This window comes from Prinia subflava, chromosome 1 (assembly GCF_021018805.1).
Source record: "Prinia subflava isolate CZ2003 ecotype Zambia chromosome 1, Cam_Psub_1.2, whole genome shotgun sequence".
Classification (NCBI taxonomy): domain Eukaryota; kingdom Metazoa; phylum Chordata; class Aves; order Passeriformes; family Cisticolidae; genus Prinia; species Prinia subflava.
The window spans coordinates 21207480-21351658 of record NC_086247.1 but is presented as its reverse complement, the minus strand read 5'-3'; the positions used below and the strand labels follow the sequence as shown (position 1 = coordinate 21351658).

General features: G+C 40.4%; 3 protein-coding genes across 10 annotated transcripts; 2 read left to right on the top strand and 1 right to left on the bottom strand.

Annotated features, from left to right (window-relative positions):
- The first annotated feature begins 3342 nt into the window (after window positions 1-3342).
- On the top strand, window positions 3343-7088 carry POLR2K (RNA polymerase II, I and III subunit K). Its single transcript, XM_063390180.1, has 4 exons — window positions 3343-3551; window positions 5686-5749; window positions 6436-6528; window positions 6933-7088. The coding sequence occupies exons 2-4, from the start codon at window positions 5689-5691 to the stop codon at window positions 6953-6955; spliced, it is 177 nt and encodes a 58-aa protein (XP_063246250.1). The 5' UTR covers window positions 3343-3551; window positions 5686-5688; the 3' UTR covers window positions 6956-7088.
- Window positions 7089-8244: 1156 nt separating this feature from the next.
- On the top strand, window positions 8245-45300 carry SPAG1 (sperm associated antigen 1). Of its 3 annotated transcripts, none has more exons than XM_063390097.1 (19): window positions 8245-8576; window positions 9910-10051; window positions 10612-10771; window positions 11101-11226; window positions 15792-15859; window positions 17700-17818; window positions 18315-18420; window positions 20367-20497; window positions 21127-21233; window positions 23644-23806; window positions 27651-28070; window positions 28457-28556; window positions 30688-30840; window positions 34902-35074; window positions 37579-37720; window positions 38601-38727; window positions 41838-41996; window positions 43892-44260; window positions 44430-45300. In XM_063390097.1, the coding sequence occupies exons 2-19, from the start codon at window positions 9912-9914 to the stop codon at window positions 44559-44561; spliced, it is 2895 nt and encodes a 964-aa protein (XP_063246167.1). In that variant the 5' UTR covers window positions 8245-8576; window positions 9910-9911; the 3' UTR covers window positions 44562-45300. The 3 variants fall into 3 exon arrangements, with proteins under 3 accessions (XP_063246167.1, XP_063246186.1, XP_063246177.1); XM_063390107.1 differs by having other exon boundaries at window positions 8512-8531; XM_063390116.1 differs by lacking the exons at window positions 9910-10051; window positions 17700-17818 and having other exon boundaries at window positions 8269-8576.
- Window positions 45301-50244: 4944 nt separating this feature from the next.
- Window positions 50245-108786, bottom strand: RNF19A (ring finger protein 19A, RBR E3 ubiquitin protein ligase). Of its 6 annotated transcripts, none has more exons than XM_063390139.1 (11): window positions 108634-108786; window positions 104770-104922; window positions 71087-71837; window positions 64710-64918; window positions 62659-62803; window positions 61949-62111; window positions 57355-57469; window positions 55176-55337; window positions 54297-54510; window positions 52821-52964; window positions 50245-52463 (listed from the first exon to the last, which is right to left on the bottom strand). In XM_063390139.1, exons 3-11 carry the CDS (start codon window positions 71701-71703, stop codon window positions 51779-51781), a joined length of 2454 nt encoding a protein of 817 aa, XP_063246209.1. In that variant the 5' UTR covers window positions 71704-71837; window positions 104770-104922; window positions 108634-108786; the 3' UTR covers window positions 50245-51778. The 6 variants fall into 6 exon arrangements, with proteins under 6 accessions (XP_063246209.1, XP_063246202.1, XP_063246228.1 ...); XM_063390132.1 differs by lacking the exon at window positions 108634-108786 and adding an exon at window positions 107828-107983; XM_063390158.1 differs by lacking the exon at window positions 108634-108786 and adding an exon at window positions 107474-107662.
- Window positions 108787-144179: the final 35393 nt, after the last annotated feature.

The following is a 144179-nucleotide window of genomic DNA, read 5'->3' as shown; positions in this document are numbered from 1 at the left end:
AGGAGACCGGGAGTGCCCAGCCCGCTCCTTGGGGACGTGAGGGAACACCGGCGAGGCTTGCCCCGCTCCTCACGCTTTATACTCCAGCCCCGCGGCTCCCGCCGCACCCAGTCCACTGTTAAAGCGCCCCTGAGTCGCTCCTGCCCCTGCTCTGCCCCTCCTGAGGCACCCAGCGAGGGTGAGGGTTTCCCGCCTCTGCCAGAGCCCGCTCCGCTCCCTACGGCGGAGGGCAATGGGGGGCGGAGGCGCGGGGGGGCCGGCGCTAAGGGGCGACTCAAGAGTGCCTGAGGCATTCACAGCGAATAATCCTTATCTGCACCACCGCCTTTAAGCTTGGGTTATAAGGGTGCCAGTTAATTGAGTTAATTAGCACCTTTTTACCCGACAGCCCACGACTCAAACAGTTACAGAGCGCTTGTCAAGTACATTGCCCTGAAAGCAGTGGGGTGGAGGATCCCCGACTCCAGCAGCGCACTGGTTATCCTCGAGTCTCCCCAGGTACTTTTTACCAGACATTCCAGGAAGGACTATTCTCCCCGGCTACAGTATAGAGCACATTTTCCTCACCTTGTCCTGTCGTGAATAGCCTAAGGGCTACTCCTGTTTAATTTGTTTAAAACCTCGTAGTTATTCAGAACCTGGCGCCTCGGTTTTGCTATGGTTTTAGGTAAAAAAAAAAAAAAAAAAAAAACAAAAAACAAAAAACAAAAAACACCACCACCAAACAAAACCCCACCAAAACCAACCCAAACCGAACACACACAAACCCACCAAAACTACGACTACATGCATGCCTGTTTTTCCTGGGCTCGGTAAGGATAACGTGAGGCTTCACACCGGCGGGGTGGGGAATGTCAGACCTGAGCTAGAGACCTAAGCCCGACTATATTAGCAACACCTACATTTTAATAAGCAAACTCCCTGTTCGTGGGGTCTGGCAATTTCTCAGCCTTCCCTTCTGGCAACTCCGCTCCCCCAGCCTCTCGCATCCCTCCTGGGTAACGACAGCCTGAGAGGGGCCCGAGGAAACAAGGGCTTAAAAGTTCCCTACCCAGAGCCGGCGGAAATGGACATCTTTAGGGAAAGAATATCGGTTTATTTAACTACAAGGTAACAGTTATAGCTAAAAGGGAAAAGGCTCTTGGACTGTCTCCCTCTCCCTTTTCAAAGGGAGAAAACAGTAGAAACTCTCTTTAAGGTAATGGAACTTCTCTGAAAGTGCTTTTTATAGTACCGACTCTTTCGCAGGAACTGAATAAATTTTTTTCAAATATTTATATTTATTTATAAAATACTTTCTCTGTAAAATTGGAAGCTTACTAGTGGGACACAACAACTGCAAGATCTGTCTGTCATTCAAACCTGGATGAATTTATGCGAGCTGGATCAAAAATATTCAAGAAATTTAACAAGTCGTAATTGCGACATGTTATGCAAAACACAGAAGTGTCACATTAGAAAGCGTGTTTTAACACAAAGTCCCCCTCCCAAACACCCACCCCAACAAAAACCAAGCAAGCAAACAAACAAATCTCAACCAAAACCTGAGAACTCTACTTCTACCAAGTGAAACGAGGTAAGACATTCTGCAACACTCGCACTGCGCTAGATTACGGGTGCATTTCCCTCCCCTGTCAAAAGTACCTGAACCCTTGCGACTTCCCCATCTCGACACACAAGCCTCTCCTCTCATTTGCCTGCCAATTCCTCAAGAACTGCTTAGCTTTACGGGATAGTGGGAGTTTCCCACAGTCTCAACACTCTCTGTTACTCTAAGTCCAAGGGAGCATCTTTAGGGCTAGAATTTACCAGCACATGGGAATGGGACTTACCAAAGTGCTTCTCTCGTAAGGGGCGGATTTTATCGAAAACGGCTAAAGTAACCGAAGCTTTAAGATCTGGTAAAGCATCCCAAGGGAATGTTTAAAACAATTACCTGATTTCTTTATTAATAATGGAGATATTATTTTCACAGGATTAACTGAATTTTTCATGGAGATATTTTTAGTAAGTTCTTTTAAATTCGTCGGTTTGACCAAACGCGTTTTTAAAATGCTAACGAGCCTAGAGAAATAATAACGGGGAGATTTTATTTGCTTTTTTAGGAGCTGGTAATTTCTTACCGTGCGTTTACCAAGAAAGATAGAGCTCAGGCTGTTTTTCTCCTCTGTTTCAACCTCTTGGTACCCACCCATACCCGCGGCTCCGTAGAGGAGGAGAGGATGCAAGTAGTAACCTACAACAATACCTCTGCCTTTTACAAACCATTTTGCTTGTCCATGCTTTATTCTGGCACTCCGAAAGTTATGTTTGGCTTTATTCTTACAAAGCAGTGTGAAGAAGCAAGTCTAAAGTCATTACTGCGATTTCATCACGTTTTATTTAAACACAAAATTAGGAAAACTAAAGCTATTTATCATTAACCCAGTTCATTTTAGGTAAGTTACAAGTCATACATGAAGGTGATTTGCTGGTAGGAAATCAATGAATTACAACTGATAAAACCTCATCCGTATTAATTTGGATGCTTAGGAAACAATTTTTTATTCAGTATTCAGAAACAGAAAGAGACCTTTCCTTAAACTAGAGAACCTTTGAATGATCTAGTAATTTAAACTGGTATATTCCCAAAACATAGTATTCATTAAACATTGGGGCGAGAGAAATTAAGCGAAGATACCTAATTCTATAAACTAACAGTCGAAGATTCAAAATTCCTACCGCCAGCGAGGTGGAGCCAATGACAGAGTAACCGGTGTCGTTTCCCATCTTGCCTGCACTATTTTGGTTCAGTACACCGGGAAACGCCGACATTATGAAACTTCTTTCATAATAGAGCCTTACACTTAAAATGTGCAATATATATGTTTGTAACAGGTAAGATTGGCTTCATGTAGATACATATGATACCGACTACGGCATCAAAATATCAAGATTCGGAGTTTATCCACGAATTTTAAGTGAAATGCTTCTGAAAACAGAGAGGACCTCGAGGTAAAAATCTCAAGGTGGTTTAAAACTCCTCAGCCGTCTGACCAGATCTGGCGCGGGGCATTCTCTATCCTGAGTATGTTGGGTACAGCTAATTAAAGAAGGAAAACACCGAGTACCTCGGGGCTGATTTTACCTAACCAAGCAGTTGCCTACTTTCTTCATTGACAACTGACACTGCTATTCCTATGGAAGCTTGCGTCTTAAAATAATCTGTGTGCCTTTTTTTTTTTTTTTTTTTTTTTTTTTTTTTTTTTTTTTTTTTTTTTTTTCCCCAGTTGGTTAACACCCAGAACTGAATATTTATTACTTTCTCAGGCTTGTTACTATTCATGGCGCGGAGGCCGGAGCTGACGCCGGGCGCTCGTCATCAGCGTGCGCCGGGGAGGTGGCGAGGCCGCGGAGCTGCGGGAGCCGGCGGCGGCGCGGGGCTGCTCCGAGCCTTTGGGTGTTCCCTTCGCTGCTCGGCGTGGTGCTGTGGCCGTGGTGGGCAGGGAAGAGCCGGGACCAGCCTCGTGGGCTTCGCTCCTGCGTGCCAGACCCGCGGGACGGTGGCGGAGGTCGGAATTGGGGGCTGGGGAGGCTGGGGCCTGTGGGCTGTGAGAAGGGCTGGCTGCCCTTCTCCTTCGTGGGCTCTGCGGGACGTGAAAAAGCGGGTTGGCGTCTCTTACGGGTGCATAAAAGATGCTCGGAAAGGGTACCTCATTATTATGTAAAAATATCTGAAGCAGGGTGTGCCAAGAAAGTGAAGCCTGGCTCCTCTTGGTGGTGCCAAGCAACAAGATAATAGGCAGCAGGCAAAAACTGAGGCACAGGAAGTTCCAACTGCATAGGAGGAAGAACTTTACAGTGACTGCGCACTGTAACATTATTCTACCCGCGAGAGGGTGCGGAGTGCCCCTCACCGGAGATAGTCGAGAACCACCTGGGTGCACTCCTCTGTCCTGTGCTCTAGAATGATCCCGCTGAAACAGGGAGGCTGCACCAGCTGACCCGCTGTGGTCCCTTCAGCCTTTCCCATTCTGTGATTTGGTGAGGTGCTCTTTGCACATCCCCACATGTCTGCAGTGGATTCTGGCTGCACCCCAGCACATGTCAGTGCATCGCTGGGCCTGTTGGCTCTGTCAGCTTGGTGGCACTTAGGGCTGCAGGGTGTATGAAAGCCAAACTGTGGCACCTCCCTGCAAAAGGGAGTTCCCTACAGAACTGTAGTTCACTGCTGCCCTTAGCAGCAATATAATTTGGCTGCACAAGCTGCACTAACCCGAGTTACTTAGCTACGACTGTGATCCACCTCCGTTCAGCTCTATGTTTTAGAAGAGTCTGCTGTTTTCCGGTGCTAATGGGTGGCTGCTCGTATCTTACTGTGTTGACACAAAAAAAGTGCACCACATGTGAGTTTAGATACCACTATGATTATGGTGTAGCATACTTGAAGGTTGTAGAGTTTAATGGGTTCTTTCCAGTTCTCTTAAATGAAGTGACATAGTGGGAGTTTTAACAAGATGGTTTGTCAAGTGTTGATCAGACTGTTAAAGTATGCTATGTCCCTGTACTGTTTTCAGTATCACAGTTTTTCCAGCTGAATTTGTGCTGAAACAAACTGTGAAGGTGAGGGATATAATCTTTGCTGTAATATTAAGCAAAAATATCTGAGAGCCTTTCTCATAAGGAAGCATCAAAAAGGCTATTTACAGGCATAAGGGTTAGGAATTCTTCTGTGTCAGACAGAACAGCAATACAGAAAACAGCAGCCTCAAAAACCTGATAGGAAATATTCATGTTCTTGTCTGAACTTGCATTAGGTGGAAAAAAAGTGTTTATGTATAGTAACCACTTTAAAATTAATGGTTGCAAGTACATTTGCATGTTAGGATAGGATTACTTAATAGAGTGTTTGTGCAGTATATGTAACTATTTAGTCTGATGCCATGAAAAAATACTCATCTTCAAATAAGTCTGAACAATCAAAACCATTATAGGGCATTAAGAGGTGTTTGAAGAATAGCATTGAGCAATCATTCTTGATTTGGTAGGATTTGAAGGGTCAAATTGCATCTCTGTGGCCCCGTATTGTTTGGGGGGTTTTTGTTTTGTTTTGTTTTTTAATTCCTGCTACTCTTCTACCCACAGTCTGTTCCCAGTACTTCTTAGAACAAGGAAAAGTGTATAGGGTTAGCTAGTGTGTCAGAGGGGGGGAAAGATGACAAGCTTTATCTTCCTTGTTAGCATCATTGTTACATGAGTGATATATAAGAAATTACTGAATTTTATATTTCCAGCAAGGAAATTCTTAACACTGGCAGGAAGGAGGAAGGAAAATATTACTCATTGGTCTTTAGTTTAAAATACTGTTTAATAGAAAATGTCATGCTATCTTCATCATTGGAGGTTTTCTATACCAGAGTGGTAAAGCTCTGTGAAACCTGATGTTACTTTGCTTTTAAGAAGTTGAACGAAATGACTTTCTGAAGTTCCTTTCATCCTGAATTAACCCATGTCCTGTGTATCAAATATAAATGGAATTTGTATTTACTTCTAAGGAAATTATTTCATCTTCTGTTACCGTCAGCTTGAGATATTAAAATGATTGTGTGGGAAAAACAAAACAAAACCAAACAAACTAACCAAAAAATAAACCAAAACCAACCCCAAACCCAAGCTAATGTGCACGTTGTGTATTTTTTGTTTTAGAACATGGATTCACAAAAGGATGTTCAGCCTCCAAAGCAGCAGCCAATGATTTACATTTGTGGAGGTAAGGAAAAGACATTAGTGATTTTTTTATTTCTTGTTGCTGGAGATTTGGTGTTTTAATAATGAATAGTGCTTAGTTGTTATACTGAAGGGTACATAGGTACAAATAGTTGCAGTGTATATCCTGCTGATGTTTAAAGTTTTATGCATTGATGGTAACACATATATGGGGTACACATGCAGTGTTGTGGAGGTAATTCCCCAGAGCTTGTGCTGCTGTGTGGAGCTCCTTGGTTGCTGTTTTATTGACAGTGCTGTAAGGGCACTCAGCTTTCCTTGAAGTACAGTAGTCAAATTCTCTCTTACCTGTAGATAAATCAGCAACTTAAAAATTGGTAATTTCAGGAATCCCTGGAATATTTTCTCTTTTAAGAAAACAGACTCTGGGCTTTGGAGGGATGAGCTGCAATTTTCATTAGTAGACAGTCTAGTATCAAGTGTGGAATGTGCAGTAATATTTGGGTGATTTTTAGCGAGATTCTCTTTTATCTTAATATAAGTGAAGCTTGCTTTTTATTTTCTCTTTCTTTTTTTCACAGTACCTTGTTATCATTGAGCTTGCTACAGATTCATTACACTTGCTATGTTTGTTTGCCATAAATAGGAATTTATCACAACTTTTCAAAGTTATCTGTGCATTAACAATGCTGTTTTTCTTTCCCCACTTCTTTTTTCTTCCTCCATCAGAATGTCATACAGAAAATGAAATAAAGGCAAGAGATCCTATCAGGTGCAGAGAATGTGGCTACAGAATAATGTACAAGAAAAGGACAAAAAGACGTATCCTTTTACAAGTGTACTTGAATGCATTTGGGCAGCTGTGGATGGAGACAAGGGGAAACAGAATAGAAGATTCAAATAATTATGTAACAATTCTTCAGGGTCAAACATAATACAGTAGAGCAAAATACTATCGCACAATCTCTGCAGTGTCATTTGGCACCTTGATTTCTCTTCTGGAACTTTCTCTTTTTTTTTTTTTCCATTTTCTATGCATGATATATTAAGTTATGATAGTCTGCTGGGTAATGTAGTGTGAATTGTTGATGTTATTCAGCATCTCATTAAAGATGGCTTTTGAAATACTTTATGTAGATAGTTGTGACTAGATTTAGACAGTCTCTTTTCCTCTCCCTCATTATTTTCAACCACAACATATTTTTTCTTTAACTGCGTTATTCCAGTGGTAGTTTTCGATGCTCGATGATGTCTGCTGAAGATAGTGACTTCATGATGCAATCTTTCTGATAACTTTGTTTTGTAAAACTGTTTGTGTGTAAATGCACACTCTTATTTGTGTTTTAAGAGATTGAAATATTAAAGTTTACTGTAATAGTAAATTTTGTCTATGTTGTCTTCCAGCAGTAGATTTCTAAAGCTGTTGTTTAAATTGTTGTCAAAGTATGCAGTATTTTTTAAGTTCATGATAAATGTATTCTTTTTGAGTTTTCTTTGTTTTCATTACTCTTATCTAAACATTATTTGCATTTTAACTTTGCTAAATGTTCTTTGGACTTCTGTGAACTGCAGAAAATAACTGTGGTTTGAATAAATTTCACTGAAAATAAATGGAAGGCAACAGAAGGTTAGGTTTTAAGCAGATCTGGGTTTCAAAAATAAAATCTTAAAGGACTTCAGAGCACTCAATTCTGGCACCAACTTGTGGACATGTCAAAAGTATGGATGTCTGGAAGTGAAAAAAATAATTTCTCCTGAAAGAAGAGGGAGGGAGAGGGAGGCAAGTTAAACATAAGGAAGCAATGTGGAAACAGAAATTTCTTAAGTGCTGTTTGACTTGTTTGTATTCAAGGAAAGAATTAGATCTGTGTCACAAAGATTATTTGGGTAGTGTCCCAAAACTAAAGTGGGATCTTGTTTTGCTTTTCAGATGACTTTTCAGGGGTCTGTAATAAGGGGTGGGTTTGTGATGATGAGCCAGACGTTTTGCATCTGCCCCTTTGGAATGTGTGTTACATAGCACCACTAAAGGGCACTACAACGTACTGCAGTTGTGTGTGCCTGATCTCCATTTTGATGGTGCTAATGATGCTGTTCAGATAACTTGTTTAACTCATCACTATAATAATGCCTTTTTTAAGGACTGCATTACTGTGCTGGCTGATAAATGAACTGCAGTGGCTTTTTATAGGGGATTAAAAAAGCATTCTGAGATGCTGTTTTGGAGCTGGTTGGTTAGTATTTTCTTAGGTACCTGATCTAGACTAGATTTTTTTCCTGGAAACCAGGTACACTCGGGTATAAATGATAACCTTTTTTACTACACGGTTTTATCAGTTCACCGGCCTGGCCTGCACAGCGTGCGCCTTGCGCCTGCATAGCAGAACGAGGGGGTCGGCTGCCGGCACGGCTGCTGAGGAGGGTGAGGAGGAGCGGGCAGGAGCAGCGCTGCCCAGAGAGCCGGCAAAGGGAGGCGGGTTGGGCCCTCTGCGGGCACGCCGGGAGCCTCGGGCTGCCGGCCAAGGGCGGCGAACAGCCCCCGCTGCTTCGGGCAGGGGCACGGACCTGCTGCGGAGAGCAGCCCCGGGGGAGCGCAGGCTGACGGGCCACACTGGTGTGGGCGCCTGAGGACAGCGGCGTCGGGACCGCTCGCTCTCGGCTGAGTGAACTATGATGAACCCACAAGGGTGATGCTTGCTGGAGCTGCGCTCCCGGGTGCTGTATTTCTGCCCGCCCTCGGCAGGCGCTCCCCTCAGCCCCGATCCCCGCCCTAACCCAGCCGCGCCTGCGCGGCCTGACCGAGGGACGGGCGGCCCGCTGCTGCGGTGAGGGTCGGGCAGGGGTCCCGGAGACAGCGCGGCACCGGGCAGGTGGGTGCCCAAGAACGATGGGCAACTCCAGTGTCGCTGCTGGAGCCCGGCGGGGCTCCGCGGGAGCCTCGGCGGGGCATCCCCGGGGCGGGCAGCGCCGCGTCCCCGGTGCCATGCTGTACATAGCAACCGTTGCTACGCGCGGGCGGCCGCGCTGCCCGCCCGCGGTGCGTGAGGGGAGCCGGGGGGTCGGCTGGAGGTGAAGCCGGCACGGGGCCGGGGATGTGCGGGAAGCTGTATGGACAGGGCCGCGCCGGGCTGGGACGGGACCTGGTCAACGCCGTGCCCGAGAGCTACGCTGGGCAGCTCCCTCACGGCCATGGGAATAAACGGGGAAAACCGCCGGTGGTGCTGAGCTTTTAATTCCTCTAGTCTTCTTTAGTTATTTCCTGCATTTGGCCCTTTTTCCATGCGTGTTCTTTCTTTTCCCGTAGTGAAACCGTAAAGTCTTGGCGCAGAATCTGTGCAACACCTAATTATGACCAGTTATTATTTAAGTAATACTGTATTGTAAACATTTTTGTGTAATTACAAATGAATGTGTGTAATTATGCAAGGTATTAAAACACAATTATTTTAATTTGTTTTATAACTGCGCATAGTTGTTTTCACATACAAGCTAGTTGCCCTTATTGTATTTCTTTAAAATTAACTGATGACTTCATGCACTATATAAAAGGGGACAAAAAGAGAATTTCAGCTCAACAGAGCTTGGCATCAAAACAGAAAGAAGATGCAGACAAACAGATCAATGGTACAGGGAGACAGAAATGTCCCATTTGAATCTCTCATCAGTTACAGACTTACTGGAAAAGATTCAGATTAGTGCTGTAATATAATCAGAGACACAGAAAATGCAGTTAGTGAAGAAATAAGATTGAATTTATTTTGTCTACAGAGAAGCCAAATATTTTCATTCCTTTAGATACACTGCATTGGTTAATATCTTCCCTCTGAAAAAAGGAGTGTCCATCTTCTCCTTCGTGCTTATCCCACTTGGATAAAACGGATACGTGTTAAATAAAACAGAGGGATGTAGGCAAAAATTGGCAATTTTTCTTTAAGTGGTCTTTCTGGTCTTTCTGAACTGTTCTGACTTGCAGAAGCAGTAGAGTTGCATGCTCTTCCAAAGCATATCTCATACTTCCGTCAGTAAGCGTCTTGTCGAGGACACTTCATGTGATTATGCCTTCAAATCTGATTTTTTTTATAGATCTGCTTCATGAGAGAGTGGAGTGTGAGCAGGCTTATTCCTTAAATTGGCATTACTTCAAAATGTAACTAGAAGCTTACAGAATCACTGTGTTTTGTTTTTTTTTTTTTTAATATTTAGTTATGGGTGATGAGTCAGTACCATATTTGCTGGGTGATGAAACCACTAAAACATATCAAATACCTATCAGTCACCTGGACTACAAATACATTGAAAAATGCACAGACGTTAAGCACCTGGAAAAGATTCTCAGGGTATTAAGGTAAATTTATTTTTTTACCTTCATTAATAATTATATTCCCTGTTCGTGCAAAATTTGAGGGAACCCTTTTCTATTTGTCCGAACCTGTCTGTGACTTTCTAATTTAAAATTAAAATATGAAGTTAAAGTAAACATCTAAAAGTGTCCTAATGATAACACTAGAAATCTAAGTCCTTTTCTAACGATCCAAAAGGTTTGAGTGACTCAGTGCTAGTTTTTTTTTGAAATGCTGCCACTCTATTGTGGTTCTCTCATGATCCGTGTTGCCTGACTTGCAGTTTCAGATGCCACACCTGTTCCACTTTTGCTGTAAATGACACAAGTTTCTTTTTTATGAGCACCGTGGTGATAATTTTGAACTGTGTATGTGGGCATCAGAAAATGGTTGAAGGTTAACTGGAATTTTCCAATAAAAATGTTATTAGATGATTGTAAAATTGGGTTGTAACAGGAAAATAGTCCTCTGCAGTCACTGTACTGACTACACATGGAGGAAAACATGGACGATGTGGTGCAGTTTAGTTCTTTTTTGTTAACATTTGTGTCTTTGCATTTTAAAGGTCTGGTGAGGAGGGATGTTACCCTGAACTGACGTTGGCTTGTGAAAAGCGTATTGAGAGTCTGGATCCAAGGAGCAGAGCCCTGAGAAGAGAGAAGCCTGCAGCCACAGCTTCTGATTTCTCAGCTGAAGAATGGGAAGCAATTCATAGTGAATTGATGGTACAGGACCTGATATATAACAGTCCATAATATAATCACTGTGATGATTTAGTCTTCTTCTTGTGCCTAAGTAGAATGTAATTATTTAATTCAAAGATGTAATGATCAAAGGATTATGTTTTTAAATTTATTTTCTTGTTTAGTGTCATTGAACCTTAACTGCCCATCTTAACTCTACAGATTTTTTTTTTTTGGTAGATCACTTTTTATTGAAAAAGCACTACTGCTCTTTGACTTAATTGCTTTTCCCCATTAAGAGTAGTGCTTTTTAAGGATAATTGTTCTACTACCTTAAGGTAAAAATATTTTTTTTATTTATTTATTTTCAGAGCTGGCTGACAGAAATGAATGAAGATGATAAAAAATCACAGCTCTCGAGAACAGACACACTGAATGAAAGACGAGATAACTTGCCTCCCATTCGTTGTTCCAGCAGCTGCCTTCCCACTAATCAGGTATCTCCAGTTTTTTGTGTTAATGATAGGTTTTTCTAAAACTGGGAGATTTTATATGTATGAACTTCTAATCATTGTGCCTTTCTTACTAGATTTATTTTGTTAACCAGAAAATAAAAACCTTTAAGCTCCCTTGCAAGAGCCCAGTGCTTAAACAAAAATGTTTTCTTAGTACTAGCATGTGTATAGTAATAATATTTTAATTCTGATCAAGAATTCACTGCCAAAGTAGATCTCCTTAAACACCCTTTTGTTGTTCTTCGATTCATGTTTCAAAGTACTTTTTAAGCATGTGAATTAGGCTGCTTCTGGATGAACTCATGCCAGGAGATTTTCTCCAGCTGCCAGCAGGCTTGTGTTCCAGGGGACCAGTCAGAAGCCAGTCCAAACAAACCCCCTGGAACTCCTACAGTGTGGGTGTTAGAGCCTCTGCAGCAATTGTTTTACTCTATAGCCACTCCTGTATTGGGTGGTGCTGGTGTATATGTAGCCTTTGATTGTGCTTATTCTATACCTTGTGTTGGTATTCCCACTGCAGTTGTACAGCATACTTCTTAATTTAGCCCTTAAGTAGACTTAACAAATCTTCATAACTAAAGAAAAATATTTACATTTTTCCCAGGTATTAGTTTCCTTTTGGTGCGTTTTTCCTTTTTTTTTTCATTTATTTATCTGCCTGAAATCAGGCTTTTTTCTGGCCAGCTTTTCGTGCTAATACTAAATACAGTGTTACTGAAGGGACTGGCAGACAAGTAGGTGTGGATGGGATTTTTCTGAATTGTCAGGTATTGTCATGGATCAGTTCAGTCTGATTCTCAGTATTTTCTTTGAAATTCTGGGACACTGCTTTAGGAAATTCATTAAGCATTGTTCATTTTGGAGGTTTGTGAGTCAGAAATGTTATGAAGGCATCCTTACAGGTCATGTGATCTTTCTTATTAATGCCTATTTTTCTTGTATTATTTTGTATTATTCAATGCCTGATTTGTGTTCTTGTGTTGTCAGAAACTACTTCTTTTTGTCAGCTGGTACAGATGTTGGACCAGGACATTTGGGATAGCTAGGCAGTCTCTGTTATGTGATAGACAAAGAGGCTGGGGATTCTACTGAATGTGTTCTAAGTGATTAGTATTGAGACTAAGGTGTGTTTTGCTTTGGTTTGTGGGTTGTTTTTTAATTAATGTGCACTCTTCCATATTTTGCAATGTATGTTCCTCTTGACTGTCCTATTTTGCTGAGATGAATTGTGCCAGTATAGCTTTATCTTCATTCATGGCCTGTATAACTGCTACAACAGAAAATGGTTTAATACCATGTGAACTCAATAAATCCAGTTTGGAATGTAAGCATAAAAGAATGGAAAGTGTCTTGAAATCTAGGATACTCCATATTACTAAAGAGGTTGTGTTCTCCATTCAAAGACAAAATACTCACCTTTTTTTTCTCTCCTCCTTTAAACCAGGTATCAGTCTTCAGATTAAGTTTTGTTCTTTTGGTCTTCAGCTTTTGTTCTCCCTACAAGGTTTTAGTGTTAGCATTATTACCCAGGAAACCTAGATATAGCTTTATGCTTTACCTGTGGTATGTGATTTCCATTCCTTTTGTCTAAGCAGATGGCCTCTGAAGTAATTGTAACCTGTCCTGGAAGAGAGAAGGGAAGCCTGAAACATTTTCTGCAGCAGTACAGTTGTATCACTGCTAGATCCCTACTGAATAAAAAGACACAGTTTATACAGCATACACTAAATTTATACCTGTGACATGAAATCTCAAAAAAACCTGAATAATATACATAATCAGCTTTCCTTTTTTTTCCTTTCTTTTTTTTTGATAAATGTGTCATCTTACAGTTTTTAAACATGTTTGGCTAATCAGTTGGAACTATAATTATTTTTCAGATTGGCATAATATAATTTTGTAAGTGGGATCAAGTTTAGAATCATCGTGATAAATTTATCCTCTCTGCTAGGAAGAAATGCACAAAGCCTTCCATAATTTTATGTCATTACTTGTTTGGAGACTGCTCATCTGATCTGATGCATTTTTAATGAATCCACTTCTGAAAATCATTATTGACCCCAAACCAGTGGATTGCACTATTAGGTACAAATTTGGTAAACGAAGGTATCTTGTTTTGTCTGTAATCACATTTTCTTGCTGATACTATATGTAGGTGTGATTTCAATTCAGTACTGATAGTTTATAACTCTATATGGTGTTTTCTTTTTATTGCTGTGAATCCATGGGGGAGATTTTCCAAAAATGGACTGAAAAAGAGTAAAGTTTATGCACTATCCCCCTCTATAACACAATGTGGAAGTTTCTGTCTTACACCCCTGTTTTCCTATCATGCTGCCTAGAACTGTCTTATCTGTCCACACTGTAAAATTATTATTTTTGCTGCCTTTTTTTGTTGAGGAGAGAACTAAGGCATGTATTTAAAGCTATTCATATTCAAAAGACTGTATTAATGGGATTTCAGCTTAGGCTCTTTTGCCAAACTTGATTTTCTAATACTGTTCCAGTAAGACTTGCATCCTCAGATACCTCCTCATGCTACAGCCAAGGGCATGCAAAAGGCATACAAGTTTCATGTTATAAAAATCCATTGTGATAGGATCTAATAGCTTTTGTATTGTTTTGGATATTCAGAATTAAAAACTAACAGTGGTTAGCTGCCATAGAATAGTAATGTTTTAGGCCAGCACACAGGGCCAACAGGGGAACCAAGGCCAAGTTGTGTCACCTGTACTGAAGCCAATTTGTGTGTTCATCTTTGGTCCAGAAAATGTTCAGTGGGTTGCAAACCCAGTGGGATCTGTGCATTATGAATTATGGCAGGAAACATGACCAGCACAGAGATTTTTTTGCTTTTAGTTCCATGGCATGCAAGTGTACATTTTTCATTAAAGTCTCTTGGATGATATCCTCTGAAATATTACTGATCAAGAAATTCCTGACTCTGTTGGAACCACATCTTGATTACAATTATTTCAAAGATATGAGACTTAGGATTTTTTAAATTGTGGATTTTTGAGTCAATGTTTCTTCCTCATTCCTTAAATGTACATGCTGTAGTTCTCTCCCTAAGCTGGAGTTGCATTACTGTAAGTACCTTATGAGAGTTTCTTCTGAGAGTTGCAGTATTTTTGCTCATTTAAATGAAGGACTTCTGTTCAAAAAATAACAAAAAACCCCCCTTGATATTCAGTAAATTAGTACATTTTTAATATACACCAGGATGGATATATAATGATAACTCATGTTTCAGGAAGGCATATTTAGGAGTTCCCTCTAAACATGTGATGATTGCTAAATATTTGTCATTTTGTCTCCTTCCTGAAAGACATAACATTAAGAGTAATTCGGGAGTTATATAGTACAAAAGTTTGTGTAACCTAATATTATAGATAGTCAGAAGTGTTTATGGGAAGGGTCACATTTGCATTATGTAAATTGAGGTGTTTACATCCAGCTGCTGAGGTATGTCCTTGTTACAGTGTCACCACTGGTAAAGCGAGTTTAGGAAGCTTCTGGTCATTTCTTTGGTCCAGTTTATCCCATGCTGAATTGAACTGGTGCAGATATTTGGGGATTGTACTGTAATCTCTATCAGATTGTTTGTCTAAACACAGAAAATTGTAAATATGCAACTCTACAAAGAATTCCACTGGTCTAACTCAGTGATTGCTGGATTGCAAGGTAAGAGGAGGACTGGATGGCCAGGATAGGGTAGATGGGAATATTTTGAACTGACTGTACCACTGTGAAATACCTGTTTGGAACCACACCTTGCTATTAAGTACTTTGCAGTCAACAGGCAGGGAGGGGCATAGAAGAAGTCTAGTCTCATGACAGAGGTAGAAGAGATGCCAAAGGTGACAGCCAGCGAAATAGATTCCATTAGTGTAGGAGATGGGCTGAGATACAGGGCAGTCAAATCTGATTGTCAGAACTGACTGTTGCAGGAAGGTCCCCAAAATAAATTTTAGGTAAGGCAAGCTTCAATGATGGAGTTGCCTTAAACCTAAAATGAATCTAAATAATCTTGGAATTGTCTTTAGTGACGTGATAAATGGTGAAAAGACCAGACACTACTTTGAAGTCATTTATTTGCAAATTTGTTGTGAGTGTTCCAGGGACTACCAAAATCTGAATTCTCTTGGGAAAGGGAAGTCTAAAACCAGGTTACTGATTCAATCCCAGTGTCAAACACCTCATCACAAGGCTGGGTTTTCTGAAGACTGAGTTCTTTCTCCCTTGCTGTGTTGAAAGGATGGTTGGGAAGATGGCATCACAAGATACTAATTAGAAAGTTTCACTCAGTGTCTCCATGATGTGACAGGACAGCAGACAAAAAGTGTGAGACTCAAGAGCTCCTCAAATTGCAATGATATATGAAATGCATCAAGATTTTCTTTAAACCAAGATGAGTTACTTTTTCAAGACTGAGCTGAGTGGTGGTTACTAGGAAAATATGTACTGCAGAAACAAAACCAAAAAAGCCACAGTGAACTCCACTGCAACAAATTGTCTTACAAGATGGCTGTTTGTTTCTCTTTTAGAACAAAAAATTGCAAAACAAACAAAGAAGCAAGAAAAATGTACCACGGGATTACAGTGAGTGGGACAAGTATGTTAAATGCCTTCTATTTCAATTTTTGATAAATCTTACTTATTTGTTTAACTAGGGAACACAATTGATGTATTTTGCAGAAACGCAGTCTAAAGATGCGTTTAGCATCAGCATTTTAGGGAACTGTTAACACTGATGAAACTTTGGTTTTTCTTAATAAATATTCTGTTACAATGCAAATGACACGTGTTGCTAACAGCTGAGAACAAGTTAGTCTATGCTTTTGTGTGAAATACAGTAAATCAGCAGAAAAATAAATAAAAATTGATTACTTGATGAGATTTTTGAAGACAGCTCTAGGGTTATTTAACATGGACTTAGAAACATGGAGTTCTCTATATCCAAAGCCACAGTTCCGCATTGAAAACAAGACTGATGAATACTTACTCCTGCACTGAACCTCACTAAACTCAAAGAATGAGCTTCAGGCAGGTGCATCAGTTTACTCAGATGCAATTATTCATAATAGAGGTTTGGACAGTAACTATTTTAGAATGGATGGAGCTCTGATACAAAGACACTCCACATCATGTAATGGTGGCACATCACCCTCCCAAGTTACGTGACAGGTTGATGCCCAAATTGTTGAACACAGCAAGCAAAAAGCACATACTTGTGTGTTGTATATAGTAGAAGCTTTTCTGTAGTTCCTGAAATCTGGAATATAATGCTGTAGAGTCAGAGTGAGGAGGCACAAATTTCCAGTGCAGTAGGTGGGGATATTGTGGGGTTTGGGTAATTAAACTGTACCCCAAAGCCCCTACAAAACCCCTGTTCTGCATAGATTTTGAATATTTTTATGCATGTATCTTTCAGAAATTGATGTCTTCCTGCTCAAATGTGGACAAAGAAAATAGATTATAATTTCTGCAACAATCTATTCTTTTATTCATTTATTCTTTACTCTTGCTACTGTATCTTTCCAAAGTAATTGTACCAATTTGTTTACACGTTTATGTAGACAATCTTTAGGTGCTTTAGCATGCTAGTAATAGTAAAGGTTGTGAATTTTCCCATAGAGTGTATTTATTTTGGATTATGAGTACTCTGAAACAGAGTTATTTGAAAGATATTTTCCAATTTAAAGAATATAATGGTTTTAAAATGTTTTGAGGATAATTTCAAAACTTACAAATAATTGTTTAGGTAATTTCTAAACAAAATGTTTTCCTTCTTCTTTTAAAAAGATTTATGTGGTTAATTTATAATAAATAGGTAAAAGTAAGCTAGCAAAATATCAGATTCAAAATGGAGAACAATTAGCCTTACATGAAAAGGTTTTGAGTTGGATACATTTTCAAAATAGTATCTCGATTTCAAAAAGAAATTATTCATATTGTAAGATTATTGTGAAAAGGCTATTTTTCATTACACCCTACACAGAAAAGCAGTAAGAATAACATTTCTATATAGTGTAGGAATTGATTCTTACTATATTTATTTTACAGTACTATAGCAATATTTCTTTAATATACAATCCTAAACACTGCTTTCAAAAGCTGCTTCAGAGTAGCTTTCAAAGTGTCTGAGACTACTTATATCAAGTTTATTGTATAAATTGCTTTGAAGTTGTTTCTTAGTTATTTTGGCAAAGGTTAATAGGGATTTTTGATGGGGCTGGGATAGAGCCTGATGATACTGTTTCTAAAGTTTTACCTGGTTTTTGGGGAAGATGATGAGGAGGTGAGGCAGAGATTTATTTTTCTTGGTCACAGGTAATTGAACACAGCCTGTCTCTCTTTTCCTTTGGTTTATAATGAAAATACAGTATGCCTTTCTGTCAGCTGAGGAGTCTTGCTATGCATCATTATTGAATTTGTGATTTTATTAATTAAAGGTTTGATGTGGAAAAGGAATGTTCTAAAATTGATGAAGACTCTGAAGAAAGTAACTCAAAAGCAAGATTCTGTAGTAGGCCAAGTCTACCTATAATTGAAAAGAAAATTGACACAACTGGTAATGTCCTAGAAGCATAATTTTTCTTTAGTTGTAACACTGTGTAACTAAATTTTTCATTTAGTTGTAATACTAATTAAAGAAGTGTATCATGGAGTTCAAGTGCATTTACTATTTAGCCCCTAGAGATGCTAAAAGTTGTTGGATCATCAAGTGAGCTTGAAGCTATGTTTGAAAAAAATCTAGTCTTGCTTAATAAACAGTATGAATGTTTCTGTTTAGCTGAGAGCACTAGGTAAAGGAGTAAGGCACACATCTGGTGTTACAAATGATGGTAGAGGTTAGCCAACTGCTTTTTTCTTGCATGCCGAATTGTATGCCTACAAGAAAAGTTTAGTGTTTTATTACAGAAAATAGAATACAAATTTATCTTTTAGTAGGCCATGTGCTTTTAAAAAATGCTGATGATGAGATTCATTGTATTTTATCTGACTGTTTTGGCTACATCTGTGCAAGTTGCTAGTTGTTGTTGTTGCATAGAAATATTTTTTGGTAGGAATGACAAGGAGAGAGAAAATTTTTATTGCTACTCGTGAAAAAGAAAAGGGCAATGAAGCCTTTGCCACTGGCGATTATGTGGAAGCAGTGACGTATTATACTCGGTGAGTAAATACTGTTGTGTTCTTTTATTTTAATCACTCTTACTTGTGAGTGTTGTTTTTAGACCAATGTAATTGAAATGACTTCTTATTGAAGCAACTAGTGACAATTAGATTGTTTTCAAAAGGGCAGAAAAATTTGACAGAATATTGAAAGCACTGATACATCCTGATACTAATTTTTATTTATTGGAAGGCAAGGGACTAGATAGTGATGGAATGCAACCTGCAGGTGTCCAAAACTTCCTCAGATTTTTTAAACTATTGAGATTCAAGGGCATGTTTACAAAAAGAAAAGGATAATCAGAGTGTTGAGAAATTAAATAATTACAAATGTAATTTAACTCTGTGCTTTGAAATGGTAAGGACTTAAAACCCAGAAATCAAAAGTGTCAGAGTTGTCATTTAGAAATTTAGAGTACGTGGGAATCTTGGGGTATTAGTTACCAGTGTAAATGTAGGGTAATGATATGACATTACTGTGAGAGGAAATGTGAATATAATTAATGAGTTATGGTATTATAGTGGGATAACCTTGAAAAAAAGTATGAGAATGTAACGCATTTGTGATCAGTGCAGATAAGTATGGAGAAAATAATGAATAGAAATAGTGTGGAGCAGCAATAAATTAAATATTTAACAGATTTATGTTTAAGAAGTGTCATTCATATTGGCACTGAAGGAGGCAGGGGTTTGTAGAACAGCTTATGAAAATTTATCTGGAGGTTGCTGATATAGATAGATAGGTATATATGTGTGTGTGTGCACACCCTTGTAATGATATTCATAGAGCATGAACTGTCTAACTGAGGTGTTTGATGTGGTTTTTTGTCTGTTCTTGACTTGCAGCCTTAAGCTCTTTCTTGTTTTGTTTGGGTTTTTTTACACAAACATAAAAAAAAGCCTATAGCTGTATTTCATATACAATAAATAAAATACAAATTAGTAAAAACATCTGCTTTTGGAACATAAATAATGTACTAATTACTAAGGATAGGCAGAATCCTTTCTAATGAAGAGTTTTCCCATTTTTGACCCCCAAGGGACATTGCTTGCCTTCTCAAATGTATGATTTTGACACCATGCTGTTCTAACTGGTCACTTTTCTAATCCTATCTGAAATCTATTTTCTCAGAGTTAAAATATTTAAGTAAAGTATTTTGGAGTGAATTGTTAATAACCTGAAGGGGCCATCTATGGCTAGAATGGAAAATATAGAGTCTGAACTCTCATTCTTACCCATTGGCTTTCTTGACTGGCTTGTCAGTCTTTTTCCTGTTCCTCTTGGGTGAAGACAAACATTCACACACTGAATCACTGCTTAGACTAGAATGCATCTCCTATTTTTCCTCAGCCTCCTACCCTTTCTAAAGAGCATACACAGATTATCCCACTGTGTCTGTTATCCCACTGGGATCATATTATTATGTGCATCCTAGCTGTCCTTATTCCTCAGAGATGATCCTGTAGCTACAGAAGCTAAAGCCCTACCTACAATACCAGCCCTGCAGCCAGACATTGACCCGGACAATTCATCCACTGTCACCTGAGTCTTTCCATTTTACAAGCAGGATCAAGGAGAATCCCATGTGTTCTCCCCCACCACCATGCCTTCCATCATAATCCCCAGAGCTGGGTAGTTACTCTTCATCTCTCAAAGGTCCCATATGGCAGTTTTGTTGGAGTCTACCTGGATGGCAGGAGGAGGCATCTCCTCTGCCACATCTCAGGTGTAAGACCCGGCAAGCAAGAGGCCTCTGAAGACAATAAATATAGTTGGTGGATGGTTGCCTGTGGTCTCACAGGAGGGAGTTTCTAACCACTGCTGTGGTTAGAATACCAGTATTAATATTGCTATAGTACTGTTTTCAGCTTCCAGTAGTGAAGTGTTTCTGGATTCAGGTTTTCTAACAGTGACTCTAACATGATCAATATTCCCTTCCTTTTAGGAGTCTATCAGTAATACCAACTGCAGCTGTGTATAATAACAAAGCTCAAGCAGAAATCAAACTTCAGGACTGGGACAGTGCTCTGCAGGATTGTGAGATGGTATTAGATATGGAACCTGGCAACATAAAAGGTAAAGTGAAAATAAAAATGGAATTTATTGTTTTACCTCTAGCAAATAAAATGGCACATGTTGTTAGTTGACTTAACTGAGCTTTAGATGAGGTCTAAGTACAAATAAGGAAACAGTGTAGCTCCCCAAAGCAGGTTAATGGTTCTTTAGTGGTTCTTTGGGGGTTAGTGAAGTTTTAAGCAGTTCATCCTGTTGATTTGTTATGGGAATTCTTAGACGGCAGCATGTTTTTCATGTGATAACTATAAGCCCTCTTGTATTCGTGCAGTGTTTCCACAATACCCACACTGAATTATAAATTAATTTAAAAGTGACATGAAAATAACCAAACTTGTTGGTTTATTCCTTTTTGAAGTCAAGGACTTGAATGTAGCTAACAGTATTTGCATGAGTGGAGGGGGAAAATTTGAAAACTATGAAAAGATGCTTCACAATTCATGATTGCTGCCTCAAAAAAGTCATGTGACATTGCATCATTAAAAATCATTGAGAAAACAGTTGTTACCAATACAGAAGTGCAGAATTTTAAAAAACTACAAAACTACACTTAATAATGTCTAGAAAAAATAGCATATTTTTATTCACTTTATAATTAAAATACATAAATAATACACTTTGTTCTTTTGCAGCTTTGATGCGCCGTGCCACTGTACACAGTCATCTGCAGAATTACCAGACAGCTGTAGAGGATCTGAATAAAGTGTTGTCTGTTGAACCAGAAAACTCTATGGCTAAGGTAGAGATGAGTGAGTTGAATATGGCTAGAAAGAGGTTGTATTCAGTTGTAGCATAAAGTGAGTACAGTTCATGTTGTGTGATGTAGTTATGAGTTTTGAGGACTCATTCAATCTGCTGTGCCATTGATCAGCTTCCCAAGACCACGTGTGGTGGAAATTAGATACTTGAATGTGGCCAGATCTTCTGTTCAGGACTTGATTGTGAGGAAAAGTCTTCTCTATTAATGTACTTTAGGTGCCTAAAACATTTTCTGCTGAATGCTCGCAATATTAGTGTCTTGCTGATCAAAGCTATTTGGAAATTTCTCTTGAAAGATCTATTGAGATAGGTGCATTTAAGTTTGAATACATAACGAGAAGAAAAATTCAACTGAGATGCCAAGCTTTTGTTTTATAGTGGTCAAGTTAACCCAAAAGGAAAAGAGCTGGATTCTTTCCTTGCTTCAGTGTGGTGTTATAAATCCTCATTTCCCATCTCCAGGGTAGAATGAAAAGCTTTTCATACCTTCCGATAAATCTGGGCCCTTCATAACCAATTTTGGATCAAAGAAAGCCAGATGCTTTGTTTGAAAATCAAGGTCAGGATGTGGTCCTTGTGCTACTATTACTTTGGCTGTTTAGGAGAGGATTGGTTTGTGTCCTTTCATTGACATCTTCGGGATGTTTTGCAGGTTAGAACAGTCCTTGCATTTGGACTCTGCGTGTCCTGAGCATCTTCAGTGTGGGGCAGTTACAATTGCAAACTGCTCGCTGTATGTTAATCATGAGCTCATCATACTACTAGTACCTTCCCAATGTTTTTGCATATGACTGCTGGATGCTTCTGACTTCTGTCCAGCTCTTGTTGGTGGCATGTTGTAAGCTGCTAGCAGCTTGGCCATTGCTGCTTCCTTCCGTGGAGTTATTTATTACTATTGCTCAAACTAGAGAAAGTGGTACAAACCTCTTGTGTCAAATTCACCACATACAGCATTTATCCCTTTTAGGGTATTCCTGGAGCTAAGTTCCTGTCCAGAATAGTTCCTGAGTTTCATATCAACCAAGGAATTACATATCTCTAGATTTGAGTTCTAAGAGACATTTTGGTCTTTTCTGTTTACAAGACTGAATAACTAAATAGCTTGTGAGTCTGTAACAGTCTTTGTGTAGAGTACACTCTGCAACAGTCCTTGTGAAAAGATGTATCAAATGGGCTGTGCTGAGACTTCTTATAATACCAGACATAGATAGTCACTCATTTTGATTACACTGTTCCATTACTTGCTTTCCTGAGCAGTGCTTTTGTAGCTGAAAGCAGATATCTGTACTTTGTCCTTATCCATGCCAGCTATTATGCCTTGGCTGGCACATCCGGAAATGACAAATGCTTGGCAGAGCATTTTTTCAAGTTTCTCATTGCTTGGAGGATCCTCAAAACCCTCTTGAGCTAAATATGAATATATGGAACATATGCAGAGTGCATGTTTATATCCAGAATCACTAATACAAAAGTGAATTGGTTGTCAGTAACTGGAATTCTTCAAATTAGTTTGCCCATAGGAATCTTTGCTTGATCCTGTTCTTATCTTTTTCTTGAGACAGGAAGTACTAAGATGGCACTTTCTTGCACAGCATTGAATTACATTCAGAATACCACGTAATGCTGGGTGTGTCTTACTCTGCTCTGACAATGAAAAGGGATTTAGTGGTTTATGGATTACAGTGATAGTGCTGGGTTAACAGTTGAACTTGGTCTTAAAGGTCTCTTCCAACCATGATGATTCCAAGTGCAATTAAAGGGGTTGTTTTGAGTAATGGAAAAATGTTATGGAACGAGAAGCTGTTTGATCCTCTAATTGCAGTTCTTATAAAAAGAGCAAACCTTATCATTATTCAATAGTGTCCTTCTGCTACACTATTAAGAGACTGTTGTCTCTTGGTTCTAGTTCTCTGTTACGTTTCTCTGTCAGATGTCCATCTGATATCAGATTCTCCATAGCATAAATTTTGATTCTGATTTCAGGCTTTTTTGGAGATTCTCTAGAGAACCTGTTTTCCACATCTCTTCTTAGTAGATCATGCCAGATATCACAATCTGAATCTACTTTTTTTCCTTTGAATTTTTTTTGATAAGCAGTGCATTCAAGAAAAGTGTTTATTTATGTGACATCGTCACACAAAGATGTGAAGATATCTTGTGTCTGTATCTTGTGAGACAGACAGAAATTGACTATTAATCTTTGTTTTATGCTGACTCTTAGAAAATTCACATTTATTTACCAACTTTTTTATATTGGCAACATTTATCTTGGTAATTCTTTGGGATCTCATATGGATTATTTAACAGAATGTATTTGCTGTACATAAATTGTAATTTATATACATAATAAAAAAGACCTCTGCTATGGCTGGTTTTTTTCTCTATTTTAGAAACGTCTGCTAGAGATTGAAGAGAAACTGAAAGATTTAAAGCCTGTATCTGAGCCTCAAGGCAAAGGAAAAAAAATACTTATTCAAGAGATAGAGGATACAGAAAGTGGTGAAGGAAGAGGGGAAAATACAGAAGAATGTGAAAGACGTGGTGGAGATAAAAGTAATGTCTTATCATTTCCTATTTTATTTTAACCTAAGGAAAAAATAGTTGTCTTTGAGATTGTAATGTTTATTCACACAGTTTATCCATATTTTCTTTCAAAGAATTTTGCCTGTTCAAAGACTAAACTTACATTGACTACTTAAAGTAGATATGAGTGTGAAATCTAGAATCCAGTTTTATTACATATCTTTGTAATTCTTTCTAGAATGGGCATAATGGAGTTAAATGGAAAATGTTGCTATAAATCACCAAATTACCTACTTCCTGTGCTGTGTGTAGTGTTACACCTGTCTGTTGATGTGAACCCAGTTAAAATTTTCTTCTGGGGAGAGAACATTTTGTGTTCCTGAGATCTTTCTCTCACACAGCTTTCCTGCTTTCCCACCAGTGCATTTTTCTTCTGCATTTTTCTTCCCATGTTTGCATCAAAGGGTGTAAAAATGATCAGGTATAATTTGTCAACAACTGTAATTTTTGTTGTTGCTTGTTTTGGTAACTATAACTATTTTTTTGTTTTGTTTTGGGTTTTTTGTTTTTGTTTGTTTGTGTGTTTTTTAACTGTAAGAGCTCAACTCTGTGCTCTGGAAGTTTATATTAGAGGTAAACAACATGTAATACTTGTACAGAGTGTAGTTTACAAGCAGTTGAAGTGTATCTCCTATTCCTGGATTAGTATGACTATCCCAGGGCTCTTGGGATGAAGCCACTGGCATAATCAGATTCCATGGCTTGCAGGAGCAGGTGAGGCAGCAGGGGCTAGGAGGGCTTGCACTGGCAGGTTGCTTTTAGATTCAGCTGCATGGCTGGCCTCCAGCCTGCAAGAGAATAACATCCCTAGGCTGATTTCACCCTTCTCCTTTCTGTTAGTTACGTTGGTTCTTTAAGGTATTGTTTTAAGGTTTTCTCTTGAAACTAAATCCATCCATGGTTTTTGCAGCTTAATTGTCAATGTTGGACTGTACTTGTGTAATCTAATAATGTTTTATTGGCACACAGAATTAGGGAAAGTACATTTTTCCACATCAGTTGGTGTCTACCAAATCTCCTGAGCTAAAACCTTGGAAGAAAGGGTGGCTCATGTCCTTAGCCTTAAATGTCTGTTCCTTTGGGGTTGTTTCCCGTTTGAGCATTCAGATGACTGTGTGCCTTCTAGCTCCATAGGAAGACTTCCATTCTGTTAATGAATGGGCAGGCCTTTAAACACAGGGAGTATTGTCCACTGATGCCAATGGCATGTGTTCCTGTGATATACATGAGTATTTCTGAGATTTAAGTGGCAAGCATTTTCACAGATTACTCGGTATTTGCTTGTACAACTGGAAACAAATATGAGTTCAGTTCAGGTAATGAATGAAAACGTTCTGTGAACCCAACAGCAATAAGAAGAGTAAAATCTAGTCCTGTAATCACAGGCAGTCCAGTAGTCCATGTAGTCGAGTCATGTAGTCACATTTATTTCACATTCTATTTCGTAAGCCTAATGCATTCCTACTAAACTTACAATTTAGAGATTGGAAAAAAGATCAAAATACTTCTGTTTTCTTTAGGGCTGAAGAGTTGATTTCTGAACTTTGAACAAAACAGTCTAAATAGAGTGTAGTCACTCTTCATCTTCTGTTTAACTGAAAGCAAAATTAAATAGAGCCCTTTCTGTACAATAGGAATGGAAAATTGCATGCATCGTAGAGACTATAAGAACCAGTATTCAGGCACCGCAAAACCTAAAAATCATGCATGTGCTTGATGAAGCACCTGGTATTTTGACATGTTTCTAGAAGGTAGAACCTCATGTGATAAATGCAGTTTAAAGATAAATTGAGACATTTTAAATAGCCCCTTTTAATTAAGACAAATTTGTTGAGCTGTGTGGTATTTACTTGATTTATTACAATATTAAAGAATAATATATATATAATATTGTTATATATAATATTAAGCACTCCCCAGACATCAAATATTCCTCTTAGAGTATTCAGTGGGTTTTTTTTTTAGTTTTATGATGTTTCTTCCATTTAAAGTTTGTTATTTTAGTAATAACATAAATTAAAATTCTTTATAATATGTAGTTGTTGTCATTCCGGTCAAAATTCTGTTCAGACTTTCCAGTACCTTTCTTCAAATTCTCCTTGGAATTTAAAATGTGTCTTGACTTTCTTTTTCCTCAAGAAACGTTCAGCAGTATTGGTATTTTTTTTAGCCCAGAATACTGCTTTCATGAATACATTTCTCTGTGGAGACCAGTACAGAAGCATTGTTTTTGAAGACTGAAACTAAAAGACAATGAGAATTATATTTGAGAAGTATAGGTGTACATTTTTTTGCATGCTGTTTACTCATTCCTGAAATATTTCACCAATTACTATTACCCAGCAGCTAAACAATGTAACTATCAGCATGCCTATTGCCCGGGGGACTCCAGAATCCAAATGCCAGAAAGGTTTCCTGCTGAATCCAGGACCGGTTCTATGCACTTCATCTTTAGCAAATTTCCTCCTGTATTCAGGATTTACACATTATTTGCATTAATAACATTCACATCACATATTATGTGCCTGCCTTGCTTTTTCTTTGTCACTAGAAGCTGGGATGCTCTTTCACAGTGTTTTGCCATGTTTTTTCTAAAAGCTCATTCTATCACCTGTGTCTGTGACATTTAATTTTTTTTTCCTGTTTTGGTGTATGTAAAATGAAAGTATTTTAGCATGTATGTTAAGGAAGTTGTTAATATACTGGTGTCTTCATTCGTCTGCCCAGCATCCTTTTACCACCATTCTCCCTGGAAAACAGACTTTAAACCCTTTTGGTGTATTTGGCACCAACAATTGGATGGGTGGGTGGATGTCTCAAACATAAATGTTTTACAAAAATGTCTGTGTAGGTAGATTTAGCCCATCATTGTTCCCACTGTGGAGTACGAACTTATTTGATGTTTCAAAACAAGGACCTCAGCTAGGTAGGAGGCACTAGAGGATCTATTGTTTTTACAAATCTTATGCTTTCCCATCCCGTTCAGTTTGATTTCAGTAACATTTTGTGTGTTTAAAAAATTATTTCTTTCATTTTGGACCATCTGGAGTTAATCTATATGGAGTCAGTGTCAGATGTTTTGTTAAAGTCAATTGAAAGTATCATTGCAATATGTGAAAAAGTTCTGTTGGACAGATAAATAGATCAGGTGGAGGGAAGGGGAAGATAGCATCTTAATAGTACCAAAAAGGCAGAGTTTTTCTGTCATTAGTAGTGTCGAGAGTCAGGCTCTGCAGGAATGTCCTTGAATAGTGCGGTGGTAATCTGGTAGGAATTCAGCTGAATATGGAAGATAGAGATTTTATTATCCAATACCCTTATTCTATGATTTTTCCTAAATAAATTTGTAATAAATAACATTGAAAGTTAAATGATCACAAGTATGCATAAAAGGGGTTTTGACATGTTTAAATGAAATCTTCTTGAGAAGAGTTTGATAGCTTGCGATCTAACTTGAACATGGCAAGCATTTGGATTGGTTGTGGAAGATCAAAGCGTCCGTGTGGTACTGGGCGGTATTTAAAGAGTTAATTTCAAGGTGAGCCCTGTACCATTCTGCCACCTTAGGACAGGGGTTCCCGTGTGCCCAGCACGGGGAAATGAGGCTTCGTAGCGATCCCTTCTCAAAACACCTGCCGGTTCCTTGCAAGTGGGAGTGTCCCGTACGTGGAGCAGTGTTCTGTGGGGCAGACAAGCCCCCCTAGCGCTGCGCTGCCGCGGGCTGTGTGGGTGTGGCTGCGGCTCCCCCCGCGCGGCGGGCCGATAGTTCGCGCCGATGATGCGGCCCTAACGCGGCTCATTAACGCCCTTGCAGGCTCGGCCGCGGCAGCGGCGGCGCGGGCGGCGGCCGGGGAGCCCGCGATGGGCAACGCGCACAGGAAGGCGCACGGCAAGGGCGGCAAGGCGCAGGACAGGGGCGCGCAGAGACACAAGGACTCCGCTGAGAGCGCGCCGAAAAAAGGCGCGTCGGAGAAGAAGTCAGAGAAGCATTTGTCAGACCATGAAGGCGAAGTTAATGGCTATTTACGCAGTGATGAGAAGAGTGAAAGCGCCGAAGCGGAGATCTCCAAATCGTATGGAGAAGGGTCTCCGTCGGCTGGCGGTGACAGTTCCACTTCACTTCCTCCTACTGCAGCAAAACTAAAAAGTGAAGGAAACGAGTTATTTAAGAGCGGACAGTTTGGAGAAGCTGTGCTCAAATACTCGGAAGCGATTGAATGTGTCACTGGTCTAGGTGAGTGTGATACTTTATACTTTAAATGTAGAACTGTTCAGATGATTTAAAGGAGCTACAAGTGAACGAATTTAGCCTGCCGCTGCATTTTTGACAGGAGTTACCGTGCAGTAAATCTTTAATGAATTCAGTAGACAGCAATTCATGCGACAGAAAATACAAGATGATGAGTGAAATAATGTTCTAATTTTCTTGTGGTAGAGCTGTTGGCATTTATTTATGTTTGAATACTTGCATGTTCTAGGTGACATTATAAAAAAAGTCTCTTTATTGCTTTGCAGTGTCAGCAAACTGCATCACTGCAGTGCAACTTGGAGTATGCAAAGCTTTCATTCTTATGTGTAATTTCAGTCATACTTTTCGATTTTAATTGTAACTTCTTTTAGGAGAACAAAGTCCAGACGATTTAAGTATCTTGTACTCAAACAGAGCGGCATGTTACCTCAAAGAAGGGAACTGCAGTGACTGCATTCAGGATTGTAACAGGTAAATTAAAACCTCCAGTGTAGAACAACAACATTCCTGGTGATGATTAAACATTTTCACTGATATATTGCTAGTGCTGTTTGACTCAGAACAGTATCAATAAAGTCTGATTCCCTGTCTAAATGACAGAAACCTTTGTTACGTAAACAATCACATGAAAACTAGGAAAGGAATAACTTTTAACTTACTATTTTACTGTGTAAGGGCAGTTTTTAAGCTTATTGTGTTCACAGAAATGCACAGTGGGATTAAATTTTTTAATATAAAAGCAGGTTTACAGTGGAGCTCTGCAGTAACTTACATGTAAAAGCTTTGTTAAGCCAGATGCTTATCACAGTATTGGAAATTGCTTTTGAGCACATGTATGGTGTATGTGTGTGTGTTCTCTGTTGGTTTGTTGTTTCAGAGTTTTTTAATATATACTTGACATAGTTATAAACAGTAATTACAGCTGTCAAGGAATTGAGCTAAAATCCTTTGTGCTTATTGTGGCTTTTAAGGATACAGGAGTTAGAGAAGATGAGACACCTTCAATAACTTCAAACACTAATTTAGTGTCCCACTAAATTATTACTGCATTTTTGATGTTCTGGGGTTTTTTAATATTTCCATAGATTGAGTTTATAATGCTGACGCCTAAGGTGCAAAAAGGTATCTTAGAAGAATTAGAAACCATATTAATTAATCAGTGGAGTTTTTTGTATAGCAGAACTCTACTGTTAAAAAAGCCCTCCAAAAGTAAAAACAAAACATGCATGTACCTTTGTAGTACAAAGGTACAAAACATTTAACTTACTGCATATATTCTACGTGACAGAATAAGTTCTCTGAAAAAAAAGAGTCTTTAGCAGTATTTTGTTAAAATAGATGCAGGATCACAGACAGCTAGCCAAGATGGTGTAAGAGCCATCACATTTTTCTATTCAGGAAGTTTGAAGTATGTAGGACTTCATCTGGAATCAGTAATACAGAGACTTTAGGTTTTGTATTCTTACCAATTAGAAGCTTTTTATTCTTACTACCTAATGATAGTGTCCTTAATGTCATGCACATTTCCTGGATGCACAAGAACTCATGATGCTTAGTAGAAATAATACAGAGGTAGAAATAATTTAGGGACTGGGATGCAGAAGTGCAAACCTGCAAGCACATGTAAATTAGGCAATGTCAAATATATATCTTGAGTAGGCAACATGATATAATAGGTGATCTACAAAGAGGTTGCCTGATTTCAAAGTAAAAAATGATGTAGGGTTATATTAGAAGAAACCTCCTCATGAGCAATGCTTGGCCTTGCTACAGGTTGCCCAGAGATGCTGGGCAGAGATTCTCTTGGAGGGTTTTCAGGCCCAGCTGTATTGAGCCCCAGGCAACCTTGTCTGATCTTGGAGCTGACTGTGTCTGTAGCAGAAAGGTGAGATATCTCAGTCTGGATTGCTTTATGGCTTCCTGAAATCAAATTGTCTAGACTCATCTTAATTTCATTGTTTCAAAAGTTGATCTTTCTTTAGCAAGAACCATTGAAAATAAGGTAGTCTTTGAGAAATAAAGCCTTTGTGGACTGCTTCATGTCGCTGGAAGAGTGCATGGTGTTGGGAAGGAGTTCTAATTAAACAGTGTTGAGCTTACTGGTGATCAGGCAGACAATCAAAAATGTAAATAGAGAGAAAATAGGCAAAAACCTGAAGTCCAAAGAAAGATCTGTATTCTTGTCCTAGTCAATGGGTTTTTCAAGTGCATACTTTCATTTAAGGAAGAAGAACTGAAAGTCATGTAAGCAAAAGCACCATATACTTGAAATCCTTGTAGATCTAGGCATGACTTAAGAAAAATAGGTTTTACTCTTCAGCATGTGCCATTACATTAATTGTATCTTGGTTATGAGAGCAGTTTTCCAGATGGAACATAGAGCTTTGAGTAAAGTAAGCTGTAGTAAAAACACTAACAATTCCAAAACTGGGTGTAGTTTAGGGTGTTGATATGAACCACTCAGATCCATTTTCCTTAGTTATTTCACTGTGCCATCTGAAATCACAGAGTTACATGCAGATATATATATCATAAAATATTTCTGTTATTTTAACTTCAGCTACTCTTTTTCAATCCTGCATTTTTCTTTCTGTTTTCCTAGAGCTCTGGAGCTTCAGCCGTTTTCCCTGAAGCCTCTTCTGCGCCGAGCAATGGCAAATGAGTCAATGGAGCGGTATCGACAGGCGTACATTGATTATAAAACAGTGCTGCAGATAGACAGCAGCATCCAAGCAGCAAATGACAGTGCTAACAGGTAACTTCACGCAGAAATTCTCTGATTATAGTCAAAACAGAAGAACAGAATTCAAATGTGTTTGTTTTACATGCACCCTCTATTCTATACCCTCAGAGCTGCTGCACAACTAGTTCATTATAGTTAATTTTCTGTTTTTCAAAAATGTAATATTTAAAATATTTTAAGGTTGGGGATTTTTTTAATAGTGCTTCTACTTGTTCTCTTTCCTAACTTGTATTTTATACTATATAAAGTAGTACTTAAGGTCCATGCCATTTCTCTGACATCCTGTTTCCTTTACATATTAAGATTCTTTCTGTGGCAGTTGGAGGTTTATGTTAAGTGTGAATCCTTCTGTGTGCTGCAGTTGTGGAAATACTGAAGTAGCTTAATACAGTGGTTGGCTACAAAGCTTAAAGGTGTAAAAAATATAATCGAATATTATTTTCAAGTATTAATACTTTCAACAAGAATTCTTGCTGCCAAGAGAGGTTTGAATTTCTCTAATTATACTTTATTACTACAAAGTTGAAAACAAAACAGCCATTAGTCACTGAGCAGGAACCCACGTGCATGTGACTTTTACAGTGGAATCTAGTACAGTTTTTTTCTCCCTAAGGCAAGGCCATGAGCACTTGCACTATTCATTAAAAAATCCATAATATCTTTCTTTAAATTCTGTTTATTTGACCAGAAGAAATTGTGACACTTTATAGTCTCTTAGAAGTCCTATTTTTTTGATAACACAAAAATTGTGTAGTGATCTTCTGTATCTGTGGTGATAACAGATCACTTGGATTGGTGGAATAACTGCTTGTCCTGGTACCTATGTAATTATTACACTTTCAAAAAATCTTGTTGGCTTATTTTATCTACAGATACTCTTTTCATATTTCTCTTTGACTTGGAACTTGCTTAGCAATAAGCTTATTTCCCTTCTCCCCTTAACACTCTTCCTTTTCTCCTCTCTAGGCCTTCCTTATGTTTTTAGCCTCACTGCTCATTACTCTTTTCCTCCCTGGCAACCCATCACCTTATTTCAGCTGCTTCTTCCTTCTTCTCTTCTGCTGGTAATTCTTTTTTGCTTGCAAAATTATTAGTTTCTAAACCATAGGCCTCCTGCATAATTGAACTTTAATATTCTTTAAAAAATATTTTATCATTTGAAACTTCAACTGAAACTATACTAAAGCTTTCATTTTCATTTCCAAAGTAAGAGACCTTTCTAAAAACAAATCTTAAAATAGTATTATTCTACTGTCTTTTAACTTAAAGAGACTACCCCAGATGTTTGGGGGTTTTTTTGTATTTTTTTTTATATTAGGAAGATCAGATCTTAACAACCTTCTTTTATTGCAGGATTTCTTGGTTTTCAGTTTTCTGTGGGAAATAGGATAGTGATGCTGTAGGATGCTGACAGGAAAAATTCGTCATCCTACTTGTGTCTGAGGGTGGGTTTGATAAACTGCCTTGAAGCTTGTCTCTCTGTGCTTACATAGCTAAGCAGGCTTCCAAAAACCTTAAAATCAATTGTATTTTTTTAATACTCACATAAAAGATAAGGATTTTTAATATCAAGCCTTTCTCTGATCGTTTTGCAATCAAAAGGAAATAATTAAGAATTTAGGTATAGAATGGAAACAAGTATAAACAGTTATTTAACTGTTTATTATGTTGATTAGATTATGTTAAATTGTGTCTTTTACTGGTTCCTGAGGCGATTTTTTAGACAAACTGAAAGGACTGGCTCTTTTAATGGTTTGTGCCAAATAACTGGAAATTGCATTTCAAGCGTGCTTTTAATTAGTGGCATTTTCCTAGCTTTGTGAACATCAATGGATTTCCTACTTTGTCTATTTTGATTTCCTCTTGACTGTTTCATTGTTCACTTTTCTCTGTTAGAAATACAGAAGCTGTAATGTGCGGGAATATATTTATGCATTTCCTCCTGCTAAATTGAAGTTTCATTTCAGTTGTCCCAATTCCTTTAGTATCAGTGAGCAAATTGCATGAAACAGCTTGGAAGCTGTTTTTACAAAGTCCATATGAGTACGATACTGCAGAAAGAAATTTGTGATCAGCTCCAGAACTGCAGGATTGTTGGGTCAAGTCGGAATGTTGGTGGCAGGAAATTGTGTATTTGTCCCAGCTTTTTCATAGGACACCTGTGCTTTTTAAACTTATCATGGCACACATGGTTTGCATTTTTGCAAAGACTCTGCTTACATTATGATATTACAAGAAGTCAGTTGATCATCAGATACTGCAGGATTCTTTCTGTGGATTTTGATGAATCAGAGTTTTTTCCTTCAACTTTTTAAGCCCATTATGATAAATGAAAAAACAAATTAAATACGAAGTCAATATGACTGGTTTTCTGTAGAATTACTCCATTACTTTCTATGGAAAATATCTAAAGTTAATTTCTTGATGTGTTAATATGAAGTGTACTGTTTTGTTGCCTAAAAAAAACAACCTGAGTAAAGCTTTGGGTTGTTCAATTTATGATGGTGTGCCACATTTTTTTCTTAGCAATTGAGTTCAGGCTATCATTAAAATCCTGAAGTTTTAGTAAAATTAGAGCTAAGCAGTACTTGGACAAGCCACATTGTTGGTATGTTCTCTAAGAAAATCAGGAATAGTATAGGCCCCTGCAAGGGCACGTGCAGTTAACATTAAAATAGTCTTTTTGATCACTTAGAAAACAAAGCAACTACGTTATACTATTGAATGTGATATTCTGTGAATGAAGAAATTCACTTTCAAGTCAAACCCACATGTTTTTATGCAGCATAGTGTAAGACATAAACTTGCTCATTATATAAGTCTACAGACCTTTTTAGTCTTTATCATTCTGTAAAATATTTTGGAAATTTCTGTTTTACATAAAGAAGATTAAAACTGGTGCTGATTCTTGTATTAGTTTTTTGGTCAGACCATAATGGGAAAAGAATAGGGTCTTGAGTGCTCTGATTCTCTTGCCAAAGTACTACACTGACACTTTTTTTAAAAAATAGCTGTTATTTAAATACTTAAAAAGAACAAAAGTAAGTAAGAAAACTCCACTGGGTAATTTATGTTCATTCTGTGGTGTTCTTCATGTCACTTTCAAGGTTTTAAATTTTTTTTTTTGATGTGTGTTCATGTAGTATGTTTTTCACACCTGTGTTAGATGGAAGTGCACCTGATACAAAAATTTTGTTAAATTACAAATTAGACTTTTTACCAGTTGAACTTGATTTTTAAGCCCATTTTGAGATTGGGAGATGTTTATCACACAGTTATTCTCATAATTGATTTTTTTTTAACACTACAAAATTTCTAATGGAACCATGAAATCTTCAATGGCTTTGCTTACTGTGTCTACTTATGTCTTTCTCCAAAGGAGAAAAAGGCAGTAGGAAACTCCCACTTAAATAGGTTTTGGATTGAATCACACATACTTGGAAATAGTTGACATATATATGTGTGTTGGTTTAAGAAAGACTAAACAGTTTTGATATGTAATGAAAATATTTTAAGTGGGGACTGATGGATACATTTCTGACTGTTTAACTATGAAATGCAATTTAATGCAGATGACTTTGTGACCTGCATTGCTTTTTTTTTAGACTGTTGTTGTGGGAGAGGTTTCATTTGACGTTTGCAAATTTAAGTATCACATTTTGCCTGAGAATACTGAAATCTACATTTACTACAAATAACACCAGTGAACAGCTGAGAAAAGTAACCAAAATAAATACATGGAATTTTTTTTCATATTTCTTTGCTGGGTGTGGTAGGCAGCATTTAGAGCTTAATTGCAGAATCAGTCATTGGCTTAAATATTTACAGATCATGCTGAAGTCAGCTTGTCTTCTAAATGCCAGCATAATACTCTAAAGTGGAAAAAGTCTGAATCTTAAATGAATGTGATATTGTTGACTGCTGTGATAATATTTTTCAAATTAGTCTTAAGGATAATTGTTCATGTTTTTTTCTTTAAAAATTGGAACATTGCAGTAATGAATTTGTTGTAAGTTATTAAAGTGCGAGATAAATATTTGAAAAGTCATGTAGGTGGGGCTGTTCTTTTTCAGAATAACAAAGACTTTAATAGATCAGGATGGTCCCAGTTGGAGGGAGAAGCTGCCACCAATTCCAGTTGTTCCGGTTGCTGCTCAGCTGCACAGGTGGGATGGAGGAAGCCCCACTTCAGAGAACCAGCCAAGTACTATAGACATCAACAGAGAAGAAGAATTGCAGATGAATCGTATGTATAGCTAATGCAAATGCACATTCAGAAAATAAACCTAATTAGAAGATGGAATACATTTTAACAATGTCAAAGAAACTGCTTTCATTAAGAAACCTTTGTGAAAAGCCGAAGTAAATTACTGTCATTTACATGATGGAGTTTAATGTGCTTTGTGGAGCACAGTTATTGTTATTTTTTTGAACCAAGTGATGTAGTTTGCAGCAGTAATTTCTGAAGTTATACAAAATCAGCAGAAATACTCATCAGCAAGGTATCAGGATCACCAAAGCCTAACTGCTGGCCCTGCACAGTATACCCCAAGAGTCACACCATAAGCCTGAGAGCATTGTCCAAACCATTCTTCAACTCTGTCAGGCTTGGTGCTGTGAGCACTTCCCTGAGGAGTTGTTCCAGAGCCCAACCACCCTCTGGGTGAAGAACTTTTTTGTGATGTTCAGCCTAAACCTCCCCTAGCTCTGCTTCCTTGAGTCCTGTCTCTGATCCTGAGAGTAAAGAGATCAGTGCCCTCCCCTCTGCTTCCCCTTGTGGGAATGTTGAGGACCCTTAGTGAGGTCTCCCCTCAGTTTCGTCCAGGCTGAACAGACCAAGTGACCTCAGCCACTCCTCATACATCTTCCCTTCCAGACTCTTCATGATCTCTAATGGCTTAGTATCTTACACTGTGACACCCAAACGTGGCCCCAGCACTGGAGGTGAGGCTGCCCCAGTGCAGAGCAGAGCAGGACAATCCCCTCCCCTGCCTGGCTGGTGATGCTGTGCCTGGTGCCCCCCAGGACACGAGCATCAGTGGTTTCCCTGACATCCTAACAATTATAACACAGTTTTTCCCCAGAAAAACCACCACCCAAACAAACACCCAACTTTGGCAGAAGATGTTTAGGAGACGCCTTTCAAAGATGTTCTGGACTTGTCCACACATAATTGCTGAGTGCCGAACTCTAGGAAACTAACTTCCTTCCTGGCATTTTTTCCCCTTCATTGCAGTTTCCATTTTTCTGCTTCAGTAAATGAGGTGAAGAAAGCTCTCAGATTCAGTTGTTACTGACATTAAACACACCCTTTGCAAAAGCTTTAACCCTGTGATTCCTTATTCAAGTATTATTTGGTTTCCCTTTGAGTTTATTTCAATATAAAGTAGTATTGAAGATAATCTCCCCTCGATGAACAGCAGAGGTACTGCAGTTTGTAACTGGGCTGTTGGCCAGATATGTACCAGTGATGGGGTTATCTGTAAAGCATTACTGCAACACTGAGTGTCCTCCAAATGCTTGGCAACATTTTGATGCAAAACAGGTCTCAGTCTATTTCAAATAGAGCAGGCTTTGTTTTTAAAAATATTAAGAAGTGATTGTGTAACTGTTTTCTTCACTGAAGGCTGACTCTTAAAGTTCTAGTTGCCTTCTCAGGCCTTTGCTGCATCAGTGAGACCCTGACAGTGAGAGCTGGTACAGAAAGGCTGCCAGCAAAAATGTTCAGTCAGTAGTTAAACCTTACTGTTGGCTGACATTTTTTTGCAACAATTGTATGTTTTCCTTTGTGTCTTACAACTTGAGTTATAATTTAGTTGTATGTTTCATGTGGTTTATTTTTTCCCCAAGTCTACATATAATTTTCTGGCATAGGAAACTGCCATGTTTTTATGAAAGAATGCAGTGAGTTCAATTATTGGTTAAAATGGTTGGTTCTATATAGTGTTGAAAGCCTGAAGCTTGGCAGGGGGATAGTATTCTTTAGCATGGTGCAAAAAATAGATTATTTCATTATGATTTACTTAGAGCTATGTTGCTAATTACTGTTCGCTCACAAAAAAATCATGAAGCTGCAGTTGGGATCAGTTTTTCACTGCAAACACAGCTAAAAACTGTAGCCTAAACCAAGAGCATCTGCAGCAAATGATGTGGAATTAAGAAATAAAGGCAATTATGGAATAATACAGTATTCATTTAAAAAAAAAACCAAAAGTGTAGTTAGGTGTTTCCAGATTCCTCTCTGCATCTTAACAGAATATTCTGATGTATCCCTAACTTCAGCTGATGCGATGATTTGTTTGTCATGGTCAGTTTAGCATGGTAATTGCTGTAGTTGATGGCAAAGAGAATATTGGATCAAATTCTGGCCACCTTGGTGTGATGGTGGAGATCTGGAAGCCTTTAATCCCACTGATCAAATCTCCACCGCTGTAAGTAAAGGCAGGGTCTCAGTGGACACAGGCAGGCCTCCCTACCACACAGAAACTGGGAAGGCTTAGAGCTGTCTGTTGCATTCCCATTATCTTCAGCAGAGTTTTAATGCTGGTGGCTGGGGAAGTATTTGTGGAGCCAAGTGTAGGTCTGGCCATGCCTGTGTTGGAGCAGCAGGGGAGGCTGGGGACAGGAGTGGCCGAGTGCAGAGTGACAGAGGGACTCCATTGCCAGGCGTTAATCCTTAGTCTGCACTGATCATTCAGCCACCCTGGATGAACTGACCTTACGTGACACTGTGATCCTTTCATGCTGTAGGTGAGGAAGCTGTGGAGAAGTTCAAGAGGTTGAAAAATGAAGGGAATGATTTTGTAAAAATGGGGAAATACGAAGAAGCTGCAAATAAATACACTGAGTGCATGAAGTTAAATACTGAGGAATGTACTGTCTACACTAACAGGTAAAGATCCAAAAGCTAATGCTTCTTTGTGGGATAACAGTAGTTACATGTTCTCATTTCAAATAGAGATTTTGCATCCCTTCATTCATTATTGTGAAAAAGGGGTTCTTTTCCTACTTGTTGTTTGGATTTCTTGTAAAAACATTTTTCAACGGGAGCAAGTATTAATCTCACTGATATGTATCTTAAAATCTTCCATATAAAAAGAGTAAGCAAGAGTAGAAATTATAATTAGCATAGAATTTTGCAGCATTTTTGAGATATTTTTAAATAATATTGGTATGATTTGAATTAAAAACTTAACATGCAGTAGCAATATCTCAGAGATTAAGAGTAATTCAGAAAAAATATACATTCTGAGAAAATAAAAGTAAGAACACGGTCATATATTGGCATTATTTTAAAGGTTGACCTAATTCAGCGGCATAATTCTTTATGCTGTAATCTTATCAGCTTCTACAAACTAAGAAGGATTTGATTAAACCAGTACTTGAATAGGAGAGTTCCAAGTAATAATTAGGTACAGAGAGCAGTGTTGTTTATTTAATCCAGAGCACTTTTTTACCCAGAATGTCTGTATAAAATCTGTATTACATTAACCACTATACTATCATATTGTACTAACATAGGCTCTGCTTTTAAAATACTTGCATATCTGCTTAACTTCAAGCATTAGTTGTACTTGACTTTTATTGCAGGAATTCTCTAAATCCATCTAGTGATGTTCTTGATAGTTAATGGTTTTATATACTTTAAAAAAATCACATTGAGACTGAATTGTTTGAAGTATTGTAATTAACTTTTGCAAGTCAGAAGATGTTGTCACTACAGCACTGTAGAATTTACTTATATTGCAGTATATTCTGTTTTTCTGTGTTAGAGCTCTCTGTTACTTGAAACTGTATAAATATGAAGAGGCTAAGAGGGATTGTGATCATGTTCTTCAGATAGAAGATTCTAATGTTAAAGCTTTTTATAGAAGAGCACTAGCATACAAAGGATTACAGGTGAGGAAAAAGAACATGGCAGGTATTCTTAAGCACTTCTAAACTTGCTTATCCTCTTCAAAGGCAATGAGGTAGCTGCTGTTAATGGGTGAATACAAAGAAAGTACTCACTGTGATGATTTTTTACTTTGTAGAGCATTAGGCATACATAAAACATTACATAAATATTTTTGCTACATAAAAACCTGCATGTCGATGTAATAATTTGAGAAATTACAAGAATATTGCAATAAATAAAGTTTGACTGGAGATTGGTTAAGCGAGTTTCAGATCTGTTCTAAAGTTCTGGTATTCTCCTTCTGAGTATCCCAGTCTGTTTTATCTGTCAAGGAGGTTACAGTAACCATTTGCTGATAACAAATGGATTCTCTCCAAGTCTGTCTTGGCATCTGTCCAGACTAAAATCTCTAGCTGTCTTGGCATCTGCTCATGTTTAAGTGTCATATTAAACCAGGGTTTTAATTATTGTTGTTTTCTCTCTCTTTCTTCCCCAAATGCATTAGAGCCCTTTGTCAATACTGTACTTTGTCATTCTGTGGCAGTGTCAGTACCCAGCCTTTTCCTTCCCATCTGCGAGGTGGTGGTGTCTTTACAGTGCTCATCTTACGTACAGTTTTTACTGTATCCTTTTACCTGATCATAAATGCAGACACGTTGTTCATGTCCAGCCTGAATGTGATTTCAGATCTCATGTTCCATCACTTGAACCATATTGTTCTGTTTGTCCCTCCCTCTGGTGGTTCCCCATCTTCAGTGATGTTAAATTAGCCTTTACACTCCATAATCCCACACAGCAATCCTTGCTCTACCCATCAGCTCTTACTTGGTATTGAATTATCAGCTTCTTGATTCTATATGCTCATGAGGGCAGCTCTCATCATCTGCTTTGTATTAAATGTACTAGTGTCTGTAAACAGGCATCTGCAGTGCTGTCTTCCGTGTTGCAGGAGTGGACTGGAGGTCCACCAGGTTGCATCATTGTCCTTTAGATGAAAGCACTCTTACTCAGACCTGCATTAGGTTAGATGCCTTAACTAAAAATTACTGGATAGTGTCTCAGCTTACAAATTACCTGAGAACCTGTTTGTGCTCAGCAGCAAACCAGCCTATTCTCATCCCATGTTATAATTCCAAGTGCAAGTCCTGGGAAAGTGATACATTTGTTACTGAGTTGCAGTAGCTATAAAATTTTGAAAGTGTGAAAAGTCCTAATTTTGTGTAATGTTTTTTCTGTAACTGTGCTAAGCTGCCTGGTATTAATCATGTCTAACCTTATGTTGTCAAACTTGTTAAAACATCAGTATAAATAAGAGTACATAGTCATTCTACCAGACAGAAAGAAAGAGTGTGACACACTCATGAGGAAGGTCAAGAATTGGAGAAATAACTTCTGCTTTTTTGCATATCCTAGAAAAAAAAGTGCTATTTTTGTAGTACTGAAGACAACCTGAAACATAGTGTTGATGAACTCCTTCAGAACAGTCTGAGCTGGGGACTCCCAACATGTCGTGTTGTGGTTGGATTTAATGCCTTCGTTATTGCTAATTTCAGGGATGAAATTGATAGGTAAAATCAGAGATAATTACAAAAATTATCAAAAATTGAGAAATGACTCTGTAATGAAGAATTGTATCAGCTAAAGGCATGGAGTTCGGCTAAGATCTAGCTAAGGTGTTTAATGCAGTAAATGAGGAGGTTTTTTATAGATTTACCAGGATGTAGTTAAGGGAAAATCAGGAAAAAATGTCAGTGAGATGCATTAGGGCTGTGACACAGGACACAAGACCCCAAACGGTAGCAGACTACCAGCTGCTCTCTTGCTTTGGGTACAGTCATCTTGTATGATTTTTGTTGGGCAGGCTGCAGTTTTACATTCTGTAGAGTTGGTTGCTGACCCTTGTTACTGTTTCCAGAAGTCTGTTTCAGAATCTCATTTCTCTATAGCTGTGAGTTCTCATGTCTGTAATTCAAATGATTTAGCTTAATTAGTAGTGGATTTGTGATGAAAACAACCTGGCCCCTTTGTGCATTCCTTTGTTAGGGGTGCATAATTCTCATTCTCTCACTCTTCCTTCATGACCTAGCAGGCTTCAGTTCACTACTGATGCCCTGCAGCCTCTCTGCACCTTGAATATTGGCCACCAGTATGGAGCAAAATGTGGGAAAGAGTTGGAGTGACTGGGACACTGGTTCCTCTGTTACAGTTGAGGTGCTGAGGAAGTACCTCAGGTGGTACATGAGCATTTTTCTTTCCATGATAATGCAAATGATTTAGTAGTAATCTTATGATGCTGCTTGGGAACAGCATACTAGACCACACACACAAGAAATTACCTTGGTTTTTTACTGTCTCTATGGTCTTTTACTGTTTACTGCTGCATTTCATCTTTATTTTTGATACTCCAGCCCGTGAGGTGTCTTGGGTTTTTTTCTGTGTGATAATTCAAGTCTTCCTCAATTGAGGCTATTAACTTTGTTTCTCCAGAAAATTTAGTCTAAAAATAGTAATTATATAGAGAAAAAAAGTGAAATAAGTGTTAAACAAATTACAAGGCTGATTATTGAGGAACTGTGTCGAATACCACGCTGTCACTGTGTTTGTCCTAATCTTGTTTAGCCCAGAGGTCATAACATAATCCCAGTCTTCTCAAGTATTAGCAAAATTTCACTGTAAGAGATGGTCTACAGGATTGAAGCCCAGGAAGATTAGACATATCTTTAATCAAAGCTCAGTTCAATTCTCTTATTGGCAAAGCAAGTATGCAAACTTGCTGGACGTGCATTTTATTAATTGTGAAACAGTGTTACACTGTAAGCTATTATGCTTAAAAGCAGCAAACTTCAATAATTTGCTCTCTGATACAGGGAATAGGTTTCTGAGAATAAATTATTTCATATTACATATTTAATTAGAAGTATTTAGTCACAGAGTATTAACTCATTTCCTTTTTCTCCTCTCATGAAATCACACTATCAATATTTAGATAATTTCTGTCTACTTAGTGTCCAGATCCCAGTGTTTTTACCTTTCTTACTTGTAAAGGACGGTGTGGTGCTTCAGATTTTTCTAGTGATGTGCTTAAGAGAAAAATATTTTCTTCTGCTTACAGAATTATCAAGCCAGTGCTGATGATTTCAACAAGGTCCTCCTAATTGATCCAAATGTTCTTGAAGCACAGAAGGAATTGGAGGAGGTAACCCAGCTGCTGCACCTCAACAGCAGTGCTGGAGCTGGCCAAACGCAAGGGAAGAAAATGACCATACAAGAGGTGGGATACCTGTTCATTTCTTAAAAGCAAACACAACAGAAGCCACACATATGAAGAGATAATATTAAAACTTTTGTTTGCCCAACTTGAATCTGTATTATTGGGAGGATGGTGGTGCACATTATATTGAGGGCATGTTGGAGGATTTTTACATACGATGAAGCTTGGACTGCTCACAAGCACATTCAGAACTACAGCAGGAAGGGAAATAGTCCACTTAGATGGCACTAAACTTGAGGATATGCTCCTTGTAAACAAAAGCTGCTTAAACTTTGAAATACATGTTTTACAGAGTGCAGCTGTGAAATAGCTGTTTTGTTTTTGAAGTCTGTGCTCCTTGGGCAGCCTCCGGGACTGTGCTGGCAGAGGTCTCTGGTCAGCAGATGTGCTGGCTGCTCCTGTGCTGATCCTAAAGTTACAGGTCTGAAAAATGAAATCCTACACTAAAGAGCAAGGGTAAAACATCTGTAGGATTTTACAAAAGAAACACAGCATGTAATGTTATGTACAGGATCAAAATGTTAGCTTTGCACAGTTCTGGGTAGAATTAGGTGATGAAAGGATTTTCTCAGTCATCTGATATTTTTGGATTGTAGTTTTGCTGGTCGTTCAAGAATTCTTTTTCCCCTTTTTATTTAAAAATGTATAGTTAAAATACATAGTTATTACCAGTCTGTACAGTGATACTGTAATTTGATAATGTAATTTCAGACTGTGGTATAATGGAAGCTGCAGTTATTAATATAAGGAAAAAAAATACGTTCTTGAAGGGTTTCAGGTTGTCACGAGCTCATGGGATTTTATGTAACCAGCATAAGCTGGTATAGTATTAGTTAAGCTTTGAGTTGCAGCAAGCAAAGAGACCTGGAAAGTGTTCAGAGGAGGTTTGGGAAGTGACCACATAGTTCAGAGACCAGCTAACTACATTGCTGGCACGGGTAATTTTTTTAGGGGTGATGCAGGAAGCATTTATGTTTGCTGTTATAATTAAAACTGCCCCTGTGGAGAGGCTCCCCTCTCTTAGCTGCTGTAGTACAAGGTAGTTCCATAAAAATAGACTGCAAAGAAAAACAAAATTAGAAAAATAATTTATCATCATTATTATGTGTTAATCAAGCTATAATTATATAAAAGACAGCTTTCTCCCTCGATTCTAAGGATTGTTGAAAAATAGAACAAAATGTCTATAAGCCAAATGCAGTATTTTCCAAAAACTACTAATCCCCTGTTCTATTAATACAGTATCTTTAGACTTTTCAAGAGACTTTGGTATTGAGAGACCCTGTTCAGCAAGCTTTATTCAGGTTATACTAATTTCACAACTCTTGATGGCTTGAAATAGATTTTTGAGATGTAGTTGACCCCATAGTTAATTTTTAGTGCCTGATTCATGAAACTTGGTAGAGGCTGCACTCTCAGGAGAAGTTAAGTGGATAGTGAGGCAGTTTATCCAAGCTGAGCTTTCTCTTTCCAAAGCAAGACTCCAAACAATAACCTGATGTAGCTGCCATGTGCCTGTACTGCTCTGGAGGCTCAGCAGAGAAATGAAACATGGGTGTCTGCTGCTTTGACTGCAGTTGTCCCTGTCTTCTAGAATTTCATATTTAATGTGCAGAGTCCTCCTTTCTCCCAGTGCTCTCCAGGGGTGATTCCACAGTGCAGTGCCAAGCAGTGAAAAGGAGGTGTAAAAAGCACACTTTGGACTGTGAGCCCTTAAAGGTGAATTAGAGAGCTCCTGTTCTGGGGGCAGCAGGACATGGAAGAACTTGAGTGCCTTTCTCTTTTGAAGAGCAACTGCCAGCTTTAACCCAGTGATAAGGTGGATAAATGCAGTTCATGAAGCTTCAGGTTCTCTCTTTGTCCCCATTAAGTGATCTATTGCACTTTGTTTGAAGGTGACTGAAGGTGATGAACACGAAGAGAGGCGGTTTGCTGCAGAGGCTGCTGAGGCTGCCCGTGTCCCTGCTGAGGGGACACAGCCAGTGCCACGGCGCTCCTCGGAGAGACTCCGCGTCCCAGAGCCGCCCAACGCGTACGACTTCGGCCAGACCCTGAACGCACTGAATGCCAGCAGGGATAGAGCTGCGTGTGCAGAGCTTCTGACAGCCACTGATCCAAAAACACTGCCCGTGCTGCTGAGTAACAAACTTGAAGGAGAAAGCCTTCTGATTTTTATCCAGTCGTTGGAACATTACATAGCTAGGAAAGATCCTGGCCTTGCATATCAGCACCTTTTCTACTTAAGCAGAGCAGAAAGATTTAAGGTAAGAACCTGGACTGATTGAATGTTTACTTAAATTGCAAAGAAATCTAAAGGAAATGTTCGTATCTTAAAAGGAAAAAACACACTTTTGTATCTCTGTGAGATATTATGATTTTCAGTCAACCTGTGCTGATTATAAAATAATTTGTTTGTTTGGTTGGTTTTTTCAGGTGGTGCTGGCCCTTCTTAGCAAAAACGAAAAAAGAGAGGTACAGCAACTGTTTGACTCACTTTCAGAAAGCCAGAGTGATCAGTACTCACTGGATGATCTTGCAAGCCTTAAAAAGGTTTATGAACTTTAGGAAGTTAAAGTCTATTGGCTGCATGCTATAGTTCATGTTAGAAGGTGAATGAATGAACTCTGCAGACTTGTCTGGGTTCAAGTGGGTCTTTACCTGGACTGCTGGAATTCTATTTTGTTTTGACACCATATGCACATTTAAAACTTGCTGCTCTTTTCTTCTTGTAGTTGTCTACATCTCTAGAATTTAATGCCCATTGGTGTTCAGTAACAGAGTTCATTTAGCATACTGATTTTATTTAGACTCAGAAAAATATAGTTTACATTATATATGCAAAGTGAAATACCTTGATAGTACAATAGGTAAATACACTTCTAGTCATCACTTGTTACATCATTTTATGAGTTCTATGGTCTTGTGATAAAGAAATGTCTTCAAGATAAATGGGGCAGTTACTTTTAGCAGTAACTTTGCTAAAGTGAGTTTACAGAAAATATTAACATTTTTCAGAAAACTCCTGTGGCCATTTGTTTGTTTGCTATTCCTGGCCCGTACAAAACAGATTTAAACATTTTGGCTCAATGCATCTTAACAAAAAAGGTGAATGAATTGTATATTAGCTTGTCATGGAAACAGTTATTAAATGGATGGGTATGTTTTTCACAAGTGAGTAATTTTCAGTGCACAGAGAACTTTTTTCCTGTGTGTACAGGAGCATGGCTGGTTTTGTGACTTTTTTTGGGCAGTAACAGAAGAACAAATGGCTGCACTTCACAATAGAAATACTTAACTCTGAGTTTTGTAATCAGATTCTTTAAAAATACCAGCTATTTCTGTTTACAGATATATTTATAAAACTAAAACAATTTTTTGGACCAGTATGATTTTTTTTTTAATTTCAAGCATTACTTATGTTTTATATTTGACTCTGACAAAGTTCCTTCAAAGGTGAAGATTTAAATTTTTCAGATACGCCGATGCCTTCTTTGCACAGGTGATACATCATACTCAGTACTGCAGAAATATCATCAAGAATGTTGTTCTAATGAAAAATCTTCTCAGGTATATATTATTTAATAAAGTTCTTTTCTTGAAAAGTACAATTATGGCTTTTCTGGTTCAGTACACTTTAGACTTATAATTCTGACATGTGGATTATTAATTTCAGCTTGGAGTGCCAAGAATGAGGGTTTTAATTCCTAAAGCAGCATTACTACAATTTGTTTGGCAATTAGCAGGTTTTCACTTTGTGTGTATGTGACCTCCTCAGATGAAGGCAGTCCCTAAGCTTTGGCTGGTGGAGGATGTAGAATACCAGCATTGCCTGCAGTCATTTTGCTGATGGTCCTGCCTCATTCAGTTTTCATTGAGATTGGCTACTTTTTTAGACAGCATTTGGGAGGGCCTGAAGGACAGGCAGAACAATTTCTAAAGACATAGAACTTAAAAAAAATTGAATCAAACACTTGTAAGGGACTGTACTGCTGGTTTGGCCTGAACAGCTCAAGCCAAGGGCACCGGTGTTCAAAACTGAAGGGGCAGCCCTAGACCAGTGGAAGGCATTTTAGGGGCAGGGGATGCAGAATGGAATATCTTTGGGTATGGATTTCACCTTTTTTTTGACAGGTCAGGGCTGCCTAAATCTGTTCCTCTTGCCTTAGTCTGGGAAAGTGCGGGAGAAATCTCTGCAGCCCCCAACGCTGCAGCAAACGTGGGGTCACCTGTCAGGACAATGTCCTGGGCCAGGTGAGGCGGGTGGCCTCTGCCAGAGGCAGCCACAGCGTCCCAGGTGTGCCCCTGGAGCAGCTGCAGACCGACAGCAGCTCCTTGCTCACCGGTGGGGCCCGCTGCAAAAGGCCTTTTGTCCCCTGTCTGTAATGGTCAGCAGGAGGAGCCAGAGCTCAGTTACTGCTCTCCTCACTGCTGGACCAGGAGCTCGTCTCTCCCTGGGCAGACCCCATCCCTGACACTCCTGGTCTGATTTTTCCCTCCTGTTTTTGAACATTCCCGTATTTTAAATCTTGTTTCAGCTCTGTGCTTGGCCTTTGTGCTGCTTTTTGTTTCCCTCCCGCCCTCCACAATCATCATCTCGTGTGCAGCTTTGGCTGCTCTGCCAGGCAGAGGTGGGACTGGAGCTGCCACCTCAGCACTGCAGTGCATGGCCTCAGTGTGGACACAGCCCCCAGAAACGACAGAGTGGGCAAAGGGGGAGCAAGAGCACCCCAACTGTCTCACCTGGCCTTGGGGCAGGGAGACCCCAATCCCAGCATGGTGTCATACTCTTGGCTTGTCACCCCCTCCGTGTCAACATCCCTCTGTAAAGCCAACCAAACCCCACAGCAGGACAAAAGCAGGAGAGAGCACTGGTTCTGCAGGTGATGGGAGCAGGGGGGTGACTGTGACCCTGCAGTGGCAATAATGCAGCCAGTCACATGCACAGATCTGTCCTGTGCAGCCGGGCTGGCCATGGGGGGTGACTGTGACCCTGCAGTGGCAATAATGCAGCCAGTCACATGCACAGATGTGTCCTGTGCAGCCGGGCTGGCCATGGGGGGTGACTGTGACCCTGCAGTGGCAGTAATGCAGCCAGTCACACGCACAGATGTGTCCTGTGCAGCCGGGCTGGCCAGGGCTGCAGAGACCCAGCTGCTCCTGGACACACATCCCTGGTTTTCACACACCAGATAAGATGACAGCAAGATTCTGTAGCCACTCAAACTGCAGTCAGGGGCCAGGGACTAGCACGGGAACAGGGGGTCACACTGCTGTTATTTTGGTCCTTTTGAAGTATTTTTGATATTTTTTGAGAAGCCAGCTCCAGGCTGACAGATGCTACCAGGGCTGTGTCAGGATGGCAGGGTTGCTTCCCTGGCCAAAAAATCAGTGTACCACAGGGCCACCACTCTCCCTGAACAGTGGTGCGGGCAGTGGTGAGAGCCCAGTTACTGGCAAACCACACTCCTTGCCCTGCTGTGGGATGTATTTCCACCCATCAGAACCTGCTCTGCTTTACATAATCCAGGTGCTCAAATAAAGGGCTACTCCTATGGCTGCCAGGCCTTTCAAAAGACTTAGACTTGTTCAATAAACAACGTAATATTGAACAGCAGGGAACGAAGCTTCTGCCCGCTGTAAATCAAGATTTATGACCCAAGTCAGTGTAACTCTGCTCAGCAACTGTGAGCTGCAGCTACCCAGGGGACAAAGGGCCAGCAGCTGGAGCGGGGGCTCACCGTGGCTGCCTGAGGGGGGTGAATCATCACCCACCCCTGAGTCCTCACTCCCTCCCTGGCGCCTGCCTGGGCCCTCCCCAGGGATGGGACACAGTTCAGTGCAGACACAGCCTTCAGCTTGGCAGTGCCCTTTTCTTGCAATCCTGTGCCACTTCTCCGTTGCTCTTTGCTAAATGCCACCCTTGTAAACACAGTGACAGGAGAGTGGTTTTCCTTGTAAGCAAAAGGGATTGAGGGGATAAAGTGCCCCTCCCACAGAATGCTGTGCTGAGAAATGTCTTTTGAGAATGCAGCCTGTGAGTAAAGGGAAGCTCGAGCCCACACAAACCCATCAGCACCGGTCTGGTGCCTAAACACAGCCACTCCAGTTTAGGCTGTTGGGAATTTTAATGCCCTTGTTGAGATGGCATCAAAAGTAGTCCCTTTGTACGGCCAGCTCCCCAGGATCTGGTGCAAGGAGAGCTGTACCTGGCAGCTTGCTGGGTTTGCCCCCCAGAACGTTTCCTGCTGGTCCCTGTGTGCTGGCAGGTGCTGGGACAGTCACATCTCAGAGATACCCAGTTACCTGGCCTGGCACACCACGAGGTGTGGCCGCAGTTCATCTCCAGAGCCCTCTGCCAGACCTGGGGCCGTGTTCAGCAGTTCAGGGTCACCCACGAGCCTGTGGATCAAACTCCTTTTGCTCCAGACCAGCTCTGACTACCACGTACCTCATAGCCACTTTTTAAAGCCCCAAGGTAACAAAGACATTGTCACCAGTCTGGGACTGTGCTTCTCACCATGATCTGGCCTGGGGGTTCTTCAGTCCTCATGGGGAAACCATTTTGCTCCCACAGCAACACCAGATTATTCCATCTAGGAAGACCAGCGTGCCACCTTTGGGACTGACAGGAGCAGTCAAGGTGCTAACTGTGCTCATTTCAGAAAGTGACTCTAAATAAACCTCAACATCATTCCAAAGTTTCTGTTCAAGACAGCCACAATTTCACCTGAATTACAATATTAATGGGTTTTAAGTTCATTAATTCTCGTATTTTTTCAGCCTTCTGCTTGATTATCCTTAAAATGCATTATTATCCATGAGAGTGGTGGTATTACTAAGTAGGCAACTATTTAAAAATCAATCTGAATGACTGGAAGAGATGTGAGTCAATCAAAAAATCTTTATGCAACAGTAAAAAATAATTAGCTCATACATGCAAAACTTTATGACACTGATTAAATGAAAGGATGGATGTACAAGGCTGCATGCTTCACTACAAAAAATAGATGCAAACATAATGAGGAAAGCTTTTATGATGGTTTTTATCTAACGTTGTAACTATCTCGTCATCTCAGATATTAAAATATACTTCCTCAAGATCCACAACCTGACATGAATTAGTCAAATTGGTCAGAAACCATGAAAAAAAATTCTGAAAAAGAACCACCATGTTGGGAGATCGGATGTGAACTTGATCTTTCCTGTAATTTGTTTCAGTGAAAAAAAAATATTGAATTCTTACAGTTGATCTGTAAATAAGAGAAACATCTTCTGCATTAGTGTATTACTGGAAGTGTATATTTCATTTTTTTACAGACTCAGAATTCGGTGCTGCATTAAACTTATTGGTGCTGTTAAGACTGCCTCACATATTAAATACTACCTCTGAATTGAAAAATGTTACAAAATTATCAGCAAAACAGTTTTCTGCTAAAAAAAATTATCTCCAGAAAAAACTTACCTGCATTTCAATGTTACCTCTTAAAGTGATGTATAAAATTATCAGATTATTTTGCATTACTGAAAATAATGGTATTACTTGATAAAATTTATTTACCATATTTCCAATTACCTGCAGAGCAAAATTGAGGTCCTGAGAAATTAAGGGGAAGGTTTAACCTTGCTGAAATAACTCTTCCATCTGCCAGAAGTCAAACTTGCATATGGGTTTGGGATGAGGCAGTCCAGCTTGGGCCTCTGCAATGCGTCCCCATCCGTTTCAGTTTCTCCCTTCCCTGGCCCCTCGTGATGCAGGTGAGAAAATGAGCCTAAGGAACAGGAGCTCAGCAAAAAACATCAGGTGTTACCCAGAACTCGGCCAGTCTGTGGCGTTCTAGAAAGAACTCTGTGCAGGCCATGTGAACTGAGAGGAGCATCACTTTAGATGGAGAAAATCGAGCTTAGTCAGCGATCTGACTTGTGCCAAGAGGGTGCAGTTCTGTTTAAAGAGCTCCTGCCAGAACTGCATCCCTCTCACAAAACCATCTGTGGTCCTGCCTGCCAGACAATCAGCTCGGATTTCTTTTCATCTTAGAGAAAGCTGAAGTCTTGTACAAAACGCAACTGACTTTAGATCTTACATTTCCAAGAATCAGAGCACTCAACTTCCAAAGCACATCTATCAAATAAAAATATTTTAAAGCAGCCAGAGATAAGAGCAGTCAGCACCTTACAGGAAAAAGGCTCCCAGGGAGCACAGACATTTTCATAAGGCTGATCAGCAGGTTAAACAACAGACCACTAGAAGTCAGTATTTAGACATTTATTTCAGATATGCAGTTTACACGCATATTATTGAGCAAAACCGAATTGCAAATATACAAATACTGGAACAAGCATTACCAAATAACATAACTGGCACTAGTGTTATAAGCTATTACTGAAACTGGTGAGGGCAAGTCATGGAAGAGGACTGTAGCTTATGGCATTCTTTTCATCCACTCGAACTTCCAGTAGCACCATAATGGCAATACATGAAACACAAGACAGAACATTGTTAACTGTTATTCTGAGATTCACAACTTCTTTTTTTTTTCATTTTAGTGAATTACTTAGCAAAAAAATGTTAACAGTGCAGGCGCTTTGGCCAACTTCAGCTTGTGTTCAGCTTACATCTTCCATATGCGAAAGAAAAAGAAAAAAGCCAGCATATTTGGAACCCATCTTTGCACTTGGGCAGTCATTGCACTGCACTTAAGATTCTGGGACTGAAGACAGGCATATCTTGCCAAGAGATGTCATGTCCACTAAAGCCTGAGTGAGTCTTTGGTAGGCCAATACCTCATTATTATGTCTACGACAGTCATTTTGTTCACTAGGATTTTCTTTTGTGATCCAAGGTGGCCAAAGAGGACATTCTGGAAAACATTACAGTAAAATCCTCGAACGACCAGGCACTTCAAACCCAGTCTTTTCCAAAGGCACCAAGAATGGACGGGGCACCAATTTTCCCCCTAATGAAAGGTGACTGCATCTGCTTTTCTACAATGCTTAGAAATCACTGGATTGTTATTTTACAGTTTTTATACACTATATAGTAGCCTTATCTGCTGCATGATTGGTTGCATGAATAAATAGGTAACCCCACTGTTCCACAGAGGTGATGTCTCCATTCCACCATATATCAGGTACCAATTTCTTATGTTTTGACATTATGTAAAAGCCATAACCCTGCTCAAAGTGTACACACATACAAACACTTCTGACACAGGCTACATCCATCTGAAGATATGCAGTTCATTCTACATGCATTCTAAATACAGTGTGTCCAGTTATGAAGCAAAATTATCATTCTGAATATTCACTGTTGAAGTATGTTTGTATAGGTCTTTGCAGGTCTTTGCTTCCCTTAAATTTAAGAGTTCACACAAGAATGGTTTTAAGTCACTAATGCTCAGCTAACACCCTTTATCCCAAACCCCATATTTCCCAAGTGAACAGTGCAGGACATATTATTCATTTCAGCATTTAACATATTAAGAATTTACCAATTTTTATCTAAGTACACCAAGTATACGCTTTCAAGCAAACTTGTGGCAAAAATACAGAACATGGACGTATTTGTACTGCTGTAATGCACTTGGTTAAAGCCTTCATGTCTCTTCACACAGGTCGAAGATCCATAGGAAGTGTTTTGCCTTCTCAGACAAGTATATAGAAAATGCAGTTGTATCAAAACCTTGCTTCTGCTGGTCACCTGAAACTTACAGAAGTCATGTGTGATTCAACCAGCTCTGCAAGGGTTCTTTAGTGGCAAATATATTTTTGCAGCACTTACAGATTTAAATTTCAGTCTGAATAGCAGTGCTTAGTTCCCCAGCCCGTTGTGAATGGTTGTTGTTTGTTTCTTTCAGTGCTTCACCAACACCTAGATCTCCATCTGTCGAAGATCCATTATTAATGCTTTCCTCAGCAATGTAACCCAGCTGTGGAACATCAGTGCTTGGGGCTGCTGGAACAGGCACAGGGATTCCACTCGGCTGTGGGGAGTTTTCCAAGCGATCGTTTTCCACCTCTGGGAGAACACTGACTGTGGTAAAGCGAGTGTGAAAGTCGCTGGAACCGTGGCTACAGGAAGTTTTCATACTTTCCATGTCTGAGCAACTGAACTCAGAGAAATGGCTGGAGTGTGAATCTGCTACGGATGGAATACTGTCGCTCAGAGAGGGAGAGTCAAATTCACTCGAGTTTGTGCTTTGCTGTTCCAACAGCTGAGCATCCATGTCCTCTCTGGTCTCGTTGATCTTCATGCTGCTCTTCTTCCTCAGCTTACCTTTGCACTTCTTCCCCGCCGTGCTGTCCTTGCTCCACTTGGCGGCGCCGGCCTTACCCTCGGGCGGGCCGGAGCCGCCGGCGGAGCCGCGCCCGGCAGCGCCGCCGTCCTCCACGCTGCTGCTGCCGCTGTGGTGGCGGAACTTGGCCGGCTTGGACTCGATGTCCACCTGCACCTCCAGGCTGTTCCCTTCCCTACACAGGGGAGAACCCGGGAGTGTAAGTGCTCAGCGGAGGGAGGAACAAACACACACAGTGAAAGTGAGAGGGATCTATCTTGTAAGGAGAAATGTTTAACCAAATAAACAGCCCAAAGGAAAACACAAAGTCTGAATGACCAAATGCTTTACTGAGCTACAGCAGTGGCACTTCCCCTTGGAAATAACCCTGGGAAAATACAGTCAGCAGTCACGTGTAATTCCGTTTGTAACAAAATCTACAGTTTCAAAGTGTAATCTTGAATGCAGAACAGCTGAGGCATGCTTAAAATACCCTTTAATAGGCCTGTAACTTAAGCTTATAAATATTCTGTTTTCAGCACATTTCTCTTACCTGTCCAAAGGGATGTAGGAGTTCAGAATGGATCCTGCCATTGCTTTGGTACTGGCATTGTCACTAACTGTTCCCAAGCTAACTGTGCCAGATTCTCCACTCAGACTGTATCGTTCTTTCTGCACATCTGCTTGTACTTCCAGTCTTAGAGAGAAAGAGAGAAAGTTGTATAAACCACCACAACAGGTAAAGCACACTAGCTGAAAATTAGTGTCACCTTGTAGATGGCAGCAAGTAAATAAGTCAGTAATAAACAGAGTTCCTGAGTCACTCCAGTACAGATGTGATTATTTATCTACTGACACATTCTCCATTCCCACTGTCAAAAATTACTATTCTTTTATTAAAACCAAGCAAACAAAAACACCTCAAAGTGAAACCAGATTAATTTCCTAAAGTTGTTAACCAAAAGTTCTGTATTCTTTCCCTCCTGATATTTACAGGGACAATTTCCAGGTTCAGCTACAGTTCTTCTGCAGATAGGACATTATATTCTAAAAACAGTAAAAACAATCAGAAATTCAAGACATGATAGTTCCCATGTATCCTATGCTGCAAATTACTACTAATCAGAGCCAGAGAACTGTGTTCTGTGCTCTGCTTTACATTGTCCTGCTATCAATTGCAACAGGAGTAATAGAAACCTGACCAATCTTAAATTGGGCTCAGTAGATAAGCCAAAAATCAAATTACAAGCTTTTTTCCAAATGTCTTGTTTATCTGTGTTCTGACAGTGAAACTGAAGGGGTTTTGTTTTGTTTTAACTCTCAGCTCTTTAAAGAAGAGAGTATGTATACCTCACTCAGCACTCACAGACTGATACACCTGTCCCAGCAGAGGGGCACTCTTGATGCCATCCCACTCTCTTTATTCTGTATAGCCCTGACTGCCAAATTACTCAAAATGAGCAATGTTGGCAGCTGATTTAAGGAGCAAATTCCATCCTGAACCCCACATGCTAAAAATCCTTTCTGCACACTCCCTTTCTCTCCAGGGTGCAGCAGAGCAAACTACCAGAAAGGCCCAAATTCACAGAAGGCACTGAGCATGTGGCAAGGAGCTCCACCTTGGCAAGGCCAGGAGTTCATCTGCCTCCCCTCCTGCCTGAGTCCATTTGAGTCCACACTCCACCCGGGTGTTGTGCAGGCACAGCCTGGTGCCTGCAGGCTGAACGAGCCTGCACTTCTGACTTTGGGTGAGGTGAACCAGAGAACAAAAGTGTTAGAGATGAGCTGCCTCCTCTGACCCCTGCCTACAGGCAGGGATGCTGAGAACAAGATCTCAGGCCCCACTCAGCCTACACAAAATCCAAGTCTTGAGGACTGTGGTCAGGCAGGATCTCTTGAAAATCAGTAAGTTTGTCAGAATGAACTGTTCATCTCCCAGAGTCCGTTCCTTTTAACAGGAAGCAATATCAAAAGCAAAAATGGGAAAGCCGAGGAGGTGCCCCTGCCTCGGTGCAGAGCAGGCCCTGACCTGTTGAAGCAGCTGACCATGGCGCTCCCCGAGAGGCTGCCCGTGATGCTGGCCCCGGCCAGGGCCATGGTGCTGGCCGTCTCGCTCAGGTTGTCGCGCATGGCCCCGATCCTGTCCATGTGGCTGCCGCTGGCGCTCAGGCTGCCCGTCAGGCCCCCCACGCTGCCCTCGCCGATGCTGGGGTTGTGCCGCGCCTCTGCCACCGACGTCGTATCTGCACACAAACACAGAAGGCTCCTCAGCTAGGCAAGCTGCACTCAGCTTTTCTAGAATGGGACACGAAAGCAGTTTCTGAAACTGCGCTGAGAAAAGGGATTTAGAAAACGTATGGTCACAAAAAGAGAACTGTGTAAAAAAAAACCCCAAAAAACCCCAAACAAGAAGACATAATTTAAAAAGACACCTTTCTTGGAGCTGCTATAATGGCTGTCTGACATCATATACTTAAGATAGCAAAAAAATAACCATGGATAGGACAGGAAACATGGGTAAAAGGAATGCAGAGCGATCCCATCACACAGGATAGTGCCATGTAATCAAAAATTGAAGCATCAGACCAGTCTTTAGTTGGCCCTATTGAAAATAAAAAAATCTAACCAGCTTCCACAAACCAGAATTCTGAAAGAGCAACATTAATGCTATGTTAAAACTTTACCTATGGAGAAGACTTGAGCTTGGCTTTGATTAAAATGGGCAAGAAAAGCTTTAATACTAGTAATACAGCCCAGCACAAAATGACACAGAGAAGCAATTATCATCTGCAATTTCAGCAATGAGCGGAAGCAGCCCCAAATGCAAATAACTACTCTAGTATCTAAGATAGAAAATACAAGTCACAAAGCCCATATTTACAGAAAATGGAACACTGAATTCTCTTACCTACAGCTGCATTTGTTCCACCAACATTTATATCATTTTCATCATCAAATTCTATCCTGACACCTTTTCCATTGCCAGCTGACACACCACATCCTCCACTTCGGCAGAGGGAAATTGGAACAACTCCATACACATAAGCCAGCATAATAGGAACACCAATACCTACAGAGGGAAGTAGAGTTTTTCATTAAAAGTGACTTTTATTTTAGAGCCTTTCATAAAGGCAATTTCATTTTCCAAGATTACTTAATATTTGATTAATATTACACATGAAAGAGATCAGGAGGGAGCAAAATTAAGAAATACTGGTACATCACTAAGGTGAAATGACAGGAAAGTACTTTCAGCAGGCACAATGTCCTCTGTCAGCATTGGTAGGAAGTGAAGTTTAATGATTGATGAATTAACACTTTCCATATGTCCATAATATACTTTACAAACAAAATTAAAGATCCACAAAAGCTCCACTGGGGACTCCACTGTTCCACCTGAGAGGCAGAAATAGCAGAGATCTATTTCAAATGTTACTCAACTAAAAATGTTAGTACCTCTACTACTTTAATAAGGGGCTTCTCTTTCTGTCCACTGAAGAGAGACATAGCTTTGCTATCAATTTAATAGGACTTAACATTATTATTACTCTGAGATTTTTCAATATAAATTTTCCTTAAAAGTAAACAATTCTGTGGAGTACAGTGGCAGGGATTAAGGGAAACCAGCTAAAGGAACTGTAGACTAAAGCACACACAGATACACACACATCCATCCCACCACTTTGAGTGGGCGATGGAAGTTAGTCCTTTGGCATATGAATTAAATCATCCTGTGGCTTTGCAGATGGAAGTAGACAGAAGGTACAAAACCCAGGAGATTGAAAAATGTCAAGCTGGCACATTCTGAAGAAGTCCAGAGAGAAGCAGACCTAATAGAAAGGCTACTCAGTCTAATCTCAAAGAAGGGTTCCAATTATATAAAATCTCCTTCACTAGAAATTGCTCACATTCAAGGAGGAACTCCATATCCTTATGGTCATTATTCTGGAAACCACACAATGCCCTGAGACTGGAGGCCAGGTGTTAATGGCAATGAAGCAAGAGCAAAACTCCACAAAATAACACCCAACTGCTTTCCCTGAAAAGCCACATTTCATGTCTATTCAGGAATAGGAAACAGCTTGAGAGAAATGAAGTAAGGCAGACCTATAAATACAACTATGAGACTTTGTGTCCCAGCACCTGTTTAGCAGGGATCTGACACCACAGCCACATGAGAACAAGGCAGTGCAGACTGACAGTTTCAGGGCTGGCACATCCTCATTTGCACAGAGGTCCACCATTGATAACAAGCAGTTTAAAGCCACAGCTTCCTGGCCAATTTGAACCATCCCTGGCTAGAAGTGGCCACATCTTCCGGAGATTACTCTTTACTCTCTGAGCACTGCTTCTGGCACAAGGGGGAACACTGCAGACAAAACTGTGTGTACAGGGGGCTGATCCAGCTTTAAACTAAACGGTGGGTCTTACTGTGAGTCAGGTATACACAGCACCTTATTGAACAACCATGAAAATGCCTGTGCTGCAACAAAGAAGCAGTGCCAGGCAAATCCCTTCCTTTCAAAAAAAATCTCGGTTTGCAGAGATCTTGAAATTACCTGGGAAGATGAGGCAACTATTTTGTAAGGAACAATAAGATTCTGCTTAAATGCTATGCTCAATAATCACCATGATAACGAGTGTGATGCAATTGGAACTGACTCCCAGAGCAAAACAAGTGGTTTGTCAACTACTGCATTGTTAAGTGTAAGAGATCATTTTTGTTTTGCATGAAGAAAAGTTTGATATGAAGTTATTAAAATATGAACAGACTCTGTGGCAACAGTTTTTTTCCTTGATTGTTTAAAAAACCTTTAATACTTCAATTTTAAAAGCCAGATGCAACAATGTGGAAACTTCGATTTTCAAGATAAAAATTAGTTTTAATTCTTCAGGAAATGCTACATAAAAATCAAGCACTGTATTCTTGACTCTGCCCCAATAAATGTATAACCTCAGACTCCTCCTTGTGTTGGTTCCTTCACCTATAAAAGGAAATTACAGCTCTTATCTGTGTTATTCATGAGTGTTTACAGAGTTCTGCTTGCAAGGTGCTACCAAGACACAAAATAGTGATATTTGCTTACCTACAGTTACTGCAGCTACAACTGGAGAAACAATTACAGATAAGGTTACACCACCTGCTATGGCCAAGTTTCGCTTGTGCTTTGAAATGTCTTTGCCTTCGTATCGATTGTGAATCTTGAAAGAAGAAAAGAAAGGGGGTTAGAGTATTACAACATCAATAATACATTGCTGCAAGGATGAAAGAAGTGACATAGTTTGAAGCTGTACCCTGTTGTCCCCCAGAGAGACCACATTCTATGCAATGATTTCTTTCTTATATCAAAGAAAATAAAATTTATACTTAATATAAAATAAATTTTAATAAAATTTTAGGCAACCTCTTACAAGTAAGAAGTCCTCCCATCCAGCAATTAAGCATTTATTGTCAGCATCAGGTTTGAAGAGCTAAGTAACTGAAGAGCTTTGTTTAATTATTACTCCAGCTTACATGGCTGGGAAAAACAGACAAACTTTCAGGATAGAAGAATTGCCACATATGATCAGATTGGCTCATCTTATTCCCAGCTGTCTTTTCCCTGAACAGTATGGAGTTAAAACTTCCACAGATTACTTGTTCTATAGAAACAGGCTGACATAACAGAGCCATGAGAGAGCCTTCACCAAATAGCCTGGAAAGAGGGGAAAGCAAGAACTCCACGGCTCCAGCACCTCCTCATGCCCAGCTGTTGAGACAAGAAGTGTTTTCACAAACCAGAGTCTTAGCTGTGCTTCTGTTTACTGAGGAGTCAGCTACCCAAACCTCCTACTGATGGTTCATGTCTGCAATAACTCTGAAATGTGACTGCCTTGAACTTACCCGTCACAAACGCCACATGAACCTGGAAAGGCCTTTAAAGATCCCTGTTCTACAGAGACTTCCCACATTTGTGGGTTTCATTTATTTTCTCTAGGAACATGGTTTCTCAGAGGTATGCACTACCTCTGTCATCATTCTTGGCTAAGACATAACCACAAAGGAACTACAGGTATCTTAATGGCTGTCACAAAGCCAAGTTAATCCTCACTCCATCTAAGGAAGAGCTCAAAAGAAAAGCACACAAGAAGATAATGACAAAAAACAAGTTGCATGTCATGCTTTCTAAATTATCATGTTATTGAATGCTGTGCTTTCTAAAATATAATTTTAATTAGAGATTTGGTAGGGTTGTTCTCATTTTGGAATAAACAAAGTCTTTGTTCAGGCAAGGCAGGCAAGGAAAGGGCAGAGAAGGCACTGTGCTTTGTGCAAAGAGAATTCATTTACTTGCTCTGAGGTACTTTATACAGAGAGAAATACAGAGTGAGAGAGCACTTGAATATTGAACATGCCTATGGATTAAAAAGGAAAAATTGAACATGAACACTCTAATATTATGAATGTGTAAGAATTATAAACCCAGAAAGATTAGGTTTCATGGGGCTCTGAGCAATTAGCAGGATTGTCTAAGGCGCTGAATTTTACTGTTATGGACAATTATAACTCCCCAAACAAAAGGCATAATGCAACAAACATACATCCATGAAGGTTACTGGATTCCTTAAACACAAAGCAAAAAAAAAAAAAAGGAATGGAAGGAAGAGGGTACAGAGTAGAAATTGATTTAAAACATCAAGATAGAAGGCTACACTGGTAGAAACTACTATGAAATAAGAAACTTCTGCATATTGAATAAAGAATAATAAAGAATAACTGAAAATACTAGGCCAGAAGAGAGATTTCAATAAACACAGAAACCTATTAGGTTACAAGACATATCTATAAAACCAAACCACCAATACTTCCTCAAGGAAACTGTCGAAGCACAAGCACAAACTCTTCCAATGCAAAGGGCAGACAGAATGTTGAAAAAGAACAAAAAAGTTTCCTTTACCAAAGCAGCAGCAGCATTAAGAAAATAGAAAGTAGGTCAGATTACTATGAACGGGTATAGAAGAACAGCATGAGAGTGTTAGGCCAAAATCAGAAAGGTTAAACTAGAAGAGACAAAAAGGAAAGGATATTAAAGTCAAGGAGACATTATTCTACGAGTACAGGGCTAGTAAGAGAAAGACCAAATTGGATCAATTTGCTGTTTAACAAAAATGAAAGACAGCCAGCAGATGAAACTGGAGACCTGTTCCTATTTTCTTTTTCCTTCAGTTGTCATTGAACATTAACTGTGAGCCAGACAATTTGTGAGGAAGATCTGTACAGATACAGCAGATTGGAGTGTACTTCCATGAGCTGATCTGAAAAATATCTCAGCAGGTCAAATTTAAGAGCCACTAATAGTAATTTTTGAAAATTATTAGTAGTAGACATCTGAAAAAAATCCAGGAAAAATGGAAATGGTTAAATGGCAATGACAATCTTAAAAAGGGTACAAACCAACAAGCTGAGGAAGTAAAAGACCACTGAACTGAACTTTCATTTCCTGAAAATTGGGACCTTGTAGACATCAAAGCAAAAGTAGGAAACAAGAAGGTCACACTGATTTTTTTTTTCAACTAGAAATCACGCCAATTTGATTTTCTCATGTAACAAGATAACTCAGCCTTAAGGATGGGGAGAAACAGATGTCACACACTGACTAATTAAATTCTTACATTCTTGTGTGACACAAGCAGTTATAATGGTCCTGATTGAAAAAAACGGATGAGAGGAATCTATTAAGCTTCACATGAAACTACAGAAAACATGTGAATAGTCATTTTTTTAACTACCCAAACTGAGACTCTTCACTCCATACTTCTTCTGAGAGATGTGCCTTGGATCCAAGAGTATTGAACATTTCATTAATGTGGAAGATGGAAGGAGAAGAATGTGTGTGTTGAAATTCAGGCCAGTACAATCTGGCATGGTTGCAAGAATGCCAGAATTAACTCCAGCCGTGAGAAGCTCAAAAATGGTCTGAAATGACAAGATGCAGCTGAATGGCAACGAGTTCAAGACTACCCAGAGGAAGAAGCCAATTGCCTGAATTAGCAGGACGTGGGAAAGGGTTTGTGTTTTAGAGTACACAAAATGAAAACAGCGCGTTGTTGAGGACGAGGTAGATGGTAGTTACTGGCACAGAATCACCTTTTCATTTAACTCAGCAGTAATAATGCTGCAGCTTCACTGCTGCATTCAAACTGGACAAAAAGGTGGCATGAACAACTACAAGGAAATCCACAAAAGGAGCATCAGAAACCTAAACCAGTGTTTTCATGACAGTTCGTCAAGAAAAGCTGGAAGTATTAGGTTTGTTAAGAACAGACCTAAAGTATCATTAAATATGTAACAGCATATTGCAAAACAAAAGGATTCTCTGCATCAGCTGAAGAACAGGGCAGTAGGAATCTGATGTAAATTCTCTTCCTATACCAATGTTAAAAACAGTAGGTTTTTCTAAAGAAACCAAGCTTGAAGGGCCTGTGGGATCTCCACTGTCAGATGTTTTGAAGTGCAGATATTTGAGAGGGGTCACAGAGAAATGACCACTAAGCATTGGGGTACAACAGAAATTCTCATGAGGCTGCCCTCACAGACTAATGCTCTGAGACATTAATACCTGAAAGGTGCTCTGTGATGGGGTCCTATTCCAAAATATAATGAGAAGAGATAATCATGCAAATGTAATTTGCAACAGGTAACTGCTGCCTTCTTCCTCTCCTCACTTAGGAGGCTCCATTGACTGTATGGGACTAAGCCATAACAGAATAAAAGGATCAAAACCTTTCAGCAAAAAGTAGGGTACTTGCTAGAAAGAAAAAGATTAAATAAATACACTGGAAAAGCTGCACCCCTGAACATTTTGTCTAGCAGACACACTCCCCCTTCCCTCCCTAATAAATGCAGAATTATGAGTCTGTGCCAGTCACTGCGAGACTCCATGCTGATAAAACCAGAAAAACAAATCTTTCAAGTCATCATTTCAAAAAGCCCATTTCCAAAAGATCTAGGTAATTTATTACTATAACTGAAATTACATATAAAAGTTTGTTGATTACTTTATAGTAAAAGCTATTATATTTTTTAAGAGGAAATATATCAACTGCCTTCTGATTAACATGATCATTTCTAGCTCCTTCCCAGAAGAAGTAAAATGAAGACAACTAGCTAGCACTGAACCCTGCTCCACACTGGGGGCTGGGCCCAAGGCCATTAACAAGCTTTTGAGAATAAATGCTTAAATATGTGTATGCACAAACCTGGACTAGCATAATTTCATACTAAAATTCTCGTAACTATCCACTTTTAAGAAAAAAATAAATCCTTTTTGGTCTTCCTTGTGCTCTAGAGATTGTTTAATTCTAAGGGATAGAAGGGAAAGCAGAGATTAAAACCAGAGCAATTTTGAAAATGCATGCAGCAGCTTTCATGGCAGGATGTAAAAATTGGAAATTGTTCAGTGTTTTGCTCTGCATGTTTTAAGAGAATCCAGATTCTTAAAAAACCACTGCTTTTCATTCCTGTACAACTGACACAAATATCCTTAAACAAAGCAGGCGTTGGTTGGTTGGTTTGGTTTTTTTGGAGACTGTTTGGTTATTTTGTTTTGGTTTTTTGTTTAGAGGCCAGTTAAGATACCCAGCTTAACACAGTATCACCCAAGCCATACAACAGAAGGTAAAACCTGAAGCACTTCTTACCTTACGTCCCACATACACAGGAATTCCAATAATCATAGCAGGAATAGCAATGCCAGCTATTAAGGCAATTCCTACAGGAGCTCCAACAAGTGTCCCTAGTTGCCACAGGATCTTCTTCTTACGGCTCCATGGTTTCTTTCCCCAAAATGTGCAACCTGATGGGCTAATAGAGAGAAATGAGAAAGCTGTAAAGAAACTGTAAATAAATCAACATAGCTATACACTACTTAACATTTCTCTAGTCACAAAATGATTGTCCTTAGGTTCAAGTTACAGATGTAACACATCAGCAGTTATTTCTTCAGATTTTTTTTTTTTGCCTTGAGAGTATATTTTGCAATGTAACAAGAAACATACTGCATATTGCTACACAATAATCTTTGGTATAATCAGAACTTCTGTATTGCTTAATACAAAGACAATACAGCTCTATTAAGACATCAGTAAAAAGAGGGTGTGTTAATCCAAAAGACTTGATTTGTACTAAGAACATGCAGCATGCATAAAATTTAAAAATATTTTTAAATAAAAATAATAAAGCACTAATTTAAATATATGTATTGAAAACTGACAATTCTCAAGTATGAATACTTCAATTGTGATTCTCTACTCCAAGAGGAAGAAAGCCAGACTTACAGCACTTGGGGATCTCCTTCTAGATACTTTAGAAAACAAATTACCAACCACATAATTTTTTTTCTTAAATGTACCTTAAATAATGTAAATCTGAGATCTCTTTCATACATAGCCAACAGAATTCACAGCCACAGACAGCACAAGTCATATGATTGCAGCTTCCATCATTCATTTTTATTATATAAGCAGCACAGCGTGGGCATGGCTTTATGTCATCAGCTGTTTAAAAATGAATATTAAAATTGTATCAGTTCCTTAGACAAGCAAATATAATCACAATGCAGACATACATTTGGGAAAACTGATTGAACCATTATCTGAAATAAGGCTGCTTTACAAATCTTCATTTGGCCATGACTTGGTATCAAATTTGTGTTTACAAACCTTGGATTGACCAAAACTAATAAAAACAAAGTATATTAGACCACATTCAAATAATTGAATAGTTAATGCATACTCTCTCTTCAAGGATTTTCTAAGCCTAATGAAATATATATTAGAGTCTGACATTAAATATGTATGCTAACACAGGACTGATAATACGGTCTCTTTAAATATAATCCTCTTTTACATTTCATGCTGTTATGAATCTTATACTTGAATATTCAATCTCCACTCTGTTAATGTATCTTAAATCCATCTTCTCATTCACATTAACGTACTTCTTTGGGATTGCCAGCCTCCTCTTGAGCCCTTTTCACAAGCCTACTTTATACTTACTTACTCCCTAAAAACATACAGTGTAGCAGTAGAAAACTCTAGAGAATCAACGTGTTTCCAGGTCAAATGTGGAAAAATAAGGTTAAGTGACCAGCTCTGTCAAACAAGGGGTCATTGAGCAACAGTGAAAGGCACACACACCACAGCTGTGATCTTCATCCCTGTTTAGCACCTGCACTTTAGGACAAGCTATTTATTCACCTTGTAGCTCCTAGTGCAGAACTCCAAGCTTACTGCCTTCGTGCCACTGGCTAGGACAAAGGGAATGGAGAGCTCATACTGGATAGAAAGAATACCTAAGGAGGTGCAGAACCAGCAGGAAAAAGTACCTCTACCATCACCAGTGCACGAGCAGCTGAAAGGATTCATTAGCTACTCCCACACGGGAGCACATGCACAGCCAACAGGGCAGAAAGTGAACAGAGCGAGTTCCTCTGCACAGGAGAGGCAGAGCTACTGCTCTTCAGGCTGAGAGGAATTGAAAGGGTAAGGAAAGGAGCTGGTGGGCTGATTTTTTTAGCTTATTTTCAAATTTATTTGAGAGCTAGAGCAAAAATGCCAATTTTTAGGGCAAGGTGGGATGCATTGCTAAAATAAGCCAGTGCAAACAACAAAGTAGAGACTCTCGAGTCAGGGGGTGGATTGGAGAACAACAGCTCTGACTACAAGGTGCAAGTGAGACTCTACTCCAAATATCTACCTTGCTTGTTCAGGCAGAGACAAAAGCTTCCAAACAAATCAGAGTTTGGTGTAATTCAGAGCCCGTTCTTATCAACAGTAAACTGGAATCCTAATGTGCTAAACACTACTCTGAATAGTTTATCCTCTTTTTTTTTTTTTTTTTTTTTTTTTTTTTTTTTTTTTTTTTTTTTTTTGTGAGTTACAAAGAAGCTCAGTTTAAAGAGATGGAATTGTTTGGCTTCTGGTAGACAAGACAGAGGAGCATTTCCTAGAAAACTAACAATTAGTACTAACAAAGATGTCAAACATCAGAGCTGGCATCAGAGTAACAGTGTTTTTGAAATCAGTGGTTACACCAGTTATAATTTTAACAGCTGGGAAATTTCACCTACAGTGGAGAGAGAAAACAAGTATACTAAGTGATGCAACTAAAAAAAGTCAACATGCTAAATGTGGGATGCCTTTCAGCAAATTCATTTGATTTACATTTTTCAACTACAAAGAACTTAAAACGATGACAAGCTTTTAAGACCTAAGTTGGATGTTCTGGTCACAGACTACTTCCAAGCATAACATTTAAAATTTTAATTCAAATTATTATGTTTCTGAAAGACAAGGCACCTAGTAGCTATCTACCATGTCACCACTCCGTTCTTTCCTTATCTAGGGTTAATTGTGCGTATGTACAGATGTTTTTCAGACACAGCACCCCACTCATGACTACCTGCTGCTCCAGATTCCTGGCTGTAACTGATGGACGAAGAACGAATTGTTCTCAGGCGCAGGCTCTGAGCCCTCTCCTGGCGAGCAGCATCACAGGTCTGGTTGGGATGCCAGATTTGCTTGCAGTGGTAGCAAAACTCCGTTCCACAGCCCTCCCGGCCACACGTCAGCTTGGGGCAGCTGGCACACCCAAACGCAATCACAGCGTACCTTAACCATCGAGAGGGGGAGGAGAGAATTGTGTTAACAAAACCAGTTCTAGGTACACAACAAAGCTGAGTAGACAGCTGTCAGAGCAGCTGAAGCAGGTACAAAGGCAGTGGACATCAGGAGCTGATTACTTCCTTCAGGAGATGGGCAGCACCAGTTCCTGAACACCTCTCTCCATAGCTCTATTGCCATTGCATTAGATTAGGATTGCACAGAAACACCATAATCACAGCAACACTCACTCACCTTCACTCCATGCAGTATTCCAACACACTGTATTTAAAGCTGAATGCAATCCTGTAAGGTTTACAGTCACCAAGAAAGCACAGTTTAGAAGAGCAGGAAAATAAACCCCAAAAATGTGTTGAAGCAATTAGGAAAAGTTATAGTTTTAGAAGTGTCCCAGTCACTATGGGCACATCTGAGGTTGTTCCTGTCCATGAGGGAGGATCCCTGCAGTGTAACCTACAGCTCTAAAGACACCTGATTTGGCATGGCAGGACAGTTTAGCATTTCACTAGTTGTCTTTTATCACAAACACACCATTTTTTACTTTAAATATATGTTTGTTAACTCCTTGTATTTTAAAATGTCAACACAACAAACCAAGTATTTTATAAATAGGATTTTGGTTTCTCAATAATTAAGGCATTTTAAAAAATACATTTCAAATGTAAATGCAAAAATTGTAAGAGTTCGGGCCTCTATGCCACCTTTACTCTGACAGTACTACAGAGCAAAAACCCTCCAAGAATGTTGAGAGTTACAAAACTGTGTTATACTGCTTTGTAATCAGACACTACATGAATAGTTCTATACAATGAGTTGAACTGACAAAACTACTTCTTCATTAGCCCTGCATTTCAAAGTTCACATGATAAAAAGTGTGTTCATATTAACAGTAAATACAAACATATGTAGATATGTTTATTAGTTCATACCCACTATAGCTTTTCTCAATGATTTTATGCAATAGCTTTCTTTTAAATATATAATACTAAGCCCACTGGTAAAACATTTAAATCAGATGTATGGTTTTATTCACATGAACAAGGTCCCTGAGTAGACTTCAACAGATTTATAAGTGCAACAAGACTTAAGTTTCTGTCTGTTCAAATGAAGGTAATTTTATTTTAAAAGGCTGTTTATTTTTATCCCTGTCCATTTTATAACAGTTGCACAAATTCACTCAAAATATTCTTTATTAGTAATGATACTTTAAAAACATTCCCACTCACAAGCCTACCTTAAACTTTATCTATTTTTATTAAAGTAGCTACATCTGAAATTCTGCAAAGTTAATGCAAATCCTATCCCTTCCCTTATTGTTTGAAAACAGCATATTTGATGTTTCTCCCTAGGAAATCTTGCAAATAAACAGGACTCTCAACGTTTAACTTACAGATGATGCAGTTACAAATGAGATACATGCTTGCCTGTTTACAAATATTTCTTGCTTTCCAAGTCGAGATTTATTTCAATAATTGCTAGACTCTTCTATATTGCTGCCAAGTTAATCAGCTTCATTTTCCCCACTTTCTGCAAACTGAAGAGATAATTGCTTTGTATGTACACAAAGAGACTCTGATCCAAACACTTCTTCAACATACAGGGATACATTCAAGGCTTGCTAATGTTAGACCAAAAAAATCTCAAGCCTAAGACACAGAATAAAGTATCAATTTATACCCTGCTGCCTTCCTATCACTAATAAAGCATGGGCACATCCCTGAAAGCACTCCCTAATTTGGAATGGTGTATTTGGCACGCTTTTAGACAGTAACTTTTTAGACCAGAATAAATCTCAGTTCAAACTGTACAGGATTACAGTTTTAGTTTTAACATTTGCATTCTTTTTAAAGGAGATGTGAAAGCCTAAAGTCCTTGTTTAGGCTGAGAGAAGGGACAACTAAGCAAACTCAATATCCAGTAAAACAAATCCAGAGGCAGTGAGCGATTAATTGAAAGCTGCACAGTGAAAAGATGAATGAAGAATCTGTACTCTTTTGCATGATCTGCCTTTTGCTTGATAAAGGTATGAAAATTTAGGAATCACTGCTCTCTTCTAATGATGTCAGCAATACAATCTCAGAGCAAAACCATTAAATAATTCAAACAGAAGAAAAGACAGAACACATTTGGAATACTGATTCAGTAATGCTAGTTAAAATTACACTAGTGAACTGGTATGAAAAACAGAATATAAAGATACTGGTCTAGGAGAAGGCTCATGAGGTCTCCTATCAGTGCTCCTTCCCCAGGGATGGATCACCTTTGTGACAGTGTCTCCTATCAAGCCACTGCTGGTAGGTTACAGCCGGTCCAGACTTTTGCAGTGTTTCAGGTAGCAACCACGATGAGGACGCATTTGAGCTTGCAACAAGAGCTGCAGATGAAGCAGCCCAGGGCCACAAAGGCTGTGGTGCCACTGGTATGGACCCTTGTGGCACAGGGCACCCCTCAGCTGCCAGGCAGCCCCCCCAGGGCAGGGCTGCTGCAGCAGAGCTGCTCCTCCAGACTGGGCTGCAGTTCTGCTGTTGGGAGGACAGGCAGTTCCCCACTGGGACAGAAGGAACAGCAACACACTCGGTACTGTAGATAACTTTGTTTCAAGAGCTGTTTGGTTTGTGTTTTGCTGCCCCTAGGACTTGTTTTTACCCAAACAGAGTTGAAACAGAGAGGAAAAAGAATTATTTACTTCTTAAGTATTGATTGTTGTTTCCTTAGAACCCAAGGAGACCAATGATGTAAACAAACCAATAATGTTTTAACTGCTCTAGTTTCCCTCCATTTTTTCATTTCAGGGATCAAAGTTTTTCTAATTGCTTGCTCTTTATCTGGTCCAGATTTTTGACTTAGTGTGATGCCCAAACCCTGAAACAATACTATATGGGATGTTTGATCAATGCTGAGAGGAGCTGAAGCACTGTTGCGCACCATCCATTTTTTACCTATTTGTGCAGTAATTTTTTCCTACCAAAATGCTCCATTTCACACCAATTTTCTATTTATTACAGTACTTGTTTCTAATCTTAAAGTCAACTTCAGGAAATTATCCTACTCTCTGAAGTTATTACACTTCTCCTACTTTGGGGTTAATTGCAAATTTAGTCAATGCATTCCATCCAGCTCCTTCATGAAATATTGGATCCATGCTAAAAGGTCACGACCCTAATGCACTCCACCAGTCCCACATTTCAAACACTGTTCAGAAAAATACCCTCAGCTTTAATTGCATATTGTACAACTGGATTAGCTGCTTAAGCAATTAGAAACTGCAACTACTGTTGCACCACGTAATTATTCGAGCAACTGCCTGATGATCTGAAGTTTGTGTGTGCTGTATGTCATGCATCATCTCTGAACAGCGTTTGTTAGCAAAGACTCCTCTGTGGAAATCTGAGTAGTGTTTGCTTCCCCAGACCTTACACCTATACAGTTCCTTCCTTCATCTTCCTGCTAAGCTCCACCACAACATCAAATCCCCATTATTACTTTCCACACCACTTCCACTCCTCCTTCCTGCCTCCCTCTGTGTGTCTTCCCTCAGCTGGGCACACAGACTTGTCAGAGACAGTGCCGCAGTGGCTGCCTGAAAGCCAAATTTACATTTTTAAGTGGAGGATTCACACACAGGTATTACTCTTGCTGGGGGCACTACTGATGGTCTTTCTGTTGTTCGAGTAGTATGCCCTTTCCCCTAAACTATTTAGATTAACTTTTGCTGAACTCTCAGTCCCTGCTGTCCAACATATGTAAGGGTTCTGAAGGTTTCAAAACTAACAGAAGGATGGGGAAAAGACAAAACACGATTGCAGGAGCTCTTGTTTGTTTAGGATGACAACCAGAAACAGTGATCCTCCTGAGAAGTACCCAGGTAGCCAACTTTATTCCACTTTAAACTAGTAATGAGAATTTAGTGAGGAGGCACTGTCTGTGCATTAAAAGAAGAATTCATCTATCACTGTGAAGCCTTTCTCTGCCACTTTATTAGGAAAAATCATGGTCTCAGAAGTACAGCATAGGTTGCCCATGCAGTACAAGTTTGCTCCCTTCACACAGACACTGGCAATGTTTATCTGCCTGGCAATATACTGTATTTTCCACAGGACTCCCCTCCCAGAGCATGGAGCATGCAACAAGCAGCTCTGGAGCAATGATTTAAATACGTGCTGCACACAAATACATTGTTGTGGTCCCACATGACTGCATGGTACTTAAACTTTGCTCTGAAGACCCACTTTTTATTTTTATAACGGTGTTAACCATAGCAATTATCATCACAGTTTCTGACCACTGAAAGATACTTAGGAGGTTTATTTTTAAAACAGATAAGAAAATTGAAGCATAAAAACCAAAACAGTTTAAACAAACCTGCCTTAGTCTACTTAATTAAGTACTAAAAAAATATCTGAACCACTGAAAGATGGTTTAATAGAAAATAGTTTAACGGGCCTTAAATGCTTCTCCTCAGCTTGAATAGTAACTGTAACACAAAAACTCAGGGCAAAGCATACCTGTGCCCATCAACTAACACCTTCTAGTGGTTGTTTTCTTTTGGAGTATCAAAATATTAAGAGTAAACTGTACTGGCTTTGTCCATATGACTTTGTTACAAGCTCATGCAACCAAAACATTCCTCAAGTTATTTTTCCTTCTGTCCTCAAACTGCCACACTTTGGACCAGATATGAAACTATCACCTTTCCAATCCCTGTTTTTGACTTGCATTAGCAAATTCTGTTTCTTTCAAAGTATGAAAGCAAAATTATATTTGAAATAAGTCCAAAACATTAAGCACCTGGTTATTAATGTTGGGAGTATTTAATCTACTAAACAGTGAGTCCTATCTTGCTTGTTCTCCTGCAATATTCTTCCTTTTCTTCATTCTACTTACTGCTCATCTGTGAGGCTTTGAAACAGAGCTGTCAGCCTCTGAGTTTTCAGTGTGCACTGCACATCTGGATTGCAATCATGCCTATAATCTTTAAGCAGTATGATAACACAAACAGTGTCTACAAAAGCAGCTTGCTGAAGAATGGCATGAGACACCAGCAGCACAAAAGCATGATGAGCTGCTGCTCACTACTATTCAGACTGCTTAGAATTCAACGTGGTTTCAGAACTGTTTAAAGCATTAAAGCAAAGTTAAAACATTATGTTCCCCAGATAATAAGTAGGAACAAGCTGATTATCCTACATCAGAATCCTGCTGACAAGCAACAAGTGCTGTCTCAACCAGCCACAGGATGGAAGATATATGAAGCCGGAGAAGCCTTTTAATTCAAAGAAAAGCTTAAATCATTTTCCACAGTTAAAAAGCCAAATTACCCACTTTGCTTTAACAAATTAAGTTAAATTACAGTCACCAAATTTTCAAATCTCTTTAATTTGAGCTTTGCACCATTGCCTTAGCAGTGCAACATCTAAACTTCTTTTGCTTGCTGTAAATAAATGGCAGGCATCTAGTAATAAAAATTGCTTGACATTGGTGAAATTCCCTCTGTGCAGAAAAAAAAGAAAAACATACTCAAGAAAGCATTTTATTTTAGAAGGTGGTTGTGGCTTGGGATGGTTCTTATTGTTTTCATTTTAATTTGTTTTGACTTCTTGTCTTTTTTTTATTAAAGAGAACTCTGCCTGTTACCTGCTTGTACAACTGTAAAAACATCCTAAGCAAAGCAAGTAACTTTTCAAAAATCATAATGCTATGAAAATTACATATTGACTGTCATGTAACTGGATTTCTTAGAGATCGCAGGCGTGACGTGCTGTGGAATGAGATCTGAGCTATCCCAAACTGGGCCTCAGATTTGGTCCTGCTAGGCCTCAGATTTGGGCCCGTGTAGAAGTAGATAAGCTTGTGGCACAGTTAGAAATTAGGTTAAGGTGTGTGTATGGACTAGATGGGACAGTTAGAGTAGAATCACGGTAGCTGCCTTCAACTGAGATTGTTTACATTTTTGTTCATGCTGAATGCCAACTAGAAAGCACCTGCAATTGTAAATTATTTCATAATGTATAAAACCAGGCATTTCGAGAATAAAGGGGAGAACATATGATCTGACCATATTGGTTGTGCTCTGCGTTGCTCTGTCCAGCTTCCATGTAGTTAATAGAGACCCTGCTTTGACTGTCACTTTTTTGCAAATATAGGAAAAATACATACCCACAATCTGGAGCTGGGCACCATCTACAATCAGGATCCGCAACCAGCCATCGCCTAAGCATAAACTCTTCATATTTTTCCATCAAGATGTCATCATTTAATATCAAACGAATATCATGAGGATTAAAACGTTCTGAGCATTCTGGGCAGCTAATATTAACTCTGCTCTCCGAGATTTCTATCCGGAGATACTGGCGCAAGCAATCCACACAAGACCTATGGTGACAAGTCATTATCTCCGGGAACCTGTCCTTGGAGTGCCGCAAGAGGCACAGGGGGCATTCCATGAAGTCTCCACTTGGTTTGCTGCTAGAGGTTGTTCCGTTATCAGAAGAGGTACACGTGGAGAAAATGGAGTTCTTGTCTGTGCACATTTCTGAATGAATACTTTCGATACTTGCAATTCCATCAACACCTCCATTTAAATCCCTAGACTTGCGTTTCGTGTCTTTTTTCCTCCGAAAAAGTGAGCCCAATGAAATTCTTCTTTTCTTTGGTGCCTTTTTAACCGATGGCAAGCTCACAGAGGAAGCAGAAGACTGGAGGTCCCGATCAGAGCCCATTTGCCGATGTAAACTCATGTCTAGGTCACTCATCAGAAAGAGGTTAAATTTCATACACAATCCTGATCATTTTTAAGGATCAAATAGAGGCAGAGGATACAGGCATATTATTATGTAATCCAGTTTGAGAGTCTTCATGCAGAAAATTCACATGTATCTGCTTCCAGCAAACTCTTCAGAAGAATTCTCTGTATAAGGAGAGGAGATGGAAAAAAAAGCAGGATTAGATTCACAACTATCACTATTGGTTCTGGAAGGTCACAGCACTCCAGTGACCTGTTATTCCTACTACTACAATCTTTTCCTCACCATCTGACCCAATACCTCTTTCTGTCAGCTTTTTCTAGCCTTTACATCCTTCTTATCTTAACAAGCCTGAAATTTTCTTCTGGTAAGGACTCTTTGTTACACTTAATCAGTGCAGAGAATGGCATCTGTATTCCCCTGCTCCCCAGCGGAAGTGGGGTGTATGCATGTGTCTATGCATGTGTAAAAATTACCAAAACTCAAGGTGACAACTAAGTAAACATGCAAGTTCTTCTATAAAGCTTAGCAACAGGCTTACAGCACTAGAAACTTCTCTGTTTACATTTTCTCCACATGTGATAAGGTCAAGTACGAATGCAATACAGTTAATTAAAAGAAAGATTTTTCAGCGTTTTTTTAACCATTTAGACTGACAGCAGAAATTAAATCATTGTGGCTAAGCAACTCAAGATAGTCTCAAAATCTGAGGGTTCTCAGAGAAGTTCGCATATTTATAGCATAAGGCATCTGAATATTTCAGGGAGCAGAGCTGCAGTGAGTGACAGCCAACACTGCTTGATTATATAGAACTTGAAGGGCACGGCAAAGACTACAGCTAAGGTGACAACGTTTGAATTTTTTATCAGATGTATTTCTGTAAGGAAAAAAAAAAGCCCCCAAACCAGATTCCCATCACATATCAAGCTTCAGTCTTTACCTATGTACAAGATGACACCAAGGATTTCCTTCTCTTCTCTGTTGCTTAACTTACTGCACAGTAAGAAAAGGAGAAAGAAAGAACTCTTCCTATTTTCCTCTGACAGAGGAAAAAGTGACAGACCATTTCCAACCAAAACCACCAAGTTCTCCCCAAACATGCAACTATTCCCACTTATTGGAAGCTTGACTGTGTAAGAGGCCTTTTTTAACTTTCGGTGAACTGCACCTGTAACAGAAGAATGAGAAGGCATTTCTTACGTGACACCAGTGTTGCAAATCTGCATGCAAAAGTACTGCCAGCCTTTCTTTCCTCACTGTTTCCCAGCTGACCCCCTGGAAAGGTGTGAACGGGTTTCTATGACCTTACCGAAAGATAAAATCAGAAACTGGATACTCAAACTTAAGTCCAAAGGTAGAAACAAAGGAATGCACAGATGAATACCTCTGTTTGTAAGAGCTAAGCAGGCTGCACACCCATTAGAGACCGGCACAAATCCAAACACGTGCTGCAGTCTCCGGAACGGGGTCACTGAGCTGCTTGGGTCAAGACTAAGGAAGTTTCAGGGACAGCTGAGCAGCAGCGGAAACAGGAATCCCTCTCCGAAGAGGAAACACAGAAATAGCCCCCAGGCTGTCCATCTCCCCAGAGCCGTGCGTGCACAGAGCCACTGCTGGGCCTCCAGACCACCACAGGCAGCTCTTAAGTACGGACGAGCAGGTAGCCAAGCCAGCACTGCTCAGTTTAGACTACCACCCCGTACGGCAGTACTCCACAAGAATACTGCCTTCCACAAGTGTAAAAATTAAAGACATAAGGAAAAAAAAAAAAATAAAGCCCAACTCCATGCAAAAACCCCAACCAAAAACCCTGTACATCTCTTGGTTTTGATAAAAAGAGGTCTTACATTTTGAGCCCCTTGAGTTTTTTTCAGAATTAAAAAGCCACCATATTGGGTTTTTTGCAAATGCCGAATTATTACTGCTTTCTTCTTTCTTCTTTTTTTCTAATAAAGGAAAATCTTACCACTGTGAACATATTAAAAAAAAAATCTCAGCTTACTCTCAGAGTCTAAATACTTCAAGAACATAACATGCTCTTCCTTCTCTCCTAAGGGAACGTTTCTAGTCAAAAAAATATCTATCTTGGATGTTTTACCTGCTCCTGTTCCCAAAACAAATTTAATAATTTTGCAGCCGTGTTTCTCAACAAATGAAGTAAAACATTCCCTGATTTAAAAAAAAAAAAAAAAGGTGAAACTGAAAAAACTCGCTCCATAATTTTGACAGAACATATGCCCTTCTGTCCAGGATCTTGGTATCATATCACAGACAGACACAACCGGTAGCCCATGTCTGAAATATACTGCAGATACAGTTCACTGCTGACAATTAAATTGGTATGTTTAGAAGTGCAAGAATAACCTTAAAAGCTTTTTTATAATTGGATAATTACTAACAGTGGTATATTCACACAGATACTACCAGGGCAGCGGAAAGTGCCAATCTCCTAAATCAGGAGAGTTCATGAACAAAATGAACAGCAAGCAAAGTATTCATTTCAGGCAAAAAGTCTGTGGTTGGTTGTGGAGTTTTTTTGGTTGTTTTTTTGTTTGGTTGGTTGGTTTTTTTGGGGGGGGTGTTGTGTTTTTGTTCATTTTTTAAAATAAAATAGAAAAAGGTAGGAAGTAAACACAGTAACAGAGCCAAGTCTATGACTACACGCCTTCCCCTCCTCCCTTTCTCTGGAGAGGAAAGAATGTGTATTACAGCATTTCTGCCAGTTCCAACAGATGTACAAAATCAAGAAATAGCAGTTCTGGTGATGAACCAGTTGTACTTTTTTTCTTTTTAAATAAACAAACATTCTCCCATGCTGTAAAAAAAGAGACCAGTACATCCCACAGTTCTCTCTGCATTATAGGATCTGATAAGCAGTCTCTCTAAAAAAACAGATTGCTCTTCTAGGGAAAATTTGACAAAATTTTTGAAAAGAAAAGTTGCTGGTTATTTCAGACAATCATCAATTATGCTCTTTAGATTTAAATGCACAAAACTAGTTTTAAAAGCTAAGCTCTTCCTTATATAGTAATCTTGGACTGACATTCTAGTGACGTTCAAAGATGACTTTGCCGAAGTGAAAAGATTTAGCAGATGATTTATTAGAGGAAAAAATGAAGACAAATGTTACAATGCTAATAATGATCAGAGCTGTACACAATCATAAAAGCTGTACTAGCGCAATCTGGTGCACTGGCCAGTTCTCATGTTGCCCAACCCAACACAGCATCTGCATGTTTCTGCTGACAAAAAGAAGTAAAAAATACTTGATTTTGTGCAGCCAGAGAACACAATGCCTGTATTATTCCAGTAGCAATGAGTCCACATGAAGGGGATGTGCTGTGTGCAAACTGAAGCTCTGAAATCCAACTACTGGAAATGAGCTGAGACACACAAACTTATGATTATAATAAAGTCTGATTTTGAGGCAACATACATTGCAAGTTTTGCATTACTCTCACTGACCACTGTGAACTCTATCAACACACAGAAGAAACTAATATGGGCAACAACAAATGGACAGAAAAACCAGAGAGCGTAAATCCTAAAACTTTTAAGTTCACCACTGTTCTTAACATTTCCTCAAAAGCACTTACTGGCTACAGAAAAACCATATTTCTGGCTTCCTGCCATGCCTAAAGCCCTACCACAAATCCGAATTCCAGCCGTGCTTTGCATTCTGTTCGTGCCACAGACTTGCCACAAAACACCAGTTGCCACAGCACAAACATACCTTGTCATCTGAAGATGCATAAATGACATTTATAGTTGCAACTCACCTAAAGCTCAGTATTAAGCTGGTATCTGTTCCTTCTGCAACCTTGCCTAAACTATTTTTTAGGGAAACTTAATGAGTATCCATCTAAATTCCTTCAGTAGTTCCTTATGACCATGCTCCTTTAAGTAAATGGTATTGCTGACCATATGATGAAGGGGGAGGGAAAGGAAATTGGAATAATCTTGCAAAGGGAGAAGATTTCAACTCACGAGATGATTGGGGTGATGAGTATCTTCTAATACGGCTCTCCATGGCACAATCTTTGCTTTTCTCATCAATTTCAAAACACTTTGGAAATGCCCTAAGTGCAGCTAAGAATAACTCTGCTGATTTTGCAAGAAAAGAGTGACAAACGCCTACCTCCATTAGCCAGCTGCTGGGGAAGATCAGCTCCTAACTGTCCTCCCAACACATCACAGGCACAAGCTCACATGCTGCTTGCTCTTCCACTACACACTCAATCTGGTGTACAGGGCAAAAAACCAGAGTCTGCCATCAGGACAAACAGCTTCACGCATGTTTGCAAAACAAAGGCAGGCTTAAACATCAGTGCGGGAAAGGAGAAAACCCCCATAAACAGGGATGTAACTACATCATCACTAAAGACCTTACATATTCCTGTGTGTAATTGGTTCTTAAGCAGCACATTATGACTTCTGTTCCAAACAAACTCTCTTCATCTAAGGCACTTGCTCCTCTAACCATTTAACCAAGCGCCAACTCTGTTAGCAAACTGAAAGCTACTTCTTGATTAAAACTGACCCTTAATAGCTTCCCTTCTGACATCTGCAATTCCCAACATCTATACTCTCTACCTGCTTTCTGAAATGCACTGATCCAGCCTAAAGACAGCTGCAAAAAACAAAAAAAAACAACAACCAAACAAAACAAACAAACAAAACCAAAACCAACTTTCAGAGCTTGAATTTCAACCACCATCACAGTTAATTTCTGCTTTCCTCTTCCAATGAGCATCTCCTGTCAATCACATAACATCCTAAAATTTCTAAGCTGTGATGTTCTTAACGTAGAGGGATCTCTAATCATCTAAAAGAGGCATCAAAAACAAAATTTTCTTTTCATTTAATGCGTGGTCTAAGAACTACAAACATAGTGGAATAAAATGTAAAACAAAAATACGCAAAAGCTGAAGCTACTAAATGAAATACCAACGCATAGGATTTTGAAATGGCAAACAAGTACCTTATTTCAATGGCCATTCTTTAAATGTCAGCTCATTCCACAGCAGTTTTTAAAACTGGGGGAAAAATACAAACACTTTTGCCTGAGGATTTCTGAACAAATATACCCCTCTTCACTTTACACATGCCTCAGGTTCAAGTACACATCTGGCATTGCTGAGTTAAAAGAGTGATGAACAGCCTGGAAAAGTTTAATGTCTTTGACATGTATGTGCTTCTGCAACACTCTGTCCCATTAAAAACATCTCACCATAGTCGTGTCAATGCACATGGTGTCAGGGCATGGTAGGACTGTTATTTGGCTTTATTATAGATGACTTAGTACAAGAGAACCAACACTTTGCAACTTGGAAGAAAACAGATGGAAATTATGTTGAAACAACAAAGGTTCTGGCAGGACCTTTATATGCACTAAGACAAAAAATAAAATCCTTTAATGGTAACGTAATGCAGCATATTGTGTTAGGCAAATGCATTTTGTGCAGGTGAAATGCTCAACTGCAACAATTACAAGAATACCTTCATGACTCCTTCAGTATATTTCCCTTCATAATCTAAAATCAAGATAGCAACATTTTCCATGTAGTGTTACAAAGACTGCTAAAGACACTTCAACTTGTGTGGCATTTGTTGATGTCTTCTAACTTTGATTTCTAATAGAAGGTGAAACAAAGGGTTGATAGTATTTGGATTGAACTGGACAGTTAATTCTACAAAAGAAAGTTAAATTTGTATCAAAGATTTCTCAAGCTTTTAACACAAACTCAGACATACAAATACTTATTAAACATTTACACTGGTTTGTTACAGTATGACATGCAGCATGCAAAAGAAATCATCAAAGCCTCTTAAATAATTCACTTAAATCAAACTGAACCGTGTAAAACTAAATGCATGCTCATGTAAATTTTCCTTCATTATGACTTTTCTCCTTCAAAAAAAGGGCATCAGTATGGTAATGTACATGTTATGGAAGTAAGTCTTACCTTTCAGACACTTTTGCAGGAAGGTATCTCTTACTTTCTATCCTGCTTTTTTCTAGGACCCACGTACGTGAATGCTTTTCTTAAAGCATGAAGAACATTTATTACAGAAGTTCCTGGAGTTGCTCCTACTAGTAGTAAATCCTTTCCAGAGTGAAAACTTTATCATTTTGTTAATTACACCTCATTTCTTTATGCTTACAATGGACTGTTGATACCTGCAGAGGCCATTATTCCAAAAACAGAATTCCCAAATTCACGACTAACTCAAGTTTTTCAAAACCTTTAGAAATCTGCCGTATCAAGACTTAAACTTTACATATCATCTTTAAATGACAGAAAAACAGCTGCAGTGAAATCATATCACTTCTTTAATTTATGTAAATCCGGCAGACTGGGAACAGAGTTCCCCACAAGTACAATCCCCAGCTTCACTCACTAATTTCACACTGGAGCTCACAGTGGGCTCAGTGAAGGCGCTGACAAGATCTGGGACATGCTCATATCAGCACAGTCAGCAGAACAGGGCAGGGCCCTTATGCCTAATTTGAGACAAAGTCAGACTCTCTGGACTAAGGCAGCTTGGCACGTGTAGGCCAGTAGACCAGTGCCAAGTGAGGAACAAGGGGTCTTCCACAAGCATCTGGAGCTGCTTTAACACCTGGAAGCTTCCACAATGCAGAATCAGTTTACTTTAGGGAAAGCCTCCTAGTAATTATTCTGTCTTGACTTCTTATAGGGAGATTTAGGTTAGATGTTAGGAAGAAATTCTTTACTCAGAACCCAGTGGGCCCTGGCACAGGTTGCCCAGAGAAGCTCTGGATGCCCCATTCTTGGAAGTGTTCTAGGCCAGGCTGGATGGGACCCTGATCAGCCTCAGATAGTGGCTGGTATCCCTGCTCGTGCAGGGCAGGGGGGTTGGAACAAGATGATCTTTAACGTCCATTTCAGCCCACATAATTCTGTGATTCGATGTTATTAAAACCCCCTGATATTCATGGATACTATCATACAAGAATTAAGAGGAAAACATTTGTGAGGCAGAGATTAAATTATCTCCACTGACTGTTATCATGTCTCAGTTTGTTCTGACTGCACTTTATTTTCCTTAAGGCCCTGTGTCAATTATCTGGAAATTCTATTTTCACTTGCAGAACAAAGCAATATTGTTTGTAAAACAATGACACAAACAGACTGACTATGAACCCACTTGGGCTCAAGGACTAAGAGAGTCAGACTGACTGGGCATGAAAATCCAAAGACTGACAGTATTTAAAATGCAGAGAAACCTACAGAATTGTCAAAAGTGAACTGATATACAATGTTCTGTTTTAAAATTCACAATTGTATGTAGCACATGACAAACCAAGCCTGACAGCTAGAAAAATCTTCAGCAGCTTATTAAAAAAAAAAGTTATGCTTCTTCCTTAGAAATTTATGAGCAATACATCCTGTATCATGTGTCCATGACAGCTGCTATTAGGAGAGGAAGTCTCACAAGCTGCTGAACTCATTCTGAAAGTCTGAACAAATGATTGGCAACACTGTTCCTCTTGCAGATAATGCCTGTAAAGAAGAGAGTACACTCAAAGTGCCTCCCTCGGCAAAAGGGAGAATTCCTTAAATTCTAAAAAACATTAATTTTCCAAACCAGCAGCATTAAATCTGGGTACATTGTGTGCAATGTGGTCAACCAAAGCTAAGAACTCAGTGAAGAGATGCTTTCTATTTGTGTATCTGCAGGCCTGTGTCTGTTGCAAATAAGACTCTGCAATTTTCCCTTATCTAACTCAGCAGAGCAATCTCAGTTCAACCACGCACTCGCCTGCGTGTCAAAAGCTTCTCCAGTGCACTGTGGTGCCTTCTGCAAACAAATGTACACCAAACTCTGCCAAGAGGAAACCAAAGTCTTGGAAACACTGAAGGGAAATAAAAACAACACAACAAAACCAAGGGGGAAGTCAAAGAGAAATCACCAAAATGTTTAATTATTTTAATTCTTTAATCATAAAAATCCTCACACTAGGAAAATGCTTTTCTTGCAAAAAAAAAAAAAAAAGTTACATTCAGTAACTGGAATGTATTCTCTTAATACAATGATGGGCATGCATTTTCACTTCTGATTATAGTAGAGAGATTTGTTTTATGTATCTGTATCTATATATAGATATATAGTAACATTCTAAAATATTTGACTAGCTAGTGATCTGAAAAGTGAAAGCAACACTGAGGGATTTAAAAACTGTACAAGCTACCTCTGCTCTGTACCAAAAAAAAAGGTTTAATCTAACTGTATTAATACTTTCATTCTTGCAGTTGCTTTTTATTTTACACTATACATTGCAAAACAACCAGAGTAAAGACTTACACCAGGGAAATAACAAATGACAGTTTTTGCTTCCTGCAGTGTCACCAATCCTGCAAGTGGAAAACACTGCAACACTCCTGAATGCTGAGATCATTCCTACAGAAGACTGTTTCAAAATGAAAATAACCAATACCAACAAATTTCCAGAATAAGCAGATTTAATTTCAGGTCTGTAATTCTGCTTGGTCAAACAGTAATGGCTACATACTGAATTCGGACAAGCTTTTGTTTTCCAGCAGGCTTACAAGTTTGCCCCACTATAAAAACAAACCAAATAAAGTCTACCAAGATATAAGATGGGACAAATATTGTATTAGAGGGATCTGGAACCATGAGCAGGAGTTCCAGAGAGAGCACACAGACACAATTTTAACAGCATACCAGAGACAGCAGCTTGAGGGGATACGTAAGAGGTCACACACTGCAGTTCCTGGCTCCCAATGATTTTTAAATTCAGCAAGAGCCCCAGTTTCTATCTTGCACTGAGGGAAGATATTATTGACTGTCTGACTGGCAGCATCTTCCAGCTCTGTTTTACCTCTGGCATAATCAACCTCTATTTTGGAGGCAAGGGAGACAAAGAAAAAATACAAAAAAAACCAATCCAGAAACACCATCCCCTCCCCCGATCTTGAAATAGCTTTGCCTCCAACTAAGAAATGCTGGAAGCTATTAATGGATTACTTTTTAAAATATTTGTTGCTATTTTACCGTTTAAAAAAACAACATACATACAGATAAACTTTACATAAAACTTTTAAAGTAAACTAATTAAAAGGGAGTTAGAGTTACAAAGAAGTTAGTAAGAGTTTTGAATTCTTCCAAGGACATCAGGTTAGTCTGACTAATGAGACCTTACCATGGGGATAAGAACTTAGTCTCAGTTTCTGAAAGTCACTGTGACAACTCACAGTAACTTACTTTACCAGTGTCTCAGCCCTTGAGATACTGAACTGCCCTGCTTTGGTCTCCTTTGGTATCTCTTTACAGGGAACTAATAATTTTGGTAAATATAATTCAATATAAAACTTTCAGAAAAGCTTGGCTGACTGAATAATCCATGCCTGTCTATTCTAGCAGCAGCAAGTCAAGGATACACACAAACTATGACAGTTTTCTGAACTGTCTTATGGCTAATGCCACAACTTCTGAAACTGCCCTCAGGTCAGGTACCAAATTGCACCAGCCTAACCAACCACTCCTGTTCATTCAGGAGGTGAGATTAGGTCAAAACCTAGCAAAACATTCAGTTCTCCTGCAGTCTGACCTATTAATTTATTCTGTCAAGTATGTTAACTGAAAAATCCTGCATGGATGTATTGCAAATCACCATGACAGTTTTTTGTAATGACAGTTCTAAATTAACTGCTACAATATCAAATACAAACCAAAATTAAAAAAAAAGAAAAAAAAAAGAACATCTGAGAGAAAAAGAGACAAAAACAAAGACAGGGAAAGGTCTAGCCAGGGAAACAAAAATACTCCATCCTGCCAGAAACACAGCCTGTAGCTTCCAGACAGGAAACTCACTGCCTCCAGAAAAACCATTGGTGTCAGGAAATGGCAGAAGTACCATGAAACTTATCTCACAGCTGAACTTAATGTAAAATGAAGGGAGAACATTAGAAAAAGAAGGCAAATGGACTAGCTGCAGATCTTTGCATATGAATACACTGGGTGAAAATTTAAATCTTACTGATGTGTCTTTGGAAGAAAGAATTAATGGAAAAGATTATTCTAGTCCTGCTGAAAATAAATAAATAAAAAACACTAGGTTGAAAATATAGAGCCCATTCAGCCCAAGAGAAGGGGAATGCTCTAGCAGCTTTTACAGGCAGACTCCACTGGCACTGTAAATAGTGTAAACACTAGTTAAAAAGCACAAAGCAAGAAAAAGCTGAATGTCAGTCATTTGAAGTACATCTGATGCTGTAGCTATGCTGGAAATACAATACATGCCAATAGGAGAAGTTATTCTGCCAGCATAATTATCCCACCTACAACAACATCATACTATGCCAAAAGATATGCTATGTCAGCACACAGCAGGATTTAGCCAGGTTGATGAGAGTTTTTCCAAACATTTTTCACTGACACCAACACGGACTGAGGAATAAGCAGGGTTTCTCTATGCACAACAACTGCTGCATAAAATGGTCATTGGAAAAGTCACCACAAACACACCCACTCATGGCTTTAAAGGCTTAATCTTGTGAAACTTTCTTAAGCTTTACTGCCTTGTTAATGGTGTCCAAGCATGAATCAACACAGGGGAGTTTGTGAATCCCCTGCAAGCCGCTGCATTAGCCAGAGGCCTCATGACAGATGACACCCTGGGTCTCAAAGAGCTGACGAGACCCTGGCAGTGCTGCCACATTCTGGATGGTCAGAAAGCTTCACACCAAATTTTAAAAAATAAATACTCAAAGGTTTCCTGCTATGTTTCACACATTTACCAACGAAGTCAAAAAAGATCTCAGAAGAACCTCCAGTGATGTTCCTCTGCCAGCTGAGGATGCTACTGCAGTTCTTAGTGCATAGTGACACAAATAAGTGTATGCCAAGATGTAGCTGTACTACTCCACTTTGTTACTTTTAAATTCACGAATTACATCTCCATTGCCAGGCCTCACAACACAGTATTTCTGAAATACAACTCCCTCATGCTTTTGAGGAGGGATTGCAAAGCCTTTTCCCCTCCTCACCCCCTCACATTCAAACTCCCATACCCCTTCTGTGTAGGATGTTACTTTTTTTCCTCCAAAGCATCATCTTAAACAGCACTTTCTCCATAATTATAGAAACATCATTAGTTGGGCCCCTTTGTGCAACAGACTGTGACACATCATCTGTCTCCAACAATTACAGGCAGAAAATACGAAGCAAGCGTAATACAATTCCTAGAAAAGCTACCGTGCTTATTTTCTCCATTATTTAGAACAGCTAAACACTTCCTAATTATAGTCTCCAAACAAGCCTGTATTATTTCAGGTTCTGAGGTAAAACCATACTTTGTGGTTTTTAAATAGTAACACTGGTAATATGCCTTCAACTTTTCAGTACTCTTTTCAGTAAATGTTTTAAAAAACTCAACACTTTAAGTCAGATTTAAAAGCTTCCTAGACCACAGAAATATCAGATTTGGTAAACTGAATTAGGTCAGAGGATGCTGCCTCTAGCCATGAGTACCTGTTAGCCCAGACCTGAGATCCAGCCCTCAAGTGTCGAGATTTCTTTCTTTAAAAAGCAGCGCAAACAATTTGCAAACACAAAAGCTTCTTATTTTTAAAATCAGCTGCAACTCTACAGCTTGACTCTGAATCTTGTCACAGTGTTATCCACAGTTCTGCTCTGATGGCCTTAAATATACCTTTACTGAGCTGTCTGCATCCATATAAATTTTAGATGAAACAAGTACCTTAAACTGAATGTAACACAGGCTTTCGTATTTATTTTCAAGTCACTGATATTTGTTTAATCAGCAATAACAAAAGTCAAACCTCTGTTCATCTTAAATCTAAAATACTAGTTTCTCTGGTGGCTCATAAATTCAGTGTCTTCAAGTCCTTGCTTTCTTTGTACTTGCAAGTTAACCATTAAGAATTTCAAATTGTAGTAGATTTAATTACTGATTTACTTTCTTTTTGCTTATCTAAACCTAGTGTTAACACTGTAGGGGGATGGGGGGAGGTCCTTGAGAAATAGATTTAGTTTGCCTCTAAAAAATATCTTCACTTGAAACACCAGCAAAGAACTGTTACCGTAATCGCAGTTTAAAGAGCTAAAAGCAATATCCTGCCAGCCAACAGTGCCAGGCACAAATATTTACAGAATAATCTGAAATGCCTGTAATAAAGAAATGGGACAAAACACAGCTTATCAAGTACATTTTCTACCCACAAAAGACATCCAGCGAGCAGCAAGCCCCTCGGATGAGGCGCGGTGACAGCCCAAGCCCGTTCCCATTGCAGCGTGCCCTTACTGCAGAGCAGAGCGCTGAATGTGCCAAAGCGAAACCTCACCCCGGCTCCGCTGACGTCAGAGCTCTCCTGCCAGCAGACGCTGTAGAAATAGTTACATGAAGTCTCCATTGTGCCGGGTAACTCAGAGCGTGCATTCCTGCATCGCAAAACCAACGCAAAAGAGCAGGAAGAGGGGGAGGACAAATTCAATCTTTCAGCCCCAGATTACAGCTGCATCTGGCACGGTCCGTCCATGTGACTGGCTCGCTCTGCGGGCTTCAGGTGAATTCTCTGTGGAGCAGAGGCAGAAGGGACGAGGCAGTGCGGGGAGGCCCGCAGGGGTCATGGGCGGCCCTGCCCGGTGCGCGCCTCCCGGCCGGGCTGGCACAGGGCGGCGGCCCCGGCACACCTCGTCCCTTCGGGCCGCTCCGCCCGAGCCACACAACGAGGGCACACGGCAGTGCGTCTGCCCTCTTCTCCACCTTCCAAAAACAAACCAGATGCCTCAAGAAAGAAACATTTGAATTATTCTAGAAGCAGAAACCAGAGCCAAAGCCAACAGTTTGTACACTCGGCGGATTGCTGAAATTGCCTGCAGACACTGATCCACGGTGGTGGCTTAATACCTCACACTGGCTGCCTGGGAAAGGAACAATACTAAAAATATACCTAAAAATAACTCAGAAGTCTCCCCTATTCACTTGTTCTTTTTTTTGACAGTGACCAGGGCTCACCTTTGCACCAATCCAACACCAGTAACACTCTGAATTTTACTCAGAAACGTAGCATTCACGCTCAGCAAGCTACATAAAAACATGAAGGCACATTCACAAGTGTGATGGCTCATGTCACAGATCCTCACACACGAGTCTGTAAGCAAAATGACCTTGCCATCATCGTCATGCCTTACTCTCAGCTACCCCATACATTTATAATATAAGGTTCCTCACTTTAGTCAGAGGTTCTACGTTACATCCAGCAAGCACCAGATGAAACAGAAGAACCCTCACTGAGGACAGCATTCTGAAACAGATTTATAACATGGACTTTATAAACCTGCACTGAACACTCAAAGATAATGACACTCAGCTTCCACGGCTCCTGACATCAGTCAGTTAAAGAAAACCATCTTGGGGAGAAAACTGAGCATCTGACAGAGATACCAGACAATCCAGAGATGATGGTGACATTTAAACAAAAACCAAATACAAAGAGCTTCGAGTCTGATATTCACAAAGGGCCACATCTGTCTCTAGATAACCTGGTGACACTATCAAACATTACTGAGTTAACTGTAGCTTACCATCCTGTTTCAGCTCAGTGCACCGTGATCTGGACAAACCTGTATTTGTATTTGCTATCTCACAGCAAGACCATATCAGTGTAAAATACCTGGACATGAGGCCAGCTGCTCTTTAGAAAATCTGGATATCACAGTTTTCTTCCCCTCAATTGTACGGATTATTACACAGGTATAAATCCTAAACTCTAGTCTGAACCTAGATTGTTCTTTTGGCCACTGAAACAAATTTTAAAAATGTGGTATGTTTCCTCAGGGTGGGTGGGGACGAAGAAACAGCCAGAATAAACAAACTCTGAAAGTATTAAGGATTTCAGAATGAAGCATTACCACCAGCTCTATCCTTCAGGCAGCACAGAAGTGCCGACAGCAAACGTGAAACAAATCTGTGCAAGAGGTTTGTTTTTCTGCAAGTCTGTGTTATAATGCAGGGTGAAACTTCAACAGAATGAATAAATATTCTTGGTGATTGCTTCATATTCAGTCTGAAATGTACTTCTCTAGCCTTGTTACATTGCAACGTGTGTGTGGTTTCATTGCTACAGCTAGCATGAGACAAAAATTAATCATACGCTGTGCCAGAACAGAGAATAAAACAAGTGCAATCACTGTTACTGAGGAATGAAAGTCCCCTACAAAAATGTTGGTTGCACATCTGTTTCCACTGTAGGATTAACTTTTTCAGTGACTTTATCTAAGAAATAAGGCATATAAAATGTCAAAAGAGTTCTAGTGGTCTACGAGTGAGACATTTTACTCAGATGATTTTGATATAGGTAAGGTGACAAAACAGGAACTTTAATGATTTAATAGTTATTTAGAAGCTTCAAATTTATGACTGAAAACAGTAGATAGTAACAAATTCTATTCTGAAAAAAAAGCAGTCTCTTTAATGTTTCTGGTATATTATCTGTTTTCAATAAGGGGATCTTACTCTATTTTCTAAACAATTACTCAACATTGCACTAAAAAAAAAAATCTGTAACAGACAAGTTATTCAGAAATTAATTCTGAAGTTCTTTTAGTTGTTCCTTCGTTCACTTCTTTCACGCTCACATCTTTTAGGTTTATGAACAAAGGTATTTGTAACAATTCACTTTCTGTCTTTATTTCTGATTTGCAATCCCACTGTTCACCACTCATCCTCAAATAATTCCAGGGACAGAAAATTATCAAATACCATATGAACGAACATAAATGATTCCTCACTCTCTTCAAGCTGTGTGCAACTACAGAAGTACTCTGCTGCAGTTTTAGCCAGCCTTGTTAAAGAACCCTCCTCTGAAGAGCAAATCTGGTGTCACTTTGCAGCTATCACAGTGGTACAACCGTGAGGGTCGTGGGATGGAACTTCAGGAAGCTGAAAGGCCAAGGCACATTTAAAAGGGTTCAAACGTCAGTACAGGTAGAGATTATGAATGATAAATGCAAATAAACTAGAAGAGCAATCTGCCAGGTCAATTCACATGGCACAACGCTATGTCCAAAAAGGGATTGTTACAGCTCACAAGACTTACATTCTTTACTTATACTAACAAGCCTTAACCTAAAATTAAATATATGCTGAGTGCAGTCTATTTAAATACCTGCTTGTCAGGCTGTCTGTTCCTTTCTGGGAAGGTAACAGCTACACTAAAATACATACTGGTTTTTTTTTAAATTTCAGTTTTGATATAACTGGGGTTGTTTATATCTGCCCACACTTCCCCATTAGAGAAGTTACAGCACCTTCAGCTGCATCTGCGGCTTTTCAATGGAAGAGCAAAGCACTAATAAAAGTTAACAGGCTTCCCTGTCTTGGTACAATCCCTCCTCTTTCTCTCCAGATGTCCAGTCACATAGTAACCTGAGAAGCCATAATCCCAGAAGACTGTTCTGCTGAGACAGCAGGGGAGGGAAGAAAACTGACAAAGAGAAAAGAAATATGGAATGTGTGAAGTGAAAATTAACCTACTACAAAAGGAACAATTCTATATAATTGACACATAGATGCAGTATTGTTTGTTCACCAATCTGACCTCACCAATATGGTGTACATATTACTGAGAGAAGAGAAAGAGTGTGAGGATGTGACACAAATTGTTCTCAGGACAGTAAGAAAAAAACCCACAAATATCTTGAAATTGCCCTCTCCTTATTAGGTACTCACTGGCCTTCAGTAATTGTTTTAGTGACATCTACTCCTTCCTTAAGTTTGGCCTGATAACAAAGAAGGAAATTAATATAGAAGTTTGGATCATGTCTATGTTTCAGCATTTCTGACAACTCTGGTTTCTACTTTGACTTTCTTCCTTACTAAAAACACTTTTTCTAATCCTTTCATGTTTGTCTACAATATCAAGATCCACCCAAAAACTGAGCTACCAAGTCTTTTTCTAGCAATGAAGACAATAAAACCGCTGTATTAAATAACTTTTTCATATAGAACCGTTTCCTATAGTGTACTCAATTATAGTACATCAAAGTTCTACACAGCCATGCCGTATCTGGCAAAAACAAGTGAAAGCAACTGTCATCACACCACAGCTAATGTGATTAGAGATGACAAAATCTTACCCTCCTTCTGGCCCCCAGAAAATCCTTTCCCCAACAAATAAATTATCTGCTTGTGACATACAGTATTATCAAATACTCTTCAGGTTACAGAGACACACAAAGCTACACCAAGAACTACGAGGACACTTAATGTTGCACACTTGAGTGCTCAAAATCTAAGGATTCCAGAGAGCAAGCTGTCCATAAAAACTAAATGCAGCAGCCCCCATCCATCCAGACAGTGTAGCTGGTGCACTGGAAGGCAATGCAAATTTTGGTCCAGTTTCAGCACCTATGATGGCTGCCTGTGATATCTGATCCTTGTCACCATTTCCAGGGACATCAGGACATCTCTTCCCCTGTCCACAACAAAGATCCAACTACCAGGACAGGCAGATACAGATTAAGCGGGGCCAGTTGCTTCCCACCCAAGAATGGTGAGCACAGCGTCAGGTAGGTGAGCTGCAGTAAGAGAAGCTGGAAGCCTCTGCTGGATGCCACTCAGTGCTCCAGCAGTCATTTCCAGGCCTTGGGGAGATCCTAAAGGCTGTATCCAGCTTCTGAACTTCCTGTAGAATCACACAGACATACTGATTTTTCTGGAGTGGCCTCATTCCAGCAACAGCTTTTTCTCATTTCCATACTAAATGAGGCTTCATATCTACACGTTGTATATTTTTTGCTTTATAACATTATACAACACTGAATTCACAAATACCACACAAATCCTTATGATATTTTTACCAGACTAAAGGCTTCAAAATCATTAGCAAATCAATCTTCAAAGCAGTCCTGTGAAACCTTCATAGAAATTCTGCAATGGAAGATTATTTTCCAAATATTCAAAATGGGAAACAGACACCAAAACTAATGCTGTCATCTGAAATGAGATGATGATATTGTGGTCTGCCAGAGTTCTAAGGCTGCCTTGCACCAATATAGGTTATAGCCTAGGTTCAAAACTTAGGCTGAGCACTGACAGCACTGACCTGCTGATCAACACCCGAAAGTCTGAAGATGGTCATATAGGAAAACACCAAATTATTCTGTAAGGGCCTTGCCCAACACTACAAACACTCTACAAATGAGGTGTCACAAACTCCTTGTTCTGGCCTTCCCTTAAGTTTTATATCCCAGTGCACTCCAAACAATGTGGCTGTTGCCTAATGATTTTAATACCAATAGTATTTTTTCTGTTGTCAGAGCATGAGAATGTTCTCTTACACAAATTTTCTGCAATTTAATGATTTGCAGACATCAAGTGACAAGACTTAGCTAACATCAACTAGAATTAGTTTCTCTTTGAAACTTCTATCCCCGTGGCAGATTTGATTAATACTGGCCAATGAGTTTCTAAAGAGGACAACAAACCTAGAAGAAAGCTTTCTCTCAAGGACACTGCAGTCTGCTAGAGCATGTTTTGAACAGGGGTTGTGGAATACATCTCAAGGGAGGAACTCTGAAATAAACCACGCTCCTGCAACAGCAGACACAGGTGGTAGCTGAGAGGGCTGTGCATGGCAAAACTTCATTTAATCCTTTCCATCCTTCCTCCCCAGATGTTGGTCAATAATTAGCAAGGGTTAAGGATCTGTGAACAGTCTCTTCTTTCCTAATTTTTTTTTGCAGGTGCTCTAGTTTGAGAGCAAAAATTTGAAATAGGGAAAGCTGTTATAAAAAGAGAGATTTAGTTTATAACCAGCTGTTTCAGTCTACATCACCTTCAGTTCCTTCATGCAAATTTTTCCTCCTGCTCTTCCTTCACTTCTCTCTTTTCCTTCTACCCCTTCTGTTGCCTCTACCCATCACATTTTCCTATACCTCCTTTGAACCGAAGGTAGACAGCTCCCACTTTGTCTCAAGCCTCTCATTCTGACAGAGAATCAGGAGCAGAAGGAAGCATTTCCCCTTCTCACTTGGGTCTCTCATCATTGACTTGATGCCCAGCAGCCATGACACAAAATTTAAGTACCTCACCACTTGCTACAATGGCTGAAAAAATGTGGCTGTAGGTGAAATGTTCAGAATTTTGCTGTCACAGCAATCAGTCTTTAAATAAAATGCTCAAAATCACTTTCTAAAAATTTGCTATTCCTTGCAAATTTTTACAGAGATAGAATAAAGATGGAGCAAGGCTTCTCTAAGAAAATAAAAGCAAAAGAAAATGAAAAACCCCCCCAACCTCTGATCCAAAACACAGACATAACATTCTCAAAGCAGTTGCACTGCACTGTATTTTTAAACATTAAGAAATTTTTCCTCTGCATTCTCAGAAACAATATTTGCTGGGATTTTTTTTTGCTTTAGACCAACTACATTTTGAATGAAATATAACCAAGAACCTGAATGCCTGGCTTCATAATATGAGGTATTAATCTTACTATCTTAGATACTGTCAGTTCTAAGTATTGTATACACAGTTGTATACACAATACTTGTAGCTCCTAATGAACTCCTAAAAAGAGGAATTCTTTGATGTTTACTTGAGGCAGTAGCCCCATTCCAAATGAACACCTACCAAGACCATTTCCATTATAATATACACTTATAGCACATGTGTAAGTGCATTTTTTTATATCTAGTATAAAACAAAACATGAAGAGATAGAATGCATCACTCATTTTACAGACACATTTGAAGCAGCCAGACAGTGTGACTTGCCAAACCCTCACAGAGACAACACAAAGAACAGCTGAGGATGGACAGAGGAGAACATGTCCTACAGCCAGACTGGGGTGGCAGCAGTGATCACCCTCCTCTGAGCTGCTGAGAATTAAGTTACAATAACTCCACCACTTGTTCTTGTTTGCTTGTACTCTAATATATGGAGCACACCGGCCCACTCATCATCATGGGCTGTCCTTTAAAACCTTTAAAAATCCCACCACCATTTGGAGCAGAAATAAAGCATGTTTTTTACTCCTTCATATGTAACTCCATCATCTGTCCCAAATATCCACAGACTATGTCAGTAAAAACGACTGTTTCTCCCTTTTATCTCCTGCTCATTTTACACTACAATATCCTCCACAGGACTGACATCACTGGAAAAAGACTCCTTACATTTTCTTTTGTTCAGCAAGATATATGGTCTGTAATGGTAGCCTGCAGGTATTTAATACCATTCAACAGTACACCTTTCTCATCCTTGAAGGAAAGACACACATCTAGAAGGAAAGACAAACACTTGATAAAAAATTGACAAAAACAATTTCAAAGAATTTAATGTACTGACTGTAAATTATAACAGAAAAGTGTTTATACCTTTAGAAGGAAAGGTCATGATAAAATGATTTTAAAAGTTGGAGGCCTTGGGTTGTTTCTCCCAAGTGAAGCAATCTTCCCTAACCAAGAAATAAATATGTAAAAGGCCAAGCCAGCTATATTACCACTCAAACTAATTCAGAAACATAAGTTCTAAAAGTATTTCAATAACATACTGCTGTAATTTCCGATTTTGTTTTTAAAAAGCTATTTAAGCAAGTACTTAATTTGATTATGTTTTGTAAAAGAAACTTCAAACTTCCAACTGTCTACTAACTCGCAAATTTGCAAATTACACCATAAACTACAACATCATGCTAAAAAGCCCTGTTGGAAGTGCTTAGGCACTCCATTGAAAGTGAGGGGATGTAGTTTTTGTCTAAGATATTCTTTCAACACACCCTTAAAGGCCAATCTATATTTTACTTGAATATAAATCATACAAGAAGGTATTAAAATGTTACAATTTTAATACATTTCAAGATATCACTAGCCATGAGAAAACACATGTTGTTATTCAAATAAATCAATATTCCTGGCTACCCTCCAAGTTCACCAGAATGTGACAAGTCACTCCCAATTTCATGAGTTCAGGATCCTGTCTGCAGCCTGTGTAAGACTCCATTGTGCCAATGACAGGTGCAACAAATTTACTGCTAGTCCCAGGCCCTAAAGATGAACTTTTACTTGTCAGAGCGGTTTCAGATTCAAAAAGTACATTTATCTCTCAACCAGTATGTTCTAGAACGTTCTATACTGCCGTCCATGTAAGTACCAAGTCACTCTCTCAGCACTGTGAATATCCATGAAAATCTATGGCAATGAGCCCAACAGGCTAATGAAACCCAGCTCAAAAAACTGCTCCTTCAAAAATCAGTATTTAATTTGCTACTAATCCAACTGAATATACTCTTGTTCTCACACTATAATATGACGACAGAAGTTCTAACTTACCCTCATCTTTCTCATAGCAGAACTGAATTTCCACCTAGAAAGCTGTGAAGCCTTGGAACAGCAGTGTTAGCCAGGGAAGCAAGTGCATGACCAGAGGCTGACAGAGGGAAGTGCTGCATAAATCTCTGCATCATTTACAGCCACCTGTAATACAGTGAACTACATATTTTCTAGATTTAAGAACAGTTAGAGAATACTTGTTTCTCCTTTTCTCAGTAGTTAGCAGATAAACAGGAAATGAATCAGGCTGAAATAATAAATTTTGAGAAGAAACACCATGAAATTTTTTGATCTTATATAAAACTTCTTTTTTTTCAGTGACAGGAACTTAATCAGAAAAATTGATCTAAAAATCATAGTTTTAACACAGTAGAGTAACTGTGGATTGTTCAGTAAAGGAAAACAGATTAGGGTCTTCTTTTTCTTTATATTATGTCATATCACAGGTGTCTTTCTGATGCATCATGATCCATATACAAGTTCACTGACTGATGGAACACCAGCTAAGATAAGAAAGATGGGAGGCTGCCAAACAAGCATCAGTGCCAAATTGCAGTGAACCTTTCATTTTCTTTCCAGCTTTGCCACACAAGAGGCTTTATTTCCAACAACTCTGGGCCTCCATTTTACAGATATGTTGTTGATAATGCATTTACATTTCACTAGGACTTCCTTCAATGAACTGTGAGAAGTAACATACAATGACACCAACAAGCTCTGAAATCACTTTCCCACGCAAGTGCAAAATCCTGTCATCTTTGAGCACCATTTCTTCTGGTCTGCCCCATCTGTTATTTAAGAGGAGTGAAAAATAATCATGTCAAAAAAAAAAAAAAAAAAAAAAAAAAAAAAAAAAAAAAAAAAAAAAAAGCTAGCTATTCAAGAGAAAGTGTTTCCACAAAAAATTAAAATGGCACTGAATAGCCAGATTATTTTGATTAATGATCTCACATGACATGTTTCATTGCATATACAAAAGAACAACAGAACCAGACTATAACCCTCATTACAGACCACACAAATCCCTTGAATTTCAACTTTGCACCCAAATATTCTCCCCACCCCCAGCCCCTCTAATCAAAACTAATCTATGGGAGAAATAAATTAACAAAATCAAATCCTAAGCAGGCACATTTTTTGTCTTAATAAGAATTTTTATGGCGAATTGACAGCACATTTTTTTTCTCATTTGTGAAACATTATTAAAGGTGGGATAGAATCACCCTGGAGCATGCTGGACGTCTTTTAGCTGACACTGATTTAATCCCAGGCTGCCAAGTTTTCACTAGCCACCCAGAGGGTTCAGAAAGGAACTTGTCTCTCCAAACCAACATATAATTTATGTCCTTACCAAGTCTGGCCTGAGGAAGGAACTTGGATTCATTTTAAAAGTGGAGGGGCAATTTGAATTCCTGTCAATCACTGTATCAGCTACTTAAAAAAAAGGAATACAGCAGGAGCATTCTGATCCTCTGCATATTGCTAAACTTTGTTTTTCCTCTACGGAACAGGGTGAAATAACTCCCTCCTATTTCCACATTCCCTTCTCATATATAACATCTAGAATAGTCCACACTTTTAATCAAATTAAATGGATTTTTAAAAATCTAATATTGTAACACAAATCCAGTTATTCAAAATAATTATTTTTATTTCAAATCTTATTTTCCTCATTATTTTAAATGCCTCAGAAGCATAGTAATGAGCTATAGAATATTATTGTGTCTGCAATCACAATTGGCAAGAAACTGGTACCTTGAATTTCAGATATTCCAGTAACTCAAAATCTGCCTTTTAAAAAGAGTATTAGCATACAATTTTTGCTGAGGAACGAGCTAGTTAAAAGTGTTAAACCACACCGATAACCTTGAAATTAAAATTTTATGGCCATATAAATGTGCATTAGTATCTCAGTTTTCCAACAAATGTGGGTTTATTTTTTATCTTTCCCAAAATACCAAATACATGATGGAATTTTAATATACTATATTAAAATGTAAGTGTACTAGTTTATTCTAACCAATAAACAAGCTTTTAAATAAAAGCTTCCTTAAAAAAGAATTAAAATAACTTTATTCTCATGAATCAAAGCACAATCTCATCTAGCTGTGACGGAGAGTTTTATGCCAAATTATTTCACAATTTTTGATACAAATATTTAGTATTATGCCCTGAATAAAGGTAAGAGGAAGCCTAATTCTTCAGCCTAATTCAGCTCAATTACTGAGCCAGGGAGAACATTAAGTTTATAAACCATAGTGCTTGTATTTGTGTGTAATTCACACCTGGTCTGGCTTGTCAACAAGAATAAAGTATTTCACCAATCATGGACTTGATAAATGTTTCTCCAAAGCTACCAAAAAGCTGCTGTGAAACAGAACTAGTAAAAATCGTGGAAATTACAAGATATTGCTGAAAGCACTTCACTACAGAATGTAATAGTAAAGGAAGAAACTTTAATAAAAAGTTTTGGTAACAGACCAAAGCAAACAAAAAGCATCACTATATGCTTTTAAAATGCTAACCACACACTTACACAGACACAGCAAGAATATTAAACACATGGCCATCCCAAGAGAATGCAGGGAAGCAGTCCTCACAGGTCAGATCTGCAGAAGGAATGAACTGGCAGTGAAACCTAAACATGACAGAATCTCAGAAGCATTCAATACTGTGGCTGTAGGAAGAAAAACTAAAATGGGCATCCAATAATTTTGCGTATTTGTGTGCATGTATCAGTTTCTTTGAAAATCAAGTATCTGCAGATATCCTAATTAAGCAACCCTTGACAGTAAGCACTATTCTATTTTAACTGTACTCCTTAAGTAATGTTCTGGTTAAGCAAAGCATGAGATAGATGCTACCTAGTCTGTTTTTGGGATACTGCAGGAAAGGAGTCACTGAAGAAGAAAAGACACTGCCCTGCAATACCACTTAAAAAAACAACAAAAAACAAACCTATCTGTATTGCCAGCTCATCTCCATGGAAAACTCTTCTTTTTACACCATTACAATAAAGATATGCAAAATTAGATTAAGTCCAGTAAACCTTTTCCAATACAAATTCACAGAACCAGTTACGTTGGAAAAGAAACCCAAAATCATTGAGTCCAAGTGTTAACCTAACACTACTAAGTCCACCACTAAACCATGTCCCTAATATAATCTAATCTGAGGTGTTTGACAGTAACAATTCTTTTGTAATGAAAAACTCAAGATGAAAATCCTTTCAGATTTATACATATGAACAAAAATGTGAGATGGGAAGGTATGTTAGTTTTTTATTTATTTAAAAAAGGAAAGTAAAATTGTTTCACTTTTGAAAGAAGTACTTTGAAGTCACGAGCTTCACTGTTTACTTGAAACCATTTATTTCCTCCTACAGTTCCAAAGAAAACTGTTACACAAATACATTACAGGAAGCAGGTGTATCATTTCATTGAAATGCTATTTAAACTTCTGAAAAACAAACTTTATGTCAGGCCAGGAGATCTTTCAAGCATTTCCTTATGTTACCTGCTAGAACATATAATTTAATATTTATCTTGCTACTTTATTAAAAGGAAGCAACCACAGGGTGTTATTTCACAGTACTAGGAAACTATGCATGCTCTGTGGCCCTAAGCACAAAATAAAATGATCACAGAGACAAAAAACCACCAATGTCACTTCAAGCTGTAAATATATGAAGAAAATCCTTAGCATTACCAAAATAATGTAGTAAAATACCTAGGGTCATGACAGTTAAAACAAACAAACAACACAGCCCCCCTTTAAGCTAGATTGTATAACTCCATGAGGTACTACATCACTTGTTTTCAATGTGGCCTCAGTTTTAGTTCAAACATACTTCTTGTTTTATGAATCATTTATCACTGAAGTTACAGTAACATCTGGACTTGTTTAAGACTAATTAAGCTAAATATAACTTTAAGAAATGTATTTCAGCAGGAAAAAATACATTTATGAAATTATATTAATGTGGAATTAGGCAGCTTGCAGTTAATATTTCTTCCAACAATGCACAAAGCAACTCAGTGTGGACAGAGACACGGCAGAGCTACATGAATGTAGGTAGACAGATATGTAGATATGGATGCATTCTGAAATATGAACATATTTAAATATTAAAGAGAATACAACTCTTCCAATGAGAATACAACTTTTCCAATGTACAGAGCAAGAGGCTCTGGTATAGAGAGATTTTATGCTCAGTAAGCTTCACTATGTATTTTCAGCATCCTACAGAAGCAGATGCCACTGAATTCGCTTCAGAGGGCTAAATTAGTATAAGCAGTGGCCCATGCTAACTCTTGTTGCAGGTTAACCCACCCTGAAGCACAAACTCAGAACAGGACCACCTTTCATTCCTCAGAGCAAGGTCAGGTATTCGGTTTAAAGCGCCTGTAATAGAGTTTTAAGCTAAATCTTTGGATCTGAATAGGAGCAGAGACACTCATTGCATTATATGAATGCCTGTAAGTTAGTAAATTCCAAGAAAAAGGCATTCATAAATAGAAAGTGGTAATGAATATAACATTTTAAACCACTGTGGCTATTTGCTAAATTAACCATGTCCTTCTGCTAGCAGCCAAGTTTCCAAACTAGCTTGTACACTATTCTGTGGGACTAACTTGCAAAAGGCAATCATTTACCAGAACTCACTCTACAGATGCTGGATACCAGCAGCACACAAAAGAGTACAGCAGTCCTACAAAAAGCAGCAGCAGGCTTTTAAGGCAAGGATGGATATAGCATCTCATGGTTAAACAGCAGATGTTATGGGGGAGGAGAATGTAAGCGCACAGTCAGATTAAGTCCAATTGGAAAAATATAACCATGCTACTGAAAACAGAAAATAAAGTAGTAAGTTAAATGCATTGTGACTCACTTTATTTTTATAGTTTAGCAAGTAATTTACTTCAAAAGACAGTATTTTCTTGTTAAAAGAAAGGCTAGTTATTATTATGACTGCCTGACACTTCCCACTCTAACATCCTATTTTCCAACCTGCTTAGAATCTTCTCAAGCAAACTGGGCTGAAAGTTATACACTAGAATCTTCTTCAGAACTCTTATTTCAACCAAAGTACTTAGGCAATAACCAAAAAAAACCCCACCACAGCTCAAAAAACCCACAGCAATCTAATGGAGAAAATTATCCTAGAAGAGAAAATAAATCAAAAACTTGCAGTATTTTCTCTGGAAATGTTTAGCACTAGCACACTTTGGAATTCTGGAATTTGAATTCTGGCCTGTGTAACTTGGATGTACATTTTATCACCCTTCCAGCAATGTGAATATATCCATGCTTGCAAGTTTTCGGGAATGTGAGAAAAAATACCCAGTCTTCAGCAAAGAGCATAAATTTTATCTGCCAGTATTGCTACTACACTTGATCCAGTCTGGAACTGAATAGACTCTTCCTTTCGCTTCCAGGTGAACAATATGCCTCAATCAAAGTACCAGAAAATAAAGGTAGGAAACTGTCTTACTATTTCCAACATCCAACTAATAAGTGACAGCAATGCTGAAGAAACTTCAACCTAATGTGGAGGGGGTGGGATTTCAACCTAAACCACGCTGCAATTCTAACAATATTCAAAGTGGTGGCTGACAGAAAGGCAGCTGAAACCTGCACTGAAACTGAATGGTTGAACAGTAACTCCATCAGAGCATCCTAAAGAGAAAAATATAAGAAAAAAATGGGGACTGCAGAGTGAGGAAACCAACAGTTGTTGTTTGGGGAAGTAATCTGTGAACTTTAGCACAAGTAGTAAGATATATGAGAGATAGAATGGACTGGATGATCACAAACACTAGAGGAAAATAAGCCATCAAAGGCAAGAAAGATCCTACAGAGTAGCTGAACAGGAAACTGAGAGGGAAAGCCTCTCGAAGTCACAGGAGAGAAAAAGTAAAGACTTCACATTAGGTACTGAAAAGGATGTGATTTTAGATCAGCTAAGGTATCACCCTAACAAAAATCTCAACTGGCTAAATATGAACAGGATTTGCATAAAGCACTGTTAATGATGCAGAAAGTAGAAGTTACGTTGCTGGTGACAAAAAAAGCAGCAAAAGCAGCTTGTACTGTCAAGGCAAGCCTTCCTCTATTGCTCATCCTCTACAGTCCAAAGACAGCCATAAAACACTACAAAAGCACATGGATCATACTGTCTCAGGCCAATCCCCATAAAGCATGACACAGTATTATTAGATACTACTAGCTCAAATAGCAGCAGTCTGCCTAGTGGGTAGCTTCCATACCTCCTGATATGACTGCAGTTATTATTTTTAGTGGATAGAAAACAACACACAAACTACATTAGAAATAATTCTCTTTACTTGATGAAGTTGCATTTGAAAATGATTGCTGAAGTATGTTATAACAGTTTAACTGCATAGCTTTTATGCCTCTCCCCACCTCCCAAATAATATCTTTGCCTGGTACACACTTATCAGGTCACTGGTCAGGATTTTGTGCCTCCTTACTCACTGTGCCCCCCATAAAAATAAATAAATAAACAAATGAATAACTACTGCATAATGCTACATTGAAAGCAGAAACTGATTGTCTCATAAGTCATTGCAGAGCACCAGTATGTTAATATTGCTGAAACAGTCAAAACCATACTCATTCCACTGAAGTAGCATGGATTTTTATCCCTGTTAACAGACACAATATTAGGACATGATTAAGGATTAATTTATTTATCACCTCAGGCACCTGACCTGAGATAGCCTAAATGAAACTAAGTACTTGGCTACATTACACAGTAAATATGTTCAAAGACACCTGCAGTATTAATAGTGTACACACATCCCCACCCCCACCAAACACAGCCAAGACTCAGATGCCTATTTCAGACACGACAAAAACCTTTCCCTGCTCCTTTGCATTATATCTCTTATTCTATGGAAATAACTGCCCTAGACATTAGATTTGTTTCTGGCCAAAGTAGATGGACGGCCCAGTAGAGAGAGTGACTATATTCTGAAGAATGCTTCTGCAGGGGGAAAAAGAAACAAAAAAACACAGCTATATAATTAAGAACAGTAACTTAATAAAGGTAGGCACAAATGATAATCCAGCTATGGTTGCTTCTTCAGCTTTAATTCTAGCCTTTCTTAATATTTGAGAATTTTACCTGAAACCTTAAAATTACAATTGATTGCATGCAGTGGCAGAATCAGGTTCACTTTTCATTTACATGTGCAATCCTTCATATTTCAAAGCCTGGGCAAACCAGTCATGTAATTGCTGCAGAAGCCATACCTTGCCCTTTCTAGTATTTCTAGTGCACTCATTATCATGGTTTCTGAGAAAGAGTTAAGCTACCAGCATCCTAAAGCTATTTTCACCATCTTTACAATAGACAGAGTTCTTGCATTCTATACACAATGAAAACCTGAGCCATTCTTCACCTACAGAATGCACTGTTTTGCAAAATGCACATTAGGTAAGTTAAAATTACTGCAAGTAGGTACTGACTTCAATAACACATAACCAAAGCCATACTCAGTCAACTGTTTTTATGACCTGACATTCGTGATAATGAAGTTAAATCTAATAAACTGCCTTTTTTGAAGGAAAATCAGATCACCAAAACAAGATTTCATCCCCTAATAGTCCAAAATCACCCATATCCAGGTACTAATCTATAGTAACACTGTACAAAGCACCCTATTTCTGGGATGAACTTTAAAGGTGAATAGTTCTAACTTCAAAAGGAATGTATTTTACAGAGAGCTTCACTACCCACACTGTGGTTTTACAAATAAAAGCATCAATCTACCCAAGGCTTCCATGAAGTGTTGCATTTCTGTTCACTGTACTACCAACTGGAAGATCCTTCCTTTCAGGATTCTAATTTATTCTCTCACTGAATGATTTTTAGCACAATAAAACTACTAATCTGAATACTTAGAGGTGAATTTTTACCACTTCATGAGAAATACCAACCATATCAGGTATTCTTTATTACCAATATTTATTATTTTCATTTTTATCCACCAGAGAGAAACAAAAGCAAACTTACAGATAGTTTAAGAGAATCCATCCCACAAAGGCAGCATATTGTGGCTTTACACTAATTGTGCATATTCAATTTTCCATAAAGTGACTTTAAAAAGCATACAGTGCAAAGATCCCCACAGCTTGTGAAAGATAATTTAGATTGCAACTGTGACTTACATATTATTTGTCACCCTTAAAACAGCAAGGTAATATTGTATGACCTTTGAGATAAGAAAAAGGATATGACTGTATACCCCTAATTAAAAACCAGCAATATCTCACACCTCAGAAACAAAACAGAAAAAAGGAACAATGAAAACAAAACCATGTCACTGTTTTGACATATTTTACTCAATCAACAGTTCTTGGTCTAGATCCAGCCAAGATATTATGCTGATTAGGACAGGGTGTAGGAGGTAGCAAGAAACTGTTTTCACTGCTTACTGTTTTAAAGAAAAAGCTGTAGCATTGCTGGGCAGGACTAAACAGGATGCTTCTATTTCTTAACCCATTCCCCAGTAAAACACCTCCTGCAAAGCCTAAACTTATCTTTTGCTGTTGAATTAATGTGGCACATCATATACCTTATCTACTAACTAAATTAAACACTGAAAACAGGGAAGTTTCTTCTTCCTTTCCCGGACATGCAGGCAGCATGTAATCCTAGTAATCTAAATTCCTGCAAAGCAGGATATTTCTCTTTGTTTATCCTTCTTCTCTTTTCATGAGTTAGTTAATCCATTACCTAATTTATCTTGGAATCATCTTTAATTGTTAATAATGGAAAGACTCAGGACTCCTGTGCTGAGTTTACAGGCTCTCTTCTATTCTTGCCCTGGCTGAATTTCTTCTTGGTGTCAGGTCACAGAAGGCGAAGTCGACTTTTCTGCAGCTATGCACAACCACCACAAAGTCCAAACAAAGCATACTGGCACATAAAGGGAAGAAAATGCAATAGCAAATAGGAACAGGAAGGTGAAGAAAGGGAGATTAAAAAACCCCCAAACTAGTCATACAGGAACTTTAGGAGGAAAATGCTTTTGATCATTAGGTACTAAAACCTCTCAATCAAAATGCAGATGGTTTAAAACCATGGTGGTGTGAAATGAAAAGCAGCATGCACAACAGCTTTTTGGGTTTCTCCTCTATTTTGTCCCACATATAAAACTTCCAGTGACTGTAAAATCTTACACTTCAGTAAAGCAACAGCCTGGCTTCACAGACTATAAGCACTATCATTCCCTTAGCTTAAAAAGGAGCTAGAAGTTTGATACCTCCATCTCTGACCCTGAATAAAAGGGCTTCTAATACCCCAAAACGTTTTTGGCAGTATCATATAAAGGAAAGCTTAACTTCTTTTGAAAAAAGCAAAGTCAAACAAAAAGTAAGTATCAGATACAGTTTCACAGGTAAAATGAGTGAAAAGGTAGCTGCTTGTCTCAGTAAACTGAAGCAAGGTCTTCAACTCAGGGGCAAAAAAAAGGTAATTTAAAAGGCTTTATTCTGTTTACATTTGACTTAATAGTATAGTAGAACACAAAATCAGAGCACCTCCATCAGGACACACAGTGGAGAACACTTTGAATAAAGTTATTTTTCCGGTACACAATCTAAAAATAAAGTAACCTTGAACACGCTCTGCCTTGCAGACACTTCTCTTTGCATTGATCACTGTATTAGATTGCTTACTACGGAAACATGAAAGGCAGACTCAGAGCGAGATACTTCCCAATGGCTGACCAGGAGAAAATGTTTCTTGTCAGGCTTCACGTTTGCCAGTAAGATGATGTCACTGCAATCACTATTTATTCCCATCCAAATGTTCTTCCACTATCAGAAGTCTGAGGGACACCTGGAAGTTCCCTACCTAATGCATTTTGATATGGAGAAAAGACAAACAGTATGTTGCAACAACCACCCTCTGTCAGCATCATCACTTATTATATACAGTTCCTGTACAGATGTTAATTAATACTAAAACATGTACTGGGAAAGTCCTATTAGATCTTGAAACAAGGAAGAGCTGCAACACTGAATATGGGCTTGGCATATGGCCCCAATTTTCAGTCATAACAAGCCTAATGCACTCCTCAACTATCTAATTTACACAAAATAAAAGCCTCCTATTTCCTAAAGAAAGTATAAATGTTTCTTCCCAAGATTGAGTTCTGAATGACGATACTGCAGAAGATCTGCCAAAACATCCCTCCCCTTGTCCAGTGTCACAGACATACACAGTTAGTTCTGAGCACCATGTACTTTCAGCAAAGGAAACAGATGAATGACGCATTCAGGCATGGCAACACCAATAGTCCTTTCCTCTGGAATGCAACTGTTATGGTGCTAAGAAAGGCTCTGATTTGTCTAAGAGCAGTTAACAAGGTTATTTTGTATAAATACTTGAAAATAAAAACGAGGCACAGCAGCTCTAGTGCTGTGGTGCTATCATGTCCAGAACACTGGCCAGGCAGCACTGCCAAAGCCTCATACCTCAACCAAAACCCTCAGTCCCACCTGCACCTCCACTGTTCAGGAGATCCCCCGAGGTGCAAGACCACTTTGCACTCCCAAAAAGCATTTCTTGAAAATACATGCAAGGTAAATTTGTCTCACCAGAAGTCATACACAATGCACTAAACACTACAGTCAGTGGAACAGTCTGACATATTAAGCATTTTAGGATAAAAATAGAATTTGATTACTTAATGTGGTTCACAGAGTTTGGTTTCATGTGAAAAAGCTGATCATTAACCAAGAAACCTAAAAGTGGTAATTTTATTTATTTATTTATTAATATGCAGCATCAGTGAAACACGATAAGAACAAAACAACATGATTCTTACTGCATGCCATTTCCCCAGAGTTACTCCTTTTGCTGAAGCAGTTCTTCATCCACTAAATGGAACAACAGAAGAGGACAGCCAGGGGCTCCAATTTAGAGTAAGCTCTAATCTGCCTTATGGGAGCAACTAAAGGACCTATGGAAAAATGTTTGTTTAACAGTAATTTGTCTCAACTATAAATGGAAGCAGAACAGAACTGACATGGTCCCACAATGACAGTTTGTGCTGAACAATAACAGGATACTTGCATTAACAGAGCTGTGCTCTATTTAGGAAGCAAAACCAAGTGACTATACCAAACTCAATTGGTACACACATTTATTTCTGCAAGAAGCCCTTTAAAAGTCTTGCTGAAGACATCATTAGGGGATATGCTGGTCTCTAAAGAGAGGAAGTTTTAATGCCTGAGGAAACACCTGTATATATGAACTTTAAGCTCATTTCATTAGGTCATTTTGCTAAGCTGCTTTAGGTTAAAATAACTTTTATATCAGCTTTCCAGAGTGGTGCAGTATGTCTAGATGCAAAGTCAATCTTTGGAAACTCATCCTTCAAAAAGAAAAAAAAAAAAACAACAACTATTCTCATCTTGTAAATGGTAACTACAGTGTTTGGCTACACATCTAACAGGAGGCTACCAGTTACCCAGCAGGTGAGTGATTCCAACCCACAGTTTAAGAGTGGAAAAGCCTACGGTAATGTTTCCATTACAAAAAAAAAAACCCTCAAATGAAAGTACTCCTGCTTTTTCTTGTTTCATGGATAAGGCCCAAGGTATGGTTAATTCTTCTAAGAAGTATGCTACAACATAAGTGAAGCTAAAGCAAAAAAAACCCACTCAAAGCCCTTCTCACTTGCCTTAATGATGGAAGACCTAAGGGTGGTATCACAAATGACATCTCACAGCTCACCTGTGGGGCTTTTCCTCCTTCTAAAAATTCTACTTTGAAGAACTCAAAGACCATTCTAAAGCTGGCATAAGACATGCTCACACAACAGGATGAAAACTTCTTGTAGAACCTTGTAATATTCTAGTCCCACACAACATTTAATTTACGGCTCTTTCTAGATACCCACTGCATTGGTTTGGATCCTTGAGTCAGTACCTACACTAAGAGGAAAAAAACCAGAAAAATCAAGCAACCCATGCCAGAGAAAGACCAGCAACCAAGGTAAAACACAGTTATCAAGTACTTCAGAACTGCCAGAAATGAATGAAACAATCAAGATAACTGAAGACTAAGCCACCTCATGACTCAGATGAGTGAAATCTCTTCCGCAAAGTTTCTTTCCATCAAGTAAAAAATAAACTTACAAAAAGATATGTGATAATGAGGTAAACATTAGTTTACAGAAGTTTGGAAGAAATCTGCCAATCCATTAATATCAGCCATAGACTAAATACCTATTAATTATTACAATGCACCAAGAAATAAAATAAAGTTTTAAAAGTACCTGAAGAAATCTGCTGAAGTAATCCCTCAAGTAAATACTTAAGGGGGAAGAGTGTACTTCTACTTGGAATTCTATTTGTAAATTTTTCTGTGTTAAAGTAGAGCACAACTGTATCTGAAGTGTAACCTACATATGACGCACAAAGGTGTATGTTTTTCCTTAAAGATTATTTCATTGATGATTTAAAATATAAACCACTTGAAATTAACTAAAATTAGAATAAAATAAGAATAAAACTTCCACTTCAGAGACTCAGAAATAAAAGGAATCCTCCTCTTGTGAAAAACAGGAGCATTAAAAAAAACCCCAAACAACTGTTTTAAGAGGTACTGATACAGCCTCTTCCATATTCTTCCTACTGGGAAAAAATGGTACATTGCAGCACTAATAAAAACAATCAGTTAGTTCTCTAAGAATCAGTGTAACTTTTTACCTTCCTGGTAGAATCTACCTCCAGGTGCAATTCACATGCTTTTAGCAGTAAGATCCAACACAGTCCCAGTGTCTTGAAGCTGTATTAGGTACACCAATTCATGCAGCTACACGTCTTCCATCAGTTAATGCAGAAGGCACAATGGAAACAGAGCTAAGATAAGCACAAGACAAAAATCTGAATTTAGCATCTTTATGGATAAGCCAGTATTAAAATTAATACTTTTATTAATCACTCAAAGAGCTCAGAAAGAATCAGACTGACTCATATCTCAGCTACAAACTAGAAATCACACTAAGAGTAGAACCCAAAATATGTATCCATCAACTCATTTAATTCAGGTATTAAAATTTATTCTGCTAGGCTAGTACATGATGTTTACATACAATTCAGAAAACAAATCACAAAGCTAACACGGATGTCTGACCGTGGGCCAGAGTAAACTGACCCCACAATGGAGACCACAAGCTTGGCTAAAGGCCATCAGAAGACAGTGATCCAGAGCACTCCAGTTGTACTTCAGGGCTCAAAGATCTTTCTTAGGGCTTCCAAACCTTCAGAAGTCTTATAAAAAGATTTAGGCATCCTACACTGTCATCCTGGAAGGAAGAGGGGCAATGTGTGTGTTGGATCTTTGTAAGGAACACTTAATTAAGACTAAGCAGAGATCAAAGAGGCCCAGTAAACAGGGGAGAACACCCTACACACTGTACTAGCTAGGAATAATCACCTACTCACTGAGTAAATTCAGTCTGAAGTTTTTCTCATGGGGAATAGTAGCTAAATGCTGTTAATTAAGAGTATGGGGGGAAAAAGCATATACCATGTATTTTCCACCATGAAGGACCCTACCTAACTGCCAAAAGAATTCAAGGGCTTGTGTTCTTTCACAGGTTAATAATATTTACATAAAACAAGTTTTCCTAATGTATTTATTAAGGTTAACTGGGAATCTCATAGCTAAGGGAGTTTTAATGATTCATTTACTAACAGAGAGGCCAGAATTTGTACACGCTACAAAGGTAAACAACTACATCTGTCAAGCATCTTCTTTCCTCCTGAGCCTCAGCTAGTACAATTAATCAGAATCTGATTGCTCTGCATAAGGAATGTGTCATTTGTCTGACAGTTTTAAGTTGAAGGGGAGAGAAGAAAACCACACTTAAACATTTCAACTCCTTTTAGAAATGATGATCTGATGTCCACAAACTCAAAATTAGCTGACAGTGTAAACATCATAGCTTGAATTCAGCATTTCATAAATGCTGAATTATATAAAACACAGCTGAAACTGGCATATTTCAAGAAATATGCACACAGAAGAGTTACAAATACATAAGCCTTTTACTGAACTGGTTTTTAAGATCAGCATTATTATCATTGTGCAAAAGTGAAACTTTCATTTTGTGGACAAACAGGCTGAGTTCACATGCAATTAAAAAAAAAAAGTGCTTTCTCAGCTTTCTGAAAGCTTGAAGTATAAGCATTTAAATGTTTACAGTTAAATAAGTACCAGATTTTGTAAACTGTTAAGTAATGTTACACAGCCATCATTTCTAAGCATTCGAGTCAATTCTGTAAGCTGGGCAGTTCAGAATTTCACTTCAGTCTGACCTGGATATTAAACCAGAAACTTTCTTTTCCAATGAATTTAATAAGAAACATTTAATCGGACACTCGAATATGGTTCTTTGACTGACAAAAAGATTAATTATTAAAAAAACACTGAGGGAGAAAATTAATTTTAAAAAATGAATTTATGTTTAGTTTTCTCTCCAGAATTAAACCCTGCAAGATGTGTTTCCCCAAACTGTGCTTAATAAAATAATGCTATCCTTGATGACAGCTGAGATAAAGCACTAATCAGTACCAATGCAAACTACAGTATTTTAACAGAAACAAGATTTGTTGTGCTCCTCATGGAGAAACACAAGCACACATCCAATAAGCAACCACAAAGGGCACGAAGGCTTTAAATTTTGATTTCTCTGCTCAGCACTAACAGTATTCTACTACTGTCCCTTTGGCATATCCCCATAATTCTGTTTCACCACTACCCCTGTGGCAAAGCCCCATTTCCTTCTGTCAAGAGGCAGTACTGGAGCAGGAGGAGAAAGGCAGAAGGACGCCTGCTCTTTGCCAGCCATCACCTCTTCAGCTCACTTACATGCACGCTGGCTTTCGCACAGTTTGTTACCAATCCTTCCCTGCCTTTCGAACGTGCGCCTGCAGTAGCTGCTGTGTATGTATAGCAAACTGCCAGGTGGAAAACTCCCAGCTTTGCAGAAGGACCCGTGCAAGGAAAACACTCGGCAGGGCGCGGGCTATTCCCACTGCTTGTCCCCCACCGCCTTCACAGCCGAGATGCACGATCCCTGCAAACTCCTCCACTCCTCCGACCCACCGGCTCCGGGGTGGGCAACACAACACAGAGAGGTCAACTAGAAACTCTGGGGGGGAGGTGCGAGCGGTGCCCCCGGGGTGCGCTGGAGGCCCGGGAGCTGCTCGCGTTCCCCTCGCTGTGCAGGTCTGCGCTGCCCCACAAGTTCAAGCGCCGGAGTTCCCAGGCCCCCGGCCCGATCCGCGGCGGGGCGGCGGGAGCGCGGCGCCGGCCGAGGGCCCCCGCGGCCCACCCAGGCTGGCGGAGGGCGGCAGCTCCTCCCCGCACACCTCGGCCGCCGCGCCGGGGCCGAGCGGGACCCACCCGGGGCTCTCCGGCTCCCCGAGCCCTGGGGGCCGGCCGCGGCCCCCTCCTCCGCCTCGGGCCGCTCGCTCCGCCCGGAGGGAGACAATGGGCACGATGACTTCACCCTCCAGCAATGTGAGGAGCAGTGGGGGACGCCACCGACTTCCCCTCGGCCCCCCGGACGCTCCCGGGCCCTCTCCCCGCCGAGCTCGGGCTCCCGCCCAGAGGCGGCTCCGGCTCAGGGGTTCCGCTCCACCCCTCACCCGCCGCCACGCTCAGGGCGGCGGCCGCCGGCGGAGGCCCGAGCCGGGGGACGCCGCAACCGCCGGGCCCCTCGGCGCCCCCGCCCCGCCGCGGACCCGCCCCCGGTACCTGTGAGTCGGCGGGAGGAAGCGGCGCTGCTCCGCTCGCCCGAGCCCGGCTCCGCGCAGGAAGCGCGTCCGTGTGTGTATGTCTATGTGTGTGTCTATGTGTGTGTGTGAGTGAGGGACGGAGGGGGCGGCACCGCCCGGCCGGGGCGGGGCGACGCGGGGCCGGGACCGGGGCCGGGGTGCCCGGGGGGGAGGCGGCGCCCGCGCCGTCGGTTTCCGCGACGCGCTGAGCTCAACGCGCACGGCGGGGCCGCCCCTCGCCCGCCCCCGGTGGGGCGGCCCCGGCGGGCGGGAGCGCTGCGGACCCCGCGGCGGGGCCGGGGCGCCTCCCGGGGCCCCGCTCGCTGCCGCCCCGCTCGCTGCCGCCCGCGGCGCGGTGCGGGGGAGGCTCGGAGCCGGCGGGTGGGCGCGGTGTCTCTGCCCCCGTGGCGGGGGACGCCGCGGCGCTGCCAGCTGCAGAAGCAGCACAAGGTACAACGTTATATGCGTTGTAGAATTCCGTGGGCTTCGCAGTCATGGAAATGGAAAAGTGCGAGGCGAAGAATGAATTATTGGGGCGTTTCAATAGGGTCGTGCTGCCGAGCGCTGATTCACCTGCCAAAATGTCAGAACCCTCTTTCCCTGCTATAAGATGCAAATTTACCTTCTTTTCGCCCTTCCTTGCCATTTGAAACAGAAGCCGCCTCAGAATTTGCCCACAAGCCCCCAGCTTTTCCTTAGTGGCACGGCCCTGCTCTGCGTTTAGCTGCGCTCAGCCCCGGGCTGCAGCCCCAGCCCCGCTGCCTCCGGCCCTCCCGTATCGCTCACCCGTCCTTGAGTTCGCGTTCTCCGTCCCCTTTCACTCCCGACCTTCCTGCCGTCTTCAACGGGATTCCCTCCCTCTGCAACCCTATCGTAGCTGCCGCCCTCTCCCACAGCCTGCTTACTGCTCCTGACCTCCACTTGTGGCCCACTTCCAAATCTCCTCTGGCATGTTTCAGAATTCTCTGCTTACATTATTATTACATTGGGTTTAAATTGTGTGGGTTTTTTTCCCTAGTTAAAAATTAATATTGTCTCATGTCATCTCAGAATTCTGTGGAACTGGAGCTGATCCTGTGCTTATGACTAGAGGTTCTTCCTTTAAGCTGGTATGAAACCTGAAAACTTACTCTGGAAAAAGTTATTAATCTCTCAGCCTGCATTTAACATGCACAAAGATAGTAAAATGAATAAAATGTACCATGCTTTTCCTGTGGGATTTGCAATGTACCATTAGTTAAAGGCTTGCACGTATACTTACCTTTATTTATGGGCATATCCGTTTCAGTCAATAGGACTACTTCCAGTACATCAAATTAAAAGTAAATACAAGTCATTCCATAGTGAGATAGTTAATCTGAAATGACAGAATAGGCAGTTACAACAAACAGGGAGGGGAAGTGGAAAATAAGGGTAACACCAATGAGATTATCCTGGAATTTTGGCATGTTGTGTACAAACCACGGCAGTTCCCTCTTTGTTTTTAAAAGCCAATGGCTAGGTGAATTGTTCAGGCTCCAGTACTGCAAACATGTACATGTCACTTAGGCCGTGTAAGTAGTGCCATTGTGTTCAGCTGGATAAGATATACAGAAGTTTATTGCATGCAACAACTTGCAGAGTAAAACCTTGGACACTTTGTTATGTATGGGATTTGGTACTGAAAAGGGGAATTAGGGAAAGGGAATTAGCTCATAAAATGAGAAAAAGACAAGAATGGAGGTGCGTAAGGGAAAGAAAATGAAGAGGGAAACAAAAAGGTTAGCATATAGAATAGCATGGAATGATAGTGAACAAATTTTGGAATAGCAACAGCAAACCATTTTGCCAGTTCAAATGTGCAGCTACCAATAAAACAAAAACCAGACAGCAAAACACTGCAGTAATGTATTATTTTCTAAATGTCCAGAGGGATTCAGCAAATCAGTACAAATGTTCTGAAATCTCTTGGCTAATGCTGGAGAATAGGAGGGGAACAGAGCCCAGGTGTTTTAAAATTCTGCACTGGGACATTGAGCAGTCACTGTGGTGGGGAGATGGTTTCTCCTTGAAGCTGATGAGGGACAAAGCACACCTCCAGCCAGCCACCCTCCCGAGAGCTTGGCAGTAGAGAGCCTGCAGCCAAGTAGGTGCTTTTCATCAGAAGTATTCAAAATAGTCAATTAACAAAATACACTAAACATAGGGAAGAAAGAAGCTCTTTGCACAAGCTGTACACCAAAACTGGCAGTTTTTATTTTGGTATGTAGGGAAGATACATTTGTTTGCTTGCTTGCTAGGTTATTATTATAGAACAAGAGACGAAGAGGTATTAAGGGAAAGTAGGGGCTGCTGACACTCTTGAGCAGAGAGGAAATACCTTATGCACACTGCATTTGGGGAGGCATACAAGATTTAAGAATGTGAACTAGCCTGTCTTTCCAAAACACTTTCTGAAGAACATCTAGGATTTAACCTTTGTGGGTTTAATTCAGTTGCTGGCAGAAGAGTACAAAGTATTATATCACAATACAAAATACTGCCCTCCAAGCAAAGCATCTTGGATGTTCTAAGGAGCCATAAGCACACACAACATGCTGTCAAACACAGAAGGGTGAAAACTATAACATGAAGAGAGGTGAGCAGAGAGGGCTAAGGAAGGAAAGTGCTTTTTTTCTTGGTGGTAAGGAATGGAGCAAAAGGAATTAAATAGACAACCTCATCTTAAACTTGTATATCCTCATAATCTCTTCTTATCTGGACTTCTGACCTCAGTGTAATTTCAATATTTGCATATGAAACACTGCTACCTCATATGGTAGTGTAAAATCAGCACCTTGGGCCAGAATTTAATGTGTTAGTGGTCTTTTCTTTCAACTCATATTGGAAGAGTATCAAATATGATGGGTAAATGTTTCCATGTCTCTGATCCCACATCTAAGTCGCCCATTGAAATCTTTTATTAAATATTCAACCATCATCTTCAACATAAAATTGGCAAAGTCAAACTCCCTTTTTTGTATAGGTAATTTCATGTTTCCTGCAGGCTCTGTCATCATCTGGTCTCCAGCCCATCATTTTTAGGGAAAAACCTGTCCTCAACCCTTCCCCTTTTGACATACACATTTGTGTCCTTGATCTTTCTCTCGTCTTGTTTTGAAGAATACCCTTTGTTGGAAGAGTCACCACTCTCCTATGTTTGTCAGCTCAACTGTCTCACCAATTTATTTTTTTTCCTGGAGAATTTATTTTTAGCACCCCTGATTTTATGATCCGTCTTACAGTATTGCCCCACAGATGGCTGCATTTGCACAAAAAGCATTGCAGAAGATTGATGTGGCAGCAGGAACAAGTGGCATAGGGAAGGAAGAGAACTGTCTAGATCAATTTTGCCTCTGGAAAAAATGGGGAATGGAAATGCATTCTGACTTGCAACTAAAGAAGAAAGGATAAAAGCTTTTGCTGAATTAAAATATCTACAATATGTGTGGATAGCAAAATGCAAAACAGAAATCAGGCATGCAAAAATAGGAAATATTAAGAAATACCACTTTATAATATAAATATTATATATAAATACAGCTAAGAGACAAATTGCACAGGGCAGGAATAAGTGTTGAATACCATCAGGCTTCTCTTTGCCCATTGTGAAAGATTATTTGCCACGCACTGATTGTCATAAATTGTATTGAGTGTAGTAGATAAAAAAAAAAAAGTAAAAAAATAGTAACACCTGTGTACCATGATGACAAGCCTAGAATAATGGATTAGTGACAATAGAGCTTTCTAATATAGATGCAATCTCACTGATCCAAGTTACTAAGTGGCAAGATACCAGTAAATAATGTGTAAGCTGAGAACTTTCCAAATTTTTTGGCATGTCATAAAACATTAAAGATGAAGGTTTCCATAGCCATTTCAAACATCTGAGATATCTTAGAATTACATTATCTGATCTAATCAGTTTCTGTACTAGTCAATAGAGAAAAAATAAAAGTAGAAAATCTATAATATCTAGAACTGCAGTCCCTAGAACATGCCTATTTCAAGAAAGAAAATCTGCTTAAATAAATAAAATTTATTTAGGTTTATTTCCAGCCTCTATGACAGAGAATAAAAATAAGTTGAGAAATCTCAGTGCCTGAATCCAAAAAGTGCTCCTAAACACATATAAGATATCATTCAACTTAAAAGACTCCAGAAGTCTGCAAAAGACTACTATATGAGCTTAGAATTTCTCAAATGCCTAAAACTCTACTCCTAGATGTAGTATTAAGCTCTGGAGGTAAGGAGTTGCAGGATGCAAAAGTGCATTTTCTTGGAGTTAGCCATTTTTAAAGGCCAGTTGGCTATCACTGTCAATATCCTCATGGAACTTCAATTTTTTAGAAAAATAAATGAAATTCAAGTAAGAGTTATACTGCAAAAAGCAGCAGACTATCATTTCTGTTGCACAACACTGTTTCCATTCTAGTCTCCTGAGCTTTCCTCCTCTTTTACTCAGAACAGCCTGAAATTTCTGTTTTTTCTGGGTTCAGAAGTTATGTGCTTATTCTCTGCCCAAAGGTGAAATTGTTTCTGGAAAGCTTGAGCAAGAATGTTTTTGCTGGTTTAAGTGTAGGAACAGTGGGATAGGGGGAGAAATGTTGCATAAAAGTAAAAGTGCTGCAGGGTTTTCTGAATAACTTTTTTATCATGATGAAGAGATGTGAAGAGATGAAAGTTGTGGTGGAAATAACCCTGCTCAGGGAAGACCTATACTTTTTCTAAAATTGGTCTCAAATGTGTCCTTCAAGCAGCATATACACTCCATCTTTGTCGGAGCCAGGGAGTATTTACACTTGACCTTCCCTGAGAAGAAGGGCAAGTATCTACTCAGATTTATCTGTCCTTTGAGTCACAAACAGCTCCTCCATATTTTAATGGTGACACACTGACTGTACCTGGAAGTCCTGCCCCGTTACTGCCTAATTCTTCATGGAGTGGCTCATCCACATTGTATTTACAGGCTCCCTCACAAGTAAACTGGGGTCAGGGGGGCCTGGTGAGGGGGAGGCTCGATGCCCATCTTGAGTGTGCACTGTGGCCACACTGCTGTTTGCAGTCTGGAATCTCACAGCAGGCTTTTGTGACCTTCTCTCTCTGCTTGTCCTCATGCCACAGTTGAGTATCACAGGCTTTAAAGATACAAACCACCTATGTGACAATGAGGAGCCTCTGTCAGCTGTCTGTGGGATGTGCAGAAGCAGAGTGTTTCTCCTTGAGAGCACCTTCCAGTGTCTCCTGACCTGCCTCAAGTCCGTGGCCAGGAGGTCAGTGGGCCTGAAGACAGCATGTGTTTGCAGCCAGGGTACCAGTTGCTGGCCTGGCCAGGAGAAGGAAGGGGTTCTGGGGAGGAAGGATGTGACACAACCCATAGTCACATGCTGTCACATGTGGTCATGCCAAGTGTTATATGTCCAGCATGAGCACACATTGGACAGACAGTGAGCAAGGTGTCCTTCTCAGCTGGACATGGAGTGTACAACCTCTAATCCCCCTGTGGCCACAAAACCATCCTGTCAGGGAGCAGCACAGGCCAGGGACTCCCCATGGTGGCAGGGCTGTCCCACCATTCCAGCCCTAAACCAGGCAGCTGGAGGGCACCGGGGCAGCCCTAGCCCTGGGTACTGGGCACCTTCCCGAGGACAGGCTGAGGCCAGGCTGGGACATGAACCCACAGGTGTGCCTGGCTTAGTAAGACCCATTTTTGGGACAGGGGCCGATGACTCCAGAGGGCTGAAATGGGATTGTGAGCCATGGGTGGGCACCTCAGGGTCCCAACACATCCTTAGGGAGAGACTTGATACGGCTTTGCCTCTGGCTGACTTCAAGAAGATCTCACAGAAGCAGAGCTCTATCCAGGAGTGTTGCTGTGTGCAGTTGGACTGGTGGATGAAAAGGACAGGGGTGGTGAGGGGTGGTTGCCTTTAGCCCCTGCTTAGGGAATGCATTTTCTCATACAACAGCTGCGAGAGCCAACAGCAAGCAGCAGCCGGACACAGGACCTCTGTGCAGAGATCTTTGCAGAAGTGTGTCACCCCTCCTGGCCTCGCCAGGGCACATGAGCCATACGAGAGAGTTGCTTGCTCTGTGTGGGGAGCTGCAAACACAGCTCTGCCAGACTGTCTGCAATTTCCACTTACAGTAAAACATTCTGCAGGCCCAGCCACTGCCAAGGGCAGAGGACATGAGCAGAGCACTCTGATGCAGCCAGGTTCTCCCTGGCATCAGCAGGTGAATCCTACATCTACAGTGCTCTCCTCTATGCACTGAGGCCATTTTGCTCTGAGCATCGTGACCGTGCCTTCCTTCGTGCCAACATCACTGGCAAGTTTGCTGTTTACTGTGACTGCTCTCAGCATGACCCTCATAAAGCAGCAATTCTGGCCTTTACCTCTTGCCCAGAAGTCTCCTCTGTTGTCTCTGTTTCCTCAGGCTAGCCAGAACCAGGCCTTTCAGAAGCGTGAAACTCTTGCTTCCTCGCATGAAGCTGACTCTAGACACAAGTTAATAACAGCAATTTCCTGTGGTCAGGAGCACCCAATTCCAATGCTCTCTCCAACAGTTTCCAAGACTTAAAGCCTCTTTTGCATCACACAGAGGGGGCAGTGACTGCAGTGCTGTGAGTTTACTCAGGAATGGAACATAATTAAATCTTTGACACAGAGCTTTAAATACAGTTTTGGATTCATGGTAGGCACCATACCAGGACATACCTAGACTGACCATGATGCAATGTGACCAGAAGAGAACTGCTGGTCTCAAATGTCCTCTCCTCATGCAAGAGAACCTGAACCATCCAAAGAAGGATCACACCGTGTGTCCAAGAGTACTGTCCAAACACTTCTTGAACTCTGTCAGGCCTGGTGCTGTGACCATTTCCCTGAGGAGCCTGCTCCAGTGCCCAACCACCCTCTAGGTGAAGAACCTTTTTATAATATCCAACCTCAATCTCCCCTGGCACAACTTCATGCCATTCCCTTGAGTCTTGTCACTGGGAGCACAGAACAGGGATCAGTGTCTGCCCCTCCTCTTCCTCTCACATGGAATTTGAAACTGAAATGAGGTCTCCCTTCAGTGTCCTCTTCTCCAGCCTGAACAGAACTGTGATCTCAGCTGCTCCTCATACAGTTTCCCCTCAAGGCCATACATGGGGGTCTTTAAGTGCATTTGCATCGATGTCAAAGGGAGGAAAATGCTGTGATATGTTTCCTTCTCCCTGTGTCCAACAAGGTCCCCAGGGGCTGGTACTCCATCCAGCTTCACCTCTGCTGAGCTACAAGTGGAGTGGTACAGCTTTTGGATGGTGTGCCAACTGTGCCTCTCCTCAAAAAGAAAATAGAATTTATTTAAAATATACATAACATAAGTTTGGGGCCATACTTGTTAATTTCTGGAACCAGAAGTAGACCTTTCATTTTCATTCTAGAATTTGCCTACTGTCCCAAGGTTATCAAGGCAGAAATCAGAGCATTTGGCTTCTCTGAGGACTTTGCCTCAAGTTCTACAGAAGGTACTCAGTGTGTTGGTGTTGCTTCCATTTTTCCTTTTTTTTTTTCCCTTGGTTTGTCTTCACATAGTTGTTTCCCTTGATTCCTTTCTGTTTTTGCATTAGATCAACTAAACACATGCTACCTAAGTCTGCAGCCACTGTGCCCCCTGCTCCACCCCTGCACTCAATTCTGGCCAAGATATACGGACAGAGATTTCCTCTCACCCAAGGTTTATGAGTCACAAAGTCTGGATGATTAGAAGGAAGGGTTAGGGTTTCACCTGCTTTTTGGGAGATCACTTTCAGATACCATTCCTAATGCTACCCTTACTGCAGATGCACTCTACTACAAGACCTGCAGAAGTGAATTCTCCCTGGAGACTGCAGTGCTGTTCATCGCTTTATGGAAGGTGTTTCTGCCCCCCATTTCATCCCTAAAGGGTTAGAATTGACATTTGGCACTGAAACTTGTTTAGTTTGTTTATTTGTTTGTTTCAAGTTTTGATAAAGTTTAATCACCGAGATAGTCCAGGTTTCTGCTTGAAGCCACTAAAGGACAGCCACAATGCTCAGTGGACAGACTCTCTGATGTTGTTGGTGGGTTTATCTATAGTGCAGGGGGTGTAGATGCATTTGAGCCAGTTCTACTTGGGTTCAGCTGGCTGTGCAAGCATGGAGTTCGGTGAAGAGCAACAGCTCACCAGGCTTCCAGGCTGTGAAGTGTTCTGTGTTGTTGCAGTATTAGTGCTGACACTGAATTGGTCAAGATCTTGTGATCCTAGTCTTTCCACTGCTACTTGAGTTTTTTTGTTTTGTTTTGTTTTGTTTGTTTTGGTTTTTGCCTTCACTTCCCTAGGGAATACTGAGGTTATAAGACTTACAAAATTATTCCCTGCAACAGCAACTGGCAACACACATCTCTGCTTATGTGGAGGTCTCTCTGCAATACCTAGGCTGTGTGTTTTAGGGTTTAGGTCATCCCAGTTCACCACTTACTTATCTGTCAGGTCTGGGCCATGAAATGTAAATGCTGACGTTATATGTGACTGGAATTCATTATTACACCCAGATACTTAGCTGACATATCCAAAAAGTTGGATAAGTTTATGATCAATAAGAAAGTAATGTAACTACTGAGCTGAAGAAGGCAACAAGCAAATGATGCAATCTACTAACCACTGACCAGGGAGGACTATGCACCTCCACATGTATTCAGTCGTCGTAGGAGAGTGGTTCCTCTGAAGCCTCTGGTATTGCCTGCTACTGGAGGCAGGGCTCAGTGGAGTAATTACTTTACTCATGAGGACAGATGCTCCAATGACATCAGTGGAAATCCTTTTCATGGTGCTGAATTACAGCTTGACAGCAGCAATCTCATGACACACTCCTTCTGATTCCGCACCTGCGTTGTGACAACTGTATTGCTTGGTTACATGAAAACAATATCACTGCCGAAGGGGAAGACAAAATGACAATAAATTTATTTTTATGAAATCTTTGGATTCTTTGCCATGTCCTGTTTGCTTTCTGTATTTTTTTTCCTTTTTACAGGATTCTACATTTATTGGGACAATCTTTTCACTGCTTGCAATTTTCCAATTGCTCTGATGTGATTGCTTTCCCATTTGCAATTTCTTTCTATGTGCTGATAAATTTAGAAACTAGTGTCACCATTCAGATTTTCTAGGTTGCAATTAACAGGAGTGAAATGCCTCCCCATCCCAAAAGTGAGCTTCATGTAGTTATCAAAGTTTTGGAGGGATGCTGCTTGTTTAAGTTTTGCTGACAAAAAGGGAAAAAATCCCACAAACTGGGTTCATATCACCTGTTATAAGTATGTGTGAAGACTAATTTTTAAAAGTTTTTTTACTTACCATGGTAAGTAAAAAAACCTGCAATTAGGATATGAATAATCTCCAGTTCTGAGGACTGGAGATCCTTAAACAGTTTATGGTCTGACACTGAAGACATAGGTTAGTGTAGACATTTTAGGCAGATCATTTTGTGTAACATTTTGTAGTCTCATGGGAGCTAGTCTCTGAAGAAGCTGTATGAATCACCTTCTGGCTTCATCTGCCTTTCTTCTTTCAGTGTCAAGAAGGCACAGATTATGATCTTAGGTTCAACCTTACATTTTGAATAGTTAAGGTTAGGTAAGATGAATTCTGTCCTTAAATTAGCCAAATATAAGAAAATATATCAAATATTCCTTTTTTCCTTCCTCCATAGTGTTACTAAAAATCTAGGTCGTGATTCTTGCAGAATTATTTGATATTATAAATGCTCATACTTAAAAGCAAAGTGCTGTGATTAATCAGTGATGATCGTTTACATAGTTTAATTTGCAAATAGACTCTTATCCCATTTCTCAGACCCTTAAACCAGTTTCTCCTCAGCTGAAGAATTCTGTCAGCCAAATCACAACAGACAACTGGAGGGAAGCAGTGAGGGAACCTCTTTGCAAAGTTTTTTTTTTCTTTGCTGTGCAGAGATGTCCGCTAGCTGGTTGGTAGTTTTTATTCCTCTTTATTCCATATGAAACCTTGATTTAGTGCTTCTGCAGTACCAGAGATGTGTAAGGGTCAAGCTACAGGACTTGTACAGCCAGGTCCCTCAGCCATTGAGAGTGCCCCATGTGGGCTTAAAGTATGTCAGGACTAAGGGAGGGTTAGAATAAGTAGAATGAGAGAGTGCAAGATCATAGCTTTTTGCACCATACTGAACTGTCATTTATGCTTTTCATATAATCACCCCTAATACTGATAGGTTAGGAAAGAGTCTGGAGGGGTGAGAGTTAACATCCTCTCAGTGCTGTGCCCATGATGGCCTGCTTTCTTTTTCTCTAACTGCTAAGTAAAATACAAGTTGCATAAATAGAAGCACTGAATATAGACTGCAGGAGATTATTTTAGCACCGTATGAAGACATGATGCCAGTGAATCTGTAATTTGAATATATATTTTTGTTGCAAGATCTAGTGTTCTGTTTTACACATAGACACATAGCAAGAGCAATGAGGCTGTCAGTTCTGGCCATCTCACTAGTGTTGCAGAATTCTGAAGAAGGTGGCAAAACACTGCACTCAGTTGAGAAATCAATTTAAGCAGAACGCTTAGAGAAAATAGATCATTATCTATAGAAAAGGGAAGTTAAGGGCAAGTGGAACTTCACTAAAGTATGCTCTGTGTTGGAGGAAATAGAGAAGTTCTATGCCACAAATGGAGTTGAGCTTGATCAAGTTGAGCAAATAAACTTGTTGGGCTAGTTTAATTGCAAGAAAAATAATCAAATATATATAAATATTAAGTTTTCTGAAACTGAAATGGATACTGGCAGAATATGAGGAACTTATGGTCACAACAGTTTGCACATAGAATTAAGTAGCAGGGCAAGAAGAAAACTATTTGTAATGTTTTAACAAGAATTATGCAAATCTTTGGGTGTCCAAACTGACTAGTGCTCATATTGCTACAGACAAGCGCTTAGATGTATCTTCTGGGCATTTTCCTTTTCAAAGTTTCTTCATCCCTGTTGTTTATGGATGTCTTCACATTATAATGTTTCAATAGGCAATTTTTATCAATAAATAAAACTGATCATTGGTATATATGTAATCCTAGTGCCATTCTCCATAGCCAGGTAAACGAAAGGCAGTTTAAAAACAGTTGCATGGAAGAAAACTCTTTCCTTCCCTTCTTTCATATGCACAGTTAGGCTTGGAGGAGAGTGTTGATGACCTTTATGTTCCTTTGGGAAATATGGCGAGCTTTTCCAACTGGCTTGGCCAGAGTTTGCTGGAAAAAAGCCCTGCCATGCACTCCTAGTTCTCTGCAGCTTGCTCACTTCCCCAACTCTTATGTACCTTCCAGTGTAATGAGATTATTTTCCCTTGGTATTTTGCAGGTTTTTCCTGTCCGTTCTTGTTTTTCAGTGGAGTAATCATGCTTACTAATATCTTATCCACAAGGCAAAGGCTTCAGTACAGCTTTGGAAATACTGCATGCTGTGGAGTTTCATTTGCCTCTTGTTTGTACCTGCCTTTAAGCTATTAACAGGAAAAATTATGAAAAGCCCACTATAAGTTAGCACCTGTAATACTCTACTAAATATTTTTCCTGCCAAAACTAAAAATGATGTTTCAATGTCAGTGCACAGAGCAAGAGTGAGACCAATTATTTTCAAACAGTCTAGAAATTTCCTACTGTGACCTATGGAGAGCTGCCTGGTGATCCCCACAGACTTGTGTTGTTGGCTCCTCATCCTTTCCAGCTGCTAGCTTCTAGTAAAAGCAGGGGGGAAATGGTATTCCACAGAAATAATGAATACAGCTGCCCCAGGGGCATTATGTGAATGTGTACCAGAGGAAAGATGATCTCCACAACCCTGGAAGCAGGGAGACAGAATTTGCAAGATAGATTCTCTGTTGACCTGTGATCTACCATATGGAAAAGCTGGACCTTTGAGTGGACTTTTATATACTAGTTTGAAAAACCTCTTTCTAGTCATTCTTTACCGTCATCTTCTTCCCTACAGTTACAATACACTATTCTAAATAGTGTATTGTATACTTCTCTTCCAAAGCTAGATCCCTGGAATGTACATGTAAGATAAGAACCTTAGCTCCTGAGGCTAAGGATCTTATCCCATTATTCTGCCAATGTACACTTTTAAATCTAATTACTTCTCCAGTCCAGTTTGAAATTTTCTCAGTCAGTGTGGAATCCAAACAGAACTGTAGGCTGTATGAATAAGCCTAACCAAATGGGAATTTGTTCTGACTAAAGGTCAGGTTTGGTCTCTGAAGAACTGTGTAGTAATGAGTGTTTGGTTCCCTTGAAAATTGCAATTGTATGGAAATGTCACAAGAATACATATATCTTTATTTAAAGAACTGGGTTTTTTTTTTTCATTCTGAGTTGTTTAAAGCCATGTGACTGAGGTATTTTACAGTGCAGCTGTTACAGATGACTCTGACATAATCTCCTTTACAATGAAAGGGAGGCATGGAAAATAAGAGATCTTCAGGTAAGAAAAAATCTATTGAAACTGTGCTTAGGGTTTGTCATTTACTTTTTCCAGAAGAATATTTTGGTCAATCCTGCCTTAGCACTCAAGTGACTGTGCTGCAGGCTGCAGAGCTGAGAGTCCAGCCTGCCTCCACACCCAGGTCTCTGAGGGACTGCCGGGGTCTGTCCCTCATGACACTCCCCTCACCTCTCAGCACTGAAGCCAGGGAGAACCCCTTTCACACTACGGCCTCTTTCCCACCACTCAGCTTTCCCACCACGCCAAATCCAAGGTCCTATTTAATGAAATTCTCTCCATATCTTGTCTTCGCAAATAGTGACCCTGGGATGTCCTTATGGTTACAAGAGAATTATTTTAGCTAAAATAAAAGAGAAGAGAGACTCAAGTACCTACTACTGATAAGAAAATAGCTTTTATTCCAATAAAAAACATGATTGAAAAAGTCTGCTTCAGAGGATCGCAGAGGCGTACCAGTGGATGTTCACACTCAGCATGGCATTTACTGTACCCTTCTGACAATTACCACCTCCGGTGTTACCCAGGGCTGCTAAGCTGACACCGAGCTGGATTTCCCACCACAGAGGATGCCAGTGAGGTTAAGTGTACCACTGAAGGGGCAGCGTCCTTCTGGTGCATCACTGGAGCAGTGCTGTGGGCAGCCTCAGCCTCCTCTCAGAGCTGCTCTTCCCTCTCAGCCAGCACCGTTCTCTCTCCAGAGCACAAGCCCAACTTCTCACTGTTCCTGAGCAGCAGATGCTGATGATGCCAGTCCAAATGCTTGCTAACAGCCTGAGCAGGTCCTATGAAACAGTCCTAGCTGCAGTGAAGGACACAGAGGGCACCTTACTGCAGTTACAGCTTCCCCTTGTAATGGCTGAGTAAAGAAGAACCATTTGGAAAGGAAATGAAAGCAGCAGGCGGATTGCCAGGGAGAGATGTGGGGTCAGAGAGGAAGAGGTGGTGGTGTATTATATCCTAGACAGAATGCAATTGAAACTGCTGGGAGGGAGCGTGCTCCTGGCACATCGCTCTCCTCCTCTAAAGCACGGCTGTGTGGGTGCAGCAGGAGTCAGTGAACAGCTCTGCTTATTGTGTGGCTGTTTGTTATTTCAGCCCACTGCAGACTCAGGGTAGAATTATCTAAACACTCAATATTCACATCTTGAAATATTCTTTTAATTCTAGAACCATCAAGACTAGAGATCTTATAGTTTTGAAAATGAAAGAGAACCATACAATAACTTGCAGACACACATAATAGAGGTTATGGTCCCTCTCTACAAAAGGTTATAGCCAATTTTCTGACTACAGTTAATCTGTAATGAATGTAAAAAATCTCACACCAACATGCAAGAAAGGGAGAAGGAAGACAAAACAAACCCTATTTACTTTAAAAGGCCTGTTGATAATTAATACAAGATCAAAATTTAGGTTTGGAAAACAGTACATTTTACCAGAAAAAATCTAATGAAGCTGATTTTTACACAACTTAGCACAATTACATTGATTGCAAGAGCAATTTGGGTAATTACTTGTGGAAATGACCGTAATTAGCCAGAAATGAGCAAGAACCTTACAAATGTTCCCATATACAAGATTTTCATCTTTCTATGAGATGCTCAGTGCTCAGTACAATCTCCTTTCTTTAAGGAAATCAAAAGACACGGTACCGTATGTTCATAAATGATGTGTCATCATCTGGATATCCAACCCCCCCAAACTTTGGGACAGCTCTGAATGGTTACATGTGAGGGCTGGGATTTTTTGGGAAAGATGGGTGTCCATTGTTACAGTAGCACTGTCCAGTGACACATGCCACTGCATTTTATTATGCAAATGTGGAGGGGGAGGAATCGTGCCTTCTCTATAGAAGTTCTGCCAGGCATCGTGTCAAAAAGTTAATTTCAGTCTGGTAAGAAGAACAAAGAACAGTTTTAAGAAGAGTTTGATATTTTATTCATATTTAGATTAGGTCCAGAGAGATGATGAGAATTTTAATTGGTCTGCTTGAAGAGACAGACGTTCCCACCAAGCAGAAAAATCATCTCAAGCAATTGGGTCTTTTTTCTTCATAATTCTTTTTTTGGCCTTTTAATCTCCACTATGCAAAACTAAAGGGCAGTTGAAGAAAGCCAGGACAAATGGCAAGAAATTGAGCACATGAACAGAACAGACTTCAGCTGATGAAGGGATTTGTGAATAGCAGGAACAATAGGCAAAGCAAGTCCTATCCTTCTGAATAGAAATGAATTTGCTAGGACCTTCCATAATTGTTTGTGACCTATTATTGTTGTTATCATCATAGATCTCTAGTGAAAGAGGAAAGAAGCTGATGGAAATTTATGGCAACTTTAGAGATAAAATGTTGACCCTGTACAAACTTTTGCTTTTTTATTAAAAAGCAGCATTTAATAGTTGTAAGACTCTTCTCTGTTTAACCAAATGGTCCTGGCAATAAAGACTTCCCAACAGAATCCTCAAAATAACACTCTGCGGTAACTATCACCATAAAACTCAACAGACTGCCAGAAGAGTTGTGTTTTCAACAAAACTCACCTATTGTTGATCAACACAGTGACCTTCTCTGTAAAACGCCATCCAGCTGGACAAGGTATGTAAAACTAGTAAAGCGAAATAGATTAACTTTAAAGCTGAAATCAAGAGGTGACAAACCCTGTGCCAAAGCCCTGTTTTTCAGCTCTGGCAGGCAATCTCCTAGACTGATAGCAGTTTTCCAACATTCAATGTTATTTCAGTTGGCTACATTACTCGTTTCCTCGAGTTGTTCCATCTCTGTTAATGTTTATATCTGTCTTTGGACGTTTTTTTCCACTGAGCTCTCCTGCTTCATTAGCACTGCTGCTAAACATGACGCAGGAGCCTGACCTTTTGGGGATTGTTGACTTTGCCAGGACCTGATGCCCAGTTCTGTCCCACCTTGCCTAGGACTTGTCCTAGTCCTGGCAGTGTGAGGGAGAAGAGTAGCCTTGTCATAACCTGATGTGAAATACACCCGTTTGTTATGATCCCAGGGGGCAAACCAACGCCACATGAGCAGGGTGGGTAACAACAATACCTGCTTTTTTCATCTTGAGGTAAAGAAAATACGGCCAAGGGGAGGGACCATGCAGGGGGCTTGCTGCTCTCCCTGCTCACTGCTGAGTTGGTGCAGAAAGGTGTCAGTGGAAGCAGAGCAGGGGCTAAGGGGGAGGGCACCTGGTTAGTCCAGCCTAAGAGTGCAGGGTAGTGGCTATCTGGCCAAACAGGCCTCCACCAAGAGACAAGCTTTTGCTCATGTGGGGCTGTGGAATGACTGCTTCTCTTTGGGGAGCTTTTTCTGCTCTTCAACTCTCCTGCCCAATAAATTCCTGTTTGGTCAACACCATCTGTTTGATTTTCCTTTGAAGATGGGACATGCTGGGCATTTGGGTGGGAAGAGGATGGTTTCCCTCAGAGGCTGGCTGGAGGCTTGAGCTGATGTTTCCTTGATCAGTCCGGAGAGTAAGCCTGACAGATGGGTAGCAGGATGGTAATCTCTGAGATGGAAACATTTCCAAAAAAATTACATGTAGCAGAAGACTGAGTCTGATGGCATTACAAACTCAAGCCAGTAATATATCCTTGTCCTGTCCTGTCCTCTCCTTTCCTATCCTACCCTGCTTCTTATGATGTAGCTAACAGTAGAGTTTCTGAAGAGGCAGAAAATGCAGCATTGTTGCTAGTGAGGAAGCAGTAAATTCCCTTGTGAATGTCTTGGGCTGTGATGATCCACAGACCAGCATAAATTCAGGCTTAATTAGGTTCTGGCTTTTGCTGTCAGAGGAGTGAGTTCAACTAAATTTTTCCACCTCAGCAGGATATGATACCAGATGAGAATTGTCTGACTATGGATACTACTTAAATGTATAGTAAACTGTAATACTCTGACCTAAGTTTTAAAAAAATGTTAATTTAAAAGACAATGCTTAGTTTTTAATTTCAGGGTGTGATCAGAACTTCACCCGGCCCATGACTGCATGACTCCCATCAAGGAGCTCTTATGGTACGTACCAACAAAGGGACTGACTTCAGGCCTATGATTACTTTGGGCCTGTATTATCTGTTCTTACTTTGCAAATGGAACGAATATGCTTGTAAAGTAAACACCCATCGTGCTCCATGAAAGGCTTGGTAAGCAATGCTTCCTATCTGAATTGAGCTCTCATGTAGCTCAGTTTCATACCTAGCTGTCAATAGCTCTTTTATGGGCTGATATCAGATGTATATCAGATACAATTATCCTCTTTTGTTTGTGCCACTGAGTCTGGCTCAGCTCTTTAAAACTCAACCCCTGCTCAGTCTACGGTGATCATTTTCATCACTTGCTTTAGCAAACTTTCATGACCTGGAGAGGTTCAACTGCAGTTAGCAGCAGTAGTGTAAAATTAATTACTTTTGTATATTCCTGTGCTGTAAGCACTGGGTGCAGCTACTGTGCTGTAATATTAGATTAAACTGAGTACATTATTAGCTTTATCAATGATTCATTACAATCTTAATGCCAACTAAAAGGACACAGAGTACCCGTTTACCACTGTGCCTCTAGCAAACACTGCAGCACATACAGACACCTTCTTTTGGAAGAGCCTTTACCAAGGAATATAAAGTAGCAGAAATTTCCTGAGTTCAGTCCTTGTTTCAAGTATATTACATCAGAAATAGGAAAAAAACTCTCTGCTTTTAACTTCAGACTTAAGGCAAGGTACTCAAGGTGAGACTCTGAACTATGTGTTCTGTGTCTGTGTGACAGCAGACAACTACAGAGTAAGAGCTGGACCATTTGTAACATTGATGGACAATTTTGCTCGTGTCAGTCTGTGCAAAGGCTGGAGCAACTGAATGCAACTGTGAAATAAGGTTGAATGAAAAAAAGGGACTTACAACGACTCTCAGAGGCATGTGGCATGTGAGTCATTGCCTCCTCTCAGCCATCCCTTCTTGTCTTTCCCCATGTTTTGGAAGGTTTTTCTCCTCAATTCATTGGTCCATTTGTTTCCTCCACTGAAAAGTCATTCCTCTTACATTCTTCCCTTCATAGCAGGCCCTGAAGGAAGGGTGGGAATTTGGAGTGCTATTAATATGTCCAAAAATGCTAATAACAGATTATGGAGAACAAGGGAATTTTTCTCTTCCTTTACCTTTTGGGCCAGGATGAGAAGGGTCATTCCAAAGAACAGACTTTAGCTGGTACAGATGTAATACACAATGTCAAGGCTTCCCAGTTTTTTGAAGGCTGAGTGATTGGCCTGTGATATGCACACTTGTCAACAACTGTATATTCATTACCTTGGGCTTGAACTGAATGCTACTACACCCCAGTTTGCCACTGCTATAACCACTGATTTCAGTTAAATTAGTCTTTATTTACACTGGTGAGAATGAAGAAAGGCAGGTTTGCTAAGTGCAGCAGATCACAGGAACCCATCCTTTTCTTCAAGGGATGCATTAGTCACTGCTGCAGGCACTTTGATTTGTTAGTCTGTACAAGCAGGCTTTCAAGAAGGCAAAAGAGTATTTGCGTGGATTTCCTGGGATGTTTGGCACTCTTCTCAGAGGTGTGTTCATTTTGGTAAGATTGGTTAAAACAGGTCTGCTTCAAAATTGAGTCAATGGAACTCCAGCAACAGACCCTAGCAGGGGTTAGAAGCCCTGGCTGCTGTGGGTGAGACTGATAGGTATTTCCTTTACCTGTGTCCCAAGCACAGCCCAGAGATGTTTACAGGGCATCTCTCTTAGTACCTGAAGGATGGGAGCAGTGCCATGTGTCCCAATGCTTGTGTTTGATTACTGTTACTCACTGGTAGGTATTTGAATGTGCTTTACAGAGCTCAAAGTCCTGCCAAGAAAATAAATAGTTATTAATGATAACAATTAGATTACTGGAGCCTTTGGAGCCCTGCTGGGATTCTCTGACCCAGGACTAGGAGACTCAGTAAACCGTGAGTAAGAAAATTAAACTCCCAGTGATTAGCTTTCATTTTGCTGGAGATAAATCTGTATTTCTACTGGAAAACATTTAGGGTTTAATGGCTCAAAAATAACTGAAAACTACTGAGTACCACATTTGCCATTTGCAGATAGATGACAGTAAATAACATTATATAAATGAAAAATCTAGATCATTAGATTCACATATTTAGCACAAATGAACAGAATCACAGAGTGGTGAGGCTGGCAGGGACCTCTGGAGGCTGCCTGGTCCAACGCCCTGCGCAGGCTCCCTTTGAGCTGGTTTCCCAGGACTGTGTCAGATGGCTTTTGAATGTCTGCAAGAATGGGGACTCTACAACCTCCCTGCACCAATGCTCAGTCGGCCTCACAGTGAAAAAGTGTTTTCTTATGTTAAAACTCCTACATTAAATCTCAATTTTCATGTGATGCACATAAAAATAATTTTGGAAAGTAAAAATATCTGGTTTTGCTCTCTCTCCTTCAAACTGAGTAAGCAAAATGGGCAATGTCTACAAAGGACAAGTAAATAAAAGAAATTGAAAAAAAATTTTGCATTAAAATGCTTCTTCTTTCAGCCAAATCTAATCATTTGGTCATTTCCTAGAAGCTTTCAAAAATTTTCCCATTCCTTTCACAAACAGTTTTGCAGTATCACTGCACGTTATGCATGGAGCATGTCCCTGAAGAAATCTGGAAGGCCGTGTCATTGATATGCCTCTCACAGCTTGCTGATGCTATGACACCAGCAGGAAAACCAGCCCCTGTATGGGATCACAGCTACAAGGCAGCTGAAAAGGCAGTGCTTCCTTACATATGCAAGATATAGATCAATATCAATATTAATATCAATATTAATATCAGTATCTGCACATATATACACATGCATTTATATAGGTCTGCAAACACTCTATGGATAAACATACATTAAAAGTGTGAGTATTTAAATCAGTACATATGTAACATGAATATAGAGATGCACTCTTGTGTATGTGTGTGTGCATGTATATACACACAACCATACATGTTTAAGCTTTATTTCTCTTTTATTCCCTTCCTCCTATACCAGTCTCCTTAGATTGTAAGCTTTGTGGATCAGATGCTGTGCCTGTACTGGTGCATCTTGTCTTGAAGGGGAAATGAGGGTAATTATGTAATATAAATCACAGAATCACACACAAATATTAATCTGTAACTCAAAATCTGCGTTCAAAGAATATTAAGGTTGCAAACTCAAGCAGAGATCGGAAAGACCAGGAGCAGGGAGTGCTTTGCCACTTTAATTCAGTCCCTTTGCATACTGCTAATTACCTAATCATATATTCTGGTTTTAGCTTTTTCATCCCCTCATCCAGTGTTTGAAATGTGTGGTTCTAACTCACTGAGCAGTGATGCAAAATTGGTTTTCCCCTGACTGTTCCATGGGTGAATTTACATCCTAGTTGCTGTATGCTCTTCAAACCTTGCTACTGGAAAGAAATGGTTGTTTCCACTCTTCTGTGGGGGTGATGTCCACAGCTAATGGCAAACTGAGCTAGACTAAGGCAGGGTAGCTTTGATTTGGCAAAACTGGGATAGATTAAAGTGAAAAATTAAAAAACTTGGGGGACATAATTTGAGATATACCTATTTTTTCACAGTATCTGTCACCAAATAATAGTTATGGTTTCAAAGCTTAGCTGCTGAAGTTGTTTGATGCTCAGAAGTTCTGAAAAATGAGCCCAGAGAGCAGCAAGCCACCTTTAACTGCAGATTGCAGCCCAAGCCACTGAGCCACCTGAATCCAGATATGAACTTCTGTAGTTATGTTCAAGAGAACCAAGAAGTAGAAAAGAGCTCTACAAGATGTGGTGTGGGTCCCCATACATTCTGTGGTGAGAAATACTGATCCTGGGCTGCTTCAGGCCAGCACACATCAACAGGATCCACAAATGGAGTTTTGGAATGAATTAAATATGAAAATGAATAATGCACCTTGTGCACCACTCACGAAGAGACCTAGTTTGAGGCCACATTTAATTTCCTATGCCTCTTAAATATTACATTGTCATTGCACTGCTGAATGATAAAACAAAAATCCCAGGCTGTGTCCTGAGACAAGCAATGGAGGTCTGGTAGCCAGGCAGGGAGAATCAGGAGTGCAGGCCCTTTGGAAGGCAGCAGGAGCACTGAGAGCTACAGAGCAGGTGAGCTGGCTGGGTATCTCATGAAAGTCATCCCCTTTGACACCATTTCTTACCTTCATTAAGTTTCAAAGTCAGGCTTGGGTGTATTTCTTTGGGGCTGCCATTTCCCATAAAGATTTTCCAGTTTTTCACAGCCTCTGACATATTCACATCTGTTTGCATTCACTTTGAGCTCGGAAACATTTCTCAAGAGAAGGAGCAAGTCAGGTGAATTTTTCTAAAAGAAGAGGTATATTTCCTGAGCACAATTTGTTGGTGCTGCAGGAAAAGTGTGGTTTGTAAGAAATTTATCTCCTTCCAAGTCTTTAGGCTGATTTTTTTCCACAGGCTGCGTGGCTCTGCTGTGTGCTGTCTGCAAGGTGTTCCCAGCTCATCTGGCACAGCCAGGCTGTGTGCGTGTTTCCAAGAGCCTCTGCATTTCTTGTGACCTTTGAGTTCACGCCCGTGCTCGGAGCAGTCCCCAGCTGCTGCGAGCTGCCTCAGTTCCAGCCTCCAAGGACTGCCGGAGGTGCGGTGCCAGCTGAAGGAGAACACCAAGGCTGTTTCTGGGAACTGCCCACAACCACCCCATGAGCTTCCCTGCTTGTAGTTCACAGAAGAGATGTGAATTACACATCTCTGAGCTGTAGCTGGATGATGTCCCATGCCTGCACCTTTCTGGTACCTTTGAGTCCCATTTGACAGTCAAAGTAAAGAGAGGGAGGTGTAGGTAGGAGTGTCACAGAGTTTGCTCTCTTTATGCCTTTTTTGGATCACTTGTGGGCTATGGGGCTGTTGCTGCAGCCAAATGCTCATCAGGGATGGGGAAGGCAGACGTGTGAAAGTGCAGAAGATTCCTGGGGAAGGAGTGTGCAGGTGACCACGTGGTGACCAGGGATGCCAAGCACAGAACGGCTCAGATGTGTGGCAGAGAGGAGATGAGGGAGGATGGAGTCCTTGGCGTGGGGCAGGCTGTGAAGGATGTGAAGCAGGGGGTCTGCTCTAGGAACCTGTCAGCTGAGGTGTTCTGGAAGGGGTCAAGGGGTAGATCAAGAGCAGCTGATGTAGCTGCAGGAGCAATAAGGTGTATGGCCTTCTTCCCTTGTATGGCTCAGTGCCTAAGGCTGAGGATCAGGACTGCCTGGCCATTCAAAGGCTTTTCAGGGACACATGATAACCTCAGGGGCTCTGACAAGCAGATGCACAGTGAGAAAGCAGCTCTCACACACAGGAGTGTGGTGTGCAGTGTCCTGGGGCTGGGGTGCAAGGGGAAGATGAGAATATCCCCTCCTGTCCTGTCTGGAAATTCATCCTGGGAATTAAGATGCAGTGTTTGTGGCAGTCAAGAGCTCAGTTTGATGATCCCAGAAGCCCCTTCTAGCCCTTTTTCTCTACCCTGGGCATATTTATTGCTGTACAACACATCATCTGAGGGCATTTGGTTCATACAGCAAGCACAGCATACCTGCCATACCCAGACACAGGACTGCCCTCTAAATATGCCCTTTCTGTGCCTTTTGCTAAAACACACATGTGGAGGGAGGAACACAGCTTTCCCATGTACATGCCTTCACCTTTCTGGTGCCTATCCACTGGTTCTCATGGCCAGGATCTGCACTGGAGCTAGTTCTCCTGACTATCAACAAAACTTCTGTTGGCTTTAAGAAGAGCAGGAGAGTGGTTGGAAGAATCTGTAAAAATCTGATTTCCGGTAAGAGGGATTTATATAGCACACCACCAATTAGAAATAATTCAGCTAAATGTGAAAATTAAATTAACAAAAGGAGGGAAGCTGGACTTTTCTTCTATACATTTCATTTGTTTATAGTTTAGAGAAAACAACCCCTCTTATTGGAGTTATCTGACTCCAGAGCCACTGCAGTACATCACTGCACATTTTCTTCTACAATATCTGGCAAGGAACTGGAAATCTGTTACCTGGGTTTCAGGTACAAGCCAGAAACATGACATTTAGTCACCTGCTCCTCCTGTTTGTGTGTGTTAGATCAATGGTGTGGACCACTGTCAATTAATTGCTATTCCCTTTTATGTACTCTAGCTGGCTACAGCTGCTCAAGACGCTTCTAAATATCCCAACAACTCCAGTATTGTTTGCTGACACTTTCTAAATTCTCTGCTTGGCATCTGGTTGTCATGATAGCATCAAATGCCCTGTTTCACTTGAAGGCAGCCAGAGGCTTTGGTTAAGGGCCTGTGCAGGTGTTACGGAAACAATCCAGGGCAATTTGAGTAGCATCTAAAAGCCACACTGTTTATTTTTCTGTTCACATGGGCTGCTTATCACAACCACCTGGAAAACTCCACACATGCAGTTACCCCAAAATGGGGCTTTGTGACACTGCAAGAAAAATGGTTATTTCATCTGATTCTCTGAGTCACCAGTAGGTAAAAATGTTTAGTGTAAAGTATGAAGGCAGAAAGATGAGAGGGAGTTTTAAATTTAAAAGGAAGATTTGTTGATATGAAAGATTAACCCAAATTTCTGCCGTTGGTGGCCAGGAACCTGCTCCCTTGCATGGCCTCAGCTCCCACCATCAGCCTAGGCTTGTCTGGAGTTGCGTTGTGTGAAGGTTGCAGCTGGGTGCATTTGTGCCAGGGCTGTGTGTCAGTACTGGCTGGCACACTCACAGTTCACACACAGACACCCTCTCAGAGCATTTGCTTGCTCTGCTGCATCCCTTCAGCTCGGCCACGGTGGGAGCTGTGGCTCAGTGCAGACCCGTGGGTGTGCTGGGGACGAGGAGGGTGCCTGTGTGGCTGGGAGGGGAAAGGCAGAGTGTGCCAAGAGAGTGCCCAGGGCACAGGGTACCTGAGGATGGCCACAGCGTCCAAGGGGCCCGGGGGTGTGCCAGGCTGAGCTGCTAGGGTCTGCCTGCTCCAGCTTTTCCCTCATAACAGACAGAACACAAGGCAATACGTGAGGCTGGGATTAGGGTGAAGTGGCCTGTTGTATGCCTGAAGCTTCCTGTGGGGTCAGTATCTCAGAAACAACATAAGCAAGAAACCATGAACCAGGTATGTATGAACTCTTCCCTCTGCCTTGCTTTCTTCTGAGGGACAGGCAAGGTCCTCTTCACATGTACCACATCACCTCTCAGTTCTGCTGAGGTGCTTTGGGGTGGCTGAAAGGGCTCTGTGACCACCGTCCTGCCCTTCACCAACTCTCTACCCAGCTTTTTCCTTCCTGCTCCACCTCAGTCTGCAGCCTTTTCTTGTGCAAATACGTGTATGGTTGTAATCTGAGTGCAGCAGTTGCATGGCCATTCCTGGTGACCTGGACCATATATGCCACTGCAGCTGATGTAATAAGGAATAGGGAAGTTGTCCTTGTGATCCTGCTAATGGGGTGTGCCTGGGGTGTTCCTCTCCTTGCTATATCCCTGCTGCTGCACAGACAGTGTTAAAGAACTAATTTCTTTAAGGACACACATCACCATCACCCAGAGACACTTCAGCTAGACAGATGTTCAGCCTGAAAATCAGTGTGCCAGGGAATCTAATGCAGCACATTAATGTAGTGAAATCACAGGTACCTCTGGAAGTTATCCCAAAACCATTTGGATGTCATAAGAGGGTGATTTCCCTGAAGATATTCCAAAGCTCCCGCAGTGATTGGTGTGCTCATAGTAAAGCTTCCTGCACTAGCACTCAGATTTTACTTTTGCTGTGCAGTGTAAATCTTTTCACTCTGCTTGGGCTCTGCTGCCTCCTTTAACATATTGTCCATTTTTACAACTGATTCAGCAGTATCCTGCCCATGAGCTATCACATCACTATTATCTTCCTTTTTAATCATATCTGACATGCACTTGGCATATTTCACAACCTTATCAGTGAGATTACAACCTTATCAGTGAGATTTGTGTTCTCATTTGACCACAGTCTGTCAGAGATTGGAGAGCAGGGAATCCTTGAAAGGGCCTCAGTCCTAATGGTAAATACTAAAGAGAAGAGGTATCTTTCTTTGTGACCTCTTGCTTTCTGTAAGAAACAATGGCCCTAGCCTACTATAGGCTGAGTGTCTGTACCCAATTCTGCCACAGAACCCCTTGCCTCCACTGGGTTCAGAACATACACAGAACATACACAGTGCTACAGAGTGTAGTGCATGATCACCTATTTCAATGCAAGGATTCAGATGCCTGATTTTTCCCAGCTCTCTCCACATTTTCCTGGTAGGGCTGAGAAATGTACCCCTGGTCAGCACCTGCCATAATGTTATGAACAAGCAAAAACTCCTCTGAAGCTGCCCAGCCACTGCTCTTGTCAAGTCTTGCAATGGAAAACATGCAAGAGTGGTCTGCTACCTTAGATTTCCAAAGGGATTCACAATGATGTTAGAATTGTTCATTTCAAGTATACCAAAATCTGGAAGACCTAAAGGTTAATAGAGACTAATCCACTACAAGACTGAGAGACTGCCCATACTCAAACTGACATCTCCAACACTGGATTCCTCAAGGCAGAGAATACCTTTTCTGTGCTTTGTAAAACAAAGCAGGCTTTTGTGGTGCTAGATATCTGCTGAGGGAAAGCAGGGCTTTGGTCTCAAGGCATTTAGCTAGGTAAGGCTTCTGCACAGCCTTCACAAATGCTTTTCAATTCCAGAAAAATACTGAGCAGGGCCTTCAGGATTTAGCCCATGAATTGTGATTCTCATAGCACACAGGGTTCCTGAGATGATCTGGACTGAAATTGTGTCAGGGAGGTCTCTTATCCTGCTCATGTTCCTGGTGGGGCAAGAGTCTTAATGTCTGCAGCTCTCATATGATTGCAACTTGTTGCACAAGAAGCAATTACAGATGGAGTCTGAGCTGCCTGGCCTGTGGCTGCCTTCTTGGGTCTCGTCAGGCATCTGTGGACAACTGGGTGGATGGAATGTGCCTACAAACATATTCCATCACAGCAGGCTTGTCCTACTGCTTGCTTACATCAGTCACATGGAGTGATTTATCCTTACTCTGGGGCAAGGGCAAATCAGGTGAGTTAGATAAAGGTCTCAAGTATAGGATTGTCTCCAAACAGCAAATGTTGAGGTGCATCTGTACCTCACCCCTGCACAGAAGAACTTAGGAGGGGAAGGAGAGCTGGAATATAAGGGTTTTCTGTAGCTGTCCTGTACAAGGCTGCCTTGCAAGGGAAGGTTCTGGAAAGCTGAAGCTGTGTCTCCTTACATTTCCCCAAATCACCATGAAACACTAGAGAAGATGCAGGACTAGTCAAAATTGCCCAGGTGCCCTGGGAGGAGAAAGCAGGCTGAACTGGTTGCAATGTGGTGTAGCCCACAAACCTAGCCCATGCACATGAGCTGGTCTTTGGTTTGCGGCTGCTGGGGCTGGTGTACCCTCTTTTCTCAAGCCCATTGGCAGTTTTCCAGGATGTCTGTGAGGGTTATACAAATCTCACACAAGGTGTTTGTACCAAGTAGGCACTACTAGGCTGTCCTGGAAGAGGTTGCCATTAAATTTTTCCCTCCCTCTGATGATACATTTTCTAAACCACAAAGCTGCTTTGATCTGGACAACATTAAGACTCCTGCTGTGCTGTAGGCTTTCCCTTTAAACCTCTTGGCAATTATGCACACTGGCAGCTATGCCTCCCCTGGGGGTCACTGCTCAGAGGTCCTCCAAATGGGCCATGCCCTTTCGTACAGCTCTGGACCATTTTTCTTCCTGGGACCTTCATACACAGAGGTTTTGCTTGTTGAACCTTGGCTGCAGCTAGTAACATGCTTGAGTTTAGGCCCTCCTTGCATACAGGAACTTGACCTGATGTGAGTCCTGTGCTGCTGAATTCCTCCTCACGTTCCTCCTCTGCAGCCAGGCCAGCACACAGATATTTTGCAATCTTGTGCTACTGTTTTATGACCCACATGGACCAGCTGTGGAGAATTGGCTCTGACTTGGAGTTCAGGGCAGGAAAAAGGCTAATTTCATCTTATATGTGATGATCCAGCATGGTGCTACTGTGTGCACTGGAGAAGTCATACTTGGAGGTCTGCTTATTCAAACAGAGCTTGGTTTCAACTGACCTGGGTGTAGTCATGTTACTGCCTGAAGGGCTGGACTGGGCTTGGATTCCAGTTTTTAGAGCAGATGGCATATGGGAGGTTGTGTGCTAGCTTCCTGCCTGCTTCTGCCTGAAGCTGGATGTGGTCCTGGAAAATACTTACGTTAATACAAATGAGACATCAGTAGAGCCAAACCATTCTGCCTGGCAGCCTGTCTGGAAGGTTGTCTCTTCTGTCCAGCAAGGAATTTGGAGCATTTATGTAAAGACAGCAGAAGAAGTCTGTTCCAGGGTGCCTAAGGGACAGCATGAAGGAACCAAAATCGTTTTCAGATATAGAAAATACAGCTTTTCATGGTTTTGTTTTAGAACTCACTGGAAAGGAGGCAGCTTTCAGCTGTCACCAGCTGACAAGTGCTCTGCACAAGTGTAATTGTTGGTGTCCATCCATTTCCCCATGAGCAGTCATCGTTACAAAAGCTGTCACCAATCACCTCCACAACCAGGCTACATGACAGCAGTCCTGGGATTCCTGATGGCAGGAGGCTGCCTGGTCACCACAGGGTGTGGTGTGCCTCACCACCTCTTTTAGGGGAGTACCAAAGCCCTTTGTGCCTTCTGAGACATCTCTGAGCCAGGAAGCAGCTCCCTGCCTGGTTAGTGGCCAAGAAACCTGCCTGGCCCCTTACCTTTAGCACAGGCCATCAAGTGTCAGTCAAAGGACACTACTAACAAGGACTTCAGCTCACCCTCTGAAGCCTGCTGGTGCTTCATGCATTGCTAATTCTTTCCACTCATGCCTCTCCTCACTTCAGCTGCTCTTTGCTGCAGCTCTGGACAGAGGCAAGGTGAGCAAGTTTTCTTTCTTCCTCCCATCCCCATGGGAGTGTATGAGTGTCTGCTCATACTCCAAAACGTGCTTCTTCTTCCCTTTTATCTGATTTCTAAGGAGTTCCAGTTTCTCTGAGCTCAGTTGCTTTTCTACTTCTCAGCCCCTGCCTTTCGGGGCCGTGCTCAGCCACAAGTGTGAGCTATGCAAAATGCTTGTCTCCCATCAGGGGTAACAGATATTCCCATCATTTCTGTTCAACTCCACTGCCAGTAACAAGGATGTAAATAATGCATGAACTGATGCTAGATGGGGATCAAATAAAACAGGTGCCCTGCTTTAAGGTTGGTGAAAAGAACCACTTTACAGCTACTTATGATTTTTGTATTCTCTTCACAGGAACTTTCATCTGAATGTGCTCACAAGATAACATCTTAATTAGTCACAGTCCTTGTTTCAATTTCTGCTTTGCTTGACTTTTTTGGTTAAACACCTGAGCTTCCCAGACCAGGGTCATAGGAAGGACCAGGGGAAGTGGAGATTTTTCACTGTAGGAGGGCAAGCAGAAAGGTGAAAGGGGAGGATTGTGTTCATATATTTGTCTCTCCCCTCACTTAGAGAAGCTCTAATAATACAGCCTAAATCATCCCCATCTGGAGGCCTATGGACAGCTCCCACCTTTGACTGTGGAATGGAGAAAGTTCACCTGAGGCAGGATGTTAGCTTAGGAAATGAAGCAGCCATTACCTCTCCAGAACATTTTGACTGTGTCTGTTTTTCAAGTTTTTGTATTATGTGAAATGACAGCAAATAAGGCACAACACAAGGCAAATTGTCTCTGAAGCTATCAAAATTGTCACTTTTAGACAGTTTTGTGTTCAGCTATTACAAGTCTGCTTTTCTAAATCTTTTCCTGTCTTTGTTGTTGTTGCTGCTTGCTCACTGAGACACATCAAAAGGCTTGCCAAGTTCCTTTTCTCTCCTGCTCAAAAGGCACCTGTGCCTCTCGCTGCCCTACGCTGATCCTTTTCTAGCACACTTAACACACGAAGGTCAAACACTTTTTCTGATGCTTCTGAGCTTGTGCACTGTGAACCAGCTGACAAACACCTGTGAGTGTTCCTTGCACAGCCCTGGGAGGACAGGCAGTTTGGCAAGGCAGCACCCAGAGCTCAGGTTGGGAAGGCTTTGCTTTGCAAATCATCTCATCAGGGATGACTCAACCCCAAGGCAGGCACGTGTTTAAATAGAGGGGGATTATAATGAAATTTCCATCCTTCCCAGGCTGGAAACTGCAGGCAGCCAGAGTAGATGTCAGAAGATCAAGAACAGTGGAGATGCCAAGAGTCCAGGCTGCTTAAGGTTATAAGTAAGGTATTTTAGGAACAGAGGAGGGTGAAAGGCCCATCATTCTGGCTGGTCCTCATTCTTCCCAGGACTGGGGTGCCATAAGGGGGACAAAGCAGGGGACTTTGCCTCAGTGCACTCCTTCTTGTGCAGGAAAGCAGGCCTTGAGCAATGGGGTGAAGCTTGGGCACAGCCTCTGTGTCGTTCATGGCCCATCACAGCGTACCTGGCCTCGGTGAAGGCATCATGTGCAATGGTGAGGGGAAAGACTATTGCAGTACACAGAGTTAAGCTGAGGCTGTTCAGCACTTACTTTAATCTTTTAGGTTGTGCCACTGCAGTTTCTAACAAGGTTAATTTCATCTTCTTGCATGTGGAACTTTTGTCCCTCACTGGGTCGCTGCTTTGTTCCTAGTGGTGGCTATAGGGTGTTGTCTCTCAAGAACTATAAGTACAGTGTCTCCCTTTAAGTTAACATTCCTTTTTGGTGATTCCTTTTTGGTGAAGAGGTGAATCGTTTGTGCTCATTGTTGTGCTGCTCTCCACTGGAGAGCATTGAGTGCAGGCATCAACTCAGGGCCCAGGAAGGACAATCTTCTCCATGGAGGGCAGAGGGAACAGCCCAGCCACACTTCCCTCCTCAAACATGGGCACCACTGCTTGCCAAGTCAGCACAGGGGTGTGCAGAGCGGAGCTGTGTGTCTCTTGTAATAAGTCTGCAAAGGAATCTACATTTCCTTTGGCTTTGTGAGAGGGAGAGGCTTCTGGCCTGAACATCTGCATCCAGGCTGCCTCTCAACAGATTGGAGGGCACTGTCTGGGGAAAAAAAATCAAAATCCAGACCAATAAAAGAAAAACAGCTGGAAAGATTATGACTCATCCAAAGCCCAGGCAGGAGCAGAGCACACCAGCAAGCAGAACTCTGAGAGTCACTCAAGGAGGCAAAATCCCTGAAGGAGATACCCCTGAAGCTCAGAGCTGGGCATATGGGAAGAAGAGGGATTTCAGAAAGAAATACATAAGAACTACAAGATGTGATGCTGGCCCTTTTTTTTGTCTGATTTTCCTTTGTATCCCTTAGGAAATACCTTGTTATGACAGCAGCAAGAGGCATTACCTGGATGCTATTGATCTGTGGTCATGAAAAATCCCTTTTCCACTTTGTTGAGAAAACCATGGTCCATCCAGCACCCTGCAGTTGTCCTTTACTTAGTGACATGCTTCTTTTGGCTGAAGGATTTTCAGAGGTGTTCCAGTTTGTTATACACCCAGCACTCACACGGATTTCCTGGATGATGTGCACCAGAATATTACATTGGGAATAGCTGGAAATCCTGGCCAGCACCCTTTCTAACTTCCTCTGCTCTGTGGTGCTGCAGTAAACATTCCCAGCTGCACCTCTGGATGTGGTCACACACATCCCTCTCCTGTCTGCTGACAGATGGAATGGATAGCTAACAGCTTTATTGACATTTCTGTACAGGGTGCAACTGTCATAACAAAAACATACCCAGACATTCAATTTATCTGCAAATTTACCTCTTTCATACCGACCCTAGACCTGCAATTCTGAAATGCACTGCCATAATCAATACCAGATTTTTCCAGTATGGATATTCACAACTTCACATATTGCCACACTCTTCTTTGTCATCCTTTTTGGATCTTCCTTTCTGGTATAGCACATTTCAACTGTGAAGTGATACAGCCAATCAGTAATAAAGCACTTGGATGGCTCCTGTATCAGTAATCAAAAAAACAGTGTCCGAATTAGGGAACAAGGAGGGGAGCTGAAAGAGAGGCTTTAAATTTCATTTAATGATGTCTACTAATACATTGTCAGAAAATGAAGCAACAACATCTACATCTGGATGAGAAAAGGAAATCGTCATTGTTCCATTTTCACATCCAAAAGCTTATGAAGTGACAAATGGTGTTTATCCTCTCTGGAAAAATGTTATTCTTAATTGTAATACTGTCACTGCTGCCAGCTCTCACAGATTCAGTGTGTGGCTCATGACAAATGGTGTCTTTTCAAGCCCTGGTTTGATTACATAGGAATCTCAACAATGCTTTTCTTTTAAGCTTGAAAGTATCTCCTAGAGCAGAACCTGAAGACTGAAGACTGAAAGGCAGAGAATTCACTGTATACTGATGTTTTAAAACTCATAATTTTTAAGGAAGTGTGATCATTTCTTCTTATTTTTCAGTTTTCCAAGTGAGTAATACCACACTCAGGAAAAGGAAGGCATGATTATACACAGGTAGACATACACATATTTGTTGCCACGGTGTCTCTCTGCGAAGAATCACATTTATCAATGCAAGCCTTGTATTTTTACACACATATCAAATGCTTACATATATAGAAGGTGCAAGAATATGTAATTATACTTCTGTTTGTTCGCATGATTACATTTCCTACATTCATCTGGGAAGATACATGCCATAATACCCTGAAGATTATTCATACCATAAGACCACAAGGAGAAACTTTCCAGGAGAAATCTAATAATGTGGTTAAAAAACCCCAACAACAACAACAAAACCACAACAAACCAAAATGGAAAAAGTGCTCATACATCATTAGACACTAGATTTTTCACATTAGGAAACAGCAAAATTAGAAAAGAAGTAAACCTTCATGAGATAATTTTCTGCAGTTGAAGATTGGTGGGAATATGCAGGTAAATCCAATGCTCAGCTGAAGGCAGTTGGTGCACATATTTTGACATATATATTTTTGTTGGACATCGAAGAGCATTAAAAAGAGGAACTGCCCGTCTCACAGTTTCCTGAAAGTGCTGGGCATTCATTCACATGCAGAGCACCTCCTTACCTAGTGAGCCATCACTTTCTGTGACTGTGCAGCACTTTTCAGAAGCAAGGGGACAATGCTTGAGCAGGAGAGAATCTCTCTGTCCCCCAGACAGCAACAGCCACCTTTGCCCTGTCACAGTCAGCTTGAGGGAATGCTGTTGTAGAATGCAGGAATGTCTCACCATGAGGTTTTGACTTGAAACAGTCAGTCTGAATAAACATTTTAAATGCTTAGGCACAGAAAGCTGTTGTCAAGAGCATGGTTCCACACACTGGAATTAGAATATTTCTTGTAAACTAAGCACAGCTTGGTTGGTTTGAAAGTGGAGGTGGCTGGCCATGGGAACACAGAGTTTGTGGTCATGCTGGCACTCTTCCTCTGGCAAACAGAACTCCAAAAGGAATAAACATGGGAAGATGAAGGAAGGCAGAGGGGAGGTGAGCTATGGGAGCAGCTGGGGGTTCTGTGGCTTCCAGGCTGGGGCTGGGAAGGTCACTGTTAAGATGGTGCTAATTTCCATCTATACAGAGCTTTGAGATCCCTGCTTGGACCAGGCTGTGGAAGCATGACATCTTGTAGGTAACAGTGCCCTGAGTGGAAAATTCGGCAGGAGCCTGGTCAGGGGAAGCCTTTGGGGTCACTGAAGGAGTCCCCCAAACGTGCTGCCAGGTGCTCAGCAGCAGGGAGTGTGTGAGTGAGCACTTGGTAGCTCTGCCCCAGTGTGCTGGCAGACTGCCAGAGCAGGTGTTCATTTGGGTCGTCCCAAATATTCCAGGGTTAAAAGGACTCAAGTTATCAAGATGACAGATTATTTAAAGTGAGTCCTTTCACCCAGCTGATTCCAGCAGGACATTTGGCAGCAGTGTCACCAGCATGGTGTCTCCACCAGAGATGAGCAGCAGGAACCATTATTTGGTTTGAGAATAGCAGGGTACCACACTCGCCCTTCTAGAAACAACCAAGGGATATGCAGAGGACAGGACAACTAATTTCATTCAAGGATTTCAAGCAAAGGCTAGGTGGTGGCTGTATTTAGCAAGCAGACATTTACTGTGAAGTAAATAATACAGTTTTACAAATCACTGTCAAAATGTGAAGGTGCTGAGACACTGCTTTGAGGGATTCCGACCAACCCCCTTTGTGGCATTGCCAATCCCCCAATCCACACAAAGAAAAAGCAGAAAAAAATCCATGCATCCACCTCTCAAGTCAACTGGCCCTTGCTAGTCCCTTTTGTCCCTTTTCCTGCCAGCACTGGCAGCTGTGGGAGGTGCAGCAGTGTGAATGCCACAGCTGGTCAGACAGGGTGTGCAAGGAGGGCTGTGTGTGCTGGCAACGTGAGGGCAAGGAGGCCCTGTTGTGGGAGGCACTGTGCTCCTGGCCTCTGCCCAAAATGAGTAGATCCTTTTCTTTACACTTTTGGAATATTGCAGTGGAAGAAGCTGAGGCAATGGTCCTGTAATAGCTCTGGATACGTTTCTGTCCCTGCTCAGCCCTGGGCCTGTGTTCTGGAGTGATGCCTTCTCACTTGCATAGATCTGCAGCAGGTGAAAAACAGCTGAAGGACAGAATGGGTGTAAGAACTTGGGCTCATGTTTCCAGCAGAACCCATCCTTATCTAGAGCAATTCATAGGAAATAGTAGATTTCCTTTGGATTTACGCTAGAAGAGAAAAGCAGAAGCTCTTGAGAAGTTCATGTTCCCACAAAAGCCATGTACTTTAGTACAAAGCACACCCACCCTTTTCTCTGGCCTCTTCTTTAGGATGACTCATGCAGATTTCTGCTTGCTGTTGCCTTCAATCATTCCAGTGAGTCTGCTGTGATTCAGCTGTTCTCACTTTGAACTCCCTCAGAGCATTTAGTCAATCCCAGCTCACCAAGATCGAAAACTAATGAAAATAACATGATACAATTTCCAGAGAAGCCTGATATGCTTTATGCTCAGCCACCTTTTTTTGCTGAACTGTCACAGAGCTTCTCTGCAAGAGCACAGTCAACTTTAACACTAGTTGGGACAGCAGGCATGGGGATGTCTGCCACCATCTCCACTGAATAGTTCACATTCCAAACAAGCATTTTTTATCACATGTTATAAAGAAAATATGATGTTACACGCACTAGAAATAGCTGAGAATAATATTTTACAGGGCCAGATGGTATAGGGCTGTCACTGTGGGCCTCAAGAGTCATGTCTTTCCTTTAAGAAGAGGATGTCCTGTCTGAAACAGCAAGATGCAAAATTAGGAAGAGTCCTCCAAAGATGTTAAGCATGTGGAGCAGATGAGTCAGGAACTTCTCTGTTTAGACCTGGAAGGTTGAGAAGGGGTCATGTCTATGAGCTCGAGTACATGTTTGAGTGGGAAAACAGATATAATGGGGATCCTGAACTAAACAGCTGACAGGGAGAACCAGAGAAATGTGTCCACAGACCAGCTTGGCTTTTTTGCAGTAAATAATAGAAATAGATACTGGAACAGGACCACAAGCTTCTTTAAATGGGAAGAGATGAAGGAAAAGAAAAAAGACAGCCTTGTTGATTAGAAAGTTCTGTTACATTTAGCAAAGGCCTGAAGGAACTATGGGATGAGGAAAGACTTGTTTTGGGGAAGGTTGCCAACTGAGCTGTGATGTTATTGTAAAAAAAACTATTTTGGTCCTTGCGCAATTTTTTGGGAGGCAGTTTTTTTTAAAAATTCCAGGGAAAAGAGAAACCAAAGCAGCCAGATCAAGTGGAATCTCTTTTCTGTCTTCTTTTGTGAGCAATAACAGCTCAAGTTAAAAATTAAGATTATTTGTGTTCAGGATTCAGCATGCTACCTTTTAATTTCCAGTGCACATCTGTGAACCATCTAAGAAGTTCTACAGCAAAAACAGGAAAGATGAATGATGACATTACCCAGTGAAACAAATTAAGGCAAAAAAAAAATCCTAAGACAACCAAAAAATCCTGTTTGGAAGGAAACTCAAAACAAAGAGTTTTTACCCCTTTTTTAATATACTATAAAGAGCAAAAGGACACACATATAATTTCTTCTCCTTTGGGACACAATTGCAAACCACATAATGGAAAAAGACAGTCAAACAAGTCAAACAAGCCAGAAGAATGGAGCAAAGCATGGCTCATGTGGAAATACCTCAGCCCTGTTGCTGATCTCAGGATCTTCTTCTCAAGCAAAAGCTCCAGCAGAACTACACACCCATGGATTGGATCAGCCACTGGCTCATGAGTGACAGAGCAAAACTTTGACTTCCTGCAGAACACAGGACACTGCCTAACCATCTGCAGAGCCCCCTGGGCATAGGGTGTGAGGAGATCAGAGGAACAATCCTGGTTGCCTTGGGGTACTACCAACATCATGAACAAGGCCTTTGGTTTTCTGGAAACAAATGTTTTTCTTTTAAGCAAGTTACTCCCTTGCTTCCAGGTCACCAGATTTCACACCTACTTCTGTTCTTTGAAAGATAAGTTCATTAAAAAGCCATGATCACGCCACACCCATCTCTAATGTGAGCCATCCTGGCTTTCCAGGCATTCCTCTTGAGGAAGCTGATCCCTTTGTCCTTTTTGGTTGCCTTTCTCTAACTGGCTCTGTTCTAGAGATGCAGAGACCAGAACCACACACACTGCCCCAAATTGGGGTGCACCATGCTGGAAGAGCCTCCCTGAGGATGCTCACCACTTTCCTGGCTTCCTGGCTGCCGTGGCACACTGAGCTGAGGTTTTAGGAGTAGTCTGTGGTGACTCCAACAGCATTTTCTTGGGTGGTGGCTGCCAGTTGTAAGTTCAGAATCATGTAAACATGATTCAGATTATTCTACAGATTATTCTACCCAAGGTATCACCTTGGTGAACACTGAAGCTCACGTGTCACCCTTCTGCCCCCTCCCTTGGCTTTGTTAGGTACTTCTGGAGGTCTTCACCTGCAGCTCTTCTTCGCACTTCACCAGACAAATGAGCTTGCCATTGACTGCAAACCTGGGCATGCCAGACACAATTACTCCAGGCTGCTGGTGAGGATGTTAAGTAATATCAGAGTGACTTCTAGGGGTTCTGTTGCTGCTGCTTTTCCATCCTAAAAAAAGCCACACTTGAGCCCTTAACTTTCCTTTCCATTTTCAAATTACAAAAGCACTTTTCATTCAGTCCATGATGACTTAGTATCTTCATAGCCTTGGCTGAGAAATTATCAAAAGTTACCTAAATATAAAAAAAAAAAAATCTAAAATATAATATGTCCAGTATCTCTACATTCTTGTTACCACCCCTATGGACTTCCAGCAGACTGGTTGCAAGGTTTGCAAGGTTGTACCTTACAGAAATCATGTTGGCTGCTTCCTTTGACATCACCCTTTCCTCTGTGTACATGTTTTTTTGGCTCTGCTGTTGTAGCAGGGGTGGAAGTTAAACTCTCTGTTGTTTCCCAAGACCCCTCTAGCTGGGGGGTGCCAGCTAATTCTGCCCTCCTCCTTCTCTGGCACGGAGGCCGCTTGTAATGGCAATTTACACACCTTGGGCCACCAGTTCTGCAGCTTCCCATGGGAAACATTCTGTAAATGGTGCCTGGTCCTACTGGTTTACTGACCTCCAGCTTATCTGTTAGGTCTATT

Coding starts and splice junctions, on each gene's coding strand:
- POLR2K (XM_063390180.1), top strand. CDS start 5,689: ATGGATTCACAAAAGGATGTTCAGCCTCCAAAGCAGCAGCCAATGATT. Junction 5,750..6,435: donor AATGATTTACATTTGTGGAG/GTAAGGAAAAGA, acceptor TTCCTCCATCAG/AATGTCATACAGAAAATGAA. Junction 6,529..6,932: donor CAAGAAAAGGACAAAAAGAC/GTATCCTTTTAC, acceptor GCGTTATTCCAG/TGGTAGTTTTCGATGCTCGA.
- SPAG1 (XM_063390097.1), top strand. CDS start 9,912: ATGGGTGATGAGTCAGTACCATATTTGCTGGGTGATGAAACCACTAAA. Junction 10,772..11,100: donor CAATTCATAGTGAATTGATG/GTACAGGACCTG, acceptor ATTTATTTTCAG/AGCTGGCTGACAGAAATGAA. Junction 35,075..37,578: donor AGAAGAATTGCAGATGAATC/GTATGTATAGCT, acceptor TTCATGCTGTAG/GTGAGGAAGCTGTGGAGAAG.
- RNF19A (XM_063390139.1), bottom strand. CDS start 71,703: ATGAAATTTAACCTCTTTCTGATGAGTGACCTAGACATGAGTTTACAT. Junction 64,919..71,086: donor TGCCCAGCTCCAGATTGTGG/GTATGTATTTTT, acceptor TCGATGGTTAAG/GTACGCTGTGATTGCGTTTG. Junction 62,112..62,658: donor TCAGATTTACATTATTTAAG/GTACATTTAAGA, acceptor TCTCTCTATTAG/CCCATCAGGTTGCACATTTT.